Below are 144,179 nucleotides of genomic sequence, written 5' to 3'. Positions count from 1 at the left end.
GAAAATTTAACAAAATAAAAATATTACAAAAACCTCTGTATCAATTTACAAATCCCTAGAAAACAAGGAAATGGAACTGAGAGGTCATATAGTGGAAACTATAAAAATTACACACAAAAATAAGTGTAAGAAAATCACCAGTAGACATGTACATCATTCTATTCCATAAACTCAGCAAGATTTATAATTAGCAGCTAAGGAAATCATAGCAGCACTGTTCACTTATTAAAAATAAGGATGTATATTTTTAAAAGAAAGGGAAAATCCACTAAGGGCTCAAAATATTAAGGACAATACTTTAGAATAAATTTCATATTTTGGCTTTGATGCAGGATAAATCTTATTCAGTTTTTCTAATGATTCACCCAAATCTTCTGTTTTGTGTTTCTTTTTTCCTTTTCCTTCCTTCTTTCCTTTCTCCCTCCCTTGTCCCCTCTTCTCCCTCTCTTCCTCCCTCCCTCCCTCCCTCCCTCCCTCCCTCCCTCCCTCCCTCCCTCCCTCCCTCCCTCCCTCCCTCCTTCCTCCTCCCTTCCTTCCTCCCTCCCTCCCTTCCTTCCTTCCTTCCTTCCTTCCTTCCTTCCTTCCTTCCTTCCTTCCTTCCTTCCTTCCTTCCTTCCTTCCTTCCTTCCTTCCTTCCTCCCTTCCCATTCCTTCCTTTCTCCCACTCTTCCCTTCCTTTCCTCCTTCCCTCCCTTCCTTCCCCTCCCTTCCTCCTCCTCCCTCTCTTCCTCCCTTCTTTCCTTTCATTTCTTGTTTCCCTCCTTCCTCACTCCCCTCCTCTCTCTCTCCCTTCTCCCCTCCCTGCCTGCCTTCAGACCTTCTTTCCTTCCTTTTGTTCTTTTATTTTCTTCATTTTTCCCTTACCTCCTTTCTCTTCTCCTTCACGTTCCTGCCCTCAAACTATCCTCTTCACCCTTTTTGTTTTATCTTTTGTGTTTCTTTGTTTTCGTGACACAGGGTTTCACTATTTAGCACAGACTGGCCTAAAATTCACATTGCTGGTCACATTTCCATTGAGGTTTCACATGTGCACCAAAAAAAACACATTTAAACTTATTTCTATTCATTCATTCATTCATTCATTCATTTAGTGGTAATTTTAGGCTCCATCTCTTGAGTCACATCTCAAATTGTTGCTTTTTGCTGATTATTTGAAGATAAAAGTTTCCCTAATTTGTCTGTCTCGTCTGGCTTTAAACCACAATCTTCCCATCTCAGAATTGTGTGTAACTAGAATTATAGGCAGGAGCCAGATATGCTGGGCAAGCCCACCCTTAAATGTAAACAAGAGCTAACTTGGTAAGCCCTTAATACTAGGGAGACTTGATTCAAGAAGAAAGACAAAGAATATGTTTGGATAATATCAATTTTGAGTTAATAATATCATATCATATCTTTTTCTTTCTAATCCTGTCATTATTGTTTTTTATATCTATATCACTTGTTTTTATATGTTTCGAATATGTGGTGTTTTACGTAACAGTTAACATTTCACTAATGAAATCTATTCAATTTTTCTTTTCTTTTCTTTCTTTGTGCCAGTCCTGGGGCTTGAACTCAGAGCTGGAGTGACTGGAACGCTATCATTTGTCCCATAACTCCTCTTCAGTGATTTTTTTTTTTTTTTGGCCAGTCCTGGGCCTTGGACTCAGGGCCTGAGCACTGTCCCTGGCTTCTTCCTGCTCAAGGCTACCACTCCGCCACTTGAGCCACAGCGCCGCTTCTGGCCGTTTTCTGTATATGTGGTGCTGGGGAATCGAACCTAGGGCCTCGTGTATCCGAGGCAGGCACTCTTGCCACTAGGCTATATCCCCAGCCCCTCTTCAGTGATTTTTAATGGTTTATTGGAGATAAGAATCTCATGAACTTTCTTGCCTTGGTTGACTTTGAACAATGAACCTCAGATATTAGGCTTATGAGGTAGCTAGGATTAGAAGCATGCAATACCAGCCAGCACTTGGATCAAATTTTCTTTTTTGCTTGTCTTTTTGGATCAAATTTTCCTAAGATGAAAAGAAGTAATTTAAATATAATATCTAGTTTAATTCTGAACTATAATTTCATTATAAATGAAGAAATATTGAAATATAAGAAATTGTATATGGAGATATAAAAGACAAAATTTGATCTGTACAGAAAAATGTCTAGGATAGTCCTAGCAGATGATCACAATAACTTAGTAGCGATGTAAATATGATCACATAAGATGAAACTAAGCAAAATGAACACCAAGTTATGGAAACAAGCAATTTATCATTGTTATTTCTAACGCACTAGGTGACGTTATTTCATTTTCCTTTGTTTATCTTCCTCATGTTTTAACCCCTGTTGTCACTGTATTTGATTTTGGATATTGTATATATGTTTGTCTGAATCTGGGAAGGGAAGGGGAACATCAAAATGGTGAAACAAAGGACAAAAGGTGATCCAATGCAACAATACTTACAAGACAATATGTAGTAAATCAACTGTACAACTGGGATGGGGGGGGGGTGAGGGAATTGGGAAGGAGGGAGGGTGGGAGAAAAATGAGGGAGGAAGTAACAAGTTTAACAAAAAATGTACTCACTACCTTATGTACATAACTGTAAACCCTCTGTACATCACCTTGCCAATATAAATTAAAATACAAAAGGGAAAAAAAGAATGTACATATAAACTATGACAAATAGTATTTTTCAGAGTTGCAATATCATTACTGTATGCAAAGTATTTTTCTATTTAATTTGCTATTAGTCTGGTTAAAACAAAAAAATTGAACTTAAAGTTAAATTACATTAATTCTGATATTTTACCAGTAATACAAAAAATGCAAAGGATCAAATCAGATTTGGTGTTTTCATGATCAATTTCTTAATAATTAACTTATTTCCCAATTACACAGATTGAATACTTAATATTCCATACAGACTATAAAAAGCAAATGAAGGTCAAAAGAATTCAATAATATCACACATTTCATTAGCAAACTTTTTAGGTTCAGCAATGAATAAAATTGTTCAAAATTGAGTGGACATGTCAGTATAAATTTCTTCTTTACTGTGGGAAGCATGTTCATATCATTTTTATATCATATCATATATTTAACTTTCATATCTTCTCTGTTCTCTGCAGGAGGTCTATAGGGAATACACAAAGATTTTAAAAATCTGAACAGAATAAAATCAACCAGATGTGCTATTGGATACTTTATGTTTCAAAGTATTTTTGTTGAGTAGTTTTGAGTGAAGCAGATGGCAAACTGCACTTATGACCAGGAAATTTTATCATTAATTTTTTTGTAGTGCATAAAATTTGTGTTCCTTCTCCAAATTTAAGGGAATTTTAATATATCATCCCCATAATATAATTTTCTATTTTATTCATTCAATTACTGTTTATTTAGAACCGACCAGTTAATCAACTTTGACTATGAATTAGTCAGAACTGACTCAAAACCCTTAGTGTAAATTAATGGCCCAAACCTAGTTTGGTAGTCTTTAACCTAAGAGGTAACACAAAATTAAATTTAAATGTTTACAATATAGAAATAGTAAGAAAAATGAAAAAACATAATATTTTCATTAATTTTGTACACAGCAAATCATGTGTGAAAAATTTTATACTAGGAACAAAAGGCTAAACTAACAGTTAGATAAAGCTTTTTGGAGGAGATGGTGCTAACTTGAGCTAGGAATTATGAAGTCATACAAAAAGTGAGGTAGGCAGGTAAGAAAATATAAAATTTAGGGAAATATAATACATGTCAAAGTGGGAAATACTTTGAAATTTCTTGGTGAAATCTAAAATAGTTGAAGGTGAGATGGCAATTCTATGAATTTAGAAAATAAATGAATGATTAGAAAATGTGTGTCAGTTTGGGTCTGCATTACAAGTCACGAATGTTTTTGTTAAGTTTCCCAACTTTGAAATTCAAAATTAATTTCTTCTTGTTTTGATTATACCTAGTTGTATTTAATTTCTTTTTCTTTAGCTTTCTTATATCACTGTTTAATTGCCATTTATTTTCTAACAATAGGCAAACAAGAACTTTTAATTTTAATCAGCCATCTTTTACATTTGTTCATGTCATTAATGATTAGGATATGACAATTATAGGGCAATTATCGCAAAAGCCACTGATAGTGGGGAAACTTCAGGAGCTCTTCACATCAGGTGGTATGAGAGACAATTCATAAGCATTGTGCCTTAGTATGTTTTTTCTTAGATGAAAGTCCTTGCCAAAGGGGTGGGGAGACTGGAAATTTCTAATAGATTAAGGCTTGCCACGTTATACTGTTTAAACATCAGAAAAATGATTTTCTTATCAAATGATTCTAAAAACATTTGTGGCCTATCTTGAAACAGATTTATCATTACTTCAGGTGGTATGATTTTGGTCACTTCCATGATATTTAGGCTTATAAAATAGTTTTAAAAGATTTAAATGCTATAACTGAGCAATGGAAAACTGCTTCAAGTTATGAGTTTTGACTAGTGAGCATCTGCTTATGTATCAAATTGCCTCCATATCTGTTACTAAGGGGTTTGGTTAATTAGTGGACTCTTGGTCAATTATGAAGTGTATTTGATTGTGAACATTTTGTTTCCTTGTTTATGCTTGAACGGTATGTTATGTTAGATTGACAAAATCTAGGTTGCTGTGGTTTGCCTCAAACATAACCCTCCTGCTTTGCCTGTCAAGTGCTGGGAATATCAGATTGCACAACCAACTAAGGTTATGTCACTGTTTATAAGTTTTCTAGATTTCAACTTGTGGAAGTTCTGGGGATTCAACCCAGGAAATGCTAGGCAAACACTCCATCACGGATTTACATCTACAACTCTTTTGTTTTGTTTTGTTTTTGTTGCCAGTCCTGGGGTGTGGCCTCAGGGCCTGAGCACTGTCCCTGGCTTCTTTTTGCTCAAGGCTAGCACTCTACCTCTTGAGCCACAGAGCCACTTCCAGCTTTTTTTCTATATATATGAACCCAGGGCTTCATGTATACAAGGCGAGCACTTTACCACTAGGCCATATTCCCAGCCCCCATCTTCAACTCTATTAAAGATAGATTGTTCTGCTGGATTCCTGTTTTTCATGCTAGTGATCCTAGTTACCCAGGAGGCTGGAGTTGGAGCAGTGCCTCAGTCATGAGTGCTGAGCGACAGCGGTCAGGCCCTGAGTTCACGGCCCAGTATGGAACTCCTCAAAGATATTATTTCTGGCCTGTGGCTATTCACTCATTTTATTTTCTGTTGTCCATATTGATTTGAAAATTGAATGGCTGGGGTAATTAAAGGAGAGGAATAATACTAAAAACAGAGAAAATGCTTTGAAAGAAGAAAATTGTTTCAGAACTTCAGTATATCCTCAATTGTCCAAAGTTACAAAGAGAAAAATCATACAGAAAAATTACAGTTCTTAATCTTTTTATGTAATGTAAGTTTCAACTTGAATGAAAATAAGGTTTCTACAAAGCCTATTATGATGTCCTTTTGTTCATGTGGTAAATTCCTGTGGATATTTAAGCGATTTTTACCTAGTAGAATAGAGGTTCAAAATCATTATTTTTCTTTACTGCTTTTATATTAAATACTATAATTCCTTTTAATCTATTTTGTTGTTTCAAATGGCCTATTTGAAAGGAATTAACATCTGTTTTCTTGTCTCATTAAAACATTATTTCATCTGAAATTGTACCCATTCAAACTTTCTAAAGAGATGATTTAAAATAAAGATAATTAAATAGCTGCATTGATTCACCAAAGGCTAATTTGATTATTGTGTAGTTTTCCAACTCTGCTATGGACATTTTTGAACTTGAAAATAACTCAACTTAATTTGTATTTCTATAGTACTTTATATAGATGAATTTTGTAGATACAGTAAATAAAACTATACTATAATGACATCATGGTTTATATATAGAAGAGATATTTTATCATAACTTCTCTGTGCATAAATTGATATATAATAATAACATCTATCAGAATCAAAAGTAACTTAACTCAAAATATTGTTGTCAGTTTTCAATAGTTTTCACTTTTTAATCAAGATTTATCAAGTTCCTACTTTGTTCCAAATATAATAAATTCAAGAAACTATTTTTGTCTATGTCTCTTAAGTGGTAAGGACATTTACATAATGTACAGTTGCATGTGCAAACCCAAATACACATTGATGTATGTGACACCTACAAATTACTTAGTGTTTAATGTCCTATTTCATATTCCATATTTATTGCCACATATCTAACTTTTATCTCATTACTATAAATTAAATTTTTCTAATTGCCTTGTCTCTTTAACTGTATTTTTTTATAAAAGTTTTTATATAAACCACTACTTGTCACTCTATTTCTTCTTTTCTTTAAACACTGTAAATTTTTGAGATAAATATATTTCATTTTGTTACTGTTGGCCCAGAACGCAAAAGAAATTACAAAACTATTAGACAGATTACAAATTAAAATCAGTGCCAACCTTTAACGTTTCTAGCAAGTGGCATATGTCATTGATATTATTTAACTCAATAGGTAATTTTCTGCTACTAAATAGGTTCTGCAAGGAAAATAACATCAAGCTGTGAATCTGATGATTACTGTGAAGATTTTCTTTCACTGAAAATCATGTTGTCCCTATTTCTGATGTTTCTGCTTCAACTAAATGTGGAGGTGGTATCCAATCAGGTACTAATTGCTGGAAGCATGCTTATGTATATGTCTTTGACCCTGCCTCTGGTACAGCTGTCTGCTTTCAGGGACTGTGTACACCTGTCCGTGCTTTGTGTATAGATTATGAATGATTTTGAGATAAGATGAATGCAATAAATATGCAGACAGAAGAGCTATTTCATCTTTTTCTGTGCCCTAAATGAATTATTTGTGCAGCAAAGAATTGACTAATCTTTCTCATACACATTGAATAATGCAAGGTAATCCTTTGAAGGTATCAATGTGGATGAACCTGACCATATTTTAGTTTGCCAGAGGATAGACATATGCATATTCCCATTATTCAGTGGCATCTGGTATTTCAGCCATTGTCAGGCTTATTTTGTAAACTGGATTTCAATTATTTGCATATCTTATTCTATGGTTCTATGGATTACAAAGCCTTGTAAAATCTAATCATCCTTCAAACATCATATCATTAAAATATTTTGTATGACATTTTCCTTGGTATTATGTTAAGATATTTGATTGTCATTTCTTTTTTGTGTGTGTGTGTGCTGGCCCTGGGGCTTGAATTCAGGGCCTGGGAGCTGTGCCAGAGATTCTTTTGCTCAAGGCTAGTGCCCACTTGAACCACAGTTCCACTTCTCTCTTTCTGATAGTTTGTGGTAGATAGGTAGGTGTCTCAAAGACTTTCTTGCCTCAGCTAGCTTTGAGCTGTAATCTTCAGATCTCAACCTCCTGAGTAGATAGGGTTATGCCTAGATTAATGTCATTTCCAAACAAAGAAATCTGGAGGTTGAATGCTTCATCAGTCAAAAGAAAATTGTGACCTGAAATGTAATAACTCATACTATGCCAAAGCTATTAGAGACAAGTGCAACATTGCCTGAGAAAGATGCAGCTAAGTATATAGTGTGTGTTATAATGAAATATATTGGTGTATAGACAGACTCAGCATAGAACGACACACGGAACATTATTATAATTAAATAATTACTCTGATGGAAAAACTGTGGAATCATCAGCAAAGGCAATATATTTCTTTCTGCATGAAATATAGACATAGTTCTAATTATTCCTCTGTCTGAAAAGGATTTCACACATTATAGAATGGAGATTCACATCATAAGATTTCCTACCATATGAAAAAAGAGGCAAATATGCAAAATATCTGAATGCATTGTAAGTTTAATGTTATGTTTTAGAAAACATAATTAAACTTATAATTAAGCTTAAGATGAGTAGGCAAAAAATTGAATTATCAGTTAGCTTGTCATTTTTCTCTAAAATAAGTTTTGACCCTGCTGCCTACTATTTCAACTGATTTCTACATCAATATTAAGTAAATAAGTTGTTTTACTTTAACTAGAATACTGAACCAAAATATTTGTAATGCATACTACTATCCTGTTTATTTTTCCAATTTTCTTCACTAATGCTACTTTAAAAATCTTTTTACTCAAAAATCATACACTTTCCCCAGTCTATGCATAGAAAATTCTGCCTATTATGAAGGGATTTTCAAGTCTCAACAGAGGTTATTCTGTTCAATGTCAGACATGCAGCATTAAATCCCCATCAATAAGAAACAGCAAAAGAATACGACTCTCCTTGGAACACTGTATAAATGAGTTTGACTAATACGTTCTTGTAAAGCAATCACCCAGAGTAATGGAAAATAATTATACACTATTTTCCCCAAAGAGTGAAGTTATTAGAACTTTGTAGCTCCCAAGAAATTTATTTTTGTTCACTTATAAAATATTTTATATATTTCTCTACCATCTCTCAAAATTGAACATAATATACAGTTATAAAATATGATAATTAAACTTCAATCATAATGATTTCCCTTTTGATACTATTTTATGCAACTTGAGAGAGAAGGTAAGAATCAATTAAATTATAATTTAGTAAAATATTAGCACTAAATAAAAATGGAAATAGGGCATGATTATCATAAACTAGCTCAATTCAATTTTACTGTGCACATTAAACAATACTTATTTTCTTTTCTGCTTATGCTGCAATATTTGTAGTGATTTAGAAAATCTACTCTATCACTATACAGCTAATATGAATATTATATTTACTTATATTTCATTTTTTTCTTTTTGATGAAACACTTTTCTAGAATAGCTGATAGAAATTTAATATACTTTATGTATTTCAGATAGAGGCAGTGTTTTAGCAGACATTTGTATTTAAAAGCAAATTAGTGAAACAACAAATGTTTAAGGGAAAAAACTTTATTCAATTATAACTTCTAGTATTTAATAGTTCTCTCTGTAACATCTGCCTCATATTTGTCCTTTATAGTCTACACTGAGATTAAACAAATATGTTTTAAAGGTCTTTTCTACTTATTTTCTTGAAATTTATTTGCAAGGCTACTTTTATTAGTATTTTTGTCAGATTTAACATATCCAAGGTACTGCTTCTCTCATGGATTATTTTAAAGACCACTGTTTATGGTTGTCTTTTCTTCTTAGTTTCCTGCTATGGATGATCATAAAAAAGATCTTATTCCTTCACTTTGACCTCATCTTGTATTCTATGCATCTGAATAATCCCATTATTCTTATCTCTGCCTGTGTCTTCCCCCATGTACTTGCTTTTCCATTACCTCCTACACTTCTTCAGGAAATTTACTCACACTCAATAAACTACCTCCTTTATACCCTCACCTTCAATCAACCAAACCTTTATTATCTTCTTTGATGGTATCTTATCTCTGAAATATTATTATATTCTATAGCGAAGGAAGATGTTGTTTTCCATAGTGTATCTCTGAGCTGCTTTTCTTTATAGTTTTCCTCCACTGACTTCACACAAGCTCTCCAATCTTCATTTTCACTTTCTTCCTTCCCTCCATTCATTTCTTTCTTCCTCCCTAAGTCTCTTCTTATTACTTCACTTCTTTTTTCTTCCTTCTATCCTTTTTCTTCTTTCCTTAAAGTTTTTGACTATAGTACCAAATCTCCCTTAGTAACACTGTCTTCTTGTTAAGAACTTACAAAGTTAAGAAAATATTGAGAAAATGATCACATTTACCTCCACCTGAAAACCCAACATTTTTCAGTATTTATATGGAATGTATACTCTGCTTGTGGTTTGACCTTAACATTTTTTTGAAACCAGTTATTCAGTGAAGTTTCAAGTTTTTTAAAAAATTGAAGGCAATTTACACTCTCTAATGGAGAAACTTAATTTGACCTTTGGGATAAAAAGAAACGTTAATTGGTTGGGGAATAGAAGCAAAATAAAACTGTTTACAACCTTTCAGACTAATAAACACCAAGTTGTAATTTGAAAGTGTCTGAATCAATGTGGTTTACTGTGGCTCTAAGGAACTGAACTTAAGAAGCTGAGCTACATTCTATGCTAGCAGGGGAGTCATAATATTTGCATTTCTACATTATGCTTCTCTGAAAGAAAAAATATTCAAATATCGATTTTGAATGTCACATTCCTGCATATTATTTTTGATAATGAGAATGTATATAAATGAGGTCTTTCTGAGGTAGAAGCTTGAAGATAATTAAAATGCTAGTGGAGTCCACTATTGCAGGTGAAAGTACAGTCACTTTCTAAAGATGGCAATTTTTTTTTCTTTTTCTTCCACTTATCATTAGATGCGAGTTATTTCCATAGCCACAAATTTTGGTTATTCCAAAACAACTTCAAATGATGTTACAAAATAGTATGATATTCATTAGGGCCCTAGACAGGAGGGGCAGTTCCGGCTTGGTCTCCTGGAGCTTTAAGTCATCATGTAAGCTAATTATGCTACTGGAGACACTACCTACAGAGATCCTGCATACATGATGGACCAGAATCTAAAGGACTCTCATTGGTAGCCTTCTTACCAACTTGAGGTTAATTATTTTGTTTTCAAAGACCAAATTTTTACACATTTATGTTCTTGAACTGTTGAATTTCATCTATTGATACATAATTACCAAGACACAAGGACTACTTTCTCTGTTCCTTCTTTTCCAATTATTTCAAAGTTTTCATCCTTTTTTCTCTCATTATATTCCTTTGAGCATAGGTGATATTCTCTATTATTTTTATTGAGTTATTGTTATTTTTTTTGGCTTGCACATAATGTAGGTTTTCTTTGGACTTGCTACAGGGGCTACACAAGAGATATTTGTTTTATAACAAAAACTACCTTTGAAAGTTTAGCAACTTAATATTCTTTTTTTTTTTTTTTGCCAGTTGTGGGTCTTGGACTCAGGGCCTGAGCACCATCCCTGGCTTCTTCCCGCTCAAGGCTAGCACTCTGCCACCTGAGCCACAGCGCCACTTCTGGCCATTTTCCATATATGTGGTGCTGGGGAATTGAACAGAGAGCTTCATGTGTAGGAGGCAAGCACTCTTGCCACTAGGCCATATTCCTAGCCCCAGTATTAATTTTAAATACAGAAAAAGGAACAATAAAAAGAAAATATTTTATTACAAAACTCTTCAATAAATAAAAGAAAATCTTTATAAAAGAATCTCTTCATTTTCTATTCCCCCCTGGCTTTACAGTGTTGGATGTCTAGGTTATCTGTCTGTTATAATATTGGTGTAGTTATTGGTCTTTAATTTCCTTTGTGCTTAGGTAAAGTTTATATATCAAATCTAGACTCTTAGTTCATTGTAAGCTAGCATATATATATATTTATCAATGATTTCTCTGCTTTATTATACTTTCTTCTTATGAATTGATACTTTTTCACTTTGAAGAATTTTTCTTATCATTCCTTAACCATTTATCTCTCATTTCTAGCAGCACACCTGTATTGTACAGCATAATCTATTGCATGTTTGTATTTTTTAAGTCCAGTTTTGTAAAAATATCCTTCCACTCTCTCCCCACCTATGAGATTTCTCCTGAACAGTTAGCTGTCAGGTAAATTGTCACACCTCTATGAGTAACTGACATTTTCCTTCTTTTACTTGAGAATCCTTACTTTGTCTTTAACCTTCTGGAGCATGACTATAATATTTCTTGACGTGTACTTGGCTGAGTTATTTTTGACTAGTGGACTTCTGACCTTCCTTTATCTGGATATTTAGTTGTTTTCTTCTGTAGCTTTGGGAAGTCTTTCTTATAGTCACTGACTAAGCTTTCTTCTTTGCATTGTCTCCCTCTTGAAAACTAGAAATCCATTTATCTGCCCTTTTAGTTCTGGACCAAACTTCCCATGATCTTTAAAAATTGCTCTTCTTTTATTTAAAAAATATCCTCTGTGTGTCTTAAAGGCTTGCTTTTAAGCTCATTAATGTTTTTCAGCTTGATAAATTCTACTTATGCCTTATATTGTATTTGTTTTTAATTTGACTTAGTAAACTTTTCTATTTAGAGATTTCTGCTTGATTTTTACAAACACTTTGATCTGTTAAGTTCCTCAGAGTACTGTTTTCTGTTTCCTTGAAGTTCATTCCGTTTCATCAAAAGAGCTGCTTAAATTTCTCTTTGCAAGGGTTTGCACATATAGGATGACGAGTAGTTATTTCCTTGCTCATTTGGCCAATTTGATTTAGGCCATGTTCTCTGGAAAGTACTGTCATGGGCACATGAGAAGTAGATTAGATGCTAGGTATTTATTTGGGCTTTTATAATAGGGAAATTTTGGCAGCATTTCTTCCAGGAATTGGAAGCAGCCTGTTTATTATTCTCTGAGCTGATGTATACTTTCAAAATTTGGCAATAGATGGCATACTAATCCAAGTTTGCTAAAAGTTCATGATTGATGTATTTCTATTGTTTTAATACTAGAAGGCATGCCAAACCACAAGTTTGCTGTAAATGCACAGCTAGGATGTTAGATATAAGAAGACACCCCATCTCCTACTTCCACAAACGGGGCTTGTCCAGATTCCTCAATTAAATTCGAATTGCCTGTGGTCTGGCTCTACAGGATTATTCATAGCTATAGATCTTACTGTATAGCAACTGGCTAGAGGTTCCCATGAAGTGGCCTTTTGTTCACCTATTTCTTCTAAATAGCCAATTAATCCCTCGTTATTATACTATGCACTTTTGGAAGATGAATGAGGTGGAAAATCCTGTCGCCCTGCATGCTACAGATATGGGTAACACCTGAAATCAAGAGCGTCCTGAGACCAACACAATACTGTGAAATAATCAAGATTGTGTTTGAATGGCGTACCGCTGTGGTATATTTGTGCCCCAGGACCTCACAACTAGCCTCAATTGATGCATTCCAGTATATAAATTTGTTGAAATAAATATCGGTCTGGACTTGGGTTCAAATTCTCCATCTATATGTAGTGTTCTGGGAACAGGTGATGTTTCTATTTACTCTTTTTTAGTTTTCATTGCCCTGAGACAAAATTCTAAGGAAAAAAGTTTATTTATTGTTTTCTTTCTCTGTTCTGTTCTCTGGAAGACAATTACTCTGCATTATTACTCTGTATTGCACTGCTCAGTGGTGCTAACTTAGATACACAGACATTGGCTGTGGGGAGAGACCATGAGCCTTGGTTCACAACACATTTCACTGTGATGGCACTGGTTAGAATTCTAAGGCCTGCAAGCAATTCCTTATCATACCCTCAAGAAGTTTCTGCATTGCTGAGATTTTCCTTGGACTCTTTATTTCTTAGACTGTACTACAACTAAATATTATAATCTCTTAATAATTTTTAGCTCTTTGTGATGGTACTTTGGCAAGTGAGTATCAGTTCAAAATGATATTTCCTTGGGAGCAAGTCACTGTTTAATTCAATTGCTATCTTTCTATGTCTCTTAATTTTTTTTTAAATTTTTATTGTCAAACTGATCTACAGAGCGGTTATAGTTTCATAGTTAGGCATTGGCTACATTTCTTGTACTGTTTGTTACCTCCTCCCTCATTCCCCCCCCAAGCCCGCCCCGCCATTCCCTTTCCCCCCATGAGTTGTTCAGTAGATTTACAATAACAATTTTGCAAGTATTGCTTTTGTAATCATTTGTCTTTTTTACCCTGTGTCTCTCGATTTTGGTATTCCCTTTCAGTTTCCTAGTTCTAATACCTGTATACACGGTTTCCAAAGTACTCAGATAAGATACAGAGATAGTGCAGATACAACCACAGGAAGGGGATACAAGAGGATCATCAATAATAGAAGCTGCGGTTTCACATGGCATGTTGAAAGTAATTACAACAGTGATATAACAGTCGTTTCCATAACATGGAGTTCATTTCACTTAGCATCATCTTTTGTGTTCATAAGGGTATAGCTATTGGGCTCTTGTGATCCTCTGCTGTGACTTGCCTAAACCTGTGCTAATTATTCCCTATGAGGGAGACCATAGAATCCATGTTTCTTTGGGTCTGGCCCACTTCACTTAGTATAATTCTTATACAAAGTGTGTCTTAATTTTTAACATTTTATGAGATGTTAAAATTACTTTACCTTCTGGGGATTGGTCTATAATAATAAGATTAGCTATACAGTTTAATTCATAATTTGTAATATTATCTGGTCTTTGAATAGAAAATGAACCATACTTGACAGCTATGTTTTGATTTTGTTCTAATATGGGTAAAGAGGAAGAAATAGATTGTATTTATAGATTGGGTTATATATATATATATATGTATGTATGTATGTATTTATACAGTCATTGTAATGGCTAATTATATGCTCTTATCAATTTTAAATGATCTATTTTATTATACTCAGCATTTCTAACACAGTTATCTTATAAAGGCAGTATGTAAAGATAAATTACATTGATAATAAGTTGTTAATCAGATATGACTATCACATTCATTGCTATTTCTGAGAAACAAATACTTGAAAAATCAGTAATTCATACTGGTAAATTTCTTGATGTAAAGATGCAGTTTACATAGAATTGTATAGAAATACATGAGCCATACATTCATTATGCTGTTGTAGAATAGGGCCAGAGATATTTAAAGAAAAGTTATAAATATATATAATTTTTGGAATGTAAAGAATACAGACATTACCATGGTGGTGAAATAGGCATTTTTACTACCAATATTGAGTAGTATGAAAAGTTTTTGTATGGGATAAGTAGAAGGAAAATTTTCAGGATATTTACTGAAAAATTGTAATAGTAGAAAACTGTAGTGGGGAAATAAGTTAACAGTCAATTCATGATCTTCAATTGCTATAAAACAGACATTATGGAATATTTTAGAAGGCAATCATAGTTCTCATCTTATGACTGAAGAAGGTTAAGTATAATTGCTCATATTTTAACACCTATTACTTACAGTAATCTAAATTTGTTCTGAATATTAACATCCCAACACACACAAGTATTAGAAGACAATTTTTATAAAGTAGGATCATTCATTTGCTATTTGTTTCTTTCTGGACAAAATATATCTACACAAATTATGTGTATCTTAATGTGATATAGTATGATCTTACATCTGCTTACTAATGAGTTTTCGGTTAAAATATAAGATCTAAATCTAGAAGATGGTGACTGACACCTGTATTCCTTGCTAGTAGGATGATAAAATCTGAGCTATCCTGGGCAAGAAAGTCCTTCAGAATCCCATCTCCAATTAACCGATAAAAAGCTCAAAGTAGCATGTCCATTCACACCACCCCACACTAGAGCTACAACAATTATCCCCTAGATCTTATATTCCATTATAGTTTTAGGAATTGTCACCTAAATATACATTTTAGAAAAATAATGAGAATCTTAGAATGCAAGTTAGTATGATTGAATTTACTTCGAATTTAAAATTTTTTTTTTCTTAAAGAATTAGATAATAATTCATATATTTTATCTAAGGGGAAGGATTTTGCTGTTTTCATCCCAAAGAATATTAACATGTGAAAGGTGTACTTTTATTTTCTTATGCTCACTTTCCTTGCTGTTATTTACTTACAAAGTTACATAGAAAACTGCAAATATGCTCATGATGATATACTGAATATACAATTATGTATTACAGCAACTATTGTGATGAAATTGACCATGATCATTCAGTATAGTCAAAAGAATGTTATGAGAACTGCTTTAAATAGAAGAATTTTTTCTGCTTTTTTCCCATATGTGGAAAAGTCTTGTGAGATAGTAGAAAGACACCTTTATGTCTAGAACAGTGCAAAAGTTTAATTTCGTAAGAATAGGTGATAAATGGCAGAAGTGAAGTCAGTAACTGAAAGAACTCATTCTACTTGAAATAATATTGCCCTAAGACAAATAGCTTTGAAATACCTGTGATTCAATTTAAGAGAAGAATTTTAAGAATTATTGAAATTATCCTCCACATACAAATTATTATTTAATGTTACACTTTATAATCAATATCCATTGATAATGAGCTAATATCTATGTTAAATAAATTGTCCTTTAGCATAAAGAATTAGAGAATTATATTGTTAGAGAAATATATTGTTTCTTGCAATTTGTCTTTCAACTAAACCACTCTGTAAAACCTATTCATTTAAGCCAATATTATGTATGTTCATAAGAGATGTTGGTTCTTTTTCTAAGAGAACTGCATCTTTTTTATCAGCAAATTTGTTTTAATTTGTAACTTTTAGGAAATATCCAATTTTGCTCTTAGTAATGTCCTAGATGAAACGTCCATATCTATATTTCAGTCTAATATTTTATCAGTATTTATAATTCCAAAGTCAATTCAACAAGAAAATACAGAATTGTTAGTTATGTATTTGTGACATTTAATTTCACCTCAATTTATATTCATATATATACTCCAATTGAAGTTGTAGACAATATCCAGGTGTGGTTTTTTTAAAATTAATTTATGCCCATTCTTGCTGGCTATTCTGCTAGTTCTCTGAGGTGCTTTGTCTTACTGTCTTGTCTTATATTTGCAAAGGTTCAAGTCTTTCATCTTTACTTCTCTTCTTTGAGTGTGTGTGTGTGTGTGTGTGTGTGTGTGTGTGTGTGTGTGTGTGTGTGAAACAACCTGCTGTATCTAATTCAACCTGTTTTAAGAAGTGATACATTGACACCTGTTTAATGCCTTGTATATCTCCCCAGAGATATTTAGGGGTTCATGAAATAACATAAAATATTAGTACAATGTTGCTGTAATTATCAACAGCACAACTATTAAGTCATGTCATTCTTAGAGGAAAATTATGAAAGAATAGATATTTGAACAAGGTGCCTATGAGCTGGTTACAAAAAGTCCATAACATTATGAGTAGGTGACAAGTAAGAGCAGTAATAACCACCTATGATATTGGCAAATATGTTCAAAAGACTTGACTATTGCCCAATAGAGTCACAATATGTGCATGTGGTCTATGAGACAATTGGTAAATACAAGATGAGAAACAAGTTTAGGGAAAAAATAAAAAGGATATCTTGTATTCACACTTTGAAAAGAAAGAGGGGTTAGCAGAATGTTTGAAAAATGAATAGAAATATTTTGTATAAAAGTAACATAAATTTAAATGTTATTAGAGCCAGAAAACTGGGAGCAAAATGTCATGATTGACGTTGTCAGAGGAAATATGTCATTATTTGTCATATACAAAAATGAGAGCCTGAAGCAAGAGCTGGGGGCAAGTGGTCTTTCTGAGAAGTGATTCCAAGAAGCACTGAAGATGGAAAAACAGGAGTCGTTATTCAGCTGAAATGTATCCAAAACACGTGTTCATTCTTCAGCGGGAAAATTGAACCACCCCTCACTGACAGCTCTCTTATCATGGGATGAGCGCTGATTCTGGATGAATTAATTCTTAATCCCATAATTCAAATGGGCTTTAAGAAAAACGTTGTGTTAGGACCTCAATAAGTTATTTCAGAAGCTTAAGATATGACTTTTAGAAAGCATGAATTTTATTATAATAATTTTATAGAAATGTTAAATTTTCAAGGTGTCTGTGACAAATTATTGACGTGATCCCATAATCAATTTGCTACCCTGTGCCTGTAATCCTACCTACTCAGAGGATGAGATATGAAGACTGTTATTTGAAACCAGATTGAGCAGGAAATTCCGGGAGACTGTCATTTCCAATTAACCACCAGAAACCCAGAGGTGGCCCTGTAGCTTAAGTGGTAGAGTGGTAGCTGTCTGTGAGCACACAGAGGCTCAAGGACAGAGCCCAGGCCCTGAGTTTAAGCCCTACAATTGACAAAAAAAATTTGCTTTTCCATTGACAAGTTACTTTGTGAATCATTTTAAATTCTTTAACTTTTAATCTGTTTTTATTTCTTTACAATGTCAAAATATTAAAGTATGTTTCTCATAACTATTAGAATATAGAAATTTGTTTTGGGGCAATTATCATATGTATTCTAAAATACAAATTACCTATTCTTTTCTTACTTAGTTTTGGAGAATTCCAGTAGCACATCAACTGTTTGTGTAAAGTTAACTATATTCACCCCCAGAATTCAATTCACCAAGTACTTAATTTTCAAATATTACAATTTTAAACATCCTGTATATAAAAATTAGTCTCCAGTATAACTAGCAGGTCTTGCTTTCTGAATCAATATCCTCTTTTTTTCAAACATGTATCTATGAGGCTTATTTTGTCCTCTTTTTCCAGTTATTTTTGTAATTCACTTTTTTATAGTTATTCTAAGATATCTCTTATGGTGCTAGCATCCTTTGCTATTTCATTATCATCAGGCAGATATCAGTGCTTTGGAGAAACCAGCTACCTTGTTTAATATTCCAGCTTTGCTCCACACAAGCTGATATCTATGTGTGTATTTAACAGAAGTGGAGATATCTTCAAACAGAAATCTTACAGAACATTCTGGACTGCAAATCTCATTTGCACATCATCAGAAAATTCTGCCCCCAAGGAATCTGTGCATATCACCTTTCAGTGCAATGCTATTGTCTGTTCAAATGTATTTATGTCTTAAGTTGACAGAGCAATACTCGTTCTGCAAAGCTAACTTCCCATGATTGTAATCATTTATGTGACAGAGGGAAAAGAAGAAGGATGAGTTGGGATGGACTAGTAAACTTTTATTTGCTGTCACTTCTTGTTTTCAATATCCTATCACTATTTGACATTTTTATTTCTAATGCACTTGGATTTATTCTGAGCTAGAGCTGCTGTACTTTATTTTTGTATTATGGTGCTCTTGGGTCTGCATATGGCCTTCGTGTGAAAGTGTACAGAAAGAGAATGAGGATAGGTACAGGGAACAAGGTCTTTTCTCTAACACACTTTCCAGTTTTCACTTAAATCTACCAATATACATAATTTGTCATGTATCCATCTCCTGAATATTTTCTCCATGAATTCATCAAATTGCTTTGGTTGAACTCCTTAGATAGTTACATCTCCTCATAAAATACTATGTGATAAGTGAATAATTAATAATCTTCCATCTATTCATCAATTAATTACAGAAAAATTCTAATGTCTTATCTTTTCATAAACATGTTCTGTGCTATTAACTATATCTGTCCCCTGGGATCTGCTTAACATTAACTCCATAGAACATTTAGAAGCAATTGACTATAGATTATACAAATCTCAAAGGTAGCCTGTCTGGCAGCAGATCATATTCCTCTATCACGAGAGCTCATTCAATAATATAATCTAGCCTCAAAAATGTACACACTGCAGATTACAAAGTTTCTGTACAATAAGTAATTCATGGGGTGAAATTTGTACAACATCCTTTATGGTTCCTATCAAGAATATGAATGTTGGATCAAATTATTTCACATGGGACATTTAACATTATGTCTGATTCTAAAAGTACTCAGATGCCAGCTATTTCCCTGATAACTTCTTTATTGGCATAGGAATTAACATAAGTAACAGTGGTCTATATATCTATTTGATGGACTCAGAAGTGGAACAGATAGTCTTTTAGCAGTTCATCATAGCAGTTAGTCATATTGTTTAGCAAAGGCATATTCTCTTCCTCTGGTAAAGCAGAATAAAATTAGAAATGAAGGACAAGTATTTGAATTTTCATTTTATCTCTTTCATTAACTATGTGAACAATATTCTGGAGAAATGTTGAAATAAAAGTAGAATGGACTGAAGTAAAAATACAATGAAAGAGAGAAATATTTAATCATGTTTACTTCTTTTCTCTATTAGTGAGAGAAAATTCCCTCCTCAGAGGGAGAGAACTGGACATTAATTTTTAATTATAATAACTCAGCCCTTGAGCTAACAGTGGAGTACTCAAGAAAGTATGGAGCCAGTTTAGTGACACAGAAACCTACTTATTTCTCTTCTCTCCATTTTTGTGAGTTAGTAAATAAACAAAAGCCACATATACTACATTGTAAAAGAGCCACTACAATTAAAGAATTTTTTTCTCCTCAAAATGAGCTTTGAGGACCATTCCTGAAAGTGTACACATTTTTGAGCAAGAAAGAAGAAAGATGCTTTTAATGCATGAGCCTTAAGTACCTGTAAGTCATTTTGTGTAGTAGAAACAAAACCATGAAACTAGATTATGGGGATCTTTTCCTGATGCCAGGAAATGTTTATCCTCTTGTCATTTGTGAGAGTAGGGCCATCTGATTCTTTGAGGCTTATCCATTATCCTCTGTATGTTATATTTTACATCTTACAATAATATGTCACAATTATCTGTTTGCTTTTTGACTATGTTTATTTCTTGCTTTACTGCTAGATCGAAGTATCATACCTGAACCACTTCTTTGTAAAGATATCTAGATTTACTAAGGACACACTCTCTATATATTTCAAAAGTGTCTTGGTTCTCTAATTTTTCAATTTAACTAACTTCTCAATACCCTTACAAGCCTAGGTAGGGGTCATGGTATATACACTATTCTACTTTTGATGATTAGAGAAACCTACTCTGACATGTAATGGAATGACCAACAACATTTCACTTATATGCATTGAGCTAAAAAAAAACATAGAAAGCTGTATAATTAGGAGTTTTATTTAATAAACACTTGAGAAAATTTTATGCTTCCTTTATTTGTTTTTGGAATACCTGTCCCAATACAAATGCATCATTCTATGTGCTAGGCAGAGTATGTCTTGAGGCTACTTGGGTCTCAGGAACTAAATTTTATTATTATAGATCCTTCATCAATTTACAGTGGCTCAAAGTGATTCTCCAATGTCATAGCTAAGGTATTTGCATTATTTTGTTTTTCATGTATAATTCACCTGTACCCATCATATAACACAATGCGAAACCGCAATTACCAAATAAATCATTTCTTATGTATAGTGTCCTACACAGAAACAGCATTATCTAAAAATCCAATAAAACAAACGAAGACAAAAAAACTATTATTACTCTTGCAACTATTTTTCCTTTGGCATTTTAATTCCTTCCTTAAATATCATGGTTTGTAAATGTTTAAAAGTGGTTTTTAGTTTAAATGTATAGTAAATTCTCATCAAAGTTTTCCTCCTAAATGAATATATTTTAGCAACACTATTTGACAACGTGTTCTGTCTTAAGTTCATCTTAAGCGAGTCATCACACACAATGCAACTTCACTTTTATAGGTATAAACCCACTCACTCAGCAAAAGAAGATACACAAGTATGGGAGTGTAAAACTGTGCAGAAGAGAGGAGCTTCAGGGAGACTTGAGAGCTTTTAGGAGTGCGAGTTCGGTTGCTATATTACCAAACTTAACTTGTCACAGATCTCTTCCTTACAAAGCCATCCCCAGTGAAGTTACTTTCACATAGCTGAAAAATTTTGCATTGCACTGATGATAGGAATTTACAAAGATGGTCATCAAATTTACAATAAAATCTTTGTAATCAAACAGACTAGCCAGAGAAATAAAGATTCCACTATACTTTCTTGAGGTATTTGTAAAAGAGTAATTGTTTTGATGATGTTTTAAATGTGCTTGAATAAGTTAAAATTCTTACGGATTCTTAATTCACATGAAGAACAAAAATGAACCAACTTGTCTCTAATGATCTATTCTATATTTTATGATCCTGAGTATTCACATTTACCACAGCTGATGATGAAAGCTAGTGATATCATCTTCATGTTATTATAGATTATTTATATTTGTAAAGATGTCAAAACTTAAATCCTAAACCTGTCAGTAATGGGTTATAAGCATTATAACAAAACAATTACTGACTGATATTTCTCCACAACATAGATGTAACCTTTACTAAGCAATGACAGTGTCAAAAGCGTCAACATATAAAAAGAGTAATACCATATGAAGGTAGTTTGTTTCCAAAATGCAGTGTAACTTTAACGCCTAAAATCATTGACTAATTTATATTAATATAATCATTTTACCAGAACATACGATTAAAAGCTTTCATCAGATTTGGAATATAAGTACATATTCACAATTTGAAGGAATATATATGAAAAGAAAAGACCCTGAAACCAAGACAATACTGATGAATAATTAATTGTAACCTCTAGTAACACAACCACAGCAAGGACATATGCTCTCACTACTGCTATTTGAATTTACATTTATGAAAAGAAATCAAGACCGTAGATTACGGAAGCAAGAAAATTTGTTTTGTTGACAACATTATCACACAAATAGAAAAAATCAAATTCATGGAATGCAAGTTAGAATTAGCAGAAAAAGTTAGCAAGGTCAAAATACAGGTTGATATTAGAGATATGGTTCATGTGGTATAGGGCAAGCCTTTTTCAACCCTTAATTAGCCTTCCATCAAACTATGAATTTTCTCTATGCATCTAAGCTTGTTTCACTTGCCTGTCATTCTCTTTTTCTTTTAATGCATATTAATTTCACCACCAAGTGCATGATTGTTTTATTTGTACATTAGCAGCACAATTGATTCATTAATGTATTTCAGACATGCAAATATTATGTTTTGCTCAAAATAAGCCTCTCAATTGTTTTCTCTTCACACTGCCACCCCTTCCACTATTTATCAACATCTTTCATCAAGGTTCCTTCTGCCTTCTTGAAGATAAAAAATAATTATGAGCATCAGAACGATCACTCCCAGTGAATTTGTAGTAGTCTCCTTGATAGGGTAAGCAAGAGAATTCCTATAACCTTTTTTTCTCATATTGAAGTAATTTCTTCTAAGTGAAGAAGTGTCGTATTTATGGGATCACAGTTCCCTAACTATAAACTGATTTTCCTTATGGTAGCTAAATTTTCTGCTTATAGATAATATTTTCATTTTATTGTCCTTTTCCTTGTATAATAGTTACAAAAGCTTCTAGGTACTTAATCTTTATGCATGTATGTCAGATGAAGAATAAAGTTTATATGTATAATGACAAATATATTCCAGACATTCTGAAGTATTACCTGGCAGGCCACTTTTTATTTTTAGGCATATGCATGGTGGTTTCACATTATGATCACTTGTGGAGAGCTACTATTAATAAGAGTCAAAAGCCATATTAATACTCAAGTCCCTCTACAGAGAGTCCCATAGAGCAAGAAATTAGTGTGGGAACCAATACTAACTTCCCAAGAATGTGAGTGAGAAATCACGGAAACAAATCCTTGAAATATACTAAATCTTTCGAAAACTGAGTACCTGACACCAATTTGACTATACCTGCTGAGAAAATATAGATAATCAAATCACTCTTGAGTTCAAACTCACAGAGACAGATGGTTTAAGCCTTTTTTTGGGGGGGAACAGGGGCAACTTTTTATGCTGTATCAAATAACTATGAATAGCATAATATACAATTATAGTAATAGTAACAATCGATTACTTTAATATGAGAAAAAATTGTTATAGAAAATATCTTAATTATGGTATCATGGAGACAACTAAAAATTCACTGAGAGTTACAGTTCTGATGCTCACGTTTTTTTTCTTCAAGAAGGCAGAAGGAGCCTTGATGAAAGCTGTTGATTATAATACTTACATTTTGTAGTTTCTGTTTCTAAATATGATATATCCTTTAGAACATATGATAGACAAGTTTATGTGGATTCATATCCAAAGACCTTGACACAAAGGACAGTGATGTATAAAATTTTGTCCTTTTTATAAAATCACAATTTTATGGTCTTATTCATGATCAGCTGATTTGTCTACTGCCAGACTACTTGCTTGGGAAGAAGTTACTAAAATAAAATATGAAGCCTATCTTCAAGTTCTTTTCAGATTACCAGGAAGAAGCTTGATGGAAAACAATAAAAGCAGATGACCTGCTCTAACTTCATTTCTCTGGGGCAAAGTACTGATATTTCATTTCTTAGTAAATATGCTTGTGGTCCTCGCCAAGAAAAAGTGTGCTTATTTACAGAAGAAAAATGTTAAAAGAATTGTCCTCTGTGAAGGGTTCAAACTGATAAATTACTAGAATTTATGAATATTTGAAACATATCTCTAGGGAACTAGAATTTGTGAATATTTGAAAAATATCCCCAGGTATGTCTCATCTAAGTATTATAATGCTCTGAGTAAATAATTCACTTATAATAACCTATACTCTCACAAAAGCTTCTATTATGTCAGCTGGGTATAATAATCTAAACTCTCACAAAAGCTTATATTTTCTCAGTTGGGCTCTGGTGGCTCACACCTGTAACCCTAACTATTCAAGAGGCTGAGATCTGATAGTTACAGTTCAAAGCTAGCCTGCGCGGGGCGGGGGGGGGGGGGGGGGGGGGGGGGGAAGCAGGGAAGTCCACGAGACTATAATCTCCAATTAAATATCAAAAACGCTGGAAGTCAAAGGGTGAACCAATGCAATAGCTATATTCACAAGACACTATTTTTGAAATGAAATTTACAACTTGGGGGGGGGTATTGGGAGAAAAAGGAGAGTGGGGATACAATGTTCGACAAGAAATATATTCATTACATTACTTATGTAACTGTATCTGTAACCCCTTTGTACATCACCTTTGCATGGAGTAGCAATGTTTAAAAAGAAATCTACTCATTACCTTACTTTTGGAATGGTAACCCCTCATTCATCACATTTGCAATAAAAATAAAAATAATAAATTAATTTCTTCAAAAAACTGGAAGTCAAGCTGTGGCTCAATAAAACATGTTATGCATCCAGGTATGTAGGCTAAAGAACATACACGATGAATATGACAACAAATCACTACAACCTAGGAGGACTGTTTTACTATCTTTCTTTGCCTAATCTATAGCCACTATTTTAACCTTGAAATTAAAGTGTAATGCTGAATGCTGCAAAGTGTCTGCTTTTGCAGATAATCTGGTTTGGGGACAGTCTAACAGTTTGGAGCATTCCCATTCTTATTGCACATGAAGAGGTCATGTGAGGAAGTGTTTCTAAAAGGTAACTTCCATAAAAGCGTTCTATGAGTAATAAAATAGAAGTATGAGAACATGCCACGGGTTATTTGAGGTGAACAGAGAATGAGAAAGCAACTTTTATATTGGGTTTCTTAACAAAAGAACATGTACAATTTTCTCCTTCATGATAATTACTTGAGAGAATTTTCATCGCATTGAATATTAGTCTCTTTTATACCATTTGAAAAACTCATTTTTAAATAAAATTGAAGTATGTACAAGTATTTTACTTTACTTTCAAAGATTTATAAGGAGAAAATATACGAGAGATCTTTCTAGGGAACTAAAGCATCCTAGAGTGTATCCTACATGATCAAAGCTTATTTCTCATTTGGCCTTGTGATAAGCTCTAAAAAAGATTTTATGTCTGAAAGAACCAGCCAAATAACCAGCTAGACTGAGATGTGCTAAAACTACAAATTTAGCTGTAGCTTTCTGTTCAAATTGTTCAACTCTGAACATTTTCTCCAGTCACAGCTATAACCTTCAACCTCTAAAAATTTCAGGAAATCTGATTCTGTAACAATAATATTTTATATAAAATATTCAATATAAATCAAATCTGATACCAAAGAAAAAATGAAGTTAGAAATAGATAATACGGTTAATATTTTCTCATCATTGTCTTCGATATGCAGTTTATTTCGGTTAACTTGAAAAAAAAAAGGAGCTAATTTGCCAACTCCTGTTGTCTCACTCCTATAATCCTAGCTACTCAGGAGGCTGAAATCTGAGGATCCAGATTAAAAGCCAGCCTGAGCAGTAAAGTTGTGAGACTCTTTTTTTTTTTTTTTTTTTGCCAGTCCTGGGGCTTGAACTCAAGGCCTGAGCACTGTTCCTGGCTTCTTTTTACTCAAGGCTAGCGCTCTTCCACTTGACCCACAGCTCCACTTCTGGTGTTTTCTATATATGTGGTGCTGAGGAATTGAACCCAGGGCTTCATGTATAAGAGGCAAGCACTCTTGCCACTAGGCCATATACGCAGCTTGTGAGACTCTTATCTCCAATCCACTACTAAAACTCTCTCTCTCTCTCTCACACACACACACACACACAACGGCAATGGTACTGCGGCTCTGTGGCTCTAAGTGGCAGGTACTAGCTTTGAGCAGAACCAAAACAAACAAAATATGTAAATTTTTTTAAGATTATTTCAATTAGGATTCTAAATATCTGTTGTGTTGCAATACCATTTTGCTACAAAATATCATCAATAAAAAGATTAGTTATAATGCACATATATAAATCTCATAAAATAAGAATCGATAGGTATCTTCTAATTATTACTGCCCATTTCAATAGTGAGATATCAATGCTGTATTTGTAGGAAAAGGTTAATGTTTATAATCTCTCCTAAATGATGGAACATGAGACAAAAATAATAAGAAAACATCCTTTTTTATTGTTTTATTTCGCTCTATATTCTGGCTATTGTCCATTCATGCTTTTATTCATGTATACGTTCACGTATTCAAACACCTCAGTATCAAATATTTACAATTAATGTATAACATTCAAATTATAGTATAGGTATGTTTAATGCATATAATTATATGAATATATTATAAATTCATATGCATATATACTAAACATATCCATACATTTATATATAAATGAAACAAAAGTATGTTTCAGGTATGATTATTAAATATAATAAATTGCATTGCTACTCATCCTCAACACTAATTATATTAACGTTTGTCAAAAATACCATAGTATTTTTTTTTTTTTTTTTTTTTTTTTACAGCTGGGCCTAGGTGCATATCAAAGCAGGTTGGGGCTTTTCCATTTGGCCCACAAGGAGTTTACAGCTGGGCCTAGGTGAAATATCCTACCTGAATATCAAAGCATGTTGGAATGTTGAGGTTCTGCCAGGTGTCTGTATATGCCTGAGGCAATAGGGTGGAGGTCAATCCTTCATGTGATATTCATGCATATGGATATATCTAGGAAAATGAATAAGCAATTGAAAATTGGGGAAAATATCACAATATTAATGTATTTGTAGTGCTCTCATTTTATGGTTTTTTGATGTGTATTCCTTTAGTGACAAGTGATTTTAGGTTTCTTTTCATATATTTCTTTTGTATTCACATTTCTGTTCAATCTTGATATCTAATCAAATTATTTGGCCCTCTTTTTTCAACGAGGCTATGTTTTATTGTAAATGTATGCTTTGGACAGAATGCCTTATAAGATGTATGACTTACAAATATTCTCTCTTTATGTGTAGTCACTTTACTTCTCTTTGGCTTTCTTTGAAGCACAAGTGACTTTAAATTTGTAGATCATTGTACCTTTCTTTTTTGGTTATTTCTCGGAATTTTAGTGTATTTTTTTAATTGCCTAATCCAAGTTTAAAAGGATTTTCTGCTATGTATACTTGTGAATTTTATGTTCTTAGCTGTTGCAGTCAGTTCATTCTTTATTGTGAGGTAATTATTTCATATGTGTTTGTTAGGATTCCATGTCTTTTTTTTTCATATAGATATTCAATTGCCACAAAAATATTTTTTTTCTTTTCTTTTGGGAATATATATTATTTCTCTTGTTGAAATATTGTGGAATCCTTGTAAAATTTAATTCATGATTAACAAATACAGCAATCTGCTTTTGTCCAATTGCCCTAGTTATAAGGTCTGGTGTTAAAAATAGAAGAAAATGGCAAGAATGAATATCCTGAGGTGTTCCTGATTTTAAGAGGAAAGTTCAGCTTCCCATCAATTAGTATACCTAATGTTAGCAGTGGCCATTTCACACATGTTCTTTACCAGGCTGAGGTGACTGATTCTTCATGGTATGTTATATGATTTTATTGTAAAACCATCTTAAATCATACCATATGCTTTTTCTGCTGACATTATGAAGGATATTTTGCTTTAAAATTGGACTTTTTAAGACATTCCTATGTAGTGCAAGTGACATTTTAAAAATATTGATTAGCAACCCTGCATCCCCTATCCCTCCTTTACTAGCCTCTGACAACTACCTATTTGTCCTTTATCCCATAAATTAGCCTTCTTATTTGTTCTCATGCATTCTATGTTTCTCTGTCTGGGTTGCTTCCTCTATTGTAATTCCTCAATGTTCTATCATATTGTTGCCCACTGTAGGATTTATTTTTACCCTTCTTTTATAAGACGGAGACATAGTCCATTATACATGTCATATTTTAATCTTCTCAATGTTAGTGGCTATCTGTGAGAGCTCATATAATATCTATCGTACTTATAATAGCTATCTATCATGTTTGTAGTATTACCTAGAGTATTCATCCATAGTGATAGCACACACTCATATTAAGTATAAAAAAGGTGACCTTTAGATTAAGATTTAACATATTTTTACCACCTAAAAGTTTTTCTTGCCTTTTTCCAGTCAATTTCTTTCAGGTAGCTAAACACTAATTTGATGTGTTATTGTGGGTGAGTTATGCTTTTTCATTATCTTCCCATCATAATATGACCATTATGCCTACTAAGTTTTCATTATTATCTTTCCCTTTAATAACAAACAGGATTCAGTTAATAATATATCACATTTTTACAGGTTGATTATTTCTTTACTTCTTTTCTATTTTTACTTTTTTGAAAATGTCTCTGGTGAATACTGTTATTCTGTTATTCTGTTATTCTGAATACTGTTATAACATTTTTCTGTTTTGATTTCAAATAATTTATAGGGCAGCATATGGGTCAAACAATATCTTTTACATCAAGTGTTTCAATATTGATTATATCCTTTATGTATTACTGTTTGTGTTGTTGACAGTGTATGTATGTATGCTTAATTTAGAGTATTTAAGCTATTTCAGTTATACAATACTAATATAAATTTATTAGTGTTTCTCCCTATAACTTTCTTTCATATATTCTCTCTTATCTTTGAAAGTATTTAACACTAAGCACATATTGAAAATGTGCTTTGGGATAGAAAATGGATAAACAAGTGTGTAATCACATTTACTTAATTCATACACATATGAAGATATGTGTAGTTAAGCATATCATTCATTTAATTTACAAGTTGTGTATATTTAATAAATACACGCATATCTGATGTGAAAGGAATAAATATATTTCAAAGGAATAAATACCTATCAGTTTTTATTTTGAGTTACCCTTTAAAAATGAAAGCTGAAATAGGAGAATTGCATGTAACTAACTTACACCGAAAAGGACAACTGAAGCACAATCACTCAATGGATTCCTATTCCAGTTTTATCATGACTACATGTTTCTAACCAGAGGCAATATTAGTCTATGTGTTCAAATTGTTTCCTTATAATGGAGAAATAATTACAAATTCTGCTGAGTGGTGATGCCCTTAGTTGGGGATAGGAAAGGCAGGAGATTAGAAATCTTACTAGGGGTTTATAAATATCTAGTAATCCTGAACCAGTCTGTAATTATCTCTATGGGACTTACAGAATAAAATTATGTATAATAAATCCTTGATTCATAGATAGATTTTATTTAATCTCTTCACATTGATATCCATTAGTTTTTTGTTTGATTTTTTGTAATTTTTTAGAAAACTGATGTGTAATTATACAATTTTGATAATTTAATTTTCAAATAATAAATGACTAAAATTTTAAGTGCTGAATTTGTTGTAAGATTGATCATTCATAATCATTGCCATAAAAGGCAAATGCTATGCATAACATCAATTTAAGCTTAAGTAGGAACACTAACAATAAATTACACTTAATTTATGTTGTTACTGTGGCTGGAATGCAGGGTCTCATGCTCTCACTTTTTTCTTTCTTTCTTTCTTGTGGTGGTGCTCTATTACTTGAGCCATGCCTCCCATCGAGCTCTATTTTGCTGGTTAACTGTGGACAGAGTTTTGTGGATGTTTCGACCTGAGCTGGCACATTACCCTCCAATCTCAAGATCCTGAGTAGACAGGATTATAGATGTGATCCAATGGTGTCTTTTTATAGATAAAATTTAGAATCAATATTTTGTCAAAGATCCTAGTTAATAACTGCATGTGAAAAAATTCAAATTGCATATGTATAATTATCATATTTTACCTTATACTTCTTATGGCTGGACTATAAATTATAAATGCATTTTATATAAATATTGGTGTTTTGTATATGAGTCTAAAATCAGAGACAAACTATTCTTCCATAACTATTACTTTCTTTTCCTCAGTACTGTCCTTTTTTTGAAAAGTTTAATATCAATATTAATTTAAAGAGTTTGTTCTTTTAATCCAATATCACACATAATACTCTTGTTTCCTTTTTATATTTTGATTTTTTTTGTTTTGGGTAGCAGCACATGGTATTACAAAATTATAGCATAGTGTGGTCTCTCTTATATGGACTGCCTACTAAGGTTTCAAATGATTTGAGTGCATCTTCTCTCTCTTAGCCCTCTATTCCCTAAATTTCTAGATGGAAATTCAGTGAGTGAACTCTATACCGTTCAGAGGCTTCACAAACAGTTGAGTGGTGTGGATTCAGTGTAGAATAATTATAATCAGATTTGTTTCAGTTTAGCTAAATTCTATAATATTCTGTAGTGTTTGACCTCCCAATACCATCTGAAAAAACTTTTTCCTCCCCCCATAGCACTTGACATATCTATCCTTGGTCATTCAACCTGCTTTGTGAATTTGATATTGCACCTTGAAACTGTCCTTCAAGTCATGAGCTAGATGACATACCTATAATTTATACATTCATTGATTATATATAAATATTAGCATAAACTTATTTATACAGGTACCAAACCAAACCACTTTCAAATCAAATCACAAGTACAGGACAATACCATGGAAAATAATCACCTTCACTATAGTGCTATTGGGAAGCAAAATTAATAGCAGAATATGATTGACAAGTGAAGTATAAAATTTAAAGGCTTCAGGCATTTGGAAAGTCTAGACATGGGATGCTCTTAATGCAAAAAATAGACAACAAAATATATTCCATATTCAAAATTGGCCGTAGGTTAGTTCTGAATATTCAAGCATGGTCATTTAGTTTCAAGGCATGCAATGTCTCTCCCTTACACCTATCGTCAAATAGTTGATAAGGTTGAAAATATATAGCTACTTAACTTCTATGTTTTACAAACATATTGGCTCTGGGCATTCTATTCAGCATATAGACAAATGACAAGACACTTTAGTGTATTTTTTTCTTCCAACTACAAGCAGAAGTACATTTTAAAAATTAAATTAAAATGGTACCCAGAAGCATGTTCCATTCATGTGGTCTATGTTTTTCTCACTGTATAGAAATGTCTATCTTGTTTTTACTTCACAGTATCACAATAAATATGTTTATTTTATTAAGATATATATATATAATTTCATAAAATATTCTCCTTATCTTTAAATTGCTATCACCTATGGATTGTTATATACCAAAACATATTTTTTAAACTTTTGGTTACAATGAATGTAAAATTTAGTTAATGTGGAAAATATGATAACTGAAATATAAAAACCCAAATAATGAAGTACATATTTAATAATTGCTGGAGTCAAAAAATCTCTAGTAGAAATGTTTTCAAAATGACACATGCACTATTCATTATGGAGTAACAGAATAAATAGAAAGGAAAATTAAAAAGACTATCTTTGGTAGTCATACCTCATAAGAAAATAAAGAAGAAAAGAAAATAAAATACATTACAATTTCAAATTTTATTTACATTTTCGAAGCAGTAATGTAAAATATTGCGACAACTCCAAATGTCTTCCCACTCAATGTGAAGTTATTGGATGTGCCATATGAAAATATTACTGGCACATGATATTTGTATATATATATACATAAATGTGCATGTACCACATATGTGCATATTATATTTACTTTTACTTATAAGAGAAGTTTTGTATGTATTTCATACAAAACTCTATTGATAACACTTTCCTTAAAATTTTAATAGGGTATTATAGATATTTGTGTAAATGATCAATGATATTTTTTTACTCCTCAAAGCTATAAAACAATCAAGTTCTAGTCACTAATTAAGAGCTTAAAAAGTTGACCGGCATTTTATTTGCAATATAAATTCTCAGCAGAAATATGTTGGTAAATAAATATAAGCTCTGGTCAGGCAGCAGTGTCTCATGTCTGTAATCCTAGCTACTCATTGACAGACCTGAGGATAGTGGTTTGAAGCCAGTCCAAGCAGGAAAGTCCAGGAGATGCTCATCTTCAATAACTACTCCAAAACTGAAGTGGAGCTGTGCCTTAAAGTGGTAGAGTATTAGCTTTGAGTAAAAGAGCTCAGAAACCGGGCCTAAGCCCTGAGTTCAAGCCCTACAACCAACAATAAGTAAATAAATGAATAAGTAATAAATAAATAAATGAATAAGTCAATAAACAAATAAATTAATAAGTAATTAACTCAAGTTGGGAGTTCCCTCTCCCCCAATTTTGGTGTCCAATCTACTAGACACCAAATTAGTATCTCTCCATAAATTCTCAATTTCCTAATCCTCCTAATTTCCCTTTGCAATTATGGTTTTTTTCAGTCCTGGGGCTTGAACTAAGGGTCTGAGCACTGTCCATGGGTTCTTTTTGCTCAAGACTAGCACTCTACCACTTGAGCCACAACGCCACTTCCAGCTTTTTCTGTTTAGTGGTACTGAGGAATTGAAGCCAGGGCTTCATGCATGCTAGGAAAGCAGTCTACTACCAAGCTCCAGTCCCATAACACCCTCTTCACTTTTTTTTGTTGTTGTTGGCCAGTCCTGGGGCTTGGACTCAGGGCCTGAGCACTGTCCCTGGCTTCTTCCCGCTCAAGGCTAGCACTCTGCCACTTGAGCCACAGCGCCACTTCTGGCCATGTTCTGTATATGTGGTGCTGGGGAACTGAACCCAGGGCCTCATGTATATGAGGTAAGCACTCTTGCCACTAGGCCATATCCCCAGTCCCCCTCTTCACTTTTGTAATGACAATGAATTCTCTTGCTAGCAAGGCCAAGAGATTTGCCATTCTTTAAATTCACATTGCATTCTAGTTGTATATGTAAGCACACCTTAGAGCACTATCCAGAATTTTACCTTCAGCCCTGCTCACACTGCCATCTCTTCTTCCACATAGTCCTGTTCTCATAACAAGACTAGTAAAACCTCATAACTGTTCTCCCACCTGTGACCTATCAGTTGCCAGTGAAATGATATTTCTAGAATATAAGATTAACTCATGTTATTTGTACAAAACTCCCAGTGCTTCTTATCTCTCCTGGAGTACATGAAAAACTCTCATATTGGGTTGGAAATGGAAAGTATGTAACTACAGAAGTAGTTGACATAATTCCTCTATGTAGTACAAGACATTTCCACATGGAGTAAAGGAAATTGGTCGCGGAGCAGTAAATAGTGGAAATCATTCATTGTCTCAAGTAATATATTTTTTTCTTCTCTTCAAAAATTTGAGGTTAGGGGCTGGGGATATAGCCTAGTGGCAAGAGTGCCTGCCTCGGATACACGAGGCCCTAGGTTCGATTCCCCAGCACCACATACGCAGAAAACGGCCAGAAGCGGCGCTGTGGCTCAAGTGGCAGAGTGCTAGCCTTGAGCGGGAAGAAGCCAGGGACAGTGCTCAGGCCCTGAGTCCAAGGCCCAGGACTGGCCAAAAAATAAAAAATAAAAAAAATAAAATTTGAGGTTATAGTTACATAAGGCAGGTAACAAATTCAATTCTTTTGTATCTCCTTTTACATACTTATTACAGGCATATTATGTGATGTAAACCATATATACACACTCATGCATACACACACAGATATCTTAAGTAGAATTGAGTGTGTCTCCATATTTCCATTTGATATTTTGTTGGTTTTCATTGGGAATGAGCAGAACAGTTTTCAGAGATAAAATATTAGATTTAAGGATGAGATTACTTGGGAGCATGTATATATGACTAAAATTCCAAAAGAATGAAGAGGATGAAAATGTTAATGTGTAAACAGAATGACCTGTAAGTCATAATGTCTAAGAAGAGGGACACTTGCACATCTCTAAGGAGAGAGCTATGTATCTGGGACAGCTCTGACACATCATTCTTCATTCCCAGTTCAGTAGAGTGCAGCTACAGAGCTAGAAACAGATTGGGAATGCATGACATAAAATTGATTTTAGTTGGAGAAGTACAAAACTGGTCTTCCAAAAATATGTTCCCTTCATGCTTCATTTAATTCATTTACAAGGATGGGCATTCGGGTTGATATCAAATTAGTAGGAATTAAGGTTTTCTCTAGGAAAATAAAATTATCTTGACCTATGTTATCTTACTTATCTTCTCTTTGTATAACTCTGTATAACAGTCATTTGTATGTCTTGTTCTTTATATGAGTGATCCAATAAAATGTAAACAATATATTGAATCTTGCTAAATATTTAGCAAGGTAATCAAACCTGACATCTTCATCCATCATTAGCACTCTTAAGTCAATTAGTTCATTGTGAAATAAATATGTACTCTAAATTTATTGAAGAAAAACTTTACAGTATGATAAAATAAGTAAACATTTAGTATTTTACAAGACAGATCTCTCACCAATATAACAATAATAATAATTTCTACCCTGTGACTCCTATGTTGCTGCAGGTAGATAACAAATCTACATTGGTATGCTCACTTTTATTAGAAAATGTCTTTTTCAAGGACATACACCTACTGTCAAGGTCTAACACCTCGGGCTGGGGATATAGCCTAGTGGCAAGAGTGCCTGCCTCGGTATACCGAGGCCCTAGGTTCGATTCCCCAGCACCACATATACAGAAAACGGCCAGAAGCGGCGCTGTGGCTCAAGTGGCAGAGTGCTAGCCTTGAGCGGGAAGAAGCCAGGGACAGTGCTCAGGCCCTGAGTCCAAGGCCCAGGACTGGCCAAAAAAAAAAAAAAAAAAAAAAAGGTCTAACACCTCAAGTACAGCCACAACAAATTTTAATTTAAGATCATCTTTATAATAAGCAATAAGAACATATCCCTTATGATAATAGGTAAAGTTAGCAAAAATATTGTACTTCTCAGAATGAACACAATGTTCAAATCAAGTTTGAAAAAAAGGTCTTGTGCATAGTCCAAACTATAGCAAGAGACCACAAACAGGAAATTGGGTACGAGGCTGAAGACAGAGAATAGAACCAGAGATCAGTGAGCAGTTATCTCACAATAAGTAATGTATTGCCACAGGCTTCAGACAGTATAATTTAACAGCTTTGACCAGGAAAGATGGCGTTAAAACCAGAATTAGTGAGAAAATACTGAGACTTATTTCCCATGATATGTATATAGACTTTTTTCAACTAGTATCTGATCACTGAGAGCTCATTTGGAAGGGAGAGAAAATTAACATCAATGTAACACTGTAAAGAAGTGTTGCTGAAAGCACTTTGTTAAAAAAAAAAAAAAGGTAGCTTGTTTTAAAGCTTGTCATGTACATATTGTGCTAATCCCCATGAGGGCACTACTAATTCCAGCCTCCATTGCTAGTGTGAATTAATGTTCCTATTCTTTCTATTACCTGTCTATTGCTGGAAGCAAGTTATTCATTGTCCATGTCTTTGAAGGTTCTCTGTCTAATCATGTAAAGTTAAAGCATATAAATTCTTGCAATTTTCTCCCTCTTTATCACAGTGAGGGGCACAGAAAATCTTGACAGTAACCACATAGCCAGAGGCCATGCAGCACCTTCAAGTAAAGCTTGGTGGAGAAATGGATTGATGTAACATTTTTAGGAAATCATTTTGCTGCAGTGCCAAGTATACTTCAAAACGGACATGACATTGCTGATGCTCTTGTGGACAATTGCTTTCATTTTCTCCTCTTTCAGGTAGCAGAAAGTCTAAAATTAAAGAGAAATGAATTAATAATTCATTGGTCATTGATAATTCCACTGAACCCATATTACTTCTCTTCTGGACAGTGGCTAAATTTGACCAAGTTTCTGTACGCTGTGTTTCTTTCTACATTTAAAGTGAGTGATTCTATTTCAAACAGCGATGGGATAAAATTAAAGTGTCATAATCTCACATATGAAGAAACCACTGATATTTACCAGTCTGATGAGTGATCAATGACAATCAACACCTCAATAAACTTGCAGAATTCATATTTTTCAAAACAGAAAATATACTGATCTAGATCAAAGAACTCTTATTACAAAAATGAAAACAAAATTTAAAAACTAATCCTGGGCCGAGTTGAGGCATCTCCTAATTTTCAGATAAAATTTATCCATAAAATCTTAGAATGAAGTTGTTTGCCAGAATTATAGCATATCAGAGGGAAATGGCAATCTGGGTGAATATTTTTCATATTCTATACATGTTAAAACATAGCAGAAGTAAATGTTGAAATAAATATTGACATATTAAATATTAACTTCACAATTTGGCCTCAATAATATAGGTTTCATTCATCATGAAAATGTACATGTTAAAAATGAAGTTATTATTTTAAGTGAAGCTAGATAGGACCTACAGAATTGTTTTTCCAACAAAAACACAGATTAGAAAACAAGGGAGTAAAGAGGGCATTGGAGAGAAGGAACAGGTGAAGGCTTTGGAAAGAAAACAAATTAAGTTACAACATGTTAACTTCAGTGTGGGAGAGGAAAATTATATATAATAAACATGTTGCCATTTGTCAATTTAAACTTGAGCTAGAGAGTGAACTCTGTACTTATGGTTATCAAAAATTCTAAAAAAATTAATGATCCATTGTACACAGAAGAATAATATAGTTTAAGTCAGTATTATAAAGGATAAGTGCATAAAGAACTCTATAAATGTACACCCTACAATCTATTGACACATATCTCTATCTTTGCCCTCCAGCAAGTATGCAGAAAAAAACCTAGAGAAACTCAAATGCAACAAAGCATAAACAAGATTGGAGCTTCATATCATGAAAGAGAGTTTGTAATAAAGAGCTTGTCAATGATTTTACTTTATAAAAAATAGAATATAAAAATAAAAGAACATATTCCTCTGATATTATCATACATTTGAGAAAATAATAAACTATATTATTTATACAATTTCACATTTACAATTAGCCAGATTCAAGAAATATTCACTGAGAGATGGAAACATAGAACATGGAAAATATTCTAAAAGAAAAAAAAATCAATGTGAGGAGACACATAAAATTGCAGGTTCTAAATACAAAAACAAACAAAAAAAACCACGAAGTTGTGAACAGACAAGAAGCTCCCACTGAGTAAAGTAATATGCAAACTTAAAAAAAATATGGAAACAGTGAGAGAACAGCATATTATACACAAGGGAATCTGGTCTAATTAAGATTTTAAACCATGTAAATTTCATGATGAAAGACAAGTTGAAAATATCAATTCAGATCCTTCATTTGGCAAATATCCTAAAAAAATCAAGGTAAAAAAAAATCATGCTGTGAGTGGGATAGTACATCACCATATGTATTCTGAAGAAATTTCTTCTGTATGACAAGAAACATTATCACATCATAATGTTCTAAAGAAAGGATGTAGTTTTCAGTACTAGTAAAACTTGAATAAATGGAAAACAATACTTACTTTAATCTTACTATGTGGTATCCTTATAAATACCATTAGCTACATAAATTAAAAATTATATATACCTCACTGTGTTTTGGTTGTGTAAAGGCACGTACCTATCTAAAAAATGACATAATACATACTCACTGTAACACAAAGCATGGAGAGAAACCAGAGATCAAAGAGGTCAGAGTTAAAAGGAATAAATTTATTGCTAGTGATTCAAAAAAAAAGAGGATAGCTCAGGGTCCTAAATTTAGATGAGAAGAAACAATGCAAAATCATAAAAAATTATAAGAAATTCTATATGTGCAAATTATAAAACATAGATAACATACAACAATATTTAAAATCTTACATGAGCTAGAGTGTAAAGATTGACTATGATCACCTTAACAGATTGATATGAATTATTTGGCAATCTGTAATTCCCTTCAATGATTAAAATACCCTTTCATTGTAAGACCTGAAGGAATTACTTTACACTGCCAGGTAGGATCTTGAGGCACGCACACCTGGAATTACCCTGTCAAAAGACCAAATGTCATCATTCTCAGCTGTGTTGTGTGCCATCGAATAAATTAAAATTTGGATTTTGTGTAAACAGAACTATGGGGAATAAAGCCAAAGGGAACTCAAGTAGATGGATCAATTGTCCGTTTCTTTCTAATGAAGTGTCAACAATTTATTTCATTTGCAATTTTATCATTCCAATTTAATAATTAATTGTCAACATAGGTACACACTATCCTAATACCTTAATACATAAAGCATGATGGTTCCCTTGCCCAATATTCTCAATGATTTTTGTTAATTTTCTTATATATGTAGGTATGCAAGTATAAAATAGTTGTGGATATTAAAATTCCTTTTAATCTTAGAAATTTACTGGTGTCCAGTTGTAGTTTTTTTGTGGTGTTTTTTTTTTTGGCCAGTACTGGGGTTTAGACTCAGGGCCTGAGCACTGTCCCTGTCTTCTTCTTGCTCAAGACTAGCACTCTACCACTTGAGCCACAGCGCCACTTCTGGCCATTTTCTGTATATGTGGTGCTGGGGAATCGAACCCAGGGCCTCATGTATACGAGGCAAGCCCTCTTGCCACTAGGCCATATCCCCAGCCCCAGTTGTAGTTTTTTTAAAAAAATTTTAATCAGTATAATCTGTAGATGAATACAACATTTTTATGCTTCCCTGAGGAATTTTAAGCAACGCATGTTACATAGTTATAATTATAAGCCACAACAGTGTAAGCATCTTAAACCTTACTATATGTTACATAGTATATGCTTTTTTTTTCTGTGACGGGTGATACTAAATGTTGGAGGTGAATTTTCACATTACTTATTATCAAAATAGTTGGCCATTTTAACATTCATCATCAATCTTTGGATCTTTTCATTTCATGTTCATAACACCAAAAGGTAATTTCAGCTATGGATTTCAAAATGGATGGATATATTTAACTGTTAAAATTTAGTTGGCTTTCAACTATTAGATATTGTAACATTTTATTTTATTTTATTTTTTAATTTTTATTGTCTGGTGTACAGAGCGGTTACAGTTTCATACATTAGGCATTGGATAAATTTTTTGTACTGTTTGTTACCTCCTCCTTCATTCCCTCCTCCCCCCTCCCCCTTTCCCTTTCAACCCATGAGTTGTTCAGTTGATTTACAGCAAATAGTTTTGCAAGTATTGCCTTTTTAGTCGTTTGTCTTTTTTACCATGTGTCTCTCGATTTTGGTATCCCCTTGCAATTTCCTAGTTCTAATACCAGTATACACGCTTTCCAATGTACTCAGATAAGATACAGAGTTCAAGTACAACCACAGGAAGGGGATACAAGAGGGTCATCAATAACATTTTAAAATTTATATTTTTGAGCCACTTTTATGTTGTTATATAATTTTTCTGTTTCTCTATGACACAACACTTTCTTATTTCTATTTTTGAGTTATGTGAAGGATTTAAAAATATTTTTTCAGTAGCAACTCTTCCTTATCTATGTATTCAATTATCTTCCAATATTTATTACTAGCACTTCCTTGTTTACTTAATTAAAGTTACTAATGAGGGGTTTTTATGCAACTCACTAAATCAATCTTTTCCCCTATGTTTATTCCAGAGAAGCTCTTTCCCATCTCAAAGTTTAGCATATTTTAAACACTCAAGAGAACACAAATGAGACACAAGCACACATCTCCCCTATTCCTTGATAGACAATAATTAATGTGCATTGAAGTTGGATATAATCAGTAGGTTCAACACTGCTTTCATTGATTTTTCAATAAGGCTTAAGGCTATAAAGAAGAAATTTCTTTTCTTTTTATTCCCAGTGTTTAATTTAATTTTCTCCCCTATGGAACCAAATTATTCATTTGCTAGCACAGTCTTTATTTATCACCTCTTCTGTTTTCCATATTGTTGCCAATTCAATCACACATCATACCAATTAACAGCTGTATCTTAGTATTTCCAGCCAGACACTGTTTGTGCCAAGTATGACTTCTTTAAATTTAGAAATAGTGACTGCTTGCTTTGATGAGAAGAAAATATACAATTGTGTTACTAATATCTACTATCATACTAGAACGTAATTCTTCAGAAATGAAATTGAAAATTATGGGGCATTGATCTTATGCATCTATGTATATGTAAGGACTTATGTACATTATCACTACAAAAATTCCATTTAATATTAGAATGCTGCACCACACAGAGTTTTCTTTCAATTCTGCTAATCTACGCTATTCAATATATTTAGCAACAATTTATCCTTACCTTTTATTTCTTTCTTTAAACAGTCTATTTTTGCTTGATGTATTTTTCTTATTCTTATTGTAATATGATTTCCAGGGCTCAAAACATCAACTTTTGCATGAAAAAGGAACAAAATTTAAATTTATGTGAAGAATTTCCTCCTATATTAAGTGAAAATATTTGGAACAAGGAGATGGCATTCCTGAAAAATTACAAAAAAGTAAAAAAGTACTCATTTTTTTTTGCTAAATATATGTATGTTGTAGTTAATCAAACTAGATTTTTTGAATATTTTTAAGTAGTTGCCATTCTACAGAGCAATTTATAAATAAAGTGCTTGTTGATCAATGTTATCTGCTAACATTCTCATCCATTCTTCCCACCCTATACCTTTTCACACTTTTATTAATTGTAAGGTTATATGTTGGTTTTTTCCATTTAACAAAACAATTTATGTATACAATGCACCTTATTCTTTGTCATTCCTTCATCATCCTCATATATTTTTCTCAGTCCTGTGTAATTAAAGATATCTCTATAAAACTTTAAATGACATGTTAGTTCAACGGAGGATATTAAAATTTATTTTACTAAATTAGCTAAATTAGCAGTTAATAAATAATTCTGATTTATTAGATGCTATCTCTGATCAGTGATATATGTATGCATATATGTATGTATGTATGTATGTATGTGTTTGTATGGTTACATATATATGTATACACACACAATCAAAAGCACACAGCTGGGTAAATGCAAAATCAACTGCAAAAGTAGTCAGTGTATAGCATATGACTAATCATAATCTTTAAACATTCTACATGCCACAAAATATGTCAGTTTTTAAAATATGCAGTAGAAGATATTTGGACAGCCATATTTGGGTTATGTTTGGATCACTTTTTTATATGTGTATATAAAACTTAATCTCTACTATTGATTTCCACGCTGTACAGAACAAAGCAGTGTAATATCCTTAAAAAAATTGGAGTTTGAGGAGGAGGAGAGGGGCAAATACAGAAAATAATCCATTTTATATCCTGCAAATTTAGAAGATAGAGAAGAAGAGTGGACAAAGGAGGGATGGGTGAGACTATTGAAAGGGATGATATTGATCCAAATACTTTGTATTTATGAATTGTTTTCTTAAATTGCATCTCCTCTGTACAACTACTTAAAGATAATAATAATAACTCTATTGACTACAAAGATAATGAAATTATTCTTTTCAAATGAAAAGAATCAAGTAGTAGAAATATTTTCTTTTATTCAACCTCACTGACATTCACTCATCACTTATTAACAGTACAAGTCAAAGACTAAACATTGCTAATATTCATGAACAGTATTACCATTAACTGGTAAAGAATCACATTGGTTTTACATAATACATATTTTCACTAACAGGGTGTTGGTTGTTGAAAGTATGTATCAGAATCTATTAACAAAGCTTAACTTTCTCATCACCTGTGCCATTGTTGTCTTTAAGAATGAAAGCAAACCCATATACTTGTTGGTTTATTGCTTCAGTCAATTGATGATGAATACTCTACCACTTAAGGAGAAGGGAAACACTAAAATAGATTTGAATAATTTAGTCAAGGTGAAAGATCCTAGAGCATATGAACATAAATGTATATATCTGTTTGATGATATTATCCTGAGGTTCAAGGGGAATGCTTAGATACTGCATGAAATTATCTAAGGAAAAGAAAAATATTCAGGGAAGAAGATCATCCTAGGTTTTGATTTGTGGATGATGGATGGGAAGCCAGCAAACGAGGTGATCAGGCTCCTCCTCAATGCTGTCATAAAGCCCACACAGGAGAGTGTTTCCAAAAGGAGAAAATATTCCATGCTAACCAATACACAGTAAAGAAATAAAACAGAGCATTCACTTTTGAAACACTAAATTAGAGAAATATTGCAAGATGATGTTTTACTGGAACAACTAGATCCAAGTAAAATATGTAGGTTTAATACTTGATGAGTGTGAAAACAATAAATCTTTTATCAAAGAAAGGAAGCACAGTAGTCACTAGAGTTTAATATAATCTTTGCTTTATTTTATAAAGTAAATTGTAAAAGAAGAGTTTGAAAGTCCTCACCAAAAGACATGCTTTTTAAAAAAAGTTATGTGCTATCCAGTCTGATTAGATCATTATATATTTTTCAGCCGTAGCTACTCAGCAGGCTGAGGTCTGAGAATCAAGGTTCAAAGAGAGCCCAGGCAGGAAAGTTCATGAGTCTCTAATAATTAATGACTAAAATGTGAGGTCTGAGGATCAAGGTTCAAAGACAGCCCAGGCAGGAAAGTTCATGAATCTCTAATAATTAATGCCTAAAATGCTGGCAGTAGAACTGTTGTTCATGTGGTATAGCACTAGCCTTCAGCAAAACAGCTAAAGGCCGGTGCCAAAGATCTGAATTCAAACCCCAGGACCTGATATAATAAGAGATATAGTCAATAAATGTCAATAAATATTTATAATTACTTAGTGTCAATTAAAACAGGAAAAATGAAATAAAGATGAGGAGGCAGAGACCTATAGAGCAGAAGAGCACATTTGCATGTAAATGTGAGCATGAAGAGAAGAACTGACATAAGCTATAGAACAAGAAATGAACCCATGGCTTAACATATGAAACTGTAACCCCTCTGTACATCATTTGACAATAAATAAGTAATTTATAAAAAAGCACAAGATGTAATCATTTCAATATAACACAAGCATGCAAATGAGAACACATCATTATACAGAAAACCAATGGATTTTTATCAACTGCACACAATTATGAAACCAAGATTTAAATCAATAAAGAGCAAATAAGAAATGTACCAAAACTCACCCTTATTTTACCATTTTTTGTCACTTCCACATTAACAAGTCTCCTGAATTAGAAAGGAGTAGTTTTGCACTATTGTATTTGTATTTGCATTCAAATATTGGTGGGGCATTTTTAGTAGTAATTTTTAATATAAATATTAAAATTACATAACTAAAAAGGAATCTCCTAATAAGTAAAATTTTAGGAAAATTCATAATTATAGAAATAAAAATGTATGTAAAATGGAAATTTAAAATGTTTAGGATAAAATTTATAACACTAAATCAATATTGTGAGGATATTATTCTAATTATATTATTGAAATTATAGTATTTCTCCAAATCAAACTGCATGTATAATAAAATCCTAATCAAAATATCAGCCAACATTTTCAAATCATCTCAAATAAGAAGAAAAGGGTGTCAGTTCAATTAGATAGATTTCAAGAAACTAGAAACTAGAAACTGTATGATGTTAGCAAAAAGAATGAAAACAGAAAAAAGAAAGTGAAAAGAGAGCCCTGCTGTACATCTACATTATGACAAAGAATGAGTAATGCTGAATGCATCAAAGAATTTAATGAGAAAATGGAGAAAATGATTTTTAACAAAGAATTGTGAAGTAAGTGTATAATTAAATAATAAAAGTATTGAGGTCTATAAATGTATCTTAGTTTTTCCTTGCATTTGCCAAGCCCAGAGTTGGATCACAGTACCATCAAAAATAAGTAAGTGATTGATGATTTTATTTTGTGTAAAAGTTGTATGAGTTTGATTCTAGGTTTATAAAATAAAATAAAACAAATTGCAATATTATTAGGAGATAATCTATAATTATTTTGCAGTTTTTGGACTGTTATGAGGCAGAACAGCCTGGTCGCAGGAAGAGATGATAGAAAATCACTCACCTTATGACAATGAGAAAGCAAAGAGTGAGACATGATTATGGGGATAAAATGGAATGAAAATCTGCTCTCTGAATGACATACTTGTTTCTCAGCTCACTTTCTCATGTTTATACTAGCTTCCAAAACATTACTGCTACTACTACTACTAGCTTGTAGTAGATATTTAACACTTAAACCACAATAATCATCATTGTCCACAACAACAAAAATACTGTTATTGTAAGCTTTAACAAGCAGAAAGAGCAAACAAACCTCTTAGAGATAGCTGATGGGTATGTAAAAGTATCTAATTTTTTAATGTTAAGCATGTATCAATCTTAGGACTCAGAAATGTATTTCTCTAAATATTTAAGAAAATATTAAAATATATATTTTCTGAAGAGAATAGTTGTACTTTATTTCATGTACAAACAAAATGAATCACATATCTATCAACTGAAATAATCAGGAAGATATTTTACAGTTATATATTCAGATTCTACTCAGAGACAAAAAGAGACAATGATGCATGTAACAGCGCCAACTAGAAAACACACTGTGTTGGTTGAGAAAAGAAAAGAACCAAATAGTTTACATGTATACTGGAATGGAAAGCACTAGACTGTAATTACAAAAATCACCTCTATTATCAGGAAGTGGGCAGTGAGGAACATTGCTTAGCATGAAGGGCAAAAAAACATGTACTTCTTAGCATTAGCATTGTGGAAATGTTCTGTCATTGCAAAGTGGTATCCAAAACTGGTAAAATATTTTAATATTTTCATATACATAAACTATATATTAATTGCAATTTGTCACTATAAATGTAAAAAATTTATTTCTAATTTAATTTTACCAGTAATAATGGCTGGATTATGTTCAATATAAAAATGACTTTTTAAGTGGGCTAACAAGCAAAAGACATTTATTTTCTAATCAGCTTGATCAACATGCTGCCTTGGTTTCTACATACTACTTAAAATGAAGAATGACAGGAGAGAAATAATGTAATAATATACTGTTAAAATAAAAGAGATATACTTGCGGTTTTTAAAGATGACTAAATTTACAAGAGGGAAATACCCTAAGGTTAAAGTATGACTCCCAATTAAAGATCAAGTCAAGGACATTCTCAGAAAAGCATGATTTAAAGATTAAGGAGAGATGAGACAGTTTCATAAAGATCAATGTAGTGCTTCAGTTCACTTACTAAAAATGTGATTATAATTTATCACCATTGCTTGATCTGTTTATAGTAAACTTAATTTCTCTGCTACATATTTAAAATTTGGTTAGTTACTTGATGTTAGTTTTGATGAAACCAAACACTAGTAACATTTCATATTCTTAATCTGAATCAGACATAATTAAAGTAATAATAATCTCTAGGGTGGTAAATAGAAAGGAATGAATAATTTCTCCTGTACTAATGGAGACAAATTTTCTTAATGTAGAACTCTTTAGAACACTTGCATTTGTATTTAAATATGCTTCTTTCATTTATACTACTGAAATAAGACATCAGAATGTGTTTGGTAATATTTATCCATTCTTTCATTTATGCATTCAAGGTTCATTATGAATTTTGGTGGTTATTTCTCCTAGAAGCTATAAAGGAATTCAAAATAAATTAATTCATCACTCTACTTTAGTTACTCCAAAAATGTTATAGCCAAAAGACTTTCCTCTAGAGATTCTTTGGTGGAAAATGTGAATAACACTTTCCTTCTTGTACAATGTTTTATCAAAATTTCTCCATCACATATGCTCCTGAGCATTGGTTATTTTGAATAGTATTAATTTGATTGGACTGTATTGGTTGTTTACAGAAAAAGAGATATGCCATTTTTCCCTAACCATCATTCCACTTATTTATCAGAGACTATATGAACTCTCCACTAATGAATAGCTTAGGTAATGTGCAATCAAGCCAAAGTAAAGACACCAGCATAATATAGGTAATGGAAGCCAGCAAAATATGATCATATTAAGTTAAAATATGACTGAAATGAATACATCCATGTCAAGCTTATAATTAGCTTTACAAAGTTAATTTGATGATCTACACTAGAAAATACTGAAGTTAACAAATATGTATGCACAATAGATCAATAGTAATATATCTGAAATTCTTTTGTATCTATAGTTTTTATTTCATTCATATTTAGTTCATTAGAAATAATTGTTTTAGTTATTGTTAAATTTTTTGCAATCGGAGAGTTAACATGGTTCCTGATTGTTTAGGTGCTTAGTAAAGTTTGATGTTAAACACATTGAAGTTATGAAAAATACTTATCTTTAATCAACATAAGGAAAAGTAAATTTGCCTTTTGGAATATGAGCAAAGACAGTGAAAGCAATAAGAGGTATTTTATCATTGTCATCAGCAAGAAAAGGATTAATTACTGTCATGTTTTTCTACACACCACCTTTGGTGTGCAAATGGCATTTTCCTAACCTGAAGACTTCCATCAAAAACAATACAATATGAGTTGGCATTAATCTGCAGCTGCCAGTGGCAGTCCTCCAAAGAAAAAGACTGCAAGGTCAGCAATGAGAATTTCTGCATGAGGAGAATAGACTTATCAGGAGACCACACCTGCCAATGCAAAAATGCAGGGCCAGTGAACAAATTAAGACGGCAATCAAAGGAAACACTCAAGGCCATTGTCTTTTCCTTCTGTGTTAAAAATGAATTGTAGAAGACATGTATTAAGCACACATATTCAAAGTCTGTTTCTTTATTTTATAATGAAAAAAAGTTTATTATTGCCTCTCTTTCTTTCTTTCTCTTTCTTTCTTTCTTTCTTTCTTTCTTTCTTCTTCTTTTTTTTTTTTTTTTTTTTTTTTGCCAGTCCTGGGGCTTTGACTCAGGGTCTAAACACTGTCCCACTTCTGGCTTTTTCTGTTTCTGTGGTGCTGAGGGAATCGAACTGAGGGCTTCATGCACGCTAGGCAAGTACTCTACAACAAAGCCACATTCCCAGCCCCTATTATTGCTATTTTAAAGTCAATATACAGTATGAGGAACTGACAAAAGACTAGAAGTGCTTCATTCTGTTTTAGCAAATACTCTTCATTCTTTCAAAACCTTTTTCAGAACACTACACATTACTTGGACTATTTCCATTCTTATCTTAATTTTTCTGAGACCTTTTAAGGCAATTGCATGCAGTTGTGCATTTCTAAGTCCTATGTAGCTTTTTATAGTTTTCACCAAATTATGCTATAATGCACAGACTCTTAGACAGTGAGAGAACTTAGTTCCTAATTCATGTATCCAGATTAAGCCCTAATTGTTTTTTTCCTTATCTTTTAACCTATAATTGCTCTTTTCTTCCATACTAACTTACATGTTGAACAGTTTTCTTTGGCTTTGTTTGTGTGTTCCTTTCTTTCCTTCTGAAAATTCATTATTTAAAATTCATGAACTCCAAGTCAAGCATCCAGAACTCTTTTAATTTTTATTCATTATTATTTTTTCTTCAAAAAGTTCTTAGTGGTTAAACATTGGGACCAAGAGGATTTGTATTTCTCTTAACTTTAGCATTTATAACCTGCATTACCTAAAGTACAATAAATTTTAGTGAAGGTATTAACTTAAAACTGAGAATCATCAATAAGCACAACAAAACTATGAGTTAAAAGAGAAATGTAAGCAGAGTCTATAAATTTCCAATGAACCTGAACTATTGTTTAACCAATACAGAAAAATAGTAGACAACAACTTTAAATTGCATTAAGATTTAACGAGGTGATGAGAAGCCAAAGAATGCAACATGTAAGTTATTAATTCTATATTATTTATATGCTATATTGGAACTGAAATTCATGATAGTAATCAGTATGACAAATATTACAGCAATTTTTATTCTCAAGTTATAATTTACACATACTTGGAAGCTTTTACAGTTCTTCCACAGTATAATAAACCTGTTTAGAAGTTACTTTGTGATGGTTCCTTAGTCTGGAACTTTCAAGGTTGAATGATTTATTACGTCTTTTAAATCATAATGCTTAAGTACTAAGTATATTTTTTGAAACATATGTATGACCAATCTCCAGGTAAGAATGAGAACCATGATGAGGCTACTACTTATGGGAGATTAGTAATGCATAAGAACATTAATTATTACCTGGCTTGCCTAGGGATGTATACAATCCTTTTCAGGATTGAGAGAGATTGCTCTTACCACAGGGATTTCTGTAAAGGGTGTCTATTTGAAATGAAACTGTCTGTACAAAATGTAAATATTTTCCATAAATCCAAACTGTAGGCTCAAATATGAACCGAAGAAACAATGACAGGATGTCATGACATCATCTGTCTTTTAAATATGTCATAAAATGTTGAGAAGATGAAAAGGCATACAATTTACAGTTTACAAGTGGTTGATGTTGTGGCTCCAGTGGAAGAATGCTAGCCTTGAGCAAAAAGAAGCTTGGGACAGAGCTCAGGCCCTGAAACCAAGCCCCAGTACTCTAAAAAAAAATAGTATTTAAGTAAAATTCTGTTATGAATGAGGAAAAAGAATTGAATACAATTTTAAGGAATCCTAAGTAGTAGAAAAGATTAATTGTGGCACACGTTTGATGCTTTAACAGTCTAATGGAAGATCAAATGAGATTCATATTTATCTATTTTGCTGCTCACATTTTGGCTACCTCAGACTTTTTTATCTGTAAGATTACTGGATGACATTGATGATAGGAGCATGTGTAAGGAGTATTTCATTTTAAAAATATCTCTAATCAAATACATCTTACACTGGGTTTCCATTTAATGAAGATTTTATCTTATCTATATGGAAGCAATCAGAAATAGCATGGATACAGACATTTCAAATGCTTTCTAGTTTGTCAAGATGCAAACCACCTGTGGCTTAATTTCACACAAGAGTTAGCAAGTAGTGTGACATACATCCAAGACTGAACTTTTGGTTGGTACTCACCTGGTCCGCATCAGGTGAACTTAAACCGCATTTCTAAATAAGTTCCAGTTGCAAATACATATCAGAATTTCCTAAACACTTTAGTACACGTTTATAGAAACTTTAGAATACCTAAGCATTTTGATGGTATTGTCAAAACCTGGTAATTTATAACCGACCAATTCATATAATATACTATTATTTCATTAAATATGTCATCAGACCATTAATGTATATAACCATATTAAACATCATGAAAGCTAGAAACTGGGGATCCCAAGGAAGATGGCGGAGGAGAAGCAGAGGCCTAGAGGAGCTCCCTCCGACATCGCAGTTTTCTCACCCCATAGAAACTTTTACTCCTAGAAAGACAGCCAAAGTAAGTTCTAACAGTACAGGGATTCTGACCAGGAAGGAAAAATCGAGTTTGCTGGTCTGAAAACACTGAAAACCAGTGCCAGCACTGGCACAGCACCCGCACTCCGCGCACCTAAAGCACACAGCATAGACCAGCAAGAAATACTCCAGACGGCGGCTGACCACGGACGACCTGACATCGCAGAGACAGCGTGAGTACCCCACAAAAGATATTCTCACTCATGCCCACAGACCAGCTTCTGGAAGGCATCCCTGTCCCCACCGCCAGAGCAAAGCACCATCTTTGCCACTGGCATAGGGTCAGACCAGATTGGAACTGAAGCAGGCCTGGGGAAAGCAAGGTCAAAAAAGCCATCTTTGAAAAGGGCAGGAGGGCCAGAATCAGTGAGAGCCAGCTCCGCCCAGGAGGACGCCCCCTGCCCTGGTGGGAGGCGAGTCCTGGGCCACGGCTTAGCCAGAGGTGCCCGTCCTGCCCGCCGGGATTTCTAAATTTAAAGCAAAAGCTGCGAGCAGCTACCGGTGGCACGGAAACACCAGAGGGAGGAACAAACAGTTCCTGGGACAGCTAAACGGGCCCGTCACAGAGGAAGCTAATTCCCAGCACAAAACGGAGCTGCATTCCATAGCCACCTATGCCAAGGAGGCCGCCTCCCTCAGGCAAGCAACTCTCAGAGGAGCAAAACAGGCCAGAGGCATCCCACTCTGTTGAGTTCACAGCCTATTCAAATCCAGGCATCAAAGGCAGCGGCCCCACAGCGGACAGAGGAGCCACAGTTCCTGAGACTGCTCACATCCCCATCTACAGAGGACGCCCAAGGCCTGCCTGCAAGCTGTGTGAACCTCAGAGACCCAGGATTGCACCAACAGGGGAGAAGGGTCAGAACAGATCCACCCCTTGCAAACTGAAATCAAGTCAAACCAGCCAATCAGGAAAACAGACTGCAGACCATTGCAGGGAAACCAGAGACTGGGGAGAAACCACCCAAACAAGGAGGACTCCATTTTTTTTTCTGTCTTTTTCTTTTCAAACATTTATTTTAAACATTTTTTAAAAATTTTCTTTGTAATTTTTTCACATCTGAAACATCATTGGTTGTTTTTTTATGTTTGTTTTTATTTGTTTGTTTCCCATTTTTACTGGTTTGTTTTATCAAGTTTTTTTTTTTTGTTTATTTTTTTGGTTGTTCCTTTTCTGTTTTATTTTTCCCTTTTATTTACTTTTTCTTCTTTTTAAAATAATTTTTCTCTCTTCTGTGTATCTGTCGTCCAGTATTTTTACTTTATTTCTCTCTTTCCATTCTCTTTCTTTAAAAATTACTTTCCTATGAATAACACCACCACTCTTTTCTGCTCTTCAGTGTCTGTCATTTTAACCTTGTTCTTTCTACTGATTCCACTCTTCTCCACATTTCCACGTCACTGAAACTAAACCAAAATCACCACAACCCCCGCCCCCAATACATTTTACTGTATTCTCTTCACTACCTCCAACTTACCCTCCTGACTTACTGCCTGGACCTCCAGGTTCCATTGACTCCTGGTTATTGGATAGAGCTTAATACGAGTGAATCAAAGCGGTTCATAGAGAAAGCCAGTCCTAAAAGAACTTAATATAAAAACAAGAATTGCTTACAGGGTTGTAACAGTAAATAAGTAACTACTGAATACAGGGCCCAGGATCAGTTGTTATATTGAAATTGTATTCTTTAGGAACACCAAATCTAGGTTTATAGACAGGTATACAAGTTATCTGTATATAATTGTGAAATTGTAAGATCTACACAACAGTGCTTGGTAAGGGCTGCTTTGGGTCTTAAATGGTGCTCACAGGTGCTGGTAGACTGGCATTCCCAATTCAAATGGGCAGAAGAAACACAAGAAAGATGGCAAACAATGTGTCCTTTGGGACACAGCAAAGGCAGTACTCAGAGGAAAATTTATATCTCTGAGTGCATACATCAACAAACTGGAGAAACAGCAATTCAATAATTTAAGGAACCACCGTAATTTCCTTGAGAGAGAACAACAAGCCAAACCCCAAATCAATAGATGGAAGCAAATAATTAAAATCAAATCAGAATTAAATCAATTAGAGACGAAAAAAAACATTGAAAGAATCAACAAAACAAAGAGTTGGTTCTTTGAAAAAATCAACATGATAGACAGACCCCTGGCAAACCTGACCAAAAATCAAAGGCAGCACACTCAAATAAACAAGATAAGAGATAAAACAGGTAACATCACCACAGAAATAACCGAAATTCAGAAAATAATAAGGGACTATTTTGCAAACCTTTATGCCAACAAATTCGAGAACTTGGAAGAAATGGATGATTTCCTAGAAAAACTTCATATCCCCAAACTGAACCAAGAAGATTTAAACCTCCTAAACAGACCCATAGAAATGGCAATAAATGATCTCCCATCCAAGAAAAGCCTAGGTCCAGACGGATTCACTGCAGAATTCTACAAGGCCTTCAAAACAGAACTCACTCCAATATTTCTCAAACTCTTCAATGAAATTGAAAGAGAACGTTCACTTCGAGACTCATTCTATGAAGCCAGTATAACCCTCATCCCAAAACCAGGCAGGGACTCATCACAGAAAGAGGACTATAGACCGATCTCCCTGATGAACATAGACGCAAAAATTCTCAACAAAATTCTGGCCAATCGACTTCAACAGGTCATCAAAAAAATCATACACCACGATCAAACGGGATTCATCCCAGGGATGCAAAGTTGGTTTAAATATACGCAAGTCAATTAATGTAACCCACCACCAACCAGAGCAAGCCAAAGAACTACATGGTTTTATCTCTGGACACGGAAAAAGCGTTTGATAAAATCCAGCACCCATTTATGCTAAAAGCCCTGGAAAAACTGGGATTTCAGGGAACATTCCTGAATATAATCAAGGCAGTTTATGACAAACCAAGAGCAAGCATAACTCTAAATGGTGAAAAACTAAAGCCATTCCCTTTAAAATCAGGAACAAGGCAGGGATGTCCACTGTCTCCCCTGCTCTTCAACATAGTACTAGAATTCCTAGCCAGAGCAATTAGGCATGAGGAAAATATAAAGGGGATCCAAACAGGAAAAGATGAAGTTAAACTTTCTCTCTTCACAGATGACATGATCCTATACCTAAAGAACCCCATAGACTCTACCCCCAAGCTACTAGAGCTGATCCAAAACTTTGGCAAAGTTGCAGGATATAAAATAAACCTTCAAAAATCAACGGCCTTTCTCTATGCTAATGACCCAAAGACCGAGGCTGATATCAGAAAAGCAACGCCCTTTGCAATAGCCCCCAAAAATATAAAATACCTAGGAATAACCTTAACCAAAGAAGTGAAAGACCTCTTTGAGGAGAACTTTAAAACCTTGAAAAACGAAATTAAGTCAGAACTAAGGAAATGGAAAAACCTCCCATGCTACTGGATTGGGAGGATCAATATAATCAAAATGGCAATATTGCCAAAGGCTATCTACAAATTCAATGCAATACCCATTAATATCCCAACACCATTTTTTGATGAAATAGAGGAAGCAATCCAGAAATTCATATGGAATAATAAAAGACCTAGAATAGCAAAAACAATCCTAAGCAGAAAGAACAGTGCTGGAGCAATTACAATACCCAACTTCAAGTTGTACTATAAAGCTATAGTAATAAAAACAGCTTGGTATTGGCACCGGAAGAGGCCTGAAGACCAATGGAACAGAATTGAAGACCCGGAAATGAACCCACAGAACTACGCCTATTTAGTCTTTGATAAAGGGGATAAAACAACAGTTTGGAAGAAGGATAGCCTCTTTAACAAATTGTGCTGGAAAAACTGGCTCAACACATGCAACAAACTAAAACTAGATCCTTATATATCACCCTGCACCAAAATCAATTCCAAATGGATTAAAGACCTCGAAATCAAAACAGACACCCTGAAAACACTAAAGGAAGAAGTAGGATAAACACTTGGGCTCCTTGGCACATGACGGAACTTCCTCAACAAAGATCCAGAAAAACTACAAATCAAAGAAAGGTTGGACAAATTGTACTGCATCAAACTGCAGAGCTTCTGCACTGCAAAGCACATAGCTTGCAAGATAAACAGAAACCCCCAGACTGGGAGAAGATCTTTACCGGCCATTCAACGGACAAAGGCCTCATAACTAAAATATATGCAGAACTAAAAGAATTACCTTCCTCCAAAACAAAACCGCAAAGAACTAATAGCCCGCTCATCAAGTGGGCTAAAGACCTACAAAGAGACTTCTCCGATGAGGAAATGAGAATGGCCAAGAGACATATGAAAAAGTGCTCTACATCACTGGCCATAAAAGAAATGCAAATCAAAACAACATTAAGATTCCATCTTGTTGGGGTCTGAATGACCCCTTTCTCCCCCCACGGGGAGAATGGTAACCACAAAATCTATGAAAGAGCACTCGGCCTGGCCCTCCGCCAGCGGAAGGCCAAAGGCGTGCTCATATGGGCAAGCACTAAGTGGAGGAAAGGTTGCTGAAGCCTCCCCTCCCCTCAGTCCCCTCACATGTTACCAAGGGCGGAGACGAAAAGGAAGGCATCAGGGACACGCTGCGGTCGTGGGAAGCGTCTCAAAGACTTTAATATGGAAAGGCAGTTATATAGAAGTAATGGCGGGAAAGAAAGGGGGCTGGCCAAAGGGCCAGTCATAGGCTAAGGACCATGTCCATCAAGTGACATCATGAAACTTCCTTTGTGGGCGGGACAACCCCATCATGGTGGCAAGCACGTGTTCACCTCCCAAGGGGCGGAGGCCAGAAGGTGGGAGGGACTTCCATTGTCCCAGGGCTGGGGGAAGGACAGCCCCCAACACCATCTCACCCCAGTAAGAATGTCATATATCAAGAAAACTAACAATAACAGTTGTTGGAGGGGATGTGGCCAAAAGGGAACCCTACTTCATTGTTGGTGGGAATGTAAACTGGTTCAGCCACTCTGGCAAGCAGTATGGAGATTCCTCAGAAGGCCTAATGTAGAACTCCCCTATGACCCAGCAACCCCACTTTTGGGTATTTATCCAAAAAACCATAAACAAAATCACAGTAAAGCCACCAGCACAACAATGTTCATTGCAGCGCAATTTGTCATAGGGAGATTCTGGAACCAACCCAGATGCCCCTTCGTAGACGAATGGATCAGGAAAATGTGGTACATATACACAATGGAATTTTATGCCTCTATCAGAAAGAATGACATTGCCCCATTTGTAAGGAAATGGAAGGACTTGGAAAAAATTATACTAAGTGAAGTGAGCCAGACCCAAAGGAACATGGACTCTATGGTCTGCCTTATTGGGAATAATTAGCACAGGTTTAGGCAAGTCACAGCAGAGGATCACAAGAGCCCAATAGCTATACCATTATGATCATATAAGATGATGCTAAGTGAAATGAACTCCATTTTATGGAAAGGAGTGTTATATCACAGTTGTAACTACTTTCAACATCCCATGTGTATCTGTAGTTTCTACTATTGATGATGTTCGTGTATCACCTTCTTGTGATTGTATCTACACTATCCCTGTAATTTTATCTGAGTATATTGGAAACCATTTATACTGGTATTAGAATTAGGAAATTGAAAGGGAATAGCAAAATTGAGAGACAATGGGTAAAAGAAGAGAAACAACAACAAAAGCAATACTTGCAAAACTGTTTGGTATAAATGAACTGAACACCTCAGGGGGGGAAAGGGGGAGGTGGGAGGTGGGTATGAGGGACAAGGTAACAAACAGTACAAGAAATGTATCCAATGCCTAACGTATGAAACTGTAACCTCTCTGTACATCACTTTTATAATAAAAAAAAGAAAGCTAGAAACTTAGCCCAACAATTTCAATAGCCAATCTAAAATAAAACTGCTTTGATAGAGTTGGCTGTGCTTTACATGTGTTATTGTGTCACAGTAAGAATGATGTATAATAAGGATGCTAACTTTAATTTATTAGCCAAAAAAAAAAACTTAAGATGACTCATTTATCAAAAAATAAATTATGCTATTTCATATTGTTTCCCAAGCAAAAATTATTTACTATGCTAGGCAAATGAATGTTGTTGAGTACACTTTTAAATAACCAGACCTCTCCATATGAGATTATTATCTTTAAGTTCTTCTTCCTTGTTATCAACTCTATACCAGTGCAGATATATTTATTTGAACTTTACATTATGTTTCTTTTTATTACGTCACTGTGAGAAATACCTTAATGAAGCAGGTTAAGAAAAAAGATTTTGGAGGGCTCACAGTTTTAGAGGTTTCAATCCATGATAAATCTTGCTTTGATGGTCAAGATAAAGTAGAAGCATCGGAGAGAAAGAGTCTGGTTGAGGAAGGTACTTACCTAACGGATGCCAGGAAGCAAAGAGAGTTAACTGGTACAGGCTTTGGCAAGATATACTCTTCATTGACATATTCCCAGTTAAATACTTTCTTCAACTTGGTTATATCTACTTTCCACTACTTTCCAAAATATCACTATAATACAAATTCATCAGGAACTTTCTTCATTGATTGGATGATACTCAGTGTAATCTGGTTCATTAGGAAGGGATTAAACACAGATTTCTTCAAGGGACAATTAGAGATATTTTGTAAGAGAACTGCTCACCAAAGATATTTCAGAGTAATGCACTTCCAATGATTATTTTAATATTTTTGCATTACAATTATCTTTTGAAAATAAAAACGTGCTTTTCATATATAAGGAAATTTTAAAAGGGGAAAATAGGGCACCAATTCTTAATGGATCTACAGATACATAATTTTGTCACTATAAAAGTTAAAGCTATAGTCCTGAAAATGTATTTTATTATCTTTTTCTTTCTCAAGGATCTAGTTTTAATCTATTTTTTCACCTATGATATCAATATTTGGAATAGCAATGTAATAATTATTATACCCTTTCACTGATCTACCCTGTCAATGACTTATAAAAGCTGAATTATAAAGTTACAATTTTACTGACTGCATATAAAACTTTAGATTTAAGGAAAGTATTATATGGAACCAGGTGTCAATGGCTCATACCTGTGATCTGAGCTACTCAGGAGGCTGAAAACTGAGGACCATGTTTTGAAGCTAGCCAGAATAGGAAAGTCTGTTAGACTCTTATCCTTCAATTAATCACCAAAAATCAAGATGCAGAGCTATGGTTCAAGTGATATAGCACTAGTTTTTGAGCAAATACCCTCCAGGACAACATCAATCCCTGAGTTCAACCTTAGGAATTATACTCACAAAAGAAGGAGGAAGAGGAATGGGGAGAAGAGGAGAAGGAGGAGCAAGAGGAGGAGGAGGAGAAAAAATTTTTAGAAGAACATATAATTTAAACAAGAGAAATTAAAACTAAAATCTTAATGTAAAGTTGTTTTAAGTAAATATTTTGTTTATAAGCGTTTACCATTATTTTATCCTAATAGTCTTACTAAGACAAAGATTTTTTTATATTCATGAGCTCATATTCTAATAATCTGGTAAGGAACTACAAGTATACATGTTATAAATGGTTTATTTTATGAATCAAATTTACTTAGTTAAGGGATATCCAGATAGCTGGTGAAAAACCATTTCTAAGCATGTGAGAGGTCATTTAAGGAAGACAGATTGGACTGTGTCAGCTAACACAGAAATTTATTCTCATCAATATGGGCTGACATGGTCCATCTGTTTAGAACTGCAATAGAATAAAGATATAGAAACTACATATTCATGTTTTTCTTCTTTGGCATGGATACCAATTGTATGCTTCTTTCATACACTGGAGCACCTCATTCTCAGGCCTCTCAATGTCTAGTTTTAAACAAAGAACTCCCCCAATGCAGTTCTTAGGGTTTTGCAGTTTCATTGAGTGCTACACCATTTAGTTCCTGGTTTACAGGCTTTCAGATTCTGAGTAAATTTTACAGTCAGTTTTCTTTATTCTCCAACATGCAGACAGAATTTCAATAAACTTCGAGGCTCCTATAATGTAGGATGAAATTCACATAATTCATATTTTCATATATTTACGTAGAGAGATATTTTTTGACTATAGATAAGTCCATGACAGTTTAAAGAAACTGACAAAATTTGGTTAATTCATTTAGCACATCACTAAAAAGAGATGAAAAAATAGTATAAGCCTAAGAGAATGATGTAAAGAAGTAGAGAAAAACAGGTATAAGAATGGGTTGCAGGATATTTGAGCAGTAGCAAGGCAAGCTAATGTGGGACTCAGTGCTCAAAAGTGTAGTCACCAGGAAGTAAACCTGAAAAAATAACTATTAGACCTTGAAGCAGTTACCTTCCTTCATTTTTATAAGGTTCTAATGAAAAGCATTATTTGAGCCTTTTCAGAGTTCCCTAAATAGTAATATTTCTAAAAGAACTAAATGTTCACTATTTCTAGTTTAATCTGATAACTATTATTCTGCAACTTTATATAAACATAATTATTAACAGAAGAAGACAGTGCTGTCAATATAAAAACTAATGACAGAAAAAAAGAACATTACTATCAATCCACTATGCAGGCCTGTAAAGAAACAGGAAAAGCAAGGTAGATACTCAGTGTCACATGATTTATTCACTCAGGAAAATGATTTAAACAAAATTATCATACTTCTTCAAATTAACAAGACAAATGTTCTTGTGATTGTTTGTTCAGAACTAAATACAAGTTGAAAAATTGCTTTTGCCCAAGTGGGTCATCAATTAAATGACAATTATTACCACTCAAAAATAATTGGTATAACCATTCTATCCGTTACTAATATGATATTCCCAATATCTTTAGTGAATAAACAAAAATGTTTAGGATTAAAAAAATGAGGGAAAATTGATACAACACTTGGTATAAACAATCAAAATGAAGCCACATCAAAACAACCAACACAGAATAAGCAAGCTGACAGCAAATTGTGTATGTACACATTCATAGTATCATTTCTTTTTATGCCAAGGTATACATTTAACTCGAATGGATTTTATAATGACATATAAATTTCTAATAGAGTCATGCAAAACTTAAATCCATTTTAAGATAAAATATAATTCCAATGTTCTAATATATTACATATAAAGCATACATATTATACTATAGTATATTATATTTAATGTATAGTGTACAGATATATTGGGATCCAGCCTTTAGACTTGGTGGGGGACTTGACGCCCTTCCCCCAAGCCCTAGGGGAATGCAGAAGCAGGCTATGGTTCTCTGGGTCCGGAACCAGAAGAACCGGCTTTGCACCCAGCCCCCAACTCTCTCGCCAGCCCAGGCGCCTCCCTGTCTTGCCCTGGCTTGGCGCTTTCGAGTGATGTTGGCTCATGAGGGGATCATGTGACAGGTTCACAGCCTATCAGCGTCCTGGCCGGTCAGCTTTCTCCCTTCTCTTGCTATCATTAGTCCTTGTCCCCACCTTAATAAATCAGATTGCTCTGGAAGCCTTCTCCGAGACTTGCGTACGCCTGACTTTATTTACTGGTAAGGAGGTGGGCATGCATTCTCGTTAGGCCGCGTGCACGTGAGGTCGGTGCTGACTTCCCCCTCCCCTCCATCCTGGCCCTACCTGCCCGACAGGTGACCAGGAGAGAGGGTGAGAAAGGGAGGGGTGAGAAACGTAGCTGAGCCTTGAACCCCACGACAGGGAAGGCTACACGAGCCCAGCACAGACACATAGATATTTAATTTCTACAAATTACCTTACTTAATTCTAAAGAGTCAATGATAAGTTGATTATAAACCCATGTTTCAAACAAACTCTGTCACTTATAGAGATAATTATAAGTCTTAGATTTCAATAGAAATCTAAAATTTCTATTAGATTAGAAAATTTCTATTAGAAATTTTAGAGTTCTATTGAAATCTAAGACTTACTAGGCAGCATATCTGAAGAATAAAAGGAATTTTGACATGATGCTCACAGTTTATATACCTCCTTGTGTGAATAGCCCATAGAATACAGCCAGTGAAGAGCTTTCCACTCAAAACAGGAGGTTCCAGAATTGCTGGAAGATGAACTTAATAACAAAAAGTAAGAGAAAAAGATGAAAACAGGACTGAATGTAGTAATAACTAAAATAGACAACAGCAATGTTAGTCTTGAAAAATGTCTTATATAAAACATTGTGACTCCACATGCCTTGAATGCTAAACATGATAGTACAGGATTTAATGTTTCTCTTGTTGGGTTTTTTGTCCTCTTTTGGTCTGACCCAATGTTATTGACTATTCTCTTATTCCTCCTTTTGGCTACTGAAAATATATCCCCTGACCGACATTGTTTGTTTGTTTTTGAAGAGTGAAAATTGTTGATATTACAACCATTGGGATATAATAGTTTACTCTGAATTTCAAATGACATAATGAATTTGTTTTTTAAACAAAATCCAAACAGTTGCATTTCAAGAAGACTCATGGAGACTAAGAGCTATACATAAATTTTGTAATATATATATTATATATATATATATATATAATTTTTTTTTTGCCAGTCCTGGTTCTTAGACTCAGGGCCTGAGCACTGTACCTGGCTTCTTTTTGCTCAAGGCTAGAACTCTGCCACTGAAGCCACAGCCCCTCCTCTGGCCTTTTCTATATATGTAGTGCTGAGGAATCGAACCCAGGGCTTTATGTATATGAGGCAAGCACTCTTGCCACTAGGCCATATTCCTACCCCTGCAATATGTTTTTTTCTTTAAAACATAGAGGAGCTTTTGTACACTGGAGATGGAATGTTATGAATTGAAATAAACATCTCTTTTGTAGTTTCAGGTGTTCAGGGTGTGAGTATCAGCTGATGGACTTTTGCAAGACGATTAGATCATATCACTTTTATCTTATCAGTGAATTCATCTAATAATGATTCATAGCTGAATATAGTATTAATATGTGGGTCTAGGTTGGAGAAAGTATGTCAGTGGAGATCAGCTTTGATAAGTCCTGTCAATTGATTTGACAGTTTGATGAATATATTATTGCCATTATGTCCTTCTTCCCATGGACTCTGAAGTAAAGGAGTTACGGGACCACAGGCTAAAACTCTGCAAATATGAAGAACATATTTTCCTCTTCTACATTGTTGAATGCAATATATTTTGGTCATAGGGAAGGACAGTGACTAGTTTCATAGATAATTTTGAAATTCTTACAAATTAAAAATATTCCTAAATAAATCATATTCTCCTCTACCAACCAATAGTTCTTGTTTTAGGAATTTACAAAGATTTTATTATCACCAGAAAAAACATGTCAACTTTTCTGTTTTCAGCTTACTTTCATTGTCAAACTGATGTACAAAGGGGTCACAGTTACATTTGTAAGGTAGTGAGTACATTTCTTGTCAAACTTGTTACTCCCTTTGTCATTTTCCTCCTACTTTCTCTCCCTCTTAAGGCCCCCCCCCCAAGCTGTAGATTTTCAAAATATTGTCTTGTGAATATTACTGTTGCATTGGTTCGCCCTTCGTCCTTTTTGAACTTTTCTAGTTTCATATAGTCTTCCATTTATATTTCTACTATATTGTAAATATAACATGAATTAGTTATAGTTAATATAATAAAGTAAGTAGAGTTACCTAGAGAAATATAGCATATTGAAAATATTAGCCAAAAACCTTGATATTTACTGAAAAGCACACACATAAATAGATGATAGATGGATAGATAGATAGACAGATAGATGATATATATATAGAGAGAGACAGGCAGACAGAGAGACAGGATAAAACTTATAAATATTTTAAATCCTCATATTCTTTATATCATGTGCTTTTTGAAAACATATATTATGTCTAAGACTGGGACTAAATTAGGTGTCTAGCTGGGACTCTACAACATGAGCTAGGCCTCCAACTCCTTAAAACCATTTGCACTTGGGAGATAATATCCATTCATATTATGTGTACACAGAATGATCATTCAAAACAGTATTGTATGGGAACATTTCTTTGGGAACAGTGTCATCATCCCCTCCCTTATTTTGTACTAGTTTTCCCCATACTGAGCTCTGCCTCTCCAAGTTGTATAGATAATTTCCAACACAGTGACTACTATCAATACTCAATTGGTTCACCCTTTGTCCCACTATTTCTGTGCTTCATCTTCCCCTCCCAAGTCAGATAAAATTATATACAATAGAAAGTGAATAGAAATTACAAGACACACACACAAAAAAGAGTGATAAAAGGAAATATACCAAAGAAGGAGAAAGAGGAGGAGGAGGAGGAGGAGGAGGAAGGGGAGGGGGAGGGGGAGGAGGAGGAGGAGGGGGAGAAAACAGCAAGCAGTACAATAAAATATCTATGTTACTTGAATTATAAATTTATGTCATTTTTAAATTTCAGTATTTAAGTGATTATTCATTGATCTTCATTGAAGCACAAAACACAGAGATTGTGCAAGGGTCAAAAGTTAAAAGGGCTATTATGGAAAATTCATTTTATGGTAGTTACATCTCAAATTACCTTTTATAATCATTCAATTTCAATACATCACAGAAAACATATTTCTTTGGTAGTATTATTATTAATAATTTTATTTTACTGGAAATGTTACAGGAAGAAAAAATATTTCAAAATCTTGCACTGTTTTCTATGAAGTGTGATTTTCTTCAAACATTTTCAGAAGTGTAAACAGAAGAAAATATAAGCCTTAAAATAATAACATCTAAAGATAACCAACCCATTCCTTGACTTAAGCAATTGCATATTTCTAACACAATTTTCAGGAAATGGGTTTTGTCAATGAGTGAAACAGGTTGTGCATTGACAAACCTTTCTTGTCACAATTACTAACACTTTTTATGTGTTTTTCTTAAATTAGTTAACCTCAACGTACACTATTCCTATATATTCTAAAATTGTTGGTGATTTCTAAAACCAAAACTTCTTACCAAAATGTGCTAAAATCTCATGTAATAAACAAACATTACAAAAATCAATGAATGAAGCAATAAATATACTGAATTTCCTACTTAGTCCATACAAAAGTGAGACATTTTTTGAATGTTAGTATTTATTTGAATAAATATAAAACAAAATAATGATTTTTCTTTTAGTTTTATGTAATTTATGTGTGGAATAACATATAACTTTCTAAATAATTTCTACTAGAGTTAAAAATGTCATAATACAAACAGAGCCCTTATTATAGGAAGGGAAATGTTTCCTTAGCAACAGAAATTTTGTCCAGGAAACAATTGAACACATAATAGTATTCTTTCATTTGCTGTCATACTTCTCAATCTTCTAAAACTACATTAAGGAGCTTAATTAAAAGTCTATAAAAATAAACTTGATTATTCATTTACAAAAACCATTGGAGAAGTGTAACACACTTGCCTCATGGACCCCGCAAGCAACTCTTGGATAGAGGTTTATTTATGCAGAGAATCATGATGAATATATACAGTAGTCAATAAATAAGCCACATTTTATAAATTAAAAATAGCTTTATAGTATTTTCTTAAACTAGCAAAGACTAGAATACAGTCTGAAATTTGGATTTGTTTAGTTATTTTTGCCAATCAATTATGTGTGTCAAGAAATTTGGAAGTGTATACACTTTCACTCTACCTAACATTGACATTAGGTAATATATTGCATATTAAATCAAATATATGAAGTATTCACATCTATTGAATTTGAAATAGTGTATGAGTTTTTAAGAGACATATTTAAATATCTTGTCACAGGGCTTTTTCTTTTTTTTTTTTTTTTGGCCAGTCTTGGGCCTTGGACTCATGGCCTGAGCACTGTCCCTGGCTTCCTTTTGCTCAAGGCTAGCACTGCCACTTGGGCCACAGCGCGACTTCTGGCTGTTTTCTGTATATGTGGTGCTAGGGAATTGAACCCAAGGCCTCATGTATATGAGGCAAGCTCTCTTGCCACTAGGCCATATCCCCAGCCCAGGGCTTTTTCTTATAAATGATGCAAAAGTAAATTTGTATTATTTTTTATCAATAAAGTAATTATGACTGAGCATTGGTGGCTCACAGTAATCCGAACTACTCAGAAGGCTGATCTCTGAGGATCATGGATTGAAGCCAACCTGGACAAGCACATCTTTGAGATTTTTATTTCCAGTTACCAACAAAACAGCCAGATGTGGAGTTATGGGTCAAGTGGTAGAATGCTAACATGGAGCAGAATGGCTCAGGATTTAGACCTTGAGTTTAAGGCCCAGGACATATGGATGCAAACACACACACACACACACACACACACACACACACACACACACAGACACAAATACACACAGTGGAGTTATACTTCAGTTGTGTAACTTATGTATAATTTGTTAATATATTTATTTATATTATTCACTCAGTAATTTGTTATTCATATAATCTAATTCACATTTCACACTCACTAATTTGTTATTTGTGTAGTTGATTAATGCATTCAATTTGTATTTGTATGCAAAATATATTTTGTTTGAGATTTGAGAAGCTTTGTCTACAGTATCCTGGCCCCCAAGACTTGCACCCACAACAAGAAAGTCACCAGCACTCAGTTGATAGGGCTAGCAGTCTTTATTTAGCTGTGCACAGTGTCTGCTCTCCACCATCGGATTAATAAAGAACAGCAATGAACCACTGCAGGGCTGAATTTTTAAAGGTAGAAGCTATGCATTCTACAGCAAGTAGTCATGTAGCACAGACACAAGGGGTATTGACACAAGTCACAAACAGGTTAGTAAGCCATTTACAAAATTTCGTGGTCAGAATGACCTAATATTAAATTTATTTTAAATTGTTACTATGTTCCCCTAATACCAGTAAGCAAGCATGAGTGGGTTAACACAATCCAGTACTTAATCATAAGTGGAACAACCTGACAGTCTCTATGGCATTTCTGTAACTATTACTATGGTTATTTCTATAATCTATTACTATGATCATTTTTACAATCCATTACTATGGTTGCTACCTAGACACAGAGAGGAACAAGGGCTACATATATTTTAAATGTCAAACTATGAGGAGCTAGTCTCATGGGTGAGGGTGCAGCACTCTATCGTGGAGTCACCAAAATGGAGTTATAGAAGCTAAGAGTAAATTCTAAGATAGTGAATTTTTACAACCCCTATTGTTTCTAGGAGCTGGGGGGGGGGGTCACTCATCTCTGTTTTTCACTGTCTTCAAAAGGTTTTTTTGAAAATAAATAGTATGTTTATATTAGGAGGATATTATTCAAGGGAAATTTTAATTATGAGTGTTTGAGAAGTATGGTCGCAACAGGATTAAGACTTTGTCCTGGGCTGGGAATATGGCCTAGTGGCATATACATGAAGCCCTGGGTTCAATTCCTCAGCACCACATATATAGAAAAGGCCAGAGGTGGCTCAAGTGGTAGAGTGCTATCCTTGAGCAAAAAGAAGCCAGGGACAGTGCTCAGGCCCTGAGTCCAAGCCCCAGGACTGGCAAAATAAATAAGTAAATAAATAAATAAATAAGACTTTGTCCTTTTTATGTAAGCTTTTTCTAGCGTTTGTGGTTGTTTGGTTTTCAGATATGATTTTTTTTTTTTTTTTTTTTTTTTTTTGTCAAAACTGACTTCAAATGACAGCCCTCTCCCTAGGCCTCCAGTTTGCTAATATGTGAGACATATCTCATTGTGTTTGAATTTTTGTATTGATATGAGTTTTCAGTACTTTTTCCAACATTGATCTTGAACTACATTATTTTTCTGTTCTGTATCTCCCAAGTAGGTAGAATTATCTTCATGATTCACCATATCTAGTCTCAAATATGAAGTTAGACTATATATTATATATGCCATTTTATGGTCATATTTCCTCTATTCTAAAACCAAGATTAGGTGAACCAGTAAAACTAAAATACATGTGTAAAGTAAACAAAAATATTTTAACATATAACCATATGGTCTTATGCTAAAGTCAGGATAATACTATACTCCATTAAATTTCAAGAATTTTGAATAGCATTATTATCACATGTAAACAGGAAACATGGACTGATTTAATACATACAAAGTAACCTTCCAAATATTTGAAGACAAATGATGGTTTTCATACATGAAAACTAATGGAGTCTTAGTAATATGGCAAATGCTAAAACAGGTTGTCTTTTGGAAGCCTTATTCTGTCAAAGAAGAGATACTTGGTTTAAAAGCATTAACTGATTTTGTTCATGGCTTTATCACTCTAAAGCTAGTAAAATTAATGGTCATTTCTCTAGATAGAATTTTGGATCTATGTTTTTCCTTTTCCAACAATCACGGTGTTAAAAAGAGAGAAGGTGTTGACTGAATCTGAGTCACAGTGGTGTATCCTTGTATCTGTGCCAGTCTTACCTGTTGTACTTTTTATTGTTCATTTACCAAAAAATTTGTGCACAGGACACATTCCTAGGAAAGAAGTCAAGTTGGTAAATATTTTTCTCAGGTTAAATGAAGATGTTTCCAATATCCTGGAAATGTTGTAAAAAAAAAAAAAATACATGCAAGCACCATGAGCCTCTAATGATATAGTATCTTTTCTATATTACCAAACTTTGATCTCTTTTCCTCTAATTTGGGTCTTAAATGAGAGACAACCTAAACACTGTTCATGCTAATCTAACCCATATGAAATTTCAATACAAAAAAAAAAAAGAAAGTTAAGGCTAAGAAAAGAAAGGCTCTAGGAAATTCTAAAGAAATAAATTTTCTCCTTGTCAGCAGCATATCTAGCATATCCCAAAATGGGATGTTCTAAGATATTTAATGTATAAGATGAAAATTTGCCTTGACATATTTATTTTCTCTACTTTTTTTTAAGTACCGGCTAAATTATTTGGATTTCACATCCTATACAACTCAAAGTCCTTTTTCATTCAGTCTTTAAATGATGATGTGCCAATAAGTTATATGTAATACTCATTATGAATATATTGACCATTTTCAAATGTGAAGACAAAAATGAAAAAAACAGCATTCCCAAGAAATATTTATGATGCAAAACAGTATATCTTGTGAGAAAAGAATTTGTACCATAAATGAGGAAAAAAGAAAAATACTGAAAATAGTTTGATATGAAAACAGAATAATAGACTGTTCTCTGAAACTAAATTAATATCAATAAAATCTTCTGAGATATTACTGTGGCATCCATTATACAAAGCAACAGATAATACTGTTACACAAGAACTTGATATGGGAGACACAAAGAAGCCACATTTTGAGAAGTCAAATTAGGACTCTTGAACATGGTTGTGCTTGTAACTTTGGTACAGCTTTGTTTGTGATCCTTTGGGTAAATGACCAGAAGTGGTGTTTCTGGGTCTTATGGGAGCTCTATGTTTAGCTTTTTTGGAAGCTCCATAATGCTTTCAAGAGTGGTTGAACAAGTTTACACTCCCATCAACAATGTAGTATTGTTCCCTTTTGGTCACATCCCAGCCAGCATCTGCTGTTATTAATTTTCTTGATAGTGACCATTCTTACTGGAGTGAGGTAGAATCTCAATGTTGTTTTCCTTTACATTTCTTTTATGGTGAGAGATGTTGAGCACTTCTTCATGTGTCTCTTAACCATTCTCATTTCCTCTTCAGAGAATTCCCTCTTTAAGTCTATAGCCCATTTATTAATGAGGCAGTGGTTTCTTTGAAGATTTGTTTTGAGGGAACTAATTTTTTTGAGTTCTAACAGAGCTAAAACGTGGAACCAACCCAGATGCCACTCAGTAGATTTCTGGATCTAGAAAATGTGGTAGACATGCACAGTGGAATTCTATGATTCTATCAGAAAGAATGATGTTGCTCCATCCATAAAGAAATGGAAAGACATTGAAAAAATCATTCTAAGTGAAGTGAACCAGACTAAAAGAAACAGACTCTATGGTTTCCCTCACTGGTAATAGTTTGTATATATCTAGGATAGTCCTAGGAGGAGGATCACAATAGCACAATGACTATGTACATATGATTGTATAAAATGATGCTAATGGAAGTGAACTACAAGATATGGAAACAAGTGGTTTTTTATCGTTGCTATTTTTAATGTATTATGTGAAATAGTTTCTTTTTTTCTTTTGCTTTTATTCCCTATGGTTTAGCCCCTGCTGTCACTGTATTTGATTTTGGTACTCTGGGTATTGTACACATGTTTATCTGAATTAGGGAAGGGAAGGGGAATATCAAAATGGTGAGACAAAGGACAAAGTGAAAACCAATGCAACAGTGACACTTTCAAGACACTATATTGTAAACTGCCTGTGTAGCTGGGTGCGTGGCATTAGGAATGAGGCAATGTGGGAGAAAAATGAGGGGGGAGGTGAAAAGTTTGAAAAGAAATGTCCTCACTACCTTACCTATGTAACTGTAACCCCTCTGTACATCACCTTAACAATAAATTAAATTTAGAAGTCTTTATTACAGAGCCAGAGACTGCAACTGGAATAATGTCCCAAAAACTCACAGCCCAAAAAGTTGTTAGCATGAGGCTTATAAAGCCAACAACCACCTCAAGGCAGATGCTGCATGGTATAGAGATTAGCAAAGAATGTTTACAGAAGCAAAACTCCTCTGAGTTAACTAAGCAGGACAATCAGAGTTCCTTAGAAGGTAGCTAGTGTGGACAATGAGAGGTAGAGATTTACTGGAATAAAACAGTCTTAACCATCAGAAATAAAGGGTAAGGAATTCCTGGAATTTAACAAATTGTGACATATTCACTGTTCTGGGAATGACCTACATCCCATCTACAGTTCTCAGAATTGAATGAATATCCCTGTTACTGATTATGGCATTAAGATGACTATGGGGACAAGATGGTATTGCGTAGGCCTAGTATCCATATTTAAATATCAATGCACATGTAGACATATAAAGTTATAACAATGAATGTAAAGTACAAATGTGTATGTACACATGTGTGAAGATAAAGAAACAAGAATTTTAAATAAAGAAATCAAAGGAAAAAATACAGGATAACACATTGTAAGCTGTTATCTATGTGCTCTTTGTAAAGATTAAAAATCCAAATGACTTGTAACTTAAACTATAAGACTTTACATATAAACTGGGTCACAGAAAATATATGATTTGTAAAGTTTTGCCACGACAAAAATGCCTAATAATATTAAAAATCACTTATTCTATTCTTATCATATTGTGCTTGATCTTGTGATTTCAGAGCTGAACACTGCTTAGTAAGTGTCTGTTATGTGGAACAGAGTAGAATGCCCATTACATTGTTGAAAATTATTCGTGGTAAGGAAACTATAGTTTCCTGATGAAAAATTAGAGAGTGATATTTGTGTTCTTAGTAATATATTTTAACTCTTTCAATTTTACTAGTCTTTGTATTAAAGTACAATCATGTAAATTACATATATTATACTCATTATATATGTATAAAGAACGAGAGGAATATTCCATAAATATAATTAACCAACAATTGGAATGATATTTAATCTTTTTATCACCGAATAATGGGTCTTCATATAGATATAGATAGATATAGATATAGATAAATTGTTAGAAATATGGCCATGGAATTTTTAGATTTAGAAGATTTTCTGAGAAAATCCAGTCATGACCTGAATATAAGATTAGTAAACACTATAATTAAACATTTTAGCCCCATTACAATTCTACAGCAGTTTATGTGGAAAAAAAGTCATTTATGGTAAAGTATTATATAGATGCAAACTAATTTATCACTGGTGACTTTCTTTTCTCTTATTATATAGCAACTTGAAGCAATTCCTTAGAATTTAAAGGGGCATGTCATTGTGTACTGAAGCTTAAGTAATTTATACTGAGAGTTTTCTGTTCTAATTTATTTTGAATTTATCGCAATGTATATACACTTAAGAAGTCAAAGAAGTGGATGAAACTAAGATTAGAATTATGTGATTTACCTAAGTGCATGTATATCCTAAATAGATTTGTATATGTACATACCTACAATCTACCACTAGCCTATGTGCCACAATTTGAATAAAAAATAAAAACTTCATGTTCAGCTACCCCCAAAAAAGATAAGTGAGTTCTGGTCTTATAATATATTTAGGGAAGAGAATAAACATTTTAACATATTGGCAAATTTTTCCAAAGTGGAAATGTTTAAGACTCGCTTATCTTTTAGCTATAATGTCTAGAACCTTTACAGAAACAATTGCTGATTAGTTGATATAAAATATAGACAACAGAAAAAATAAGGAAGACTTCCAGGAAGACTGCGGAGGAGCAGCAGAGCCCTAGCTAAGCTCCCTCCGACATTGCAGTTTTACCACTCCAGAGAAACTTTTACTCCTAGAAAGACAGCCCAAGTAAGTTCTAACAGTACAGGGATTCTGGCAAGGAAGGAAAAATCAACTTTGCTGGCCTGAAAACACAGAGTTGAGCTCCAGGCCACGAACTGCCCCCACACCAGTGCCCTGCACTAATCCCACCTAAAGCACACAATGGCAACCAGGTAGAAATCCTCCAGACAGAGGCAGACAGATGGGGATCGCAGGCTGAAATTGCAGTGAAAGCATGAGTACCCCACAAAAGACACTCTCACTCCAGCCCACAGAGCAGCTTCTGGAAGCTAACCCTTCCCCCACCACCAGAGCAAAGCACCATCATTGACACTGGCATAGGGTAACACCAGACTGGAACTAAAGTGGGCCTGGGGAAAGCAATGACACAGGGGCCCTGTTTGAAAAGGGCAGGAGGGACCAACCAGTGAGAACCAGCTCTGCCCAGGAGAATGACCCCTGCCCTGGCAGAAGGCTCATCCCAGGCCAAGGCTCACACACTCAGGTAAACTCAGTCAGAGGTGCCCCACCCTGCCAGCTGGAATTTCTAAATTAAAAACAAAAGCGGAGAGCAGCTACTGGTGGCACAAAACAACCAGATGAGAGAACAAATAGATCCCGAGACAGATAAGCAGTCCTATCACAGAGGAAGCCCAATTCCCAGTCTGAAATGGAGATGAATTCCATAGCCCACTCTGCCTAGAAGGCCACCCTGCCCAGGATGGAGGAGCCTCCCCCAGGCAAGCAGCTCTCAGCCAGGTAAACCAGGAAAGATGCCCACCTCCCTGCTGAGTCCACAGCCTATTCAGTGCCAGGCACTAAAGGCAGCGGTACAGCAGATGGGAGGAGCTATGGTTCCTAAGACTGTTCACGTGCCCCATCTGCAGAGGACAACCAAGTCCTACCTGCAAGCTGTGCAAACCACAGAGACCCAGAATTTCACTAACAGGGAAGGAGGGTCAGAGCAGATCCACCCCCTGCAAAATGAAAGCACGACAAACCAGCCAAGCAACAAAATAGACTGCAGATCATCACAAGGAAACCAGAGACTGGAGAAAGCCCACCCGAACAAGGAAGACTCCATTTTTGTAAACATTTTTTAAAGTTTTTTTTTCATTTCGGAGATGTTTTTGTTTTTTCATTTTCCATTTTTATTTGTTTTATGACTCTTTTGGTTGTTTGTTTTTCTGTTTGTTTTTTTTTTTTAATAATTTTCTCTGTTTTGTGCATGTGTATTCCAGTATTTTTTCCTTGCTTCTCTCTTCACATTCTCTTTCTTTAAAATTACTTTCCTATGAATAACACCTTCACTCTATTCAGCTAACTCTCCATTCTCTAACATTTTAATCTTGTTCTTTCTTCTAATTATACTCTTCTCCACTTTTCTACAACACTGAAACTAAATCAAAATCATCACCCCCACCATACATTTTATTCTGTTCGTTTCACTACCTCTAACTTACCCTCCTGATTTACTTCCAGGACCTCCAGATTCCATTGACCCCTGGTTATTGGATAAAGGGTATCTCCTCTCAATCCGAGTGAATCAAAGGGGTTCATAGAGAAATCCAGCCAGTCCAAAAAGAACTTAATATAAGAAAAATTGCTCATATGGTTGTAACAGTAAATAAGTAACTACTGAATACAGGGTTCAGGATTGGTTGTTATATCAAAATTGTATTCTTTAGGAACACCAAATCTAATTTTATATACAGGTAAACAAGGTATCTGTATATAATTGTGAACTTCTAAGATTTGCACAACAGTGCATGGTAAGTTCTGCTTTGGGTCTTAAATAGTGCTCACAAGTGCTTGTAGATTGGCATTCCCAATCCAAATGGGCAGAAGAAAAATAAGAAAGTTGACAAACAATTGAGTTTAATCTTCCACTCAACACAAGCAGGAAGGAGAGCAGTCAATCAAAGACATAGAAGAGAACCCTCAAAATGCTCTACAAAGTCTACTGATAAGCATGATAAATGAAAAGTGTGAATCAATACATCAATCCTTCCATAAAGTAATAGATGATTTCATGGCCTTGACAAATATAAAGATAAATGAAGTTCAAGAGACAAATGAAAAGATAGCTACCAAGCTAAAAGATTTGAGAGAAACCACTCAAAACCAAATTAATAAAGTAAAGAAGTCCATGCAGGACCTAAGAGATAAATATAGCAAGGACATGGAAATAATCAGGAAAGACCAGTCAGAAAGAAAAGAAATTCAAAATCAAGTGGCTAGCCTACAATCCAGACAAGATGAAGCAGAGGATCGAATCTCAGGAGCTGAAGATTCCCTAGAATCTATGAAGAAAGATAAAAAATCAATACAAAACCAATACAATCAACAAAACAGATTACTCCAGGAGCTCCAATACTCAATCAGGAAGCCCAATTTAAGGCTAATAGGTATTGAGGAAAACCTAGAGAAAGAAGTTAATGAAATAGGCAACCAATTTAACAGAATATTAGCCAAGAACTTCCCAAACGTCCAGAAGGATAGGCCTATAAAGATACAAGAAGTATTTGGAACACCAAACAGAGCAGACCAGAAGAGGACATCCCACCGACACATTGTGATCAAAACAGGATCAATAGAGTCCAAGGAAAGAAACCTTAAAGCTGTTACAGAGAAGAAAATAATCACATATAAAGGAAAATCATTGAAAATTACCCCAGACTTCTCAGCAGTGACCATGAAACCAAGGAGAGCCTGGAATAAGGTATGCCAAACTCTAGATAAAAATAACTACCAACCAAGAATACTGTACTCAGCTAAACTCTCATTCATAGCCAAAGGTCAAATAAAAGTCTTCCACAGCAAGGAAAAACTGAAACAATATATCTCCACCAAACCAGCTTTACAGAAAATCCTCAAGGATGTACTACACAGGGAAAATAATCAAGATCACAATACAGACAAAGAAATAAACCCTAAATAGAAAACCAGAATATTAGATCAAGAATTGGGAAGACACAGCTTTTAACACAGAAAATCCTACAATATATGGAGACTAAACAACATATTGCAGAGCCATCAGTGGGTCATTGCAGAAATTAGAACAGAAATTCAAATGTTTGTGGAATCCAACCAAGATTAAGTACACAAAGTACCAACTCCTTTGGGACACTGCAAAATCAGTACTCAGAGGAAAATTTATATCTCTGAGTGCCTACACCAACAAACTGGAGAAACAGCAACTCAACAACTGAATGAAGCATCTTAATCTTCATGAGAACAACAAGAGAACAACAAGCCAAACCCCAAGTCAATAGATGGAAGCAAATAATTAAAATAAAATCAGAATTAAATGAATTAGAGACAAAAAATTGAAAGAATCAACAAAACAAAGAATTGGTTCTTTGAAAAAATCAACAAGATAGACAGACTCCTAGCAAACTTGACAAAAAATGATGCCAGCACACCCAAATAAACAAGATCAGAGATGAAACAGGTAGCATCACCACAGAAACAACCAAAATTCAGAACACAATAAGGGAACTATTCTGCCAAACTTTATGCTAACAAATTCGAGACCTTATAGAAATGGATTATTTCCTAGAAAAAAAAATTGATATCCCCAGAGTCAACCATGAAGATTTAAACCTTATAAACAGGCCCATATCCAGCATTGAAATAGAAATGGCAATAAGTGATCTCCCATCCAAGAAAAGCCCAGGTCCAGACAGATTCACAGCAGAATTCTACAAGGCCTTCAAAACCAAACTCACACCAATATTTTCAAACTCTTCAATGAAATTGAAAGAGAAACTTCACTACCAGACACATATATGAATCCAGTATAACCCTCATCCCAAAACCAGGCAGGGACTCATCACAGAAAGAGAACTATAGACTGATTTCCCTGAGGAACATAGATGCAAAACTTCTCAACAAAATTCTGACCAATCGATTTCAACAGGTCATCAAAAAATAATACACCACCATCAAACTGGATTCAGGGATGCAAAGTTGGTTCAATATACACAAGTCAATTAATGTAATCTACCACATTAATCAGAGCAAGCTAAAGAACTACATGGTTTTATCTCTGGACACGGAAAAAGCGTTTGATAAAATCCATCACCCATTTGCGATAAAAGCCCTGGAATAATTGGGATTCCAGGGAACACTCCTGAATATAATAAAGGCAGTTTATGACAAACCAACAGCAAGCATAATTCTAAATGGTGAAAGGCTAAAGCCATTCCCTTTAAAATCAGGAGCAAGACAGAGATGTCTGCTCTCACCCCTTCTCTTCAACATAGTACTAGAATTCCTAGCCAGAGCAATTAGGCAAGAAGAAAATATAAAGGGGATCCAAACAGGAAAAGCTGAAGTTAAACTTTCTCTCTTTGCAGATGACATGATCCTATACCTAAAGAACCCCATAGACTCTACCCTCAAGCTACTAGAGCTGATCCAAAACTTTGGCAAAGTGCAGGGTATAAAATAAACCCTCAAAAATCAATGGCCTTTCTATATGTTAAGGACCGGAACGCCGAGGCTGAAATCAGGAATTACTAGATCCTTATATATCACCCTGCACCAAAATCAATTCCAAATGGAAGAAAGACCTCAAAATTAAAATAGATACCCTGAAAACACTAAAAAAAGGAGTAGGAGAAACACTTGGGCTCCTTGGCACAGGACGGAACTTCCTTAACAAAGATCCAGCAATGCAACCAATCAAAGAAAGGATGGACAAATCGGACTGCATCAAATTGCAGAGCTTCGGCAGGGCAAAGGACATAGTTTGCAAGATGAACAGAAAGCCCACAGACTGGGAAAAGATCTTTACCAGCCTAACAACAGACAAAGGCCTCATATCTAAAATATATGCAGAACTAAAAAAATTACATTCCTCCAAAACAAAACCACAAAGAACCAATAGCCTCCTCAAAAAGTGGGCTAAATATTTTAAAAGAGACTTCTCTGATGAGGAAATGAGAATATCCAAGAGACATATGAAAAAGTGCTCTACATCACTGGCCATAAAAGAAATGCAAATCAAAACAACATTGAGATTCCATCTCACCCCAATAAGAATGTCCTATATCAAGAAAACTAATAATAACAAATGTTGGAGGGGATGTGGCCAAAAGGGAACCCTACTTCACTGTTGGTGGGAATGCAAACTGGTTCAGCCACTCTGGCAAGCAGTATGGAGATTCCTCAGAATGCTAAACATAGAGCTCCCCTGTGACCAGCAGCCCCACTTTTGGGCATCTACCCAAAAGACCACAAACACGAACACACTAAAGCCACCAACACAACAATGTTCATCGCAACACAATTTGTCATAGCTAAAATATGGAACCAGATGCCCCTAAGTAAAGGCATGGATCAGGAAAATGTGGTACATATACACAATGGGATTTTATGCCTCTATAAGAAAGAATGACTTTGGCCCATTAGTAAAGAAATGGAAGGACTTGGAAAAAATTATACTAAGTGAAGTGAGCCAGACCCAAAAATCATGGACTCTATGGTCTCCCTCATAGGGAATTATTAGCACAGGTTTAGGCTAGTCAAAGCAGAGGATCACAAAAGCCCAATAGCTATGCCCTTATGAACATATAGATGATGCTGAGTGAAATGAACTCCATGTTATGGAAACGATTGTTATATCACTGTTGTAAGTACTTTTAACATGCCCTGTGAAACCGTAGCTTCTATTATTGATGATACTCTTGTATCCCCTTCCTATGTTTTTACATGCACTACCACTGTATCTTATCTGTGTACATTGGAAACCGTGTATACTGGTATTAGAACTAGGAAAGAGAAAGGGAATGCCAAAATCGAGTGACACCGCATAAAAAGACAAATGACTACAAAAGCAATACTTGCAAAACTATTTGGTGTAAACCAACTTAACAACTCTGGAGGGAGAGAGAAAGGGGGAGGGTGAAGAGAGGAATATGGGAGAACGTAACAAACAGTACAAGAAATGTATCCAATGACTAACGTATGAAACTGTAACCTGTCTGTACATCAGTTTGACAATAAAAATTAAAAAAATAAGAATTAGGAGAAAAAATGGTAATATTCAACTTACTGCATAAATCTCTCTTAATATAGTTAAATCATATTTTGTTTCATTAACACTTAGAGAACACAATATGGCAATTCACAATATCACTTTAACATTTCATTCCAAAAATGTTTGCGAATAAAATTTTAACTTATTTAATGTGTATATTTTCATCTTAATAACTTTTGCAAATAAAATGACACAGTTGAAAATAAAGATCAAGTTCATAAGTAATCTCTTGCTCGCTGAACCGTGACTACTTATTAGTATAATAAACCACATCCCTATAATCTGTAATAATTTACACATATTGCAATTTAATTTATTCTGGAAATTAATTATTATGGCACATTTTATGTAAGAGAATTTATGTATGATAAGATGATGGAAATCCAAATCTAAAACCTGTTAAGAAACTTTACTAACGTTCAAAGAAATACAAACTAATCAAAAGAGCATAATAAAAACAAATAACTATTCCATATTGTGTACCAAATATCCCCTAAGTTTTAATGACGTTTATAAGACATAATAGTTAGCATAAGAATCAGAAATATTCTTAACTAGGAAATTTTAGTAGCATAATTTAAACAAATAATATTGTCTATTCAAGTGGCAAAAAGATAAAATTTTAGTTTATAGTAGGCACGTGTTTGTTTTGTTCCGTGTATACTTTTAACCTTAATGTTAAGATGAATTAAAGTAAAAGGAAGAGGGAAGAAGAAAAAGAAATATATGGGTAAGTAAAGTAAGAAAGTAAAGAATATTGAGACAAAGGAAGAAGGGAAGGATAGAAGGGGAAAGAGAAATATATGTTTTCTTACATTAGGAGAGAATACAATGCTATCCAGAATATAATTTTCAATATATGTTTTAAACTGTGTTGTTTTCTTAAAAATTTCAAAATTCCTATAAATTAATTCATCTCATCATTGGTGTAATTAAATTACCATTATTATGTGTAATGTATTGAACTATAAATTAAAACTTTCTACACATATCTGTGATTGTTATCCAAGAACTGCCTTGCTTATCTCTATTATATTGTCTACATCTTAGGGAACATATTTAGGCTTGATTTGTTTGTACCTTCCAATGTACAAATGTGACTCATTAGGGTAAAAAGAGCAAAAAAGTGCAATAAACTGTGTAAGTATAATTTTATAACTATTAAGTTTATAGGGATATTATTTTCAACATGGTATATCCAGCTGTGTATTTGAAAGGGACTATAACTCATTCATCAATCAATAGAAAATGGCCTTCAACTGTGATTCTAGGGTAGGTAAATATTAACTGAAGGCCAATTACATGATCATATAAGATAACTGCACTGTTTATAATTTGTCCCATAAAATCATGAAGCTGAGAACTATCTATGTCATGCTTCTTTTTCTTGTTCTGAAAGTCTGAAAAATCTTAAAACGTAAGATGGATGGATGTAAGATGGATGGAATGCATGTGAATCTGATATATAAGTTAATGATAACATTCTAAGAGAGAGTATGAAAGTTTTTCAAAATGAGTTCATTATGGTGTCTTATGTAAGGTACAGGAAACTAAATCAGATTAACTCTCCTAGATATTTCCTAGTTTCAACAAAATTTGATGTTGGCTGTCACATATAGACATACCAGACACTTGTTCCTATTCAGATAATTTATGGCTGCTGTATTCTCCTAGTTATAGAGAATATTTTTATTAAAATATTGATCACCATCTCTCTTCTAAGTAGTTGGAAAATCTGAGATTTCAATTCAGCAATTCATATTATGACTACAATGAAGCACAGAATCTTGAAGAAGCCTGTCCTTTTACATTGTTGTTTGCATGCCTGTTTCAGGATTGAGCTCAGCGTTTCCTCAGCTTTTCATGGCCACATGTCTTGTACTCTACTACTTGAGCCCTGCCTCCATTTGAGACATTTCGCTAGCTATTTGGAAATGAGAGTGTTTGATTTGCCTCTCCCAGATGGCTCTAAATCATGATTCTCAGAACTCAAACTCCTGTGTAGCTATGATTATGGGCATGAGTGACTGGTGTCCAGTAAAGCACACACTTTTTAAACAATAAATATAATTTCTATAAGTGATTATCATCTAATAAGAATTGAGGCTATTTTTTTTTTCCAGTCCTGGGCCTTGGACTCAGGCCTGAGCACTGTCCCTGGTTTCTCTTTGCTCAAGGCTAGCATTCTGCCACTTCAGCCACAGCGCCACTTCTGGCCGTTTTCTATATATGTGGTGCTGGGGAATCGAACCCAGGGCTTCATTGAAGTATACAAGTCACACACTCTTGCCACTAGGCCATATTCCCAGCCCGAATTGAGGCTATTTTAATGGATAAATAAAGTATCTGTCAAGATTAAATGTTCTTTCTATATGTCCATTGAGTAAAAGAATAAAATAGGCATGATTTGAAGCATATATTTATTCACAAGCAGATAAATTTCCCCAAGCCTAATCTAATAGTATTTTGAAGTCCTTAGCTTAGAGAAAGTCTCAAAGATAAATATGAGATATTTACAATAGCTTAGAGTTTAATCAAGTAATAAAAACTAGAAAGCCAATGGGCCAGAGTTTATGCACAAACCTGCGAAACATTGTATTTCTGTGTCTGCATTTTTGATCTTCCTCCTCTGATGAAAACTCTCTGGGTAGCATTGCACCTAACTTTTACAAGTGTCCTAATTTACCTTTACCTAGGGCCTTATTTCTTTAAGACCAAGGCTAACAAAAACGTTCAAAGTTTCTAAGAGTAATTATTACAAAAATCTGAGAGAGAAAAAAAAAAGCATTCAATATGTTGAATAATGATCCTGCTCATTGTGCCTATTGCTTGATGTATGGTATTTAAAGAGATCTGCTCTAGCAAGAACTGTGTTACTTAACATTAAACACACACGGGCAGAAATGAGAGAACGTGAAGAAATGTTAGTATGTTGATAAATAACTGTAACAAAGGAAAAATGTTGTTTGTAATGATATCTTAGAATATTAGTGCCAGGAAGAAATGGAGTCCAAGATAGTAAAATAACTTCCCAAATGTGACCGTACCCCAGCCCAGAGGTTATTCACAAATGTATGTTACAAAAGTGGGATAAATTGTGGTTTTAGATTGAATGATGTTTAAAAATCAGGCAATATTATGAATGCATCACCTTAGGTTAGCCAGGTGGACCCCATACAAGTTTTTTAAGTCTGTAAAGTAAAAGGGGCAAGTAGGAGGAAAAACTAGAAAGTGAATGAGAGAGAGAGAGAGAATGAATGGGAATGGAAAAAGAAAAAAACTGGCATAGAATTGTTTTCAGTTAAAGTTGTCTTGCATCAATAAACTGAACCCAATAAAAATGAAATATTTTATCAGAATGATTACTTCTAGTCATCTGTCTGTCTGTCTGTCTCTCTCTCTCTTTCCCTCTCTATCATCTATCTATCTTTATTGTAAAGAAGACACAGAGGGATAACATTTACTTAAGTTTGGTAATCAGTACATTTTTTTTGAACACTGTTATGTCTTCCCTCCTTTTCTCCCAGTTTTCCCATTCTGACTCCTCCCATCACAAATTGTATAGTTGGTTTTCAACATAGTGTCTAGTGAGTAACACTGTTGAATTAATTCACCCTTTGTCCCTCCATTTATGTGTTTCACTTTACTCTCCCCAAAACACAAATTTACATACAAGAAAAAAAGATACAGAAATCAAAAACATCAACAAAGAAAAAAAAATGAGCATAAAGAAAATTAAAAAAAGAAATGATTTTTCTCATTTCTGGAGTTCATTTAAACATTATTTAATACAATCATATGTACCTAGCTATTGAGATTTTGAGATCCTCTACTAAGAATATCCTCCTTTGATCTCACTATGTGAATGTTAAGAGTCCTGTTTAATTTATCATATGCAAGTGTAATTTTTTTGTCTTTTACCATTGATTGTATTTACGTGTAGATTTATAGGCACATTCTAATTGCTACAAATGAGGAAAACCATGCAATTTATGTTTCTTTGAGTCTGGCTAACTTTGCTTAGTATATTTTTTCAAGACGAAGGTCATTTTACTGCATAATTCTTTGCAATCACCCATATTTAAGAATACCACAGGGGCTGGGGATATGGCCTAGTGACAAGAGAGCTTGCCTCATATACATGAGGCCCTGGGTTCGATTCCCCAGCACCACATATACAGAAAACGGCCAGAAGTGGTGCTGTGGCTCAAGTGGCAGGGTGCTAGCCTTGAGCAAAAGGAAGCCAGGGACAGTGCTCAGGCCCTGAGTCCAAGGCCCAGGACTGGCCAAAAAAAAAACAAAAAACAAAAAACAAAACAAAACAAAAAAAAGAATACCACAGCACGGCCACAACCTCCAGTCCCTTGGGAAGGTTTGTACCTCTTGCTGTTCCTCAATAAACAGTCCTTGTCTGTTTAAAAAAGGAAAGGAATACCACAGCAATAGATTGTTGGTATTTAATACACATTTTTAAAAGTAATTTGGCTTTCAATATTAAATTAAATTATTTTTGCTTCTCCAAACAGTGTGTGTTTACTTTAATTATTTTTCCTAAAAGAGGTATATAGGGTCTTCAAAGGAGAGGCAAATAAAATATCTCTAGACTACAAACAAAAAGTATACATTGGGAGTAAACTTACAAAATAGTGTTTATAAATGAGAGTTTTTCTTAGAAAATTAGTTTTCTACAGAATACTTGTTTGAATATGTGAATAGATTTGACTAGCCATTTAATTTATTTACAATTCAGTTGAGTGATAAAGTTGTCTTTTGATCCCATGCTTGATTCAGAGTACTTTTCTAAAATATTTACATTATAAAAGTTAGATAACTGTAGAAGAGGTATTTTAAAATGAAGTTCAAGGTTGTTACCTGTTAAAGTATGTTTTCAGAAGGAAAATTAACCCATATAAATTTAGAGAACTACTTTTTGGTTGTTTTTTTTTTTTTTTTTTTTTTTTTTTGCAAAGCTTCAGGAAAGCTAGAAAGGCTAAGGACTTCCCATAATGCCTCCAGCAAGCTGTATCCCTCTCCATTCCTTCATTAGAGCCTACTCAGACATATTTTCAGACCTTGCATCTTCAGAAAAATGGTATAAAATGTGTATGTGGTTTTCCAATACTAAATTTATAGCAATTGGTTGAAGTGGCATTTGGAAATGGTTCCCTAGTGAAAGAAGACTAGAAATCATGTAATGATGTCCATAGTGCTCTGACTTCAAAGAGCAAGGCCAGATGTCATATTGACCACTGATTCTCTAGACTTCATGACTTTCTATCAATATTTGAGTAGAACACATCTCAGTAAAAACATTTACAAGCCTATTGTGCAAGTGGAGAAAGTAGAGCTAAAACTGGCTAACCTTGTCAAACATCCTTACCTTTAGAATTCATCAGCTGTTTAGAGGGTCAGTTAATCAGCTGAAAGCATGAACTGATACTGACATAAAGGCAATGGAGAGATGCTCATTGTGTAAAGATCCAATACAGGCTGAAGGATTTGGGAACATTCAATAAGATTTCAGTTGTTAACTGTGTGTATGTCATGTCATGAAGAAATAAAATCCAGGGGGAAAAAGTAGAATTTTAAACATTAAAAAAAAGGATTAACTAAAGATATTTATTGAAAAGAGGCCAGAGTATGTGACAGAATTAGTGCTATAGGTTTTCAAAGGGTGGTGATATTATTGCAGGCCTATCACATTAAGGCAAGATTCATGGGCTGAAAATGGTCCTGAGAGGAGCATTGCAATGTAATTGGATTTATATTGATGACAGCCAAAGGAAGGAAAGAACCTTGCTATAAGTTTTGATTTCCTATAAGTAGACCATAAGATAGGATTTAAGGGAAATGAGTTTAGATGTGAGGTGTTAGAAGAAAGAAGAATAGAGAGAGTACTGGAGAATTTTTTTTTAGAAAAGATGCTTGGGTCAGTAGATTACAGATAATGATAATAGGATTTTAATCTGACTACAGAATTCTGAAAAAATACTTTGAGCAAGCCTAAAACGTTTCCTTATTCTAGGACAGAGGAAACTATAGTGTTAAATCAGAATTCTAATTCTTTAACTTCTCTAGAACTGCTTTAGAATGTATTGGTACTAACTCTGTATCATTTGACATGAACTGTTTGTAGGCAAAGCAAAATTTAAAACCAGATTTTAAAATCTGTAAGAATATTTTATGTTGACACTGAGGAGCCACTGGACAGAATGGATATAGAAGCTCAAATAAATGTGGGCAGATATGATATCTTTAGCTTAAGTCTTTATTGCCATTGGTTCTTTAAAATAGTGGGTATCACTGCTTCTTAAAAGAAAAAAAAATACCTTAAATAGAAGAGTTAGTGGGGTAGGTGTTAGTCCTCATTGCTATAGTCTTCAAGCATTTAATATTCATTTCCCCAATCTACCACTCACCCTGAACTCTATTTTCCCAGTATCATGTCTACAGAGATCAATATCTTCAGAGATGGTGATCTTTCAGCTCCTATATTTTTATGAAACTATTGATTTTTGGTAATTAATACTAGACAGGAAACATTAGAACTACAGTTCTGTCCAGGAAAATACTTGTCTTCATTGGCTGCAATTGGCTGTATTCTTTTCAAGTCTAAGAGCTTACATATAGGGTTTTCTGTCTGCTAAATGTATTCTTAACAATTAAAAAAAAATCACAATTGATCTCCTTGTGTATTATTCTAGCATGAGTCATGCCAAAATGCTAGTCAATTTTTCTTACATTAAAGAAATAACTCAGGCAAGCTAGTTTATAAAGAAAAGAGGTTTATTTTGGTTTATGGTATTAGCAGTAAGTTCCAAGAAGCTTATTTGATGATGATAGAGATGGATGCCAAAAGTAGGATGAACATCATTGACTAGATACCAAAAGTACACCTGCTAATATTTGTTCTCTTCCTTCCTCTTCTTCTTCCTAAGATTGAATCACAAGGTCTCCATATAACTAGTGCTCCTCACTTCTTAAAGATCCAGATCTACAGATGTGAGACAGAATAAATGTCCACCCTTTCAATACCTCAACATGGGGATTGCATTTCAATTTTTGAAGCCTTAAGGAAAATTTAAATTCTATCCGAAGTACAACAGGATCTATGGCAGTATTTTAAGTTGTTAAGTTTCATTATCTTTTGTTGGATGTGTACTAGTACGGGGATTGGACTCTGGGATGTATGCTCTTGCTGGGAATTTTGTCCATCCAGAATATTTTCTGGTTAGTTGGAAACAGATTTTAGTGGATGCTTCAGTTTTGTTGGCTTTAAACTTCAGTTATCAGATCCTTGTCTCTTCGGGAGCTAGGATTTCAGGAAAGACCTTGGTGCCTTCTATCACTTCACAACATTGATATGCTAATGAAATAAAACTAGAAGATTTAACATAGCATCAGATTTAAATGTTGAATGCCACTGACAGCCAGTGTTAACGGGAATGGTTGAGAGAAGAATCGGATGTTTGCTGACCAAGGACTGTTTGCATAATGTGTTTCTTACATGTCTAAATATCTACAATTAATCAAATGGAGTCCCATTTTTTAAAAACAAGCTCATATTAAAACATCCTTGTGCTGATTTCTGATATATAGTTCTTTGTGAACTCTACAGTAAGATATTTGCCTAAAACGGTTCCAAAAATCAATATCAATATTAAGTGAATGAGAATTATTGGTAAATACATTTCAAGTATGCCATAAAATAGATAATCGTTTAAACTCAAAAAGTAATTTATGTTTAATACTATTAAAAATAAGACAAGGCACAGTTAAAGCAAGTGTGCTATAAACAGTTTTTAAGAAAATTTTATATTTTAACATCATACAATGAACACTAGGCTTTTTAAGACACAGAAAATGAAAAAATATTTAATCAGCTCTTAAAGTTCTATTCAATTAAAAGTAAGTTCATATAATTTAGAAAATATTCCAGTTTATTTTGAAATTGCCTTATGTAGCAGAGATTTACTGTTCAAAGGAAGGTTGTAGTTTATCATATAGGTATTTTCTTCTCTTACCTTTGGAATTCATAGCAGGGATGAAGTTACAGATGCCTCCTAAATATGAACTTTGTACCTATAGAAATTTTGCTGTGCAAATGAGTTTGTAGATGTATGACCCAAAATTCTTTTCAATACCAAATACAAGTTTAGGATAAATAGTAGCTGAGGCCATTGTGTGCACAAGTTTCTGATTATTTAAAGCAGAGTTTCATTGCCTTGTGGAAATTCTTGACATACAGTATTCAGAAGGAGATACTACGCTCATCCATCTTCATACATGCAACTCACTGAGGCAGTAAGCTGAGGGTATTGACGATTTTTATTGGTGATACTAAAATATACTCATATTGTCTATGAAACAAGTTCTCCCCTGATTATATATTTTGTATGTGTATCTTTCTGACTAAGGATACACACTGTCTTAGTAATTTAAATGCAAAGTTAGAGCTTTGAAAATTTATCGATAAAGAACAGAAATGTAAAAAAGTGTCAGTGATGGAAGAAAAACTGTCTTCCAATTATAATAATTATTAGATGCTTCTATTCCTAACACCACATTTTTGGTTAGAGGGCCATAATAGAATCCAGATATTAATGATTTTGACAAGATCAAAAGAGTATGTCTTCTCAAAAACTGTAGAGGTTTCATTCTCTAGGCTCAGTGACAAGTCTTATGCAGATTTTTGAAGAAATTAAGGTAGATTTAAGGAATAGGAAATAACATCCATGCTAGTGAATTGAAAGAATTAGCATCATGAAAATGACAATGCCATGTAAAGCTATTTATAAATTTAATGCAATAACCATCAAAATTCTGACAACATTTTTCAATGATATAAGGAAAGCAATCCCAAAGTTCATATGGAATTAAAAACACACAAATAGCAAAAGCAGTCCTGGCCAGGAAGAACATTGTTGGAGGAATATAAATACCAAACTACAAAACTCTTTTGTGAAGACATAATGATAAAAACAAAAACAAAACAACAATAACAAAACAAACAAATAAACAAAAAAACAGCTTGGTACTGACAAAAGAATAGGCCTGAGGATGAATGAAATAGAATTGAAGACCCAGAAATGAACCCACAGACCTACAGCCACCTCATATTTGGTAAGAGAGCCAAAAGCACTGGTTGGAAGAAAAAGAACCTCTTCAACAATAGGGGCTGGCAAAATGTGCTATGCACATGCAGATGACTGAAGCTAAATTCCCTGCACCAGAATCACTTCAAAATGTATCAGTGTAATGTTAGATACCAGGAAGTGGGAGGGTAATCACTAGGGATCTTAAGCATGGGTGGAAAGTTCCTAAATAAAGATCCAGAATCACAAGAACAAAAAGAAATCTTGGATAAATGGGATGCCATCAAATGAAGAGTTTCTGCATTACAAAGCACATAACTAGCAAGATAAATAGAAAGCCCACAGAATGGGGGGATGATTTTCACCAGCTGTGTATGAGAAAAATGCTTATATCTAAAACATACTTTGACCTCAAAATTTAAAAGCCACTGAATAAGTCCTCAAATATACAATAATTCATTTAATAAATGGACTAAAAATTTAAAGAGAGACTTTTCAGAAGAAGAAATAAGAATGGTCAATGGATACATGAAGAAATGTTCAACATCTCTAACCATAAAAGATAGTCTTTCTTGAAATATACTTTAACATTATGTTTAAGATAATCATTTTAACATAAATACTTAAAGATTTGCAGCAATTTAGTTGAAGGTAATTTCTTTGATTATCTTCACCTTGGAAAGATTTCATTCTTACAATTTGTATTGTACAACGACCATCATAAATTCTACTTTCTTCTTCCTTCATGTAAGTATCATTTTTGTGTTTCAGTAAATATTTGGCCAATGGCCAATTTGTTTTCTTTTATTTGACTTATGAGTTACATAAATAACTGTGAAAATGCCAGTGATATACCCAGAGAGAAGTATTTTGGATAACTGACATTACACACACACTCACAAAGAAATGTATCCAAAGTCTAACGTATGAAACTGTAACCTCTCTGTACATCAGTTTGGTAATAAAAATTTGAAAAAAAACACACCAAAAACCAAACACACACACACACACACACACACACACACACACACACACACACACACACAGATTTCTCTGGTAATAAAGGCCTAAAATTCTTGAACATTCCTCAAGATACTAAAATCTGATTAATTCATAAGTTACAAGTAGTTGAGTATCACCTAAGTTTACTGTACTAAATCTGCTGCCATTCAAGCATGGGTGAAGACTATAAAGAAAATATTTTTAATATATAGTATGTGTGAAATACAGTATATGTTAAATAATGGACCTTTAGCTTCCATCACAAACTATTATTATTCAAGTTTCATGTATTTCTAGTTTGTATTTATGAGTATATGATATGTCAATTTTAATTTACCAATAGACAATTTTGTGAGTAAATTTAACAATTATGGATTTATCTAGACAAATCAATTTCATTTATCTCCTCTAAACTAAGATATTCTTGATATAGAAATTAAACTTGAAATAATTTATCTCTCCTTCTTATAGGACCTAATATAATAGAACGTGTAAAACAGTAAAAACAAAAGATATTGCATGTATTAAATAAGGCACTATTACTGAAGTAGTTTCATGCTCTATTCTGTTCTGTTTTATTCTCTTCCATTCTATATGCATACATGTTCTGTCTTCTCCATCAAAATGCTGATTAGGAATGTAATCCTTTGATATGAGAAACATCTATTAAGATATAAAAAAAAAACATCATTAATGTATAACCTCAATTTGTTCATTTGGATGATCCACTGGACATGAGCCATCTAGAATGGGCCAAAAAAATAAAATAAGTTAAAAAAGAAAGAAAAAGCAACTTTATCCTTGAACTGAGTCACATGACCAAATTGTATAATCTGTTACTCTTTATATAGATTCTGTGAACTATTTTCCCTGAAGATTGTTTCTTCCTATCATCTACAGTAACTGTCAAGATAAATCAGAAATTCCAGAGCAGATGACATCTAAATATAATGCGATCTATATTTACACTAGTCTTTTCAGTTGATCATACTATAAAGTTCTTCAATCACAAATAAAGATCTTATACATGGGAAAATGCAGAATTCTGTGAAAATAATTTCACCTTCTCTTAGATATTAATCAATTTGCTTCAGATCATCCTTTTTTTCCCAGTCTTATATGATAAAGGTGTATTGCTGTGTCCCAGAAACAAGATTTGTGGTTGTGGGATAGCTTTTCAATAATGGTTTAACTTTAAATAAAATATGCCTACATTAAATCAGGTATTTAAAATTTAAATATATAAATTGATTTAAAACTATCAGTATTTCTCTGTACAACATTTAACACAGTGGCCAAAGGTGACCTTTTTAAATGCTAGGAAATGTAATATTCTATTCATAGAAATTTGACTTAATTGAATTTGGTAGGGAACATATCCTTAGATTCAGCTAATAGAAATGCTTCTGCTATTAATAACCTACAAAATTAGATTATTAATGATTCTATGTCTTAATCCTTAAAAGGAGGTAAAATTACCTGCCTCATTAGACTACTTGGTCCAGAAGGTTATTTAATTTTTGTGTTTGTATGGTAGGAGAATTTTAGGGGCTAACCTAATGTCATTAGTAAATAATTGATAAGATGAGTAGAAATACTATGATACATTTTAACATTTTTAAATTTTTTATTTTCTTTAAGACATTGTACATTGGTCTTCTGCATTGTTCTTTTTACCAAATCCATTTTACATAAATTCACTTTTCAAACTCTCAGAAATTTATTTCTACAGTGATTTACCAATCAATTAATAGAAAAAGTGAGATTATTTCTAGTGTGGGATCTATGTGCTTATGGAATTTTAAGGTCCGTGGCTTGCTACATTAGAGGGAAAGGCAAAAAACAATAGATAATGGCCATAAGAGCGAAGACAGAACTCAGTTGGCACATTTACATGTAGTGAGCATTATTTTTTATGCTAATGTGCAATTTTTATTATCTTTATATACTTTATTTTTTGCCAGTCCTGGGGCTTGGACTCAGGGCCTGAGCACTGTCCCTGGCTTCTTTTTGCTCAAGGCTAGCACTCTGCCACTTGAGCCACAGTGCCACTTCTGGCCGTTTTCTGTATATGCGGTGCTGGGGAATTGAACCCAGGGCTTCATGTATAAGAGGGAAGCAGTCTGGTCACAGGCCATATCACCAGCCCTTATCTTTATATACTTGTAACAAAAGTGTTACCTTTCTAAAGCAACCATTGGGTTGGTTATCTGACAACAACAATACATAATCATAAAACTGTGCAATCTCATCACATATAGGAACCAATTGTGGCAAATAATGAAATATCTTGCTGTAATTACAGTAAGTGGCATTGAGGGTTTTGCACAACCATTCTACCAATCCTTATTTCCCAGCAGTAATACAGATGATCATCTATGTATTCCTAATGTTTAGGAACGGGGAAGAATACATTTTTTTAAAAATAACTTTAGGTTTGGCAATGCAGTATATCTTCATTTAATCAAGAAATCAACACATCATCTTGCCTTTGTTTTTACTTATTTTGTTGCAGCTTTTGGGGTAGAACCCATAGAAAGCAAGGTTACAGTTACCTGGTGCAAAAAATCTCGGACATCGCAAAGTACAAACTGAAAATTTTGGGAAAGTACAGTAAGGAGAAATATCATAAGGAGGATAAAAACTTAGAAGGAACATCTCCAAGAAAACCCAAGTGTTACTCAAGAAGCCAGGAAAGAAGAACCTATGATGACACCACTGCCTTCCTTTAAGCAGGAAGTGAAGACAAATCGGTGATAAGAGAGGAGCTGCTGGAATTCATTCAGCTTTCTGTTTGTAGAGTCCGTGAATTCCTCTCTTAATCTTTAGTTAGCCTCATCATGCTCACGAATAGCCATATGCAGGCCTTCAATCTTTGATATTTCAATGAGTGACTTTATTTAGGAGACTTTATTGTTGTTATTAGAGTTGAAATTACTGCTGCGAAGATATTGAGTGAGATGAACTTTCTTCATATTTCCAATTGCCTGAATATTCACCCTTGACTACCATTCAGCCAATATTCCTACTGATTATATAGTTGCGAAAATTCCTGGTAAACTATAGCATGATTTCTGTTCCCTTCTTTGCTATGAAAGATTGGTCTTGTTTCTGAATTTCTCCCAAATTTGCTTCTCTCAAACTCAGATTACTCTCTTTTAAATTCCTTGGTAAGACAGTAGTGTAATCTTTGTGGTAGTAGTAATGTTAATGTGTGTATGTGTACATGTGTATGTGTATGTGAACATACACTCCAACTCACTTAGGTGAGTATGTTTCTATTGCCTGTAATCAACAGGCCCGCACCAAGTAGTCCTGGCTTCTCTGAGGCAGGGTATAAAGATTACTGTTGCAAGCTAATTAAAACTCCATCACAAACAAACAAAAGCAAACAGCACAAGTGGTGTGGCTCAAGTACGTGTCCAAATTGGATCCCAAGTGCCATCAAAACTAAGTAAGAGATGTTTAGCATACTCATAAGCATTTAATCATGACTTATTTTTCCTCAAAATATCTAGAAACCACAGCAATAAATGACCAATTGAAATAATTTTCCTATATTTTCAGAGAAAAAAATTAAGATATTAAAACAGTGATTATATCTTGTTTTCTACTCAGAAATAATTTCCATGCATGGTGCTGTTTTTAATTAATATTCATGTGAGCTCTACTTACAAAATATTGCACTGAGTGTACTAAGGTAATATGTAATACTATCATCCTAAGTTCAGCATCATTTCTACTATTCTAAATGGTGTAGTGGACAGTCACATATCACTTTTATTTAGGAGATTACAAATGGCATTAAGATTCCTCAAAAGTATTTATGTGACATTTAATGGGTCTGATAAGATTGATATCATGTTCAACAGAGTTTCACAAATATGTACTCATTACTTGACTTACATGAGTGTTACCCCTTTGCCCATCATCTCTTCAATACCAGAAAAATATGCTTAAAAATATGTTGACTTCATATTGATGACTAGACTACATGAAACATACTATTTATTTTGTAGATCGCAAGCCAACTTCAAGATTATATTGCTTAGGGTCCATGAATACATCTCAAGGGAAAGTATAAAACTACTAAATCAACTGACAAAGAATTGCTAATTTGAAATTCCAGAGGAAAATTCTCAAATATTGCAGGCGTTTTTGCTGTGAGTAATTGATAATTTGGATAGTTTTAAATTTTACTTGAGTTCATACCTGTCTCCAATCTGAAGAAATTTTCCAATAGTAGAAATGTTTCTTTTTCTTTTTTCCCCAGATATGGTTTGTATTCTTTTCCCTTTAAACAATAAAGGTTTCTACTATTGGTAATGTCAAGAAATCAAGAAAGTAGATTAACCTCCAGAAACTTAAAGAATTACATTTTGACTATGAGCTATGAAATATATATATGTATAGAAAACAATTGTTCTCAGCTGCAAAATAGGAATTACATATCAACATTATGAGGCTTACAAAACACAGCAGGCTTTTTGTTGCTACAGAGTTCTTCTAGCAGCAGATTCTACTACCATAAGTCCAGGTTCTCATAAGATAATAATGAGTAGCAACCAGGTTTTGAAGGTGGAATGTGTGGTGTAATTACACCACTTGGAGTTTTATGAGATCAGGAAGAAGTATTCTGATTTAAGATTAGGATACAATGGCCAATGTATATTTCTCCCAAATTACAGCAGCAAATAAGCAGCAAATAAGCCCACCTTATTTTGAAATTTTAAACCTATTATCTTTACCTATTTTTTAAAAAAAATTGATTTTCTCCAATAAAATTAGTTCCTTGAAATCTTTTTTACAAGATGATTTTACATATACTACTTAACCAAACAATTAGTAAATGAGAAAACATTTTGTCATTTTTTCACTGGATTTCTTACTTTTCGTTTCCTTTTTATAGTTCATTGTGTTTTGTTGGAAGTTCTGGGTTTTGAATACAGAGATTTTGCCTTGTTAAACCTGGTTGCTCATAAATGGTAATGCACCATTTGAGCATGCTTCCAGACCTGCTCTTTGCTTGTCATTTTGGAAATACAGTTTAATGAATATATACTTCATTCTATCCTCAAACAGCAGTCCTCTCATTCTCAGTCTCCAAAAGAGCAAGCATAAACCATTAGTGTCCAGCTACTACTCTGGTTTTAATTTTTAAAAAGTTACAAATCATGTTGTTCAGCTATTTGTATTCACTCATTCCAATTCCAGATTTATTTATTTGTATTTGTTTCATTTAATTTACTTTGATTGTCATAATATATATTAAACATGTATGAAATCTAACAGTTTTAAAATAGAGGAATATTCATGGAACCAGGAAGAAAAATAGAATTTTATTTATTCTTTAATTGAGATACTTCTCATTTTTTAGTTAAAATATGTTACTTGACAGTAAATAGAGAAATTTAAAGATGGGACTTGAGGAAAGGCATTATGTAATCTGAAATCAGATCTCAACTTCCTCAGTAACGATGATGAAACTTCTCTGTAGTTAAGAACACCTACAATACAAGTAGCATATTTTCACCTACGGCTAATAGTCACTTAGATTAGAATCTTTTGTCAAATCATAAAAAGAAAGTTTCCCAGAGTGAACATTGCTAACTCATATCATCTCTTAAAATAGAGTTCAGTAACACATTTTATGAAGCAGCTCAATTGAGTCATATGTACATTAAATTTTGCCTAGCATGAACCAACTATTTAGCATCTGCAATCTGCATGTTGAAAAGCAATTAAATTATACTGATGTTAAATATGTGTCAGCAGGATCAAGAATATAGGTCTTCCTGAATCCTTTCCATTAATTTGCACAATGCCATACATTCTAGGCATGCCATTTTGCATGTGTTAGAACTTCATGGTAATCTAAGAATTTATAAGTACTGGAGCACTGGAAATATGATGCTCTAACCATGCAATTTCCAACATCTAAAGTCAGATGTAAAGATGCAGTAGGGTCAGTATCAATATTCAAACATGTCAGAGAAATCAGCGCTGCTAAGAAGAAGATGCTGTGGTTCTGTATTAGGTGAAAGACTCTGCATAATTAGAACAAACCAAACACAGAACTGTCCATTAATGGGGTTTTCTTATACTTTCAATAATTCAGTTCTAGGTGTTAATTATGTAACATGGAATGAAATAAAGCATAGTGTTATGGAATTGCAAAAATAATGACTTATGACCTATTTACATGAATTAATCCTACCAAAAATAACAAAAAAGTCTGTCTCTTAAAAACAACACAATTGACAAGGGATTCTTTAGTAAACAAAATAGAGGTTAGTACAAAGGAAGAGATTGAATTCCGGTTGTCAACCTACAGGTCCAGTGCAGTGCAGCTTTTGTCTAATTTGATTGAAAGGTGCATAACACTGACATTTTCAGGGTCTGCAGCTAAATTAAACCAAGAAGACAGAGATTGACAGATGGCTTTGTCCTAAGGTAATTATTTAGAACCTGTGGTGTATTCACCAACAGTGACAGTGTCATGAGCAGTGACTATGTACAGTTGAGTTTATTGCCTTTCAGCAAACACTGTCCAGTGTTTACTCTGTGAAAGGTGATATCAGCAAGCTCTTCCCTCTTCCCTCAGCAAGCTAACAGGCAGCTTTGGGATGCTCAAAATGATCTATATGACACCTAGTGATATTTCAGGTGCAGAGGTTCATATGTTAAGTATGTTGATGTAGTGACCTGAGATTTTATTAAAGCCAGAATATATTTTCTCCATTTTTAATTATCATCTCATACAAAAGTTAGAAAAGTCTGTAAGATAATATCTGTACATAGTAACAGTGGTATTAGTTTTCCTGTCTTAAAACAGTGGATAAAAATACATAAAAAGATGTGGAGGATTTTCTTATATTTTTAATAATTCAGGAAAATTTCCTGAAATCTGTATGCAAATTTATCATGAGTACCATTGACTTTTCCATCAGTATTTTTTTAATTGAAAGGGTTTCTATGTATGGTAAAAATTATTTATATATTGAAAAAGAATGAGGCAATGCACACTTGATGCTTAAAGTTCTCATGATTTTAAATCACACATTTTAATGTATATCATATCACTATGCACAATATGTACTCAGGTCTATACATAAAAAGTAAATTATAATGAGGCTCCTAATTTAAAGTGCTTTATATTTTTTCTGCTTTGAATACGTATTATAAATGAAAATATCATCATTTTATTAGCACAAGAATCTGAGAACAGAAACAACTAATTAAGAGTAATGAATTTCATGCTTTCTTGTCTTTATTTCTAATTTTATCACTCATTAATTTGTCAGTGACATTAGTCCTCTAATTAATGCCCCTAGCAACCCCAGAAGCCTGTCTGTCTCACCTCAGATATTTTCCTTTAGGTGTCTGACTTTATATCTGATGCCCCACAAAGTCTCTTCACAGTGCAGTCTGAGTGGATATTTTGAAAATTTATATGAGCTGTTACACCAGTTATAATTCATTATTATCTTTCAAATCTAATTATTACACAGGGAACCCTCTTTCTAAGATGTCTTTCCATACTACGATTTGTTCATTTGCTGAAATGAAATCATCTTTTCTTTCTTTTACTTTTCTGGCTACCAAGGCTATATATTACCTCAGGCATTCTACACATTTAGCTTTTCTCTATGGAATATATTCTCCCTTACTTTTCCTTTTGAAATGAATGACTGGCTTCCTTAATTTAAAGTCTGATAACATATTGAAGATAACCTTACTCATATTCAGTTGCAGAGCAAACCAGGCTAACCATTCCTCCAAATCACTCTTAAAACTTTAGAAAATTTACTCAATGTTTTCTGTATATTTCTTATTTTTTGTCTCCATTTAAATGTAAATATTCAATCTCAAGAACAGAGCATGTAATTGGCTTTGTTTTTCAATTGGTTTTGTTTTTCAAAGTATGATACAGAGCGGTTACAGATTCATATGAAAGGCAGTGAGTACATTTCTTGTTCTACTTGTTACCTCCGCCCTCATTTCCTCCCTCCCTCACACCTTTGCCCTCTCCCCCCAAGAGTTGTGCAGTTGGTTTACACCAAATGGTTTCTAAATGTTGCTTTTTGAATGGTTTGTCTTTTTGTTCTTTGTTTCTCAATTTTGGTATTCACTCTCTCTTCCCCAGTTCTATTACCCGTATAAACAGTATCCAGGGTACTTGTATGTAATACAGTGGTAGCGAGGGTACAGCCACAGGAAGGGACTACAAGAGAAACAAAACTAAACAAACCACTTAGTCAAACAAACAGACAAGGAAAAAGTAGTACAAGTTCACATGGCATATTGAAAATAATTACAACAGTGATATAACTCTTGTTTCCATATCATGGAGTTCATTTCATTTGGCTTCTTCTCATGTGGTCATATGGATGTAGCTACTGGGGCATTTTGGTCTTCTACCATGATTAGCCTATTCATGTACTAGCTATTCCCTATGAGGGACATCGTAGGATTTATGTTTCATTGGGTCTGGGTCACTTCACTCAGTATGATTTTTTCCAAGTGCTTCTATTTCCTTATGAATGAGTCATTACTTCTGATGGAGGCACAGAATTCCATTGTGTATATGTACCACATTTTCCTGATCCACTTTTCTACTGAGGGGCATCTAGGTTGGTTCCATGTTTCAGCGATGACAAGTTGTGCTGTGATGAACATGGTTGTGCTGGTGGCTTTAGTGTGGTCTTGCTTGTAGTCTTTTGGGTAGATGCCCCAAAGTGGGGCTGCTGTGTTGTAGGAGAGCTCTATGTTTAGCCTTCTTAGTATCCTCCACACTTCTTTCCAGAGGGGTGGAACAAGTTTGCATTCCTACCAATAATGTAGTAGAGTTCCATTTTGGACATATCCTCTCCAGCATTTGTTATTATTAGGTTTCCTGATAATAGACATTCTTACTGGGGTGAGGTGGAATTTCTATGTTGATTTGATTTGTTTTGGTTTTGTTTTGCTTTGGGTTTTTTTTTTTTTTTTTTTTTGGCCAGTGATATAGAGAACTTTTTCATGTGACTCTTGGCCATTCTCATTTCCTCTTCAGAGAAGTATCTTTTTATGTGTTTAGCCCATTTGTTGAGAGGGCTGTTGGTTCTTTGTTTGTTTTGGAGGAATTTAACTTTTTGAGTTCTGTGTATATTTTAGATATGAGGCCTTTGTCCGTTGTATGGCTGATGAAGATCTTTTCCCAATCTGGGGGCTTTCTATTTATCTTGGAATATATCCTTTGCCCTGCAGAAGCTCTGAAGTTTGATACAGTCCCTTGTCCAGCCTTTCTTTGATTTTCTGGATTTCTGGGCCTTTGTTGAGGAAGTTTCTTCCAGTGCCAAATAGTACCCATCTCCTTGATGAACACCAATGCAAAGCTCCTCAACAAAATTCTGGCCAGCTGACTTCAACAAGTCACCAAAAAAAACCATACACCATGATCATACTGGATTCATCCCGGGGATGCAAAGTTGGTTTGATGTATGCAAGTCAATTGATGTAATCCACCACATCAACAAGAGCAAGGTAAAGAATCACATGGTTATATCCCTAGATGCTGAAAAGACGTTCGATAAAATCCAGCATCCATTTATGAATAAAGCCCTGGAGAAATTGGGATTCCAGTGAATATTTCTGAATATAATAAAGTGAGTCTATGACAAACCAACTGCAAGCATAACTCTGAATGGCAAAAATCTAAAGCCATTCCCATTAAAACCAGGAGCAAGACAGGGATGTCCACTCTCTCCTCTCCTCTTCAACATAGTACTAGAATTCCTAGCCAGAGCAATTAGGCAAGAAGAAAACATAAAGGGGATCCAATAGGAAAAGATGAAGTTAAACTTTCTCTTTTCGCAGATGACATTATCCTCTACCTAAAGAACACCATAGACTCTACTACCAAACTAATAGAGCTTATCCAAAATTTTGGCAAAATAGCACGATATAAAATAAATCCTTAAAAATCAATGGCTTTTATATATGCTAACAACCTGAAGAGTGAGGCTAAAATCAGAAAAGCAACACCTTTTGCAATAACCTCAAATAACAGAAAATACCTCGGAATAACCTTAACCAAAGTAGTGAAAGACCTCTATGAGAAATTTAAAAATCTACAAAAGGAAATTAAGGCAGAAATAAGAAAATGGAAAAACCTTCCATGCTCCTGGATTTGGAGGATTAAAATTGTGAAAATCGCAATATTACCACAAGCTATCTACAAATTCAATGCAATACCCATTAATATCCCAACATCATTCTTCAATGAAATAGAGGAAGCAATTCAGAAATTCATATGGAGCAATAAAATACTCTGAATAGCAAAAACAATCCAAAGTAGAAAGAACAGTGCAGGAAGAATATTAATACTAAATTTTAAATTGTAGTACAAAGCTATAGTAATAAAAACAGGTTGGTACTGGCACAAGAACAGGACTGAGGACCAATGGAACAGAACTGAAGACCCAGAAATGAACCTATAGACCTACAGCTACCTAATCTTTGACAAAGAAGCTAAAAATATAGGTTGGAACAAAGACAACCTCTTCAACAAATGGTGCTGGCAGAACTCGGCCAACACCTGTAACAAACTAAAACTAGACCCCTATCTATCACCCTGCACCAAAATCAACTCCAAATGGATCAAAGACCTGGAAATAAAATCAGACACCCTGAAAACTCTACAAGAAGAAATAGGAGAAACTCGTGACTTTACTTTTACTTGGGTTGCTTGTAGGGTATCAGAAATACAATAGAGGCCCCATAATTTTCAGTGGCAAAAAAACAAATGGTGATTCATGTATAACACTTTTGCGTCACAGAAGATATGAACTCATAGATATCCATTTTATGTTGTTGCATTGATGTGTATGCCATTTTAACTTTGCAACTATCAATTGAACAAAAATAAACAAAAATGTAAAAAAAAGTTTTACTTGTAAACTTTGAAAAAGAATATGTTTCTATGTTGTGAAGAGTTTTACAAATCAAAGAAGTGAGAAGTCCTAGAAAGAAGTATATTAAAACTAAGAAAAATCTCATACCATACGTGAAGTTTGGACAAAGTGCCTTGAAAGAGATCTGTAAATGCTTTGCTTATGATATATTCCTTAGTTTATGGTTTAAATTTAACCTGTTGATTATTTACAAACAAGGAAATGTAATTCACTTGTATTTATCCTACTCCACGGTCTAGCCCCTTTACCCATTTTCGGCATATTTTCAGTTCTTAATTTGTCATTTACTCTTTAGTAAAATTCCTAGTCCTGTCCAAATCAACCCATCTTCCTCCATTTTCTGTTGTAAAAACACCATGCTTGAGAATGGGTCATTTAAAAAAAAGTCATTTTTTGGGCCCTGAACGGCAGCGGAAGTGGTGGCGGCGCTGTTCTAGCCTGGCCTGGCTGAGGGGAGGTGGCGGGTGTCCACGATGGCGGAGGGCCGGGCATAGGCGCCTCCACCCCTGGGCACCCCAAGCCGCCACAAGAAGAGCCTGGGACTCCTCACAACCAAGTTCGTGTCGCTTCTGCAGAAGGCAAAGGACAGCGTGCTTGACCTCAAGCTGGCAGCTGACACTCTAGCTGTGGGCCAGCAGCGGCGGATATACGACATTGCCAACATCTTGGAAGGTATTGGGCTAACCGAGAAAAAATCCAAGAACAGTATTCAGTGGAAGGCTGTGGGGCCTGGGAGATCGCTGACAAGCTGATTGAGCTCAAGGCAGAGATCGAGGAGCTGCAACGGCGAGAGCAAGAATTTAACCAGCACAAGGTGTGGGTGCAGCAGAGCATCCGGAATGTCACGGAAGATGTGCAGAACAGCTGCTTGGCTTACGTGACACATGAGGACATCTACAGATGCTTTGCTGGAGATACCCTCTGGCCATCCGGGCCCCATTGGGCACCAGTCTGGAGGTGCCCATCCCAGAGGGTCTCAATGGGCAGAAGTACCAGATTCACCTGAAGAGTGTGAGTGGTCCAATTAAAGTGCTGCTGGTGAACAAGGAGGCATGGAATTCACCACCTGTTGCTGGGCCTGTGCCACCTGGAAGATCTGCTCCAGAGCCCACCTGCTGTTTCTACCCTCCCCCTCTGCCCAAACCCATCTTAGCGCAGCCCCAGGAAGCCTCACGCCCAAGCAGCACCCAGCTAACTGGTCCCACTCCTGTTCCTGGCAGCACTGAAGTCACAGGGGGGTCCAGTCTGGCAGCTGAGATCACAGTGAGTGGTGGCCCTGGGACTGAAAGCAAGGACAGTGATGAGCTCAGCTCACTCCCACTGGGCCCAACACCAGGCCACTGCAGTCTTCTGCTCTGCTAGACAGCAGCAGCAGCAGCAGTAGCAGCAGCAGCAGTTTATCGGGACCCAACTCTTCTACCTCCTTTGAGCCCATCAAGATGGGCCCCACAAGCGTTCTGAACTCCCCAAAGAGCTGTCAGAAATCTTTGATCCTACATGAGAGTGCATGAGCTCAGACCTGCTGGAGGAGTTGATGTCCTCAGAAGTGTTTGCCCCCCTCCTCTCTTTCTTCACCCCTGGAGACCACGATTACGATTACATCTACAACCTGGATGAAAGTGAAGGTGTCTGTGATCTATTTGACGTGACTGGTCTCCACCTCTGACTGAAAGAAACATGCCCTGTGTGTCTGGGACCCAGACTATCTAAGATGGGGGCTGCCTGGGAACCTTCCCCACCCCACCCCACACAGCTTGAGAGTCACATACTTCCAGCTTGCCCTACTGCACAGTTCTGGCCATGCCTTCCTCTTCTGCTTTTGTTCTGTGTGAGCAGAGGAGGGGGAAAGGCTCAGCCCCCTCCACATGGAGGAAAGTGTTTGCCTCCCTTTTTTTCTGGAGTCCTCCACAGCCCAGGCTCAGCTGCCGTCCAGGGGCACAGACCCGCCATGTCCCCAGTAGGGCCGATTGTCCAGCCCATTACCTGCTCCTGCCAGCCCCTCTCCCCCACATAGGAAGGATGGGATGGAGCAGGGTACTTGTCAGCCTCACCCTACCTTCCTTTCCTAGCCACTCATCCTACAGTGTCTGGACCTCTCATATACCCCCTTCTGCTGAGGCCCCAGCTCTGGGAACCTGCCGATGGCAGTGGGGGGTGCTAATAGGAAGGAATTGGGGTCTCTAGATAGGAATCAGGGTGAGTTGGTCCCAGCCTCCTGCTGATCCATAGCCTCCTCCCCCTTCCTTTCCATCTATCCATTTATCTTTGTTTAGAGCCATTTGCAGAAATTTAGAAAGATTTACAGTAACGAATGGAATCCTGTATAAAGATTATTTTTATACTTTTTGCAGCAGAAGAAAATTGTAATATTTGTACAGTGTCCAAGTGAATAAAGACCATGCCTAAGGCAAAAAAAAAGTTATTTACATTGTATCTCAGCACCCTAGCAAGGCATAGCCACTGGGGAGAGCCAGCCACTTGGTGCTCGCTGCATGGGAAAACAAATGAGAAGGGGAGAGGGCCAAAAGGGCATGGACGCAGTGGCTGATGGGCTGAAACAACTTCCTCTCCAGAAAACTAATCCATTCCCAAACTGGAATCCTCATGACTCTTAATACATCTTAAAGACTTGACTGCTTTTTCACAACACTGCATTGGTAGCAAGCCTCTACAGGTGCTTAGTGATAGCAAACCATGTTGGACCCTATTACTGAACTCTGTAATGCAGTCATAGCCTTGCACCCTATCTAGATTGGAGTGAGTAGTGGTAACAACATACAAATCTTTTATCCTGCAATTCTTATGTGAAAATGTTTGTATTGTATTCTTAGGTTGTTTGCTCTTTGATGAAAGATTTTTAGATTCAGATTTGTTAGTGTTTAAGCAAAATTATGAATAACTTTCCATGTGCAACTAGGTCAGCTGAGCTGCTCTGGTAATTTAAAAATACAACTTTCATATTTTTTTCTGGCTCTGTCCTGTTATCTTTTTTGCAAACAATAATTTCAAGTGAATATTTTACCTTTGAAAAAGCATGTGTCAGGAACATTTTTGTTTTCATAATCCACAAAATATATCTATGTTTCTCCTTAGGATTTGCTTATATTTAAGTTATTCTAAAATAATTCAAAAAACACAGTTTCTCTATCATATACTTTAATTGCTAGGACATCTCTTCAAATCCAGAAATTCTTGTTGAAACTTAAGCCTGCTTTCCTATATAACTTTTTTCCCCTACCCTACTAAATCGGTTAATCTCTTCTCTTATCTTGATTCATTTAGTATTTGCTGATATTCCTCAAAAGCCTGGAGGTAACTTTTTTATTCAAATTCATAAATGGGTTACATTTGCATATATGTGGAAATCACTGTTGAAATTCTAATGGTAGTTATGTTTAGTAAGAATTCTGTGAATAATGACATTTTCTGTAAAATTTCTGTAAAATAGTAGGCTGACTATGGAAAATGCTAAGTTCTACGTAATGCCAATAGCAAACAGCAACCGACCTCCATCCATATGAATATCTATATTCATATATATGTGTGTGTATACATGTATATATACATGTATTACTTAACACTTCTTAAATTTCTATTAATTTCTAAGAATTATTCTAAGGTAATTACTCATCTAGGAGTAAAATAAAAAACTGGAGGCAGAAACTAAATGACTAGTACATTTTATAAAGAAAAAAGAAGAGATAACCCACTATCAGTGTCCGTTCCTTGCTGAGAGTCAAACGAGGCAGGAATTGAGGAGTGCTCATCAGTCAAATGAAAATGTCAAGGTAATTAGGACCTCACAAGAACATTTTTAGTTGTGTAGCTAGGAATATAAAATTTTAAATGTAGTAAGGATTTCTCCCCCAGATTTCTGGAAGTATGGTTTTAATCTATAGCAATATCATACTTCATTAAAATACATAAACATAGAATCTATAGGTATCATAATTAAAAATGCCTCATTTTTCTATGTGAAGACACATATTGATGCCTCTTTAAATAACTGGATATGAAGTTGAAATCAAGCCAATGGAGAATCAGTTTTATTTTTATTTTTTTATTTTTTGGCCAGTCCTGGGCCTTGGACTCAGGGCCTGAGCACTGTCCCTGGCTTCTTCCCGCTCAAGGCTAGCACTCTGCCTCTTGAGCCACAGCGCCACTTCTGGCCGTTTTCTGTATATGTGGTGCTGGGGAATCGAACCTAGGGCCTCGTGTATCCGAGGCAGGCACTCTTGCCTCTAGGCTATATCCCCAGCCCCAGTTTTATTTTTATATAGCTATATTCCATAAGTATGAACATTTAGTCAGTTTTAGGTAACATGCTTAAGTTAAAATAATTTTTCTGATCTTTTCATAGTTAACTAGTTTGCTATGATGTAATATCTAGGAGGGACAGCTGCTAGTTTTCTAGCATGTTAAGTGCTGGACTGTATTTAGAGGAGGGGGTCAATAAGAATGATGTGGACAAGGATTTGGATATTAGGTTATAGTGTCATGACTTGGAAAAGACTTATGTATGAAAATATTTGCTACTAGAAAAATATCTTCAAAAATTATCTTGAAACAAATTATTTTTTACTGTATATCCTATAGATTGGAGTAAGATGTCAAATATTTTTATCTTGCTGTTTAATGAGAGCCATATTATTGAAGATGAGTTTCTTTTAAATGGTCAAAAAGCATGGCTTTGATGTGAAGTTCAGATTAAAGAGTAAACGTCTTTTTAAAATATGAACTTCACAGCATATGTTTAAATAGTTTAAAAGCATCCTCTCCCTATTCTCAAATGTGAATTTGGCCAAATTGTAAACAATTAAATGATTTATAAGCCAGTCACTGGTGGCTCAATCCTGTAATCCTAGTTCCTGAGGAGGCTGAAATCTGATAATCATGCCTCAAAGCAAAGCCAGCCTAGGCAGGAAAGTCCATGAGATACTTATCTCCAATTAGCCACCAGAAAACTTGATGCAGTGTTGTGGCTCAAATGGTAAAGTGCTAGCCGTTAGTGAAAAAGCTCAGGGAGAGTTCAGGACCTGAGTTCATGCCCCACAACTGACAAAAAAAAAAAGATATTCGATTTTAATAATCACCTTCTTAAAAGTTTCCTCTATGATTTAGAAATACAACTTCATAAGAATGGCTTATTTTAATTTCTTCTCAATCATTTTTTAAACCCTGTTTAAGTCAAAGAAATTCCTGTGGAGATTTATACTGATTCTCCTTGGCAGGCTGCTTTGCACAGGAAATGGGAAACTTGAATCTTTGAATTAGCAATTCAACTAACTAAAATGGCTGCCCATATTTTACTCAAGTAACCTGCAGAATATTGCTTAGACTATTCATTATTTTAATGTTCATTTCTTTCCTTGTACTGTAATGCTGCTGGCCTTTGGAATATTTCTTGAGCATTGCTGCAGGAAAATTCTCTGCCTTTTTGACAGAAGTCAAGGATTTATGATATACCTCTCAGCAGTACTAAGGCAAATGGTAAAAACTGTTATCCTTAGTGTACTTGTGTAATGTGAATGTTTGAAACTTACATCTGACCTGAGAATATGCTCTACAACTCAGTATTGCTTTTATACTGTTTCTCACTTTCAAAAGAAAGTTCCCCTTTGTTCTCACTGGACAAATGCTTAGAGTGATGTTTAATTGATCATATCCAAGTGTAATTATTTCTCTTTTACTATCCATTGGATTAACTTGTAGATTTATAGACATACTGCAGTTATTACAAGTGAGGAAAATCATGAAGCATATTTTTCTTTGGGTCTGGCTTACTTTGTTTAATATAATGGTTTTCCAAGTCTTTCTTTCCACTTCCTTACTAATGGGGCAATGTCATTCTTTCTGAGGAAACTAGAATTTCATTGTGCATATATATCACATATTCTTGATCCATTCATCCACTGAGGTGAATCTGTGTTGATTCCATATCTTAGATATGGCAAGTAATGCTACAGTCGACATGGTTGTGTTGGTGGCATTAGTGCAGGGTGAGTTTTGGTAATTTGAGTAAATGCTCAGTAGTGGGATTTATGGGTCATGGGGAAGCTCAATATTTATATCTTTTAGGGAACCTTCATACTGCTTTCCAGAGTGGTTGAATGGGTTTACATTCCCACCAACAATGTAGTAGCATTTCTTTTGGCCACATTCCTGTCTCCTGTTGGGGTTTTTAAATCCTCCCCCCCCAACGCCCACCCTCCCCCCCCCACCTGGACGAACCAAGAAAGGAGAGGGCCGATTGACCCGATGGCACCCAGCCCTCCCTTGCCGGAGAACAATCAGACGCGTCAGGGAGACCGGTCGCTGCAGGATCTCGTTTATTGAGGAAACACGGACACCTAATATAAGGCACAGAAGACAATCAGATTAAGGGTCAGCAGGAAGAAGAGAGTGCATGTATATACGCCCATCCTATGCACCATAAGGGAAGGCACGAGCTGTCTGCAAGGGCGGAAGAGCCGGGGACCAATCCTAGAGGCCTGATTTTTTTGTCACGGCCCACAGGACCGACTTCTGGCTCACCGCCAGGTGCCATCTTAGCCACACACGGCCACAGGACTGAGACACAGGCGGCAGTCAGCTGGTTAACTTCCTCTATCTGATGTCCTGGCATGTCACACACATCCCTGCCAGCAACAGTTATTATTAATTTTCTTGATAATGGCCATTCTAACTGGGGTGATGTGGAATCTCAATGTTGTTTTGGTTTGCATTTCTTTTATGGTCAGAAATGGTGAACATTTCTTCAAACTTTCGATAAACTATTCTTATTCATTCTTAGCTCAGTAGCTAGGTGCATATGACTATATAAAATAATGCTTATTAAAATGAATTACAAGAAATGGAAAAAAGTTTATTTTAATGTGTACTATTTTCAGATATTTCTTTTTCTTTATTTATTTCCCCTTTGGTTTATTCCCTGTTGTCACTGATTTTTATTTCTGTACCTTTTGTCTTGTAGGTTATCTGATTTAGGGAAGGGAAGAGGAAGCACAGAAATTGTGGAAAAAATGGTGAACCAATTCAATAGTGATACTCACTAGACACTATGTTGGAAATGAACTTTACAACTTGAGAAGCCAGGAGGGGGGCGAAGAGGGAGATTGGGACAAAATGAGGGAGGAGGTAACACTGTTTGAAAAGAAATATACTCATTACCTCATGTAATTATAACTCTTCTGTACATCATCTTTACAATAACATTTAAAATTTAAAAATATGGAAAATGTTCTTGTCCCAATGTAGATCCAAAAAGATTCATTTTTAAATGAATTACAAATATTGGAGTGAATTATTATAGCCTTGCTAAACCAAAACTGAGCTACAAGATATGAGCTGATATCGTCTTTTATTACTGTATTGACCTTGGATAAAATCAGTTATCATGGCTTAGTAGCAAAAAAAGGTTAATGGATAATAGATAAAAGTGTGCCCTTTAAGACAGTGAACAATGACTGTCCTTTTATCATTACAAGAAGAAAGTTATGAGTCTTCATAAGATCAGGAAAAGGAATGCTAGTAAATACAATGGTTTTTCAGGGTGTTAACCTAAGGCTTAATCTTTCTCAACTTCATCCTCAAGGTTATTAGATACGTATAATTTCACAACTAAAAAGACCACTAAGGCGCTAACCACCTGCCTGCTTTTGAAAGATGAGGAACTACTATCATAAAAGTCAAGACCTTTGCCAAAGGTACAGTAAAATTAACCCGAGGACTGTTCAGATGATCAAACTTAAATAGATTTTGTATCACAACACTTTTAAAAACCTTAAATGAATGAAGCAATACTGTGAATTTTCCAGAGGAAATACAATCCATGTAGTTTATCACACTCACACTTACATGGGGAATGTTAATGTAGACAAAGTTTCTAGCCATTTTCTTAGTACAAAGAGTACAAAAATTTTAAATGCAAAAAAAATCAATAGGGTACAGTTGCAGGTATGTGTTCTTTAATAATATGAATCCAATTCACTTATAATCAATTTAAAACTAGACATTATTCCCACATATTTATTTTTCATTTGAAAAAATATCTTTATTTAGAAAATCCATCAATTTAGTTTGACATAAATTTTCAACTTTTGCTACAACCTGAAGTGCTTATTTAGTTCTTTCCTCATCTTGACTTCTTTTACAATCTATTCTCTAGTAAAGGAACAATTTCAAATAAATTTCAAATAAATTATATATCCTAATGCATGTTGTGAATCACGTTCAATCACATATGGGAATGTGTGCACACAATCACTTGTTGCATTTCTGAAATTTTTGTTTCACCTTAATGGCAGATTTTTTCTATGTAAAGTAATACATAATAGCCCCTGTAAAAACTGTAATACTGTTCCTGGCTTCGTTTTGCTCAAGTCTAGCACTCTGTCAACTTGAGCCACAACACCCACTTCTGGCTTTTTCTGTGTATGTGGTACTGAGGAATCAAACCTAGGGCTTCATGTATTTGAGGCAAGCACTCTTGCCAGTAGGCCATATCCCCAGCTCCTATACTGGTGTTTTTAACCAAGCTCTACTTCAACAGGCATACCTTGAAAAAAATTTTTCGACATTGTTGAAATGTAGAGTAAAATATTGTGAATATATAGCAAAATAAGGATGCATTTATTTCTATTAGGACACTCTGCTTTTTTGTTTTGTTTTTGCTTTTCCTGAAGGTTTTTTTTTTTTTTTCTTAAGACTAGCGCTCTATCACTTCAGCCACAGCAACACTACAGCTTTTTCTTTTTCTTTTAGTTTTTCTCTTTTTGGAATGGGCTTTCCCACCCTGGCTGGCTTCAAACAGGCTTTAACAGGTGAGAGCCACCTTTGTGTAGCACTTGACAAACTCTTGAAGTAGGTTTGTTAGGGCAAGGGATAGATATGTACCTTTAAAAACAATTGTGATTACCATTAAAATACTGCAATTAAATAGCCACAAATATTAAATCAAATACCCAACAGTAATAAATACTTTTTCTCAGTCACTGCAGTATCTCTACTCCTGCTAGCAGGGATGCTTTTCAATGTTTACATAATCTTTCAACTTTTATGTCAGCATTGACAAAGGCGTTCATTTTTCTTTGACTATAGGCTTGAGCATAGGCCATTGTTGTGGCTAAATTCAGATGGTTGTCACTATTTCTGTTGTATTTGCATTCTCTTTACTCCACTTTTGTGATCCATATTGAATTTCTTTACCTGCATTACAATTCTGGCTGATGCTCCTTATCATCTAACACTTAAGATCTTTATGTTTCTCCATTTTCCCTTCATGATTCACTATCTTTTATTACATGTTCATCTTTGAAAAATGTCAGTGAATGGAGACTGTATAGTCTCTGCTAAAGAGTATTCTGCTTTATAGATTATTTTACACCATTAATGGCATGCACAGGACCTTGTGGAACAATTTTATCCTCATTTCATTGATTCCTCTTTAAATGTGAAAATATTACCACTTACCATGTTTTACACATCTCATTATTATGCTGTTAATATGTTTATATTCCATACTTGCTCAGAGGCTTCCATCTTTGCTCATTTTGTTTCTATTTGCTGTTCTAGTTTCAATTTATGAACTTACTATTCTTTTATTTATATTTAGAGATATTTTAAGATTAAATAGTAGAATACTGATTAAATTACACTTCTTTTATTTAAAGAATCAAATTTATTCATATCTTAAAGACAATCTGAACTAGTAATAGTAAATGATAATACAATTTCCTGTTCTCTGTGACTTTCTAGACTCCAGCTCTGTTTAACAGGAGCAGTCATCTACACATTGACTATTACTCAAAAACATGAAACACAATACCAATCCAGAAGGGTACAAACAGCCAGACTCAGTTTTTAAACTTCTTTTTTTTTTGGCAAGGTGATACACAGAGGGGTTACAGTTACATATGTAAAGTAGTGAGTACATTTCTTGTCAAACTTGTTACCTCCTTCCTCATTTTTCTCCCAACTTCCCTCCTCCCCAATCTCCCCCATTTGTACAGTAGTTTACAACATATTGTCTTATAAGTATCACTATTGCATTGGTTCACCCTTTGTCCTTTGTCTCATCATTTTGATGTTCCCCTTTCCTTCTCTAATTCGGAGAAACTTATATACAATATAGAGGGTACCAAAGTCAAATACAATGATATTAGGTGCTAAACCATAGAGAAGAAAAATGCAAGAAAATAGAAATAATTTTGCATAGTACATTAAAAATAACAACAACAATGAAAAACTACTTGTTTTCATATCTTGGAGTTGATTTCACTTAGCAATGTTATATGATCAAAGAGCTCTTGTGATCTTCTGCTAGGACTATCTTAGATATATACTAATTATTAACAGTGAAGGAAAACATAGAGACTATGTTTCCTTTGGCCTAACTCACTTCACTTAGTATGATTTTTTTCCAAGTCTTTCCATTTTCTTACAAATGGAGTAATGTCACTCTTTCTGATAAAAGCATAGAATTTCATGTGTATATATACTACATTTTCCTGATACATTCTGGTTTGGTTCCACATTTTAGCTATGGTAAATAATGCTGCAATGAATGTGGTTGTGCTGTTGTCTTCAGTATGTGCTTGTTTGTGATCCTTTGGGTAAATGGCAAGTAGTGGGGTTGCTGGATCACAGGGAGCTCTATGTTTAGCCTTTTGGGGAATCTCCATAATGTTTTCCAGATCAGTTGAACAAATTTACACAGCACCAACAGTGCAGTAGGGTTACCTTGTGGCCATATCCATGACGGCATCTGCTGTTAGTAGTTTTCTTGACAATGGCCATTCTTACTGATGTGAGGTGGAATCTCAATGTTGTTTTGATTTGCATGTCTTTTATAGCCAGAGATACTGAGCAGTCACTCCTTCATGTATCTCTTGGACATTCTCATTTCCTATTCTGAGAAGTCTCTAAGTCTTTAGCCCCTGTATTAATGGGGCACTTGTTTCTTTGAGAATTTGTTTTGAAGAAACTTAACTTTTTGAGTCCTAAGTATATTTTCGTTATGAGGTCCTTTTCTGATGTATGGCTAGTGAAAACCTCCCAATCTATGGGCTTTCTTTTTATCTTGCAAGTGTTGTCCATTGCCAGGCTTGACTCATTTTGCCAATATTGTCAAGAGTAGGCTTTCTGAGCTAGCTGTATATCTCTACTTCCAGCTATTCAGGTGGTGGCTATCTAGAGATTCTCAATTAGAGATCAGCTCTGAAAAAACCTGGTAAGTGATCATCCCCCAAAGCAAGCCAAGTATGTGGCTCTTGCTGTAATCCCAGCTACTTGGTAAATATCTTAGCACTGAGGCAGGGATGTTAAAATTATTAAAAATTAAGTGTCCAGAATCAGACATTTGAATTAAGAAGCAAAGCCAAAAGCCAAAGACAATTACTCAAGCAAAACTCAAGAAAATAGCCCTTTCTTGCATCATATCCTTTTAGGAGTTACATTATCAAAAAAGGTAAGAAAGAATGAAAACATGTCTGACAAAAGGAATCCCTGAAGAATGTTTCTTGTCCTTGTTGAGTTTTGAGCAGCCCGTTTCCATCTTACTACCCAGAATCATTGTCTAAGGATTAGAAGTTGCTAGATGACATGACCAAGTTTATAACTGCAGCTCAGAAAATATAAAAAGACACACTTATCTCAAATGGACATAAAAGGATTAACAACTGTACATCACAAAAAGTAAATTTTCTAGGATAAGTGATATGGCAAGCCTAAAAGAGGAAACCTTTCTGTTTCAAACCTTATTGAGAATTTTAGTTTTGTTAGTTGTACGAGGTGTTTCAATTCAACAGATAAAATTATTATTATTATTATTTATTTATTAATTTATTTTTGGCCAGTCCTGGGGCTTGGACTCAGGGCCTGAGCACTGTCCCTGGTTTCTTCTTGCTCAAGGCTAGCACTCTGCCACTTGAGCCACAGCACCACTTCTGGCCATTTTCTGTATATGTGGTGCTGGGGAATCGAACCCAGGGCCTCATGTATAAGAGGCAAGCACTCTTGCCACTAGGCCATATCCCCAGCCCTTGAACAGATAAAATTATGAGTACAATATATATTTTCTTTTAATTTGTCTCTTGCCTCTAACTAGTTGTAAGGAGTTGACATTTATCAAAGCTTTTATGAATACAATGCATCTTGACAAATGTCATCCCTTTCAACATAGTCACCCATTTTTAGCAAGCCACACATTATCCTATTTTTTTTAAATTTGTAGGATAGACATTTTATGAAAACTTTAAGCAGAAGGAAATTTAAACTCTATAGGTGACCATGAAGTTACAGCTAGTTTCTGTACACATCTGAAATTGGCAAGTTGTGGTCATATCATTTTGTTATTAACATGGCTCTTCTTACTGATGTGATTCATCTTCAAAGGACTTGGTGTCTGCCCTTAACACACTGAAAATGCAGTGTTTGAAGAGACAGCAAGATGGAAGAGAAACCTCATTAAAGCAAGAGAAGAACAGAAATATACACAAGTAAGGGAGTGAGTCTAGTTTCTACTAATTCATAATGGAGGGAACAATTACAAGAATGTTTTATTCTTTCAGATTTATCTGGCAGATACTGCTGGGGGAGGCACTCAAAGTATACATTACTCAGTCTTCTCAAATGACAATACTATTTTTCCATTTAGAAATCTCATTACCATTAATTTTTCTTGGATACTGATTGTGACACTGAGATGATCATTCTAACCATTTCCTTCTTACGATCATATAATATAAACTATGACTAAGGATCTCTCCTTGTGAATTCTCACCTTTTGTTTAGGTGGTAGTCAGAGAGGGTTGCAGTACAAGATTGGTGTCAGTTTCACGAAATATTTCCTTAAAATTAATTATGCTCCAAGAATATTTTCAGTTTAGCTAAGGATTTTGCTTAAATATAGTCTTTAAGGTTTCTTATCTTTTTCCTTACTGGCCTTTTTATTCTCTCTCTCTCTCTCTCTCTCTCTCTCTCTCTCTCTCTCTCTCTCCTCTGACTCTCCTCTCTCTCTCCTCTCTCTCTCTCCCTTTCTGCACTTTTCCTTCCCCTAATGGATACTGTCTTGAGGCATTTTGAAATGACAGCTTTAGGTGAGATGCACCATCTAGAATACTCCCTTTTCCACCTGCTGCCTAATTTTATCAATCTTGTCTCCTGCTGTGTGAGCTATTTTCAGACTCTTGAACTAGATGCAATTTGGGGTACATACATTGTCTTTTCAAACCCAGCAAGATCATAAATTATGGGACTCTAAATCACTTAGAGGGCAGGCTACATGGGGAGAGAATATGTCTTAGTAAAGCATTGTAGTCTTCCTTCCTTGCTTTAGACTGTTTCCCAAAGTTTTAGTTTATACCTCTTTTGTTTTTGAAACTGGAAAAAAGAAATTAGAGGTAACTTTGATGCTTAAATTTTTCTTTGTGTTACTTTCATTCATGCAAATATTGCAGCTTCAACCAACACATATCCTCAGTGGGTAGCAGACAATGTATTTTTAGTGATTGTTTGCTCACGTTTACATGAGTCATGTTTACATGAGTGCTCTCTTTGTGTTCATGACAATAGTTTGCTTTCAAGAATTGCATAAGTTGAGAAAGGTATTGTTCTAGAAGTGTAGTTATTTTATTCAGGAATAAAAATACTTCTAAGTAAGAAATATCTGACATGTGTACTTACACATATACATTCTTAGAAGTAGAGAAAATGAAAACAACTAGTGTATTGCATTTGCAAATTATGGAATAGATGCGAGTAAGCCATGCAGTACAAGAAATGGGTAGTAGGGAGTGAAAGAAGAGGTATATCACAGATGAATCTCATCTATTTATTTTATTCTTTATTAACTAATAATAAAATACAATGTCATTACTGTGCTCTAAATTGTCCTCTCATTGTCCATTAGATTTAGTATGAAGTATGAGTATGGGAATTTAAAATTTTTCTACATTGCTTCTATTTATCTTTTGAATCCACTTCACTATCAGGCAACTCAATTATCATTGAGTGGAAGCATGGGGCATTACCTCTAATCTCAGCTAAACAGGGAGTGGAGGAAAAAGGATCACAAGTTAAACGTCAGTCCAGGTAGAAAGACTTCATTTCAAAAACAAAATGCAAACAGAGGACTCCGGGAGTACAATTCAAACAACAGAACTCTGGATATAATCCCTAGTTTTGTTTTTTTTTTAATGAATGAAAAGAATAAAAAATAAAAGAAAACGGAATTAATGAGTATTTCAGAAAAACTTTGTGTCTGAAAATTTTATAATAGGATTCAAAGCATTTGTGATATTCAACTTTGATATAGCATTTAATATTGAAAAGTATCCCATGGATGTGTTTTTCATTATAAATTTTTAATTGACAGTGAAGAATTAGCAGTGAGTCATGTGGTGATTCTGAGGAGCCTCTCATCAAAGCCAATTGTGTTGTGCAGGATAAGTTAGGAAATGGAGAAGAATGTTACACAGCATATTTGTTCAATAAATCTAATTTCTCTAGGTTGTAAATCTTCTTGAGTAAGTATACTGCATAGTTCTGCCTCCCACCTTCACAAACTGTGTTTTTTGTACTCAAACACTTTTGAATTCATATGTACTATATAAAGCAGTGTACATATTCCCACAACATTATTACCACAATTTCTATGATAAATAAACTCTTCCATTTCCATTTATCTATTTTGTTTATCTCATTGCAGTTTATTTGCATGATTTTTATGATAATGCATACTAATTTAAATAATACCAAACTAAATGATATTTTTACTACTGAATTTTAATGAACTACTTGGAATATAAATTAAAAGAGGTCTTGAGTTAAATACTATCTCTGTTCATTTGAAATTTTTTAAGCATTTGAATGTACTGCACTCATTTGACAATTGTATTTTCAATAAAAGAGTAATAATTGCATAAATAATTTAGGTTTTACTGCAGATAACCAAGTGGGGAAAATGTAGAACCTTCATTACATATTTAAAATGGAAATTGGGTTAAAATGTGTAGCTAGATACTTGGCAGAATAGTCACATATTTGTAGCCTTATAGTATCAGTCAATCCAGAGTTGCCAAAAGGGAGGAAGCTCTGACAAGAAGAAAGATGATAAACTAATAAGAACTGTATGCTTTGCTTGGTGAATTTAATAATATGGTAAAATATAAATGAGTATACCTGAGCTTATTTTAAGAATCCTGTCATCCTAAATAAATTTGTTTTCAAAAGACAGAACTGAAGATAAAATGATAAAATATCCACTGTGAGTAGAAAAAGTTAATTAAGAGGCCTTGATTTCAAGCCCTAGTACTGGAACAAAATAAAAAACAAAGAAACAAAAGAAATCAAATGCGTATCTATTCAGTCATGAAAAAATAAATTTGCTTTCAGTAATATTTGAAGAAAGAGATTCCAGGAAGTTTTAAGAGGTCTTTATAGGAGTGTTTTTAATATTTTTATTTGCTAATTGCCTTAATTTTATCTGAGGCAATCCATTTAAAACCTTGTAATGTTGTTTAATTCCAATTATGAACTTGAAATTTTTGTAAATTTTTCAAATATATTCTGATTAGCTTCTGGTTCCATCGAATCTATATTCTCATGGTATCTCTACACCCAATGTACTTCATGTAACTGATACCATAAATTCTAACAAAAACAGCAATAGCCATAAATCATATGTATATGATCAATTTTGGAGAATTTATTACTTGGTGGTATACAAATTAAAAACTAGAATATAGCGGTGATATTTTTCAAAAGCAAGTGTGAAAAAATAAAGAATCCAACTTATTTTTAATATTTGGGCTCTAACATTTTTAAGAACTTCATTTTTCATTTTTACTTTTTCTCTATCTGCACAAAATTATCATAAAATGTACATTGTATGAGGAACCAATAGGGAATTTCAACCTCATAAATGTCCAAATAGTCTTGGAATTTTTCTTAGGAAAAGATATGTCCTGACTACTCTTAGGGCTCAACTCCTTCATCCCTTTGAAGTCAGGGTACACCCACTGTGCCAGACATGACCTTCCTAGGACTCTGGTGGAGAAATAACTATATTGTTTCTATGGATCATCATCTAGTCCTTCTTATTTTGTGCTCATCATCTGAGCCTTCTCATTATACAACCACAGGTCATCATCTGAGCCGCTTCATCTGAATATCAGGTAAGAGTTCACATCTCTTCTGCAAGTCTACAAAACAAAGTATAACACACTCAGACCAAAATTTTAATATTTAATTTTAAGATTGTTTTATTTCTTGGTTATCTTGTGTAGTTTTTCATCTCTCTTCCAACTGGAGGCTCTGGCCATCTTAATTCAGTCTTCCCCTTTTCCACCTCTCACTTCTCTCTTACTTCAGGCACTTCTACACATTTGTCATGTAGAAAAAATTAGCGAGCTCTTTTATAGACTTGCTACTTAATGACTTTCCCAAAGGCCTCACCTTTCCTCACAAGACAGATATAATTGCACGTACTAACCAAAATCCATTTCTCTTGTAGAGGGTGTTATGGTGACATTCTCTCACATCTTTAAATTTGCACATCTAAATTTGTACCACTGTGCAAATCATCAGACATTAGAAAACTTTATTTACGTATTTCTTCCAGCAATTCCATTTATTTTTTCTTTCTGGATGAACAAAAACATTTAGAAGTATAAGCTATTCTGATGAAACTTTAATCTTTGAGTCAAATCAATAAATACTTCATTGGCATGAATGCTATGATTGTAGTACTTTCTTTCACTATTTTTTTATTAATTGAACATAAATTTTTTTACAAGGTGTTGTACAAAGAGGGTGCAGTTACATAGTAGGGCAGTGTGTACATTTCTTGTGATATCTTACGACCTGTTTTTCTATCCCTTGTCTAGGTCAGGTAGACATATATGCAATATACAATGTATCAAGAACATATATAGTATTCACAGACTTGGTCTCTACTGTCTCTCCGTCTCCCTTTGTTAACAGTCATATATCAGGGAGATCATGCCCCTTTGTTTTCTGTGTTCTAGGCTTGGCTCACTCAACATTATTTGTTCGAGTTCTGACCATTTCCCTGCGAATAACAATATTTCACCATTCCTAATCACTATGTAGTATTCCATAGTGTATAAGTACCATATTTTTTGGATCCATTCGTCTGTGGAGGGGCATCTGGGTTGTTTCCATATTTTGGCTATTGTTAATTGTGCCGTGATAAACATGGAAGTACAAATGTCTTTTTTATATCTTGGGTTTTGCTGTTTAGGATAGATGCCTAGGAGTGGTATGGCTGGGTCATAGGGTTGGTCTATATTGAGCTTTTTGAGAAACCTCCATACTGTTTTCCAAAGTGGTTGTACTAATTTGCACTCCCACCAACAATGGAGAAGGGTTCCTCTTTCCCCACAGCCCCTCCAGCATTTGTTGTTTCCTGTGTTCAGAGTATAGGCCATTCTAACTGGGGTGAGGTGGTATCTCAGGGTTGTTTTTATTTGCATTTCCTTTACTAGCAGGGATGTTGAGCATTTCCTCATGTGTTTCTTTGCCATTTTTATACCTTCTCTTGTGAAGTCTCTCTTTAGCTCTTTTGCCCATTTCCTAATAGGTTTATTGGGCTTGGAGGGGCTTAGTTTTTTGAGTTCTCTGTAGATGACCGATATCAGGCCTTTGACTCCTGCTGTGCTGGTAAATATCCTTTCCCATATGGTTGGCTGTCTTTCTATTTTGGTGGCTATGACCTTAGCTGTGCAGAAACTTTTTAATTTGTAGTAGTCCCATTTGTCGAGTCTTTTCCCTATTTGTTGTGCCCCTGGGACTCTATTCAGGAAGTTCCTTCCTGTGCCTATAAGTTCTAGTGTCTTTCCTACTCTGTCCTTCAGTAGTTTCAAGGATTCAGGTCTGATATTGAGGTCCTTGATCCATTTTGAGTTGATCTTGGTGCATGGTGATAGGCTTGGGTCTACTTTGAGTTTTCTGCATATGGCTGCCCAGTTCTCCCACCACAAGTAGTTGAAGAGGCTATGTTTATTCCATTGTATGTCTTTAGCTCCTTTGTCGAATATCAGTTGGCTGTAAGAGTGCGGTTTTATTTCTGGGTCTTCAATTCTAATCCACTGGTCTTCCGATCTGTTTTTATACTAATACCATGCTGTTTTTGTTATGATGGCCTTGTAGTAGAGCTTGAAGTCTGGTATTGTGATACCTCCTGCACTATTTTTTTTTTTTTTTGCCTAGAATTGCTTTGGCTATTCTAGGTTTTTTGCTGTTCCATATGAATTTATGGATTGGTTTCTCTATTTCAGTGAAAAATGTGGCTGGGATTTTGATAGGGATTGCATTGAATTTGTATAACAATTTGGGCAATATGGCCATTTTCACTATATTGATTCTGCCTACCCGTGAGCATGGGAGGTCTTTCCATCTCCTTCTGTCTTCTTTGATTTCCCTTATTAGATTTTTGTAGTTTTCATTGAATAGGTCCATCACGTCCTTGGTTAAGTTGATCCCTAGGTACTTTATTCTTTTTTTGGCTACTGTAGATGGAATTGTTTTCATAATTTCCTTTTCTGTTTGTCTATTGCTGGTGTACAGAAAAGCTGCTGATTTTTGTGGATTGATTTTGTATCCTGCTACTTTGCCGAATTGGTTTATTAGGTGTAGGAGTTTGGGTACTGAGTTTTTTGGGTCCTTCAGATATAAGATCATGTCGTCTGCGAATAGGGATAACTTGATTTCTTCCTTGCTGATGTGGATCCCTTTGATGTCCTCCTCTTGCCTTATTGCTATGGCTAGGGATTCCAGCACTATGTTGAACAGAAGTGGGGAGAGTGGGCATCCATGTCTTGTTCCTGAGTTTAGGGGGAATGATTTAAGTTTCTCTCCATTTAATATGATATTAGCAGTTGGTCTGTTGTATATGGCTTTTATTGTTTTGAGGAATGTTCCATCTATTCCTGTTCTCTCCAAAGCTTTTAATAGGTATGGATGTTGTATTTTGTCAAAGGCTTTTTGGGCATCGACTGAGATAACAATGTAATTCTTAATTTTAGATCTGTTTATGTGGTGAATTACGTTGATTGATTTACGGATGTTGAACCATCCTTGTGACTGAGGGATGAAGCCTACTTGGTCATGATGTATGATTTTCTTGATCAGTTTCTGGATCCTGTAAGCTAATATTTTATTGAGGATCTTTGCATCTGTGTTCATTAGTAATATTGGTCTGTAGTTCTCTTTTTTTGTTGGATCTTTGCCTGGTTTGGGAATGAGTATGATATTAGCTTCATAGAATGAGTTTGGGATTTCTCCCTCTGTTTCTATTTCGCGGAAGAGTTTGAGGAGTATTGGTATTAGCTCCTCACTAAAAGTTTTGTAGAATTCGTTGGTGAATCCATCTGGGCCTGGGCTTTTCTTAGTAGGGAGGTTCTTGATTACCTCCTGTATCTCACCGTAAGTTATTGGTTTATGTAGTTGATTTATTTCTTCTTGGTTCAGTTTGGGCAGTTTGTACTTCTCTAAGAATTGATCCATTTCTGTAAAATTATTGTTTTTTGCTGAGTAGAGGTTTTGGAAATAGCTCCTTATGATTGTTTAAATATCGTGTGTACTTGTTGTAATTTTTCTGGTGGAGTCCCTGATTTTACATATATGAGTCTCTTCTCTTCTTTTTTTTGTAAGTCTTGCGAGGGGTCTGTCAATTTTGTTTATTTTCTCAAAGAACCAGCTTTTAGTCTTATTTATTTGTTGAATGGTCTTTCTATTTTCAATCAGATTTATCTCTTCTTTAATCTTTGTGATCTCTCCCCCCTCCTAGTCGTTTTAGATTCTGTCATTTCTTGTTTCTCCAGTTGTTTTAATTTCATCGTGAGGGTATTCACCTGCTCTGCTTCCATTCTTTTAATGTGGGTGCTGAGTGCAGTGATGTTGCCCCTCAGTACTGCCTTAGCTGTGTCCCATAGGTTTCTTTGTGATGTGTTTTCTTTGTCATTGTGGCTTATGAATTCGTTGATTTCATCTTTAATTTGGTCTGTGGCCCAAGTGTTGGATAGCAGCGTGGGGTTTAGCCTCCAAGAGTGTGAATAGCCTCTGTGGTATCCTTTGTTGTTGAGGGTTACCTTTAATCCACTGTGATCAGATATAATACATGCGATGATGTCAATACTTTTGTATTTGCTGAGGTTCTTTGTGTGGGCTATGACGTGGTCTATTTTGGAATATGATCCATGGGCTGCTGAAAAGAAGGTGTATTGGGTTTCTGTAGGTTGAAAAGTTCTGTATAAGTCTGTTAGATCCATTTGGGAAATGGTGTTATTTAGGTCCTCAGCTCCCTCACTAATCCTCTGGGTGTTGGACCTGTCTCTTGGAGAGAGAGGAGTATTAAAGTCACCCACTATGATTGTGTTTGCTTCTATCTTGCTCTGTAATTCTGTGAGAATTTGCTTGACATATGTAGGGCCTCTTTTGTTCGATGAGTATACATTTATCACCGTGATTTCTTGATTCTGGATTTTTCCTTGTATTAATATGTAGTGTCCTTCTTTGTCTTTTTGAGTGGACTTTAATGAGAAGTCCAGCTTGTCTGAGATCAGAATGGCTACACCTGCCGTTTTGGTGGGTGTATTTGCTTGGTAGATCTTGCTCCATCCTTTCATTCGAAGCCTGTTTTTGTCCCTTGCTGTAAGGTGGGTCTCTTGTAGACAGCAGATGTCAACTTTTTGTTTGCGAATCCATTCTGCCAGTCTGCTCCTCTTGATCGGGGAGTTTAAACCATTTATATTTAAAGAGATCAAGGATAAGGGTGGTTTTTCTCCTTCCATTTTCTTGTTGGGCTGTTTTTTCCTCTTTTTTTTTCTGTCTTTAGTGAGTTGGTCTTTCTGCTGGACTTTGGCTATTGAAGTTTCTTTCTGATTCTGTCTGTGTGTCTTTTACGATGTCTGCTGGGTGGGGTTCCCCTCTTAATAGTCGCTGTAGGGCTGGTTTTTTATTCACATACTCCTTTAGCTCCTCTTTGTTGTGGAAAGATCTGGTTCTCCCTTCGAATGTGAACTCCAATTTCGCTGCATATTTGATCCGAGGTTGTAAATTGTTATTCTGAAGTACTTGGATGGTGTTCTTCCACTCACTTCGAGCTTGGTATGTTTGTGTGGATAAGTCAGATGTTATTTGAATCCTCTTCCCATTGAAAAAAGTTTCCTTCTTCGCTTTGGTTGAATTCAGAATTTGCTCTTTAATCTTGAGGTCTGTAGTCTTGAATATTATGTGCCTTGGGGTGGCTTTCCTGGGGTCTGGCCTGCCAGGTGTCCTATAGGCTTTGGTTACTTGGATGGGGTCCCTTGTGAGATTGGGGAAGTTTTCTGCAATAACTTTATTGAGAACATGATTAAGCCCTCTGTTCTGGTATTCGGCTCCTTCATCTATTCCAATTATGCGCAGATTATATCTCTTGTCTTTGTCCATTAGTTCCTGGATTAGTCTTCCCTGAAGCTTCACCTTTTCTTGGAGTGTGGTCATTTTCTGGTTGTTGTCAGCTGCTTCATCGTCCAGGCGAGAGATTCTGGATTCTATATTGTCCACTCTTTGTGTTATGGTTTCAATTGCGGAGTTTATGGATGTCAGAGAGCTATTTATGGTTGTCATATCAGCTCTGATCATGGAAATTTCTTCCTTTAAAGAGTTGTATTTTAAATCTATTTTTTCATGCATTTCAATTCTCAGGATGTGGAGATTTTCTTTGAAGGCGGCTTGCATTGTATCCATTTTTGCTTCCATTTCTTTCTTGGCTTCCTGGGTATCCTTCCAGATGTCCACTCTAAACTCCTGGAATTGTTTTCTGATTTCATTTCTGACACTTTCGATCATTCCTGTTAACATGGCCTCATTTGCTTTTTTAGTCTCCATCTCTTCTTTAGTCGTGCTGCTTTTTGGAGCTGGCAAGTTGGCTTGCCCTTTGATGAACTGAGTTATGTTTCTTTGTGATTTGCGCATCTGGAGGTCTGTGTAGGTCTTCCCACCCTCCTGTGTAGGCGTGCCTATGGCAGCAGGTGCTGTCGCTGTGGCCCCGCCCACCAGTGCAGGGCACGCCTACCAGAGCGGGTGCTGTCGTCTGGGGCCCCGCCCTCCTGTATAGTGTGCGTCCACTACAACAGGCACTTTAGCGGGATATGCCTCCCAGAGCGAGCCCCGGGTTGTTGGGTTGTGCTTGCGCCCTCCTGCGAGTCCGTTGGGGGGCGGTATGTGTGGGGTCCAGTGGGATCGACTGTCCGGGTGTGGCTTGGCACCTTCAGACCTCTCCTCCGCTGTGAGGGGGGGACGTGATCTGGCTCAGGTGACCCTGCTGGGCTGGTATTGCCCACCAGCGCCTGTGATTTTAGTTGTAAGAGTCTGCGAGGTCCAGGCGCCCTGGGTGGGGCTTGCCCTGCTGGCTGTCCCCCGGCCCCTGTTGGGAAGGGGGCGGGGCTGTTCTGCCAGTTCAGGAACATGTGGAGCCGTGGGGCTGCTCCGCCCTTTCCCTGCTAAACTGACTTTCCAATGCCTGATGGGTGCTCCCCGCCTGATTTGGGGATTCTTTGTTCCCTCGGGGTGGGGAGGGGGAGGGAGGGAGATCTAGCTCCTTTGTCGGGCTTGGGTCTCCCATTGGGGGAGGGGGTAATGGGGGACTCACAGTTGCTGCTTTGTGTGTGTGTCCCGCGCAGCCGTTGGCCCTTCAGGGTTGGCAAAGTGTCATGGTGGCTTCCCCAGTTCCCTCTTTCTGCCGCGCTGGGTTCCCTTGTCTGAACCCGGTGTGGACCCGAACTTCTCGTCGCTGCTGGTGTGTGTCTTGGTCCGCACCCTGCCTTGTGTCCGTGGGGTCTCCCGCTATATGAATTCTGTGCTCCTGGCAGCCTGTCTGCCGATCGCCAGGTTCCCTTTTCCTAGCCTGGCCCTGTTTAGGCCAGGGTCGGCTGGTGGGGGGAGCGTGCCCCGGAGATTCCCCGGCTCCGTGTAGGTTTTTGGTTCTTCTTTTTTTGCTCCTTTTTGTTTTCCTGCGTTTCTCCATTGCTTCTGGATGCTGGTTTTGCTGGGTTCTTGATGGGGTGTTGGGTGTTGGAGTTCCCAGCTCACTATTCAGTTGGAGCAAGTCGGGGTGCCTCCCTATTCTGTCAGCGCCATCTTTCTCTCGCTCTATTTTTGTTTCTAATACACAGTTTAAAAATGTTTTCGTAGACACCATTTTAATACACTTTTAAATACAAAAAGTTTGTTTTTATTTCAAAGCAATTAAAACACATTACAGGGGCTGGGAATATGGCCTAGTGGCAAAAGTGCTTGCCTCATATACATGAAGCCCTGGGTTCAATTCCCCAGCACTACATATATAGAAAATGACCAGAAGAGGCACTGTGGCTCAAGTGGTAGAGTGCTAGCCTTGAGCAAAAAGAAGCCAAGGACAGTGCTGGGGCTCTGAGTCCAAGGCCCAGGACTGGCAAAACAAAACAAAACAAAACAAAAACAACATTACAAGTGCAGTTTAAAAAGAACTGGGAAAGTCATTTAAATGAGAAATACACATCACACAGAAAGACACATGCAGATAGATTGCTTTAAAATTTCAGTCACAGTACTGCATACAAAGTACCAAAACAAATACTGACTTTATGAACAAAATTAATGAGTTTATTAGGTTTCATTAGTTGAGAAAGTGAATAACTTTATCTACATAGATAGCTATGAATAAGAAAAGGATAAATAAATTGTTTTAGGTAATCTTCACAAAAATATCCACAAAAATATTCATAAAATGTTTCATAGTAAGATCTGTTCTAGAATATGTAACTTTACATAAACTTGTGATTTATATATAGTATATACATTCATATATACATAGTAAAACTGTAGAATTGATGACATATGCATATATTTTGCTACTACATTGGCTTTTAAACTCACCTTTTTAAATTCCTTACTTATTTGTATATATTTTTAAAAATTAACTCCGTTTAATGTAGTCTGTGAGTGTTATATACACTTAAAATTACTTTGGATTAATATAGAAAAATGGAATAATATTAACTTTTAACACAACTGTTAGGTATTACTATTTTATCCTACAGATGAAAAATATTGGGAGCAATACATATGTATTTAATTACTATTATTCATATACAAAACACAGATACTAGTATTCACATTTGTGTGTTTTTATGCTGTTATTCATGCCACCTAATTGAGGATCCACATATTCATTGTTATGATCATTGTTATGGCTCTATTAATTTGAGAAGGAGATTCCTGTGTGGGGATATAACAGTTTTACATTGGGAAAATGTATTTATATTTCCCCTGTGTGTTTCTGTAATCATATATGTGACAACAAGCCTTGATGGAAGCATTTGCACTACCTTTCTCCTAGTGGTATACAAGAAATCACTTTTAATTTTTGAAAGTCACTAATGTGATGAGCAAAATGGTATCTTACAAGTTACCTTACAATTCATCAAAATCTAACAGGAAAATTAACCACGTAAATTCACATACTTTCCCAATGTCACTTTGCTGCCATGCACCTCAGGATGAAAGGTTAATGGAAGTGAATCATTTACTATGCTTAATTCCAGCTCTATTTCATAGAAAGGGCTACATTCCAATGTGGATCATGTCTACTTCTAAAAATGAGGTGATAGGGAGGAAAATAAATTTCAATGTTCCTGTTGTGATCATGGCAACATGAAATGATGAGTTGCTATAATAGGGCTGAAAAATCCGCAAGTACCAACACTGCACGCTCTTCTCCATAACAGATAGTACTAAGGCATGATTAGTTCATTCTGGTTGAATAAAAATGGGCATTCAGGTAGATGCCCAAAAGTGGGGCTGCTGGGTCATGGGTGAGCTCTATGTTTAGCCTTCTGAGGAATCTCCATAGTGCTTGCCAGAGTGGCTGAACCAGTTTACATTCACACCAGCAATGGAGTAGTGTTCCCTTTTGGCCACATCCCTCCAACAGTTGTTATTGTTAGTTTTCTTGATATATGACATTCTTACTGGGGTGAGATGGAATCTCAATGTTGTTTTGATCTGCATTTCTTTTATGGCCAGTGATGTAGAGCACTTGTCCATATGTCTCTTGGACATTTCATTTCCTCATCAGAGAAGTCTCTTTTTAAGTCTTTAGCCCACTGGTTGAGGGGGCTATTGGTTCTTTGCGGTTTTGTTTTGGAGGAATGTAATTTTTTTAGTTCTGCATATATTTTAGATATGAGGCCTTTGTCCATTGTATGGCTGGTAAATATCTTTTCCCAATCTGTGGGCTTTCTGTTTATCTTGCAAGCTATGTCCTTTGCCCTGCAGAGCTCTGCAGTTTGATGCAGTCTCATTTGTCCATCCTTTCTTTGATTTGTAGCATTTCTGGATCTTTGCTAAGGAAGTTCTGTCCTGTGCCAAGGAGCTCAAGTGTTTCTCCTACACCTTCCTTTAGTGTTTTCAGGGTATCTGTTTTAATTTTGAGGTCTTTGATCCAAAACACACTAAAGCCACCAGCACAAGAATGTTCATCACGGCACAATTTGTCGTAGCTAGAATATGGAACCAACCCAGATGCCCCTCAGTAGATGAATGGATCAGGAAAATGTGGTACATATACACAGTGGAATTTTATGCCTCTATCAGAAAGAATGACATTGCCCCATTTGTAAGGAAATGGAAATACTTGGAAAAAATTATACTGAGTGAAGTGAGCCAGACCCAAAACTCATGGACTCTATGGTCTCCCTCATAGGGAATAATTATCACAGGTTTAGGCAAGTCACAGCAGAGGATCACAACAGCCCAATAGCTATATCCTTATCAACACAAAAGATGATGCTAAGTGAAATGAACTCCATGTTATGAAAACGATTGTTATATCACTGTTTTAACTACTGTCATGTGCTATGTGTAACTGTAGCTTCTATTATTGATGATCTTCTTGTATCCTCTTCCTGTGGTGTACTTGCACTATCTCTGTATCTTATCTGAGTACATTGGAAACCTTGTATACTGGTATCAGAACTAGGAAACTGAAAGGGAATACCAAAATCGAGAGACACAGGGTAAAAAAGACAAACAACTACAAAAGCAATTCTCGCAAAATTGTTTGGTATAAATGAACTGAACAACTCATGGGGGGAAAAGGAGAGTGAGACGAGGGAGGGAGGAATGAGGGAAGAGGTAACAAACAGTACAAGAAATGTATCCAATGCCTAACGTATGAAACTAACCTCTCTGTACATCAGTTTGACAATAAAACACACACACACATACACACACACACACACACACACAATGAGCATTCAGACACTTCTTGCTCAAGACCACATGTAGCCACTGACAATTATTTTGTACATTCATTTAGGAGAAAAACCTGGAATAGGTGCACTTTTTCAACTTACACTCTGGTATGTTTGGTTAATAACTTTCAACATGTGAGTGTGTAAGTCCTCCACGTTTATGAATTGAAATGATTTTATTTTCTGTCCATTCAGAAACTTAGCATGGGCTAATCATTGCTAAAATTAACAATATGTGCCATGAGAGAATTATCATGTAGTATTGTCAGAAGTACATGCAATAATACAATGTTACCACTGAGCAATATGTATTATAAAAAAAATCTATTGTTCATTTAGAATTCACTAGACACTGGACACTATTCCACGTGCCTATCTGTAGTATTCCATATGTTCACTACATCATCATTACAAAATGACTATTCTCACAATCTCTAATTTGTTAGTAAAGAAAAAGAGGCACAAAAATTAAATAACACACCCAAATGAGGATGTAAATACTAAATGTATCTTGCTAACTACGTAGATACTGCATGGTGATTGACTTTGAACCCAGGAATTACAATGCTACATATCTGCCATCTCATCCTTATCCAATTAATGTTGCCTATCAGCTGATGCTAGCTACAGAAAGACACTTGGAAAATTAAATTCATTCCATATAATGTTTAATCTCATCTTAGAAATATCAAAGATTTGATTCCCTAGTAGTCCCATTGGCAACACATTTCTGTTTTGTACTATGGTATCTATATTTAAAAATAAAGATAGATGAGTTGGAACACAAATCCAAGAATTTGAATGACTGTGAACTGTGGGCTTCCTAGGGTGGGGGAATTTCAATCTACTATGGTTTATTGATCATGTTTTACATGAGGATACTATTAAGAAGCACACTGGTAAGACAGAAAGTTATTACTAATGGAGAAAAATATTTCCTAAATAAAGCACATAGATGCAAGTCAAGAAAGATACTCATGTGCAAAATAAAAAATTACATACTGGGTGCATAAATGTTATGCACTTTTGAGAGTGATTACAACCAAATATATTTCTTATAAAACTTGAGAAAATAGAAGAAATGCTGCATATTTTGAAAATCAAGACTTAATTGGCATAAGCCTTGTTGGATGAATCTTTATTACTGAGGAAAAGTATTTAAGAAACTATACTTGGCTATTATTTCACTTGCGCATGAACCACAGACTGGCTGGTTTCTATGGTAAAGCATTTTAAATAAGATTTTAATCCCTTTATCTAATTCTTCCATCAAGCTTTTTAATGCTTTATGACTTTTGAGGAGTATTCAGAAATGTTACGTTCAAATAAGAGATAAAACAAAAATAAAATGTGTTGAGGCATGAGAGGAAAGGAAATTATATTTTGATATTTATCTACAAAGCAATACAAAATGAAAAAGAGGAATGAAAAAATAGCATAACAGGGTTGTATTTGTAAGCTAACCAGCTGTTTATCACATTTTAAAATTATACACATAGTTTAATAAGCTAATTCCTTTGCCAGTTTTGAGAAATAGATGCATTTTTGTTGTCGTCAATGAAAATTATTAACAACTTTTGAGAAATACTAAAACAAACACTATATCAGTAGAGAACATAACTATTTCTCAAAAAAGAGAGGAAAGGGAGAGGAGGGAGAAAGAGAGGAACATAGAGAGGAAAAGAGAAAAAGAAAGAAGTAAAAGAGGGAAGAAACTAGGAAAGACAAGAAAGAAGAGATAAGGCACATTGGAATGATCAAAAACTACTTAAGTTACAGACCATTTTTGTTAAAAAATAAAGAGCTGTGATAAATGTGCAAATTTTATCAGAGCTACTATACATATAAAATTGTTTACTGTCATATTGGTCTTATGTTATTAACAAGACCAAATAATTTTATATATAAATTACATTTGTGTGTATATAATATCTTACATATTAACATGTAAATTGGATGTCAACATTAACTGCTTTATTTAATATAAAACAAATAGTAAGTAACTTATTATACTAAATATATCTGTAAATTAACTGTCATGGTATCAGCATGGTTGAAATGTGAGTCAGGTAACTGTGACAGAGTAAAATACCTGGCTCAAATACATTCCTCTCATTTTCTCCAGACGGATTTTCATATGGTTTTCCTGTTTATTGTGAAGGTAAGATTTAGCTTAGCAGTTGTGTCTAGTAAGAGTTATGTACATTAGCTTAAAGCCAAGGCTGAAGAAGCAGCAGTAACTACTGAAGAAGTTTATCAAGAGTAAAATCAGACCCCAGAGAACTGTGACTGGACAAGGCCACATAATTGAAACACAGTTATTATGATAACATAAACCTTTCCTGTTATGTTTAGAGGTTAGTGTTTAGTGGTTTTCATGTTTAGTGGTTAAGATTAAAAAATTAAATTTTAATATAAGATATGTGATGTAATTTTATATATAATTATCAACTCATTTTTGTTACAAGTATTAAAGAAATAATTTATAATGCAATTATATTTACTATTAGTCATATGTGTAAGACACTGCTCTTTAATAAACATGATTTCTTTCAATAATAATTATTTATAATCAAAACAGATAGTAGTCTAACAATTCTATAGTCAAAGTGTAAAATTAAAAATTCTGTTGACTGTAGCATTTATTGAATAATTTTCTATCATATACTGCATTGTTTTCAATATTAAATAAGGGTTCACAAAATTGAAGGGAAATTGAAAATGTACATGTCCAATGGGAAAGTATAACATATATCAAACTCATATAAATTGATATAACTATTTATATTTTATTAATTAAATTGGTTTCCAGTATTATAAAGCTGTGTTCCAACATAAAACATTTCTTTTTTTTTAAGTTTTTATTATAAAACTGATGTACAGAGAGGTTACAGTTTCATACGTTAGGCATTGGATACATTTCTTGTACTCTTTGTTACCTTATCCCTCATACCCCCTTCCCCCCTCCCCCTTTCCCCCCCTGAGGTGTTCAGTTCGCTTACACCAAACAGTTTTGCAAGTATTGCTTTTGTTGTTGTTTCTCTTATTTTACCCTTTGTCTCTCAATTTTGGTATTCCCTTTGAATTTCCTAATTCTAATACCAGTACACACGGTTTCCAATATACTCAGATAAGATTACAGAGATAGTGTAGATACAATCACAAGAAGGTTATACACAAACATCATCAATAGTAGAAACTACAGATACGCATGGGATGTTGAAAGTAGTTACAACTGTGATATAACAATCATTTCCATAAAATGGAGTTCATTTCACTTAGCATCATCTTATGTGATCATAAGGGTATAGCTATTGGGCTCTTGTGATCCTCTGCTGTGACTTGCCTAAACCTGTGCTAATTATTCCCAATAAGGGAGACCATAGAGTCCATGTTTCTTTGGGTCTGGCTCACTTCACTTAGTATAATTTTTTCCAAGTCCTTCCATTTCCTTACAAATGGGGCAATGCCATTCTTTCTGATAGAGGCATAAAATTCCATTGTGTATATGTACCACATTTTCCTGATCCATTTGTCTACGGAGGGGCATCTGGGTTGGTTCCAGATTCTCGCTATGACAAATTGCGCTGCAATGAACATTGTTGTGCTGGTGGCTTTACTGTGATTTTGTTTGTAGTATAAAACATTTCTTGAGTTAATAAAAATATTTTATTCTGTATCAAATATTTGCAATTAAAAGCACATACTAGGTATTTGGAATGACATATATCACCATGTATAAAGTAACAGGGTCTCTCACGCATTTCTCTCTCTCTATATGAATATACATATATATGTATATGTATATATATGCATATATGTATGTATATGAGTACACACACATATATATACATTTATATATGTGTATATATGTGTCTTTAGCTAATATTGATTACAACCTGGTTCACAGAGCCTCATATTTGTTTAGAATGGGTAGAATTAATAAACAGAAAATATTGAGAATAAAGCCTGACATACATAATGTGCTTAGTTAAGCTATTTTATGAGTCAAAATTTTCATTATTATGAATTATGTAAAACTTGTATTATTTTTATTATTAAAATCATATAGGGACACATGGATGATACTAGATGATGGTAGGCCAATGAGAATGAGCAGAGTGATTAAAGAAAAAGTAGAAATGATTCTTGTGAAATGAACAATGTATTCTCCCCTGGTGAGAAGTGAAGATAACTGCTATTGCAGACACTAAAGTTCCTTATGATGCCTTCCTGCCTCTCTAGGGAGTAATATGGTGACAAGTGTGGGAATGGGTCACTCCAGTGTATCTCCACTTCACTCTGCCCTTGTGCTTTAGCTCTGCCATTACCTCTCCGAGATGTGAAATAGTTTGAAATAATGTCATCCCTAAACTCTTTGGCTTGTAAAGTAACAGCACAGTCCCTGATGTTTGGGGATTCTCTGTGTGAGTACAACTTGTAGTCTCCTCATAGATATGTGCTGGCTCAAGGTCAAGGCATATTGTTCTCTGCTTGCTGAATTGGTACCCTATGACTTGTGTGAATGTGTGTATCTCTGTGTCAGTGGAGTTTATGTGAATCTATGTTCAGATTTCCAGTGTATAAGTGTATGAGTCACACTGAAATAGGACCTAACATCATCTTCATACTACCATCTCCAAAAACCCTAATGCCAAGTAAAGTCATATTCTAAGTGTCTGAGGATCAAAGACAATTCAACCAATAACACTTCTTCATGCTTCAAGAATTCTTTTCTTTATCTTTTCTCAAGTTTACCTCTCAGTATTTGTTTCCATTTCTAAGATGAACATGTGTGAAAAACAAAAGCTTCAACAGATTGGTCTACAGGCATTCAGTTTTGTTAGACGTTAACAATGCACACGGAGGTTATTAATAATCCATTTTTGCATGTAAATATTTTAAAAGGAGAGGAAGTCAAATGATGATAGGGGAGGGGAGCTCAGTGGGTTAAGAACAGAGAGACTATATTTCAGGTCAACTATAACAAATATTCTGATTCCAAGTTTCATACTGAATCCTTTTGTAAAACCAATTCTTCCTAAATATACCCAATCATAGTACTTTTCTTTAGTCTGCTCATGTGAACCATCACTTCTTTTTTCTGTATTCCTGTTACATTAAAGAGAAGAATATAAACAACAGACAGTTTTGCAATTTCTCAATTCTATAATTTTGGAGCTATGTTTCTTACAGAAAAGTGTTAATTGTGTTGAAGAAATAATACAGAAGGTATTTCCCATTTGTAGGATTATGAACCCACAGAATATCAGGGTCTGAAACTTCTATACCTTGTTATCTTGCTAAGATTAGTTTTCTAAATTTATCTGACCAAGGGTAGCTCTATTTCAGACTTTGTACTCCAGCAACTCATGGGCAGGCTTTTGGAAAAACTATCTTCATACATTTAGCATGTCCTCTTTAGTGAATTATCAACTACTTCTGGAGTTATCTCACAAAATACTCTTCACCACACTAAAGCCACTCTGATATTCAATAGGGCATAAAATAGCAAATCCAGAAGAAATGGTAACAATATTTTATTTTGTTGAATGTAATTTGTAACTACAATCAACACTTAAAGACATGCATGTAAGTACGCTTGCCGTCACTTATTCTACCCTTTTCTTCCCATCCTAATTATTTATCTTGTTAAAATAATAAAATAATCAATTTTTGTCTTTCCAATAAAAGAATATGTCCATCTAAAGGCAGGCCTCATGGTACATGACTGTAATCTAGAACACTAGTAGAGAGATCAAGAAGATGACAGGGGCTGGGGATATGGCCTAGTGGCAAAGAGTGCTTGCCTCCTATACATGAAGCCCTGGGTTCAATTCCCCAGCACCACATATACAGAAAAAGGCCAGAAGTGGCACTGTGGCTCAAGTGGCAGAGTGCTAGCTTTGAGCAAAAAGAACCCTGGGATAGTGCTCAGGCCCTGAGCCCAAGCCCCAGGACTGGCAAAAAAAAAAAAGAAGATGACAGGTCTGAGACTTATATTGGCCTCAGAGACTATTTCTCACCATAAACAAAAAAAAAGAAAATAATACATTAATTTTACTCTGGTATTTTATGAGCCACAGATTTTTAAGACTGAATCTCACAGTCTGTCACTTGACATTTAACATGAGCACTGATGAATGGTCAGGATCAACAATGTTCTTTAAATTGAAGAACAAAACATTCACCAGTTGTCATAGATGTTTTTAGCAAAAATTATCTGCTCCAAATTACCTGCTCAGATAAGGCAGTTTATACTGACTTTCTGCCTGTTTTTTCATATATAATCAAAACAGATAAACCAGTACTAGTTACATTGTAATTACTTCAGAATATTTATAGCATCATTTCAAAAGGAAGAATTCAGTTTGAAATGTGCCTCCTAAGATCCTATATGTTCTGATTTTCCACACTAATTTCTTTATTAAGAATTATTGATGCAAAGACAGAAAGCCAGATTGACATTGATAGCTGCCTTTAATAAAAGTTAGCGGTGAAAAATTATCCTGTCTTTGACATTCTATGCTACAGTCTGTTTGCTGAAGAGAAATAGAATACAAATTAGGACAGAAGGAAGTTGGGGTTTGAGATAATGAATTTGTTATATATGGAAGACAATGATATATGAGCTAAGTAGTGTCTGAATTCTACAAAAATTATTGGTTAGATCTATCACTTAGTGTTATTTGCATGCATTACTGTACAGGAGGAGAGGACAAAGGTAGGCAGCAGGTTTGGAGATAATGATGGTGTCTTGCTCTTGGTTCTCTCACTTTCTGTGTTAGGATCTTGGCTCATCTGCAAGAATAGCTCACAGTGAGAGGGCAGGAATGACTTCATAACTAAACTGCCTGGATCTTTTCCATATCTATGGCTCACTTGAATCCTTTCAGTGGGTACTGAATTGTAGAGTGAAGCAGAATTTAATCAGCGTTTGTTTAAGATTGACCACATTTCAAGCAAAATGGAAACCAGTAAGTCTCCTTAGATCTGAGCCACCTAAGTTGGTTTTGCTAGAAGGCAAAAAAGTTAATGTACTAACATGTATTATGTATTGAAATGTGAATGGATGTTTATAATTCCCAGAAGCTCCAACATCTTTTTCTGTCTCAGTCAGTATGACTTTGTCCAGTTTTCTGGATGACTATTTTTCTTACTTATGCCTATTTCCAATGCTTCATATTTCACAGATAAATTAATGATAATCAATTCATGTCAGCAAGTATTGACATGGCCATCCCTCTACTGCACTAATGTTTCAGAAGCGTACACTTACTCTTCTACAGTAGCATATACGTAGTCTCACACAAGGTGCAATCAGTGAATTTTAATTCTCAAGCATTCTTCTATGAATGTGATGTAGCATTCAGTAATTAGTTGTTGTTACCCTTAAGAATTATCTGTAATTTAAACAAATTGTCTGAAATAAATAGCTATGGATTTTTCTGATTCCTCACATAAGAGAACTTATCACCACATAATGGATTATTAATGACAAAAGACTAGTTATCTTGGTTTTTATCCTCTGATATGCCATCATAGAATGTTTAGTGGTGTAACAAAATACTGAATGTAACTCATCTGATGAGATTTTTTAACCTCATTTCTGAGGTGTCAATATTTTGAGATTCTTGCCTTTGCACAAACAAAAGACATACCTTGTTGCCCATAAAATTTTAATCACTGAAAATTAATCATGCTTGGTTATTGGTATTTATAATGTTGATATTTTGTTAAATGTAGTTCACAAAAATAAGATAGTAGCTTGTCCAGGGAAAGTAACCCCATGTTCGCATTCTCCATACTTCATAAAATTATTTTATGACTACAGTATTCACAAAGTAACCATGTAATAAGTTTTATCAATAATTTTTACCTTCAACTGTCAGAATCAAATTAAAGTGTTCAAAATATCTTATAGTCTGTGTGACTTCTATATTATTAATAGGGAAGTATAAATGGGAATATCTTAGTAGGATATATTTATACATATCTATTTCTATCTATGTACATGTATATACAGCTATCTTGTTCTTCCTTTGTTTTTATATGTATATGTGTGTATACACCAGGATGAATCTTTCAGGAAGAAAGAAAAGAAAAAATTATAAAAGCTTTTGAAAGAAAGGGAATTAAATGGTCCAATTTTATACATCTACATTGATAATTTCTATTATTTCTTTCCTTCAAATGATTATAATATAAAGTACTTTAATCCTGCACATTCATATAGGAACATATCAGCATGTAAATTACTTATATGTTCATCTCATATGACATAAGGAATAATTTTGGTGTAAACAATAATTTCAGATTTTCTGAAGATAAGAAAAAGAACTATCTTTAAATAACATGGGCATACTTTTAGTGATATATTTTATGACCTTGATATTTTTGAAAGGCACTGGACATGTATTATATAAAATTTCCTTCAGTTTCAGTTCATTGGCTATTTTATCATGATGATTGGGGATTACGGATTACATTGGAGAAATTAAAAGCACACGAATGAAATGGTCTTCCCACAAGCATTTGGTACCAACATGACTTGTGCCCATTCATGCTAGTCTTCATCATTGCCCTAAAGTAGTGTTTGTCAAGTTATCCACTCTGAAAATTATTTAAACAGAAAGAATAAAATTATTTTTCAGGCTTTAAGAAAGGAAAGAAAATGCAAAGAAACTAGTGTGGCTACAAGACAGGAGGGAAAGTAATATAAGGATAATTGAAAAAAATCTAACTCATAGACATATGACAAAGTGTAAAATATCTGCTTTTGTTTTGTGGTTAATGTGGAAACAAATACTATGTTTTCCAATGATTTCTTTGCCTATCATCGATATAAAGTGAGGCTAGACAAGGGTTACTACTAGTAGAAAAGGTGATAATCAGAATGTTAATATAATTTGATTACAAATACAGTGACAATGCACCTGGCTAAATTTCATGCAGTAAAATTTTAGCATAAACAAAGATGTTTCTCTGATAATTATTTTTATTTTCCAGTGATTATTTATTTTATTTTTCTTCATTTTATCTCTATTAGACTGTACCCATAAGCATGTAAATATCTTATTAAAAGAAATCACTTTACAATTACAGAGAAACCAAATTTAATAATGTGTACACATTATAGCTCACTTCCTTTGATGATATGTTCATTTCTTCTGTCTTCAATGGTTCTCTTCTAATGTATTCTTGAACTCACTCAGTCCATGCTCTTCTGCAATGTTCTACTAAGGTCAATCGTGCAAATTCCCAATGTACTCCACATTTTGCTGAATCCAAAATTATTGTCACCATCTTACCTGAGTCACCAATTGTACTAATATTTTCCTCTTCATGATGTTTGTGATAATACAGAGAAGAACATATTTTCGATATCATTTTCTCTGGACGGCAACTTAATGTTGAAATGATTATTCAGCTGCCAGTTACTTTACATGAAGTCAGAGAATTACTTTACAACAGAAGCCACACCAAACATAAAAAGACATTTGCCACATATTAAGAAATAAGATTAGAGGAGGATAATGTAAACTGCATTGAAGATTTGCAAAACACAACTTATAAACCCAGAGAAACCTTTGAAATAATAAATTCAAAGAGAGAATAATTTGGTTGAATTGATTAAATATGTAATAGGCATGGTTGACATTAAAAGCTACAAGCAACGTGAATAACTATGTGGTCTCAGGAGTCATACCTCATGAGACTGTGAAACTCTTGCTTATTACTTGGATTTTATATATTCCCCAATGGTGATAATACAGTGTACATCTTACGGTTTTTATTAAGATAAAGTATTTTCACAAATTTACAATACTTGTCTCATACTATAACCAATACAAGGTTCACAAAAGCATAAACCATTAAATAGTTATATACAGTATCAGTTCAGTTTCTCATTGTCATTAACATCAGATACTCTGCACAGTTTCTTTTCACACACATTTTCCTGCCTCACCATTTTGTAGATATTTCTGAATCAACTACTCAATGAATAAAATAATGTATAGTGCTGTATGGGCCTTGCTAGCTTTTGTTTGCTCAAGCAAACTGTAATTGATAGTCAAGTATAAGAATATGTTCACAATCATAGCCCTCAATACAAATGGAAATTTATGTGCAGATTCCACTAAAGGAAAACATAGTCAAAATATTGATCACCAAAAAACATTAAATATTCAATAGATTAGGAGATCGAGAACTGAAGTCGATTATAAGTGTTTGAGAATGTAGTAGTTAAAATTTGCACTTTTCCATGTGGTGATTTGGTAGAGTGCTAAAGGATTATACATTGTTATAATTAAAAAAACATGAAATCTTTTCGAAAAGAAATTAGATTTTGACAAAATGGCAACCAACATAGAATACATTCCAAAAGACTTTTGCAGCTGAAATACATCATTTTTACAAAGATTAGGTAAATGTTTGTGGGATGCTCTAAGCAAATTCCTGCTTCAGTGTTTTTCTATTTTGTACAACATATTATTACAGGACACTTTCTACTTTCTAAATTTACAGGAGTGTTTTCATATGTATTTCCTTCACAACTAGGAAGTTTCTGCTCAAAATTTAACCCTCCTGAGAAGAATAGATTCAAAAATTGTCTGTAATCCACTTCAATATATTCATTCTAGATTTAATATTCTATTCAATATGCAATTTTAATTTCTAACTTGCTAATTCCAAATTTGTGTATTATCAGACACTTAACATATGTGTATACAAATGTACAGAGTCTAATTTTCCAGATTCCCTATTTTTCTAATCTCATTATAGATTATACATTTTTCATATTATTTACCATGCAATAAAATGTTTATTAGTTTGTCTTATAAGCTTCTTTATGAGCCAAGTAAACTACTTTGCAATATTAGAAGTTCTAGACTGCTTAAAAGAATTGTTTTTAGAAACTGTAACTGACTTTGGTACCCTGGATATTGTATATTGTATATATGTGTACTGGAACTAGGGAAGGAAAGGAGAATTTCAAAATTGAGAGACAAAGGACATAAAGACAAACCAATACAACATCAATAGTTACAAAACCATATGCTGTAAACCACCTGTACAGCTCATGGCGGAGAGGGAAATGGGGAGGGCAGAAGGAGGGGGAAAAATGAGGGAGGAGGTAACAAGTTGAATAAGAAATGTACGTAATGCCTTGTGTTTGAAACTATATCACCTCTGTACATCACTTTGACAATAAAGAAATGAATAATTTTTTTAAAGTAACTAAAATGTTAAAAAATTATATTTTAGAGTGCTTCATGATTCTGATATGGCCTTTAGAATAAACTGTGTTAACACAAATTTTAAAAAGATTCATTGTAATTCATTTGGATATTTATGAACATATAAATGAATCTTTAAATATGCAAATATTCTGCGGTAATTGGCAATTGCTTGGTGAAGATGTTTGGCAGTGACTAGATATTTTCTAAACTAATTCCTTAGTTCAGGAAAATGTTAATTAAACTGCAATTGATTTAAAATTACATAATGTAGTTACTATTCAGGGAAATTGTGCAGGCAATGCAGAAGGCATGGCTGTCTTTGTCATATGTAAATAGTACCTGTTTTGTATGAAAGATAGTCTACTCACAAAATAAATACAGCATTCAAACTGTTGTCTCACAGAGAGCCTGTAATTCCTCAAATGCGATGTGATCATGTTCCAAATAATTATGTTAGTCTAATTACATTTTCAATTTTCCAATTTCTATGACAATTATAATTGAGTGCTATTTTTAAGAAACACATAATTCCACTATAATGCCTACTTAATAGACTCTAGAGATTGTATTTTTCACAGTATCTAAATAATATCTTAAGAGGGAATTGGGACTTTAGGAAAATAAATTACTACATATCAGTTTGGCTTCATGTATCAGAGACTATTCTTTAGGTTATTTCATGGAATTTGGGACTCACTCTTCATTTCAGGACATAATCTCTTCTACTTGTAACTATTTTTCACTGTTAGAATAGATTACTACTTGCATGGAATTACCAATTTTGATGATAATAAATGAACTAATTTCCCTAAAAATTACCCTTTCCCTCAATATTTGCAAAGGATGTGACTAGACCCAATGTTTTCCAAAGATGAAAACAAAGAAAAAAGTTCCACTGTCATTTATTTTGAATAACTTAACACATTCTGAGTAATACTATCCCTGGATTTAGGATGGTTTGTGAAGACAAATTAGAGCCTCAGGAGAGAAAGCAATGCATTTCACCTGTTACACACAGGACACACAAATTATTTTCATATACCTGCTGTGGATAGTTATAGGCATTGAATACTCAGAGTAAGACTTGAGAAGCACTAACTCACATCAAATAGTAATTAGGTGATTCCCTATGAAGCAATGTACCCCCTTTTATTATTTGCCATTTAATTTATCTTGCTGGATATTTCTTTAAAGGATTTAATAAAAAATACCTTATGTAAAACAGTAAACAGCAAATGAAAATGCAGTTTGCATTCATGAATGAATTTTCTTAACCTTTTCCAAATCCATAAAATTATAGTAATCAATAGTTATTATCTACACCTTTGTTTCTAAATGCTCATTCAAATTACACAGTATTTCCAGCGGTATAAGAATGCATTGCCTATGTAAATGCTGTTGTCTACCATGGTTTTTAGTAAAAGCTTTTAAGAAGTATATGGCAAACCTATGATAAATATTTACAAAATCAGTTCAGTTATCTACAGAAGATAAAGTTTTAACAATCCTAAAGCTGAACATTGTATGATGTGAATGTAGTTTACCTACTCAGGCAGCTGAAAAGGGAGAAACACTTGACTTCAGGAGTTCAAAATCAGCTTGAGCAAAATAGTTAGAGCTCTTCTTAAAAGAAAGTCTAGTCACTGCCAGTGGCTCATGCATGTAATACTAGCTACTAGGAGGCTAGGATCAAAGGATCATGGTTCAAAACAGATCAGGCAGGAAAGTACACGTGATTCTATTCTCTACTTAAAACAACCCCTAAAAAGCCAGAAACTGTGGCTCAAGAGGCAGACTGCCATCCTTGAGGAAAAAAGCTAAGGGAGAGCACCAGATCACACGTCATGAGACATGTCATGCCTGAGGCATGATCAATGTGGCATGGCAAGGGGAGGGGAACACAGAGTCTGGTAATTACGATGAGGAAAAGAATCTGAATTGTGTTTAAGGGAAATTCTGGCAGGCATAAAATGTGGTATAGAGGACTGATGAGAGGCATGAGTCCAGACAGTCGCTTGTATTTTGTCCTGTTGGTATCTAATTGCACAGGATGAAGTTCCATTGGAGAGCAATTTCAATAGAAATCACCAAAGCCAGACCAGTGGCTCCGGCCTGTAATCCTAGCTACTCAGGATATGAAGATCATGGTTCAAAGCATGCCTGGGCAGGAAAGTCCAGAAGACTATCTCCAATTAAACACCAGAAGACCAGAAAGAAAAACAACAACAACAATAATACACAACTACGTTATAGAAGGGTACTCTAAATTGCAAAATTCTCTGGAATCTTCTAATTTACCACATAACATAGGGGTAATTGTAAATATGGTTTCCATTAAACTAGCTCTAAAGAACAACTAGATCTACAATACATAAAGGTTCAATCAAAGGATCAAAAGACTCAAATCCACAAGCAATACCCTCGTTAATAAGATCTAAATAATAAACTAAGGTTTTTTGTCTTAATCAGAAGAATGTATAAATATGTCTTGAATGGTTTCTTGAGGGATAACTTAGCTTTTTCCCCTCAGAAATAGATGTAATAAACCATATAAAGGTTTCTTAATTGGAGATGAACTTGTTTCACCTGCAGTATTTATATAATTTTAGTGTATTCAATTTTGACCATTTTCACTCATCTTTATACTTTTAATCTGGTAAACCTAGTCTCTCTGAAAACCAGAAGTACAGTTCTAAAGAAAGGAAATTCTCTAGCTTCAGTACTGTACTTCTTTATAAGCCTCTTTTTAATTTTTTTAGAATCATAAATATCAATTATATCAGGGTGAGGACAGCTGGAGACCTGTCTGTTATTTCCTTCTGGCTGCTATTGTGGGTTTTCTGGCTGCTTTTCTCTTCTCTAATCATGCAGAACTCTGGATGAATATTAATTAACAGATTGATGACTATATCAAAAGAGTGTCAGAGTAGGGCCAATGTAGGCAATGTTTACTCCCACATTAGTTAACTTTCCCTCAAATGAGATTTAGATTGCAACATAAATGTAACTACAATTACAGTTCTATGCTATTTCTCAAGTGTACTGTGACAAATTCGATTTTGAAAGGTTATAATAAATGAATTGGTAAGGTTTGGTATTTTAAAAGGTCAAAATGTTATCTTTTTCCTTATTTTTCATGTCATCAGATAAATGGTGATTAGTTAGTACTTAGGATTTGCAAATCAGAAAATTGTTTTTGGCAGATGCAGCAAAGTTTCAAAAGTCTGGTTTAAAAGTATACCTGCAAAATATTAGAGGTTTTCTTAACCATTTCCTTAAAATTAAGATTCAAATTTGTGCTGGCTGTCACTCAAAATGCTCTGAATAATACAGCCTCATTTTATGGTGTTTTTCCTAGTAATATCAACAGTTAATCAACTCATCAATCTATTCTATTTTTGCTTGCTTAAATATTAGCTATGATATATGTCAATTTAATTCATTGTTCCTTGAAGAAAATGATACTTCATTTGGCAAGTTAATATATATATACATATATGTGTAACATATATGTATAAGTATATATAAGTATATATTTATATATGTTACACATATATGTATAAATATTATGTATAGATATATACATATTACAAATACTCTATATAATATGTATATGTTTATACATATATATCTTGTACAGTTATAAATATTCATGAATAATTAAAATTAATTTATTTTAATGATTACAGAAATTATATTCAGAAATTGTTGTCTTTAATAGTATTCTGTACAGCTCAAAGAAACCTACCATTTTGAAATGCTTATCATAGGATTGCAAGTTCACTAATTCACCTCATTCAGACATTGTTTTGTGTTGAGAAGAAACCTTGAGCTAATAATGGCAATGATTATTATTAGTAAAACTAAAAATGAAGGACTTGATTCATAGTATTCTCTTTAACATATATGCAGTAAATTTATACTATATAATTCTGCAAACATACAAATAATATCCTTGTTGTTTATAATCCTGCAAGCTACATGTCCTGTGAATCTTCACCAGTTTCAATCCTATGTGACAGATATGAAATGTAGGGTAAGCGCTCATGTTTCCATAGACATCCTAGCTATTTTATTTTATTTTATTTTATTTTATTTATTTATTTATTTTTTTTGCCATTCCTGGGCCTTGGACTCAGGGCCTGAGCACTGTCCCTGGCTTGTTTTTTGCTCAAGGCTAGCACTCTGCCACTTGAGCCACTGCGCCACTTCTGGCCATTTTCTGTATATGTGGTGCGGGGGAATCGAACCCAGGGCTTCATGTATACAAGGCAAGCGCTCTTGCCACTAGGCTATATCCCCAGCCCCCATCCTAGCTATTTTGGAGGCTACGATAGGTAGGATCATAGTTCAAGGCCAATATACCCTCAAATATATATTAAAAGAAAATTCTGAAACCACATTTCAATAGAAAAATATGGAGTACAGTTGATGCCTATTATTGCAGCAGTGGGGAAGTTTAAATAGAAAGGTGCAGTAGACATCAGGAGACTTTGGCATAAAAATATGACCCTAACTCAAAAATTAACAGAGGATAATGGATATGAGGCATAGTCATGTGGTAGAAATCCTGTCTAAAATTGTGAGGGTCTCTGTGTGATTATTTTGAGTCTTATTTACTTTGTCATATCTCATCACATTTTAAATCTAACACTCTCATATCAGAGACACCATGCACCATTTGTCTCTTTGACTCAAGATGCCCATACACAGTGAGAGCAAAAGAGGATAGTCCTGGGAGAAAAAGCACAAAATTATAATACCCAGCACTTTTTCATATGTACATAAAATAATATACAGACTGAAACAAACCGAAAGATACAGAAACAAAGAACCTCTTCTTAATTTGTCTTATTTATATTCCTTACCTCATATATGGTGTATACCTGTGCACATGTGCACATAGGAGGGAGGCTGGGAGGAGGACACAGAATCAGTGGGAAATGGCTGAAAAGTACAGCAAAGGGACCCATCAACTGCACTGGACATTGATGAAATTGAACTAAGCAATTCAAATGGTGATAGGAGGGAGGAAACGAGAGAGAAAGAGGGAAAAGCTTATACTAAGCTAAAGGAAAGAAATGTATGTATCAGCCTATCTAGAGGAAATAATTTTATTGTTACTGTTCGTAGAGTTCATAAGCTTTGTAGATTAGAAGGTGGTGCTTGTTATTGTGAAGGTTAAATGTGTTTTTGAGTTTAGCTAAGTATAATTACACCACAGTACTGTGAAATTTATGTAATTATTTAATATAAATAAAGAAATCTTTGGGAAAAACAATTGTGAGGCCCCAAGTTGCAGCTCCAGTACCACCATCAGATCTTCATTTACCCCACTGATGCATTTTATGGTTATAAAGGATCTTTGATAAAGAAAGATTATTTACTTTTCTGATTCCACTGTGACTATGTCAATGGCATGTCTTAAAGAAGACATGAGTCATTTGGTAAATTGGCTTTCAGCAAACTATCCTGCAGAAGACCTTTGTTTAAATTTATTTGTATATTGCAACGATGTTTTCCCTGAAATTCTAGTGAGCAAGTACAACACTGGCATGCATGAAGCTTTTCCGCATGTATATGCGATGAAAATTTCAAGAGATAGCTAGAAACTCTGGCTCATCACAGTACAATGAGTGACAGATGCAACATCAAATAATGTATGTAGATTGACAGAGACACTGAGTCATTTATGTGGCAAAAAACTGGAATAGGTAAAGTCACGGATTCTTACCTGTTTTTCCAATAATTTGGGTTAAATCACAAATATTGAGAACCTTATTAAACGCACATATTGAGAGTATTATGGTTTAAACACATAGCCTTTTTCTTGTTAGAAGACGGTCTACCATTTCAGCAATTCCTCAATCCATTCCTTAAAAGTTACTTTTCAAAGAAGTTTTGCTTTTTGATTTTTCTTGAATGGACTTTGGTGATCTTATTTACACTCTCCAAGAAGCAGTGATAACAAGTGTGAAGCATAATGCTAAACTTACTGCTTGAGAAGGATTCTTAGTTTTAACCAGGACTGGCCTCAAGACAAATTTCCCCCAATTTCCTCCTGCGGTCAGTTAGGATTACAGTAATAAGCCACTGTGCCCAGCTTGATAGTGTTTGTAGTTCTATTTTTGTAAGAAAATATAGCATTTGAATACAGAAAGATGAAAATAAGTACGTATATGAACAAAAATTAGGACATTTTTTCATTGCATAAATAAAAAAATGCATTAATTAGCTTTCACATGGAAAAATGTAATTGGAGAATACAGTTTCATTTTGTTTGTTTGTTTGTTTTGCCTGTCCTGAGGCTTGAAATCAGGGCCTAGGCATTGTCCCAGAGCCTGTCTTTGCTCAAGGCTAGAGCTTTACCTCTTAAGCCACAGCTCTACTTCCTGTTTTTGAGTATTTTATTGGAGATGAGTCTCATTCAGACTTTTCTCTCCAGGCTTGCTTCGAACCCTGATCCTGTTATAGGAACCAGCTTTTATTCATTTTATGCATTTGTGTACATTTAAATATTTTTTACTATTCACAGCAACAAATAGGTTATCTTGGAAATTAACACAGCTTATTTACAGTATCAAAGAGGAATTTGTTATTCATTTATCTTTTACAATCTACCTTCCATAACAACAAAAAGATGTTTACTTTACTATAAATATTAAATATTTCACTGCAATAAGGATTATTACATTTCTTTAAGAGGAAATTAATATATCAGACTCTAAAAGAAAATAATACATAGTTAAGTGCTTTTTTACTAATTATTTTATTAATGACATCTTTACTTCAGTGTTGAGATTTTCTTTCAAAAATATTTATTATTAATATATTTCTCCTTGCATTCTTTTGATTAAATTAGTTTTATTTTATACTAGAGATAAATTCAGCCTAAGGAAATATCAATACTTTAGATAATATTTTTAAATTTAAGTTAAAGATTTAATGTGTCTATTTTACATGGAAAACATTTTCTAAAATGTTCACACAAAAGTTACTTACATTGGACTATGGGCATGATGAATGTAGATTAAAAGTTCACTAATTTTATCACTTTAGACTGTGTCTAAATTTTCTTTAGAAAAAAATTTTAGATATGTATAATAGAATTAAACTTGTGACATTGTATCACATCACATCATATTACCTTTATTTTTGCCTCTATTCTAACAATGATAGGTAATAAGTGGTGAGTTTGAATTTATGAAAGAGGACCCAGAACGTGGGGGTATGTTTACTACTTATAGACGTTTCAAATATCCCAGTAACTAATCCTTTCCCCGACAACCCATTTTAGTAGGCTGGGAATCAAATCCTGAGAACATAAAATAAAATTACATCTCCTAAATTATATTATCATTTCAAATATTTAAAATTCTCCCTGAATACATTTCTAATTAACTATTCATGGTCACATTTGGACAAGTTGTTCTCTATGTAATACAACAAAGTCATCTGAAAATACGATTTTTCAGCAACTTTATTTAATCCTAAAGAGCTTAATCATAATTGAAATATCCTTTAAAGTATGCTCAGACTAAACATCAACTTATCAAAGTGAATAAAGTCAAGTACAGCCCTCCCACACAGAGAAAAAGCAGATTGGTAGAATATAAGAAACAGTAGACAGTGATTGAAGAGGGAAAAAGGATCATCCTATTCAACATTGGCATAAGGCTACTATATGGAAAACCAGTTTTTATTTTAGTGAGAAAAATTGACATTAGTTGTTCGAAAAGGGTTGACTACATTTTATTATCACTTATTTAAGGTCCAGCATAACTCAAATAAAAGAATTAGGTAATATTAATTTTTTAAAACTTTTCATACCCAGGCTTTGAGTTCAAGTTCCAATATTGACACCAAAATTAATTAACTAAAATGAAGATTTAAAATAATAAAAATCTATCAGACCCTGTCTTGTGCAAATATGTAGACATCTATCAATAATTTCTTGTATCTTCTCCATTCAGATTCTCAAAACTTTTGCTTCTTTATTTCATAGTACAAGGAAGAATTTTCTAAAGAGTTCTATAGACAAATAGGCCAAGAGGGAGTGATTGTATTTACTTAATAACTCAAAATAGAGAAAATGATTCAGTTAGTTGAAAAATTTGAGGCCTATTAACTGTATTACATCATAGATAGAAATATTGTCCACAGATATACACAAATATAAGTCCTGAAAAATGTAGATCTCTAATAGCGAGGGTGTATGGTTGTGTGTGTGTGTGTGTGTGTGTGTGTGTGTGTGTGTTGCTTTGTATGTGTATGTTTGTCCTCAGTCTTGAACTCAGGCCCTTGCCCTGTCCCTTAACTTTTATGCACAATAGTAAAACTCTACCACTTTAGCAAGTACTCCATTTTTAGATTTTTGGTGACTAATTGGAGATAAAAATCACACCAGGTTTTCGCTGCCCAATCTGGCTTTGAATCATGAGCCCCAGATCTCTTGTTTCTCTGTTGCTATGGTTACAAGCTTGAACCACCGAGGGCTGGCTCTCTTACCTTGTTTATGTGGGAAATCAACTATTGATTTGATTCCCGATGAAAGACTCATTGGTTTGTGATATGAATGAGAAACATTGAAATGTTTAGGAAATGCGCAAGTAGACCATGCAGTCTGTGTCTTCCAAAGAAGGTATTTTGGTTATGCAGGAGAGTTTCTGAAGATGATGGGTGAATCATCATTTAAAAGAAGTTTGTGAAAAGTTCATACATAATAGGCTGTAGTAGTGAATCTTGGTCTTCCATGCCTCTTTGTTAATTCTATCACTTCATTTTAGCCAATAAACACTAATGTCAACTAGTGAAACTCATCAAAAAATGTATGTATGTATGTATGTATACACATATATGTACATATCTTTATATATATTACACATAAACATTATTTTTGCTCAAAATTTATTTAAATTAAGCTAGTGGAATATCAGCAAGTAAAAGGAGAATACAAAATCATAGACAGAGAGAGAGAGAGACAGAAGTTTGCATTGCTTAATTCAATGTTTAATAAGAAGCCTGAGGAATGCATTGTTAACAGCAGAACACACACACACACACACACACACACACACACACACACACACACACAATCTACCAGTCAAATCATGGACAAGTTAGGTCATGTAATTGCCAAATGTCCACTTTACTAGCAAAAAAAAATGTCGTACTTCTAAAATATTAGGTGCTTCCCTCTTTTATTAATAAATAGATTATTAGATAATATGAAACTTTTCTGTTGAAAAGACATCCTTATTTATTTATTTATTTAGCTATTTTCTTTTCTTTTAACAATCAGAATCCCCATGTCTTCCCAAAACATTACCAGCATTTACGTGGGAATTGTGGAGCAAAATCTGGTAATGGAATTCATTTAAAAAAAGGATAAGGGGTGGGGGGGGGGGCTGGGGATATAGCCTAGTGGCAAGAGTGCCTGCCTCGGATACACGAGGCCCTAGGTTCGATTCCCCAGCACCACATATACAGAAAACGGCCAGAAGCAGCGCTGTGGCTCAAGTGGCAGAGTGCTAGCCTTGAGCGGGAAGAAGCCAGGGACAGTGCTCAGGCCCTGAGTCCAAGGCCCAGGACTGGCCAAAAAAAAAAAAAAAGGATAAGGGGGGAAAATATGATAAGAGGGCTGGGAATATGGTCTAGTGGCAAGAGAGCTTGCCTCATATACATGAAGCTTTGGGTTTGATTCCTTAACACCACATATATAGAAAAGGCCAGAAGTGGCTCTGTGGCTCAAGTGGCAGAGTGATAGCCTTAAGCAAAAAGAAGCCAGGACCAGCTCAGGCCATGAATTCAAGCTCAGGGCTCGCAAAAAAAAAAAAAGTATCAGACTTTGTATGTCACTTTAACAATAAAAAATAAATAAATTTTAAAAGGAAAATAAAATCATATAAAGAAGAAGTATATGATTCAATGAAAGTTCATATTATTTCAGTGGGTTTTTTTATATTTTCACTAAGAATAGTAAGGAATTGAGTTTTCTTAACAGCTGGTGGATGGATAAAAGTTTTATCTGGCTCTACTTATTTTAGTGTTTTTACTGTTCAGTA

At 34.6% G+C, this 144,179-nt stretch overlaps 1 pseudogene across 1 annotated transcript; it reads left to right on the top strand.

Moving 5' to 3' along the window:
* Positions 1-35,101: 35,101 nt before the first annotated feature.
* Positions 35,102-98,383, top strand: LOC125339937 (annotated as a pseudogene). The gene is made up of 3 exons (XR_007208660.1): positions 35,102-35,122; positions 35,703-35,846; positions 97,064-98,383. The product of XR_007208660.1 is annotated as a transcription factor E2F4-like (transcript).
* Positions 98,384-144,179: the final 45,796 nt, after the last annotated feature.

This window comes from Perognathus longimembris, chromosome 22, assembly GCF_023159225.1.
Source record: "Perognathus longimembris pacificus isolate PPM17 chromosome 22, ASM2315922v1, whole genome shotgun sequence".
Classification (NCBI taxonomy): domain Eukaryota; kingdom Metazoa; phylum Chordata; class Mammalia; order Rodentia; family Heteromyidae; genus Perognathus; species Perognathus longimembris.
Note: the sequence above shows the minus strand (reverse complement) of the source record. Positions and strands in the feature narration are given on the sequence as shown.